The sequence below is a fragment of the Aotus nancymaae genome, unplaced genomic scaffold (genome assembly GCF_030222135.1).
Source record: "Aotus nancymaae isolate 86718 unplaced genomic scaffold, 86718_ANA_hifiasm-v0.15.2.pri h1tg000048l, whole genome shotgun sequence".
Taxonomy (NCBI): domain Eukaryota; kingdom Metazoa; phylum Chordata; class Mammalia; order Primates; family Aotidae; genus Aotus; species Aotus nancymaae.
In genome coordinates, this window is record NW_026988462.1 from 2935659 (window position 1) to 3060109 (window position 124451).

General features: G+C 41.1%; 1 protein-coding gene and 1 non-coding gene across 2 annotated transcripts; both read right to left on the reverse strand.

Annotated features, from left to right (window-relative positions):
• Positions 1-14110: 14110 nt before the first annotated feature.
• IPO5 (importin 5) lies at positions 14111-58404 on the reverse strand. The gene is made up of 26 exons (XM_064362219.1): positions 58311-58404; positions 52964-53044; positions 49616-49808; positions 45598-45700; positions 44603-44699; positions 44291-44395; positions 41898-42020; positions 41687-41807; positions 37507-37594; positions 35194-35300; positions 32923-33047; positions 32741-32830; positions 32480-32653; positions 28982-29200; positions 27523-27606; positions 25668-25800; positions 25457-25578; positions 24027-24123; positions 21865-22037; positions 20078-20189; positions 19933-19988; positions 18902-19024; positions 17571-17790; positions 16759-16987; positions 15443-15584; positions 14111-14877 (listed from the first exon to the last, which is right to left on the reverse strand). The coding sequence occupies exons 1-26, from the start codon at positions 58398-58400 to the stop codon at positions 14791-14793; spliced, it is 3294 nt and encodes a 1097-aa protein (XP_064218289.1). The 5' UTR covers positions 58401-58404; the 3' UTR covers positions 14111-14790.
• Positions 58405-70242: 11838 nt separating this feature from the next.
• On the reverse strand, positions 70243-70383 carry LOC135268973 (U4 spliceosomal RNA). The gene has a single exon (XR_010337304.1). It is a non-coding gene; the product is annotated as a U4 spliceosomal RNA (small nuclear RNA).
• Positions 70384-124451: the final 54068 nt, after the last annotated feature.

Here is a 124451-nt window from a genome sequence, read left to right on the forward strand (position 1 = left end):
CTGGGTTTTTATTTTTACTTTTTTGAGACAGTCTCACTCTGTCACCCAGGCTGGAGTGCAGTGGCGTGATCTCGGCTCACTGCAACCTCCATCTCCCGAGTTCAAGGGATTCTCCTGCCTCAGCCTCCCAAATAGCTGGGATTACAGGCATGTGCCACCACACCTGGCTAATTTTTGTATTTTTAGTAAAGATGGGGTCTTGCTTTGTTGGCCAGGCTGGTCTTGAACTCCTGGCCTCAAGTGATCTACCCACCTCAGCCTCCCAAAGTTCTGGGATTACAGGCGTGAGCCACTGTGCCCATAATTGCAGAGGTTTTCAGAGGGAACCTGGGTCCCACCAATCTGATGCCTTCATGCTGGGCCTGAACTGACAGTGGAAGCAAGTGGGGTGAGAGGCAGCAGCGGGCCAGGCCCACACTTGGCAGAACAAGTCTGGAGAGAGCAGCCTGGTCGCAGCTCCCTGCCATGTGCGCAGAGCCAAAGCAGTGTCACGCCAGAGTCCACGGCCGGGCAGCAGTTTCCTGTTTCCCCACCTTCTACTATGGCACAGGGAGCAACCCCCCGGGTGGAGTTGTTCCCGGAGAAGTGGCTAAGCAGGGACCAGACTGCAACCTTGGATACAACTACACTTACAGTTTGGAAATCATGGAGGGAGGCACATCCTAGCGCTCATCTACCTCAGTTCACTGGCCACTGTGAGCAGAACCAATCCTGGGCCCCTTTGGGGGCAGAATCAATCCCAGGCGCGGTGGCTCACACCTGTAATCCCAGCACTGTGGGAGGCCGAGGCGGGTGGATCACGAGGTCAAGAGATCGAGACCATCCTGGCCAACATGGTAAAATACCTTCTCTACTGAAAATACAAAAAATTAGCTGGGCGTGGTGATGCACACCTGTAGTCTCAGCTACTCGGGAAGCTGAGGTAGGAGAATCGCTTGAACCTGGGAGGCAGAAGTTGCAGTGAGCTGAGATCGCGCCACTGCACTCCAGCCTGGTGACAGAGCGAGACTCTGTTTTAAGGAAAAAAAAAAAAAAGAAAAAAAAAAGAAGAAACAGAGTTCTCCCTGATAGTCTGGGCTGGCTCCATGTGGCAAAGGCTGGTTGAGCTTCCAATGGGAAAGAGTCCTTGCTTGGGCTTGGGCCAGTCAGAGATCAGACCCACAGTGATTGGTCTCAAACCTTCTCATCAAAAGCCTGCCTCTCCAGTCCCCAGGTCGAAATCTAGGATCTGCCTTTTTCCCGGGTGACAGAAATGAAAATGTTTACTTTACACAGGGGAGATTTCCATGCTCACTCTTGAAGTCATGGGGTTGCCCTTTTGCTCTAAAGAAAACCACCACATAGCCACACATTTTGTCACACACAAGCTTTTTTTTTTTCCCCTCTCCCCCAGAGACAGTCTTGTTCTGTCACCAGGGTCTTGCTCTGTCACCCAGGCTAAAGTGCAACAGCACAATCACAGTTCACTGCAGCCTTGAACTCCTGCGCTCAAGCAACCCTCCTGCCTCAGCCTCTCAAGTAGTTGAGGTAACAGGTGCCCGCCACCACGTCTGGCTTCGTTATACACAGAAATCAATAAGTTGAGCATTGTTTTTGCTTACTTTGAGTGGGAGAGGTAAATGCATTAAAATGGGCATTAATGACAAAAGATATAATTGAACAAGTTCAGAGTTATGTCAACATGGTGTGTTTCATCATATATAAAGGCTATCATTTTCTCCATGGGGATGTCTGACATCTATCACAATATAAAATGTATTCACCATATGGAACATGTATTCTTTTTCAGAAACGTGTTAAGTACATAAAGCTAGCTTAGCCTGTATTTTAGGGTTAACAGTTCTTTTTTTCATATTTTCTAATATTTATCCTCAGTGCTTCCCTTAATCCTATTATGTGGTCATAAAACTCTCATGGTTTCTCCAAATTCTTCTCACTCATTTGCTTACCATATCGTAGCAGGCCATAATTCAAGTGAGAGTGCGGAACCTGGCATCTCAATCTTGCCTTAAGGTTGGATGCGGTGGCTCATGCCTGTAATTCTAGCACTTCGAGAGGCTGAGGCAGGAGCATTGCTTGAGGCCAGGAGTTTGTGACCAAATGAGATCCCATCTCTACAAAAAAATAAAAAAACATCGTCTGTGTGTGGTGCTACATGCCTGTAATCCTAGCTACTAGGAGGCTAAGGTGGAAGGATGGCTTGAACCCAGGAGTTTGAGGCTGCAGTGAGCTATGATTGCACCACTCCAGCCTTGGGTGACAGAGTGAGATCCTATCTCTTTAAAAAAAAGTGGGGAGGGGTGGGTGCAGTGGCTCACACCTGTAATCCCAGCACTTTGGGAAGCCAAGGTGGGTGGAATTCAGGAGTTCGAGACCAGCCTGGCTGACCAGGTGAAACCCCATCTCTACTAGAAATACAAAAATTAGCCGGGCATGGTGGCAGGTGTCTGTAATCACAACTACTCTGCAGGCTGAGTCAGGAGAATCACTTCAACCCAGAAGGCAGAGGTTGCAGTGGGCCAAGATCGTGCCATTGCACTCCAGCCTGGGTGACAGAGTGAGACCCTGTTTCAAAAAAACAACAATTTCAAAATAACTTGACTTAAATAATAGCTCAGACCTCAAGCCTTACCAATTTTATGTTGTTAATGAAATTATTTTCTCCAACAAGGGAGGGGGTCAGAAGAGACAGTACAAACACACTGATAATTCACCCAGGACGGCTCCGTGGAGAATCATTTGCACCCTTCTGGCCCCCAGGGTTCTACAGCTCATGAAGCGCTGCATTCTCACTTATCTGTCCTCTGAATTCAGTTGAGCATGGAAGGATGAAGGCACAGCCCTGACGGCAGCAAAAGGGCAGCCGCACCGTACACCTGAAAAGAAGTCCGCGGCTTTGACGTATTTCTCATCTAATTGGTATGTTCTTTAGAAATGCTAACACGTAAGCATTTTTTCCCAAATGGTGAAGCTCCGGAAGCCAGTCGTTCTCTAACTTTTTAAAGCAGTGAGTGATGTTCCTCTGCTGCCCCCTCAAGGTTCTCAGTGTTCTCCAGAGAGACACTTGCTTATTTATTTTTGATACAGGATCTTGCTCTGTCGCCCAGGCTGGAGTACAGTGGCACGATCTCGGCTCACTGCAACCTCCACTTCCTGGGGTTCAAGTGATTCTTCCCGCCTCAGTCTCCTGAGTAGCTGGGATTACCACCACACCCAGCTAATTTTTGTATTTTTGGTAGAGATGGGATTTCGTCATGCTGGCCAGGCTGGTTTCAAACTCCTGGCCTTAAGTGATCTGCCCACCTTGGCCTCCCAAAGTGCTAGGATTACAGGCATGAGCCACCATGCCTGGCCAGAGAGACACTTTTTTTTTTTCTTTGAGACAGAATCTTGCTCTGTCAACAGCCTGGAGTGCAGTGGTGCAATCTCAGCTCACTGCAACCTCTACCTCCGGGTTCAAGTGATTCCCCTGTCAGCCTCCCAAGTAACTGGGACTACAGGAGCACGCCACCACACCTGACTAATTTTTTTGTATTTTAGTAGAGACGGGGTTTCACTATGTTAGCCAGAATGGTCTCGATCTCCTGGCCTCAAGTGATCTGCCCACCTCAGCCTCCCAAAGTGCTGGGATTACAGGCATGAGCCACCATGCCCAGCCAGAGAGACACATTTTTTAATAACCAAAAAGGTCATCCAAAATAGAATATGAAAACCACACATAAGCTGCTCAGAATGCAAACTATTGATATTCTGAATTATGAAAAAAAAGCAACCACCCAGTAACAAGACTTTCCACATACTCATTTGGTGAGGTAACAATTACCTTTCCTGTAGCATAATTCAGCGATGATGAATCCTTAAAATATATCATAAAAAACACATTTGCATGCATTTTCAGATAAAAGAGTAAAACTTTTGAATATAATATTCTTAGGTTTTAGGATAATCACAGTATAAATCAGTCACCACAAATTCCATTTTATTATTTTACTCTGTACGCTATCAACCTATCTGCTACATTTTTGTTCTGAGATAAAAGAATTTAGTAGACCCCATAGATGTTAATTTTAAGAAATTGCGAAACTCTCCTTTTCTTAAGGGAGTGGAGATGTAAGTTACAAGGGCCGGACAGGCCCACTCCGGGCTCAGGACAGCACAAGGCATCTGCCCGTGGTTTCCAGGCCTTCTGCATTCCCGCCTGTGCTCAATGCTCCCAGCAACGATGCCACGGAGGCGTTTCCCCATTTCCCACTGAGCGAACAGAGGCAGAAAATGATAAGTCCTCTTTGCAAATCTACACAGTTGATAGAGAATATACATGCAATTCAAATTCAGGCTGGGGCCAGGCGCAGTGGCTCACGCCTGTAATCCCAGCACTTTGGGAGGCCAAAGTGGGTGGATCACCTGAGGTCAGGAGTTTAAGATCAGCCTGACCAACATGGTGAAACCACGCCTCTACTAAAAATATAAAAAATTAGCCGGGCGTGGTGGTACGCGCCTGTAATCCCAGCTACTTGGGAGGCTGAGGCAGGAGAATTGCTTGAACTTGGGAGATGGGGGTTGCAGTGAGCCGAGATGGTGCCGCTACACTCCAGCCTGGGTGACAAAGCACTCTATCTCAGAAAGACAAAACAAAACAAAAGATAGGCCAGTAAGCGGCAACAACCCACATGGCCAGTGACAGATGTGACTACTCACAATGGACTATGACTGAGCCGAGAAGGAGGGAAATGCTGGCACACGTCACACCATGGGATGTTGCTAGGTGAAAGCGGCCAGACACAAAAAGGACACGTCCTGTGCGAGTCCACTGAAGAGTCAGAGAAGTCACATTCATGGAGTCAGAGTAGAAGGGGCGTTGCCAGGGACTGGGGCTGGGGAGTGGTTTCACCAGTACAACGATTCAGTTTGGGATGATGAAAAAGTTCTGCAGACAGAGTGGGGTGATGGCTGCACAACATTGTGAATGTAATCAGTGCCACTGAGTCCTACGCTTGACTGTAGTAGAAACGTAAACTTTGTTTTATATTTTGTGCACACACACAAAATTTCAGGGGATCTGGTGGAAGACAGCTGTACCCGCTGCAGCCCCTACAGTCCTAGTTAACGTCACCATTTCAGTTCATAGATCAGCTGGCTCGAAGCCATTCACCTGTTTAGTGACAGCCCTGAGCCCTCCCTGCTCTTGGCTGTTTAGGGTGGCTGCAGGTAGGGGAAGTTGAGAGTGGCCCCCTAGCTACCTGGAACTCGTTTCCCTTCTGTCTTCCACCTGCTGCTGTCACTCTCCTCCAAACAAGGAACGCGAGTGCCTGTGCTGCTGAACGTTCTTTCCTCTTCATAGTGACAATTGCCCAAGCCCCTGTCATGTGCTTCCTGTGGCCTGCGTGACACTGACAGGCCCCCATATTGACACTGACCCATCCGCAGCCAGGGACATGACTAGAGGGGAGGGCCTGTGTGGGTTCTTGTGGCTGCCACCTGGTGCAACTTGTCACCACCTCTGGATCTGAGCTCACCTGTCTCTGGCAGAAAGAGGAACGCTTTGCCCTTCTTGTGTCCTACATACTTAGAAAGGGCTACATAGAACGTTATAGAGCTAATCACCTTTACTCATAACTATTTTTTTTTTTTAGATGGAGGTTTGCTCTTGTTGCCCAAGCTAGAGTACAATGGTGCAATCTCGGCTCACTGCAACCTCCGCCTCCTGGGTTCAAGTGATTCTCCTGCCTCAGCCTCCTGAGTAGCTGGGACTACAGGCATGCGCCACCAAGCCCAGCTAATTTTGTATTTTTAGTAGAGACGGAGTTTCTCCATGTTGGCCAGTCTGGTCTTGAAGTCCTGACCTCAGGTGATCTGCCTGCCTCGGCCTCCCAAAGTGCTGGGATTATAGGCATGAGCCCCCGCACCTGGCCACTCATGAATATCTTCTTAACAGGGGTCAGAGCGGGGCTGGGGGATGAGGCTGAATCTAGCACAGAAACCAGAACTTTCTTCCTCTAGTACCCATGCTTTGCTGCTGGGCAAACACCCACGCTCCCTCCCTCACTGTCTGGGTTCTGTGCCCACAGGGCCACCAGCATTTCTGCAGGGGCCTGAACTCCAGTTGTAAACAAACGGCAAATTTCTTTTCTATGTTGTTTCCAAGACCCTGTTATAGGAGATGTATTTAACTGATATTTTAGAGCTTCCTGTGATCTTTAAGAAGGCTTGTCAGCTTCGAACAACAAGAAAGCCGGGTGTGGTGGCTCACGCCTGTAATCCCTGCATTTTGGGAGGCTGAGGCAGGTGGGCCACCTGTACAGAGTTCAAAATTCAAGACTTATGAAACATTATTATTCAGTGAAGTCTCTTCCCACCCTTACGCTTCAGCCGTCTCCACCCAGCTTCCTCCTCTTGTCCACAAACTTTATCCAGACAGAACCTTTTCACTTAATGTAATTCATAACCTTCTTCTGGAAGGAAATTAATGAAATGCCTACATGTCTTTCTGATGGGTAGGAACTATTCTAAAAAACCATCTGCCCACCTGGTTAACCCAACCTGGATTCTTTAGCCAGACATTAGGTAAGTCAACAATGGTTAACTACATTTGTTTTTTGCCTCTCAAATATCTCTGCTACAAAAGAAAGCTTTGAAATTGGTGCCTTTATGGTAAATTTATAACACTCCATAACTAAATTATCTGAAAAGGTTTTTTTTAAAACGTCTTCCCCAGAAGGAAAGATGATCAATTCTTATCTATCTTTCAAGGGTTATAAATATTCAGGAGGCTTTTCAGAATAAAAGTTAAATCATTTTAGCTGGGAATTCTCAAAATTTAACCCTGCTAAAGATGAAGGTTAAAGCTCTTTTGCCCTTTTTAATAAATGACAACCTATAGTATGCTCAGTGCTGGTTATCATCAAAATATTAAAAATAGCATCACCATACTGAGTGCGAACCTGATTTCATCTTACGTTCAAATGACTGGGGGGGCTCGTCCCGGGGTCTGAGCATAGCTGTCACTGTAGCCACTGCCAGTTCTGAGAGGTGCTGTCCTGAGCATGTCAGTTACATCCTTCCATTTAATTCTCACCAGCACCCTCCACCAAACACGCAGCAGAGGAAACCAGAGGCACACCCAGAAGACATTATTCACAAAGAATGCATTCTCGTCTATATCCCTCGCTTGCCGAAGTCGGTGTTGCTAGGACAGCGTGTTTGCGAGGGAAACAGACCTGAGGAAAACATTTGCCATAAAGCACAAACAAGGATCAGGAAAAACAGCGCCTTACCTAAGCCAAGGCAGCAGCTCTGGAAGCAGCAGAAACCCTGTGGATGCAGGCTCCTTCATCCGGCAGAAGTCTGTTGGAGACTTTGGGAGGGAGAGGGTTTAAGTACTGAGTTGGATGACAGGGGATGTAATCAGTCCTGTTTCTGGGAATAGCCTCTTGATATTTCCCATTGCATGGGCAAATTGCTGGGGGAAGGCAGCAGCTTTGGGCGAGTGGCCGCCCTGAAGGCCAGTGCCGGTCCCTCACTCACCGTGCTGCTGGAGTAACTGGACAGATGATTGTAGCTGAAGATACAGTCCCAAGACTCTTGAGGATCTTATCCCAGGAGCAAGGGGCAATCCCTTCTGTGAAACAACCAACTTTGGGGCATCCTCAGATCCTCCACTAGGGCCTGCCTTGGGATGCTTTGCCATTGCCGCTCGCACCAGTCATTGCACTCAAGACTGGACCGCAGTCAGCGCCTCTGCACATCATCAGTCTCCACGTTGCTGTTTCGTATTTTTACTCTTCTTGAAATATCAGGTATAATGTGTGCCTTTGTCTTTTGGCTATTGATCATTTGTACTAGTGGCAGCCTTTCCCCGTGAGAACCAATTGGAGGAACACTCAAGATAGTGATGGGCTGTATTTTTCTTGAAACACAACTGTATTCTTTAACCCTTTAGTAATCAACTATAGATTTTTTTTTTTTTAATTAGAAAATGCAGTAGGGCCCTAACTGTGCTTAAATATTTTCACTTTCAATATTTCCTATTCAAAAGGGGCTTTATTCCAATGGCTTTTTTTTTTTTAAGACACCATCTTACTCTGTCACCCAGGCTGGAGTGCAGTGATGCAATCATGGCTCACTGCAGCTTCAGACTCGAGCCTAGGCTCAAGCTATCCTCCCACCTCACCTTCCAAGTAGCTGGGACTACACACCTGAACCACCATGCTTGGCTATTTTTTTGTATTTTTAGTAGAGAAGGGGTTTCTCCATGTTGCCTAGGCTGGTCTTGAACTCCTGGGCTCAAGCGATCCACCTACCTCAGCTTCCCAAAGTGCTGGGATTATAGGTGTAAGCCACTGCGCCTGGCCTCAATGGCTAAATTCTTAAAACTAGATAAAACATGTCAGTTAATCCCTGAATCAGAGAAGGTTTGAGAAAATCCAGGAGTGTGAGATTAAGCAAGAGCAGCAGCAGCAGCAGCACACTGCTGGGACCAAAACAGACACACCAAAAAGACCACACACCCCATTAGCTTTCTAGGAATCTGGATGAAACGACAGTAACTGCTTTGGGGGTGGCGGCCAACTTTCTAAATGGCTACAAATAATTTGGCAGGTTCTTTCTTCATTGCCAACCCAATTGTCAGTTAGTTGAAAGGGGACTATCTCATAGCAATACTGCCCCTAGGAAGCATCTAGGGTTGGGTATAAGACAGTTTGGGAGACCAAAGTTTCCTGTTTGCCTGTCTGGCTCCCTCACCTTCCAAGGGAGCACATACGGTGACCTGCCTGGTCACAAACGTCCCACTCTGAGTCACCTCTGCAGCAGCCCAAGGACACCCCCCAGTTGAGAGTAGCAAGACTGGAAAATGCCTCACCTGGGGAGGGATTGGTCAATGACCAGGAGCATGAGTATTTTTATCTCTGGTGTCATTTGCTATGATGCCAAAATTGAGGCAGCTCAATGCACATCCTATTTGCAGTGTTAAGTGGATTTCTTTGATTTCTTCATACATACACCCAGTGCACCTTTTACTGTTCCTTACTTATGTGTCCCCTGTAGCTGAGACCATGTGTTTTACTCAGCCCCGTATCATGCAAGCCTAACTAGCAAAAACAAATGCTATCCAAATGTACTTCCATCTCTTCAAACGTGTACTCAAAATAGCAATTCTACAATGCTAGGCACTGCTCTAGTTGCTTTATACACGTATTAAGCTTTACAAGCCTTTGTGGTAGCCGGTAACTTGGTTTAACATAAGAGATGAAGGAGCTCCTGCAAGGGGCCGCAGTTAGGAAGCTGTGGGGGCAGGAAGTGTGACCCCAGGGAGCAAAGCTTTCCAGCTGTCCACTCCTGTACGATGGCCTCGACAGTGATATCATCCTACATAGATGCCAGATTAATGTCAGTATGGGGGCAAATGTCCCTGGGGACCTACAGTTCAGTATACAGAATAAACCAGCTCTTGCAGCAAAGTCTGTCTGTATGCCTTCTCCAGACAGGGACAAATGGCTGTTTTTTTAGGGTGGAGCTCCAGATGAGACAATCAGAGCATTCAGGGCTATGTCTTATGCAGATCTTCAAACACCAGAATCAATGTCAAGGCATCTTCAAATACCAGAATCAATGTCAAGAAAGTAAAATTAGTCCACACACACCATGTTTATGGTACAACTTCACTGGACTTTGCAGTTTCCCAATATTTTCCACAACTTTCTAGGCTTCCTCCTAATGCCAAGCCTGATTACAGAACTTGGGGGAAAAAAAGTCTGCGGCCAGGTGCAGTGGGCTCATGCCTGTAATCCCAGCACTTTGGGAGGCCAAGGCAGGCGGATCACAAGGTCAAGAGATCAAGACCATCCTGCCAACATGGTGAAACCCTGTCTCTACCAAAAATACAAAAATTAGCTGGGCATGGTGGCATGCGCCTGTAGTCCCAGCTACTCAGGAGGCTGAGGCAGGAGAATCGCTTCAACTTGGGAGGCGGAGGCCGCAGTATGCTGAGATTGTGCCACTGCATACCAGCCTGGTGACAGAGTGAGACTCCGTCTCAAAAAGAGTTTGCTGAAATTGTCTGGAAATATTAACAGAGCTTAGGTAATTCTAATAGCCAGTGCTTAATATGCCTGGCTTCTAAATCCATTTCAGTCCTCTATAAGGTACGTACTATTATCATTCCCATTTTACAGAGAAGGAAATTAAGGCACACAGAGGTTAGGTAAACTGAGTACATGGTAGACTGGGATTTTTTAACTGACGCAGTGATTTTATTCAGAGGTCAGCAACTATGGCCAGCTTGTCTTTGTCAAGTTTCACTGGGATACAGCCAAACCCATTTGTCTACTATGGTCCATGGCTTTTATGCTGCAATGGCTAAGCAGTTTCTGAGAGACCCCTATAGCTTGCAAACACAAACCTGTTCGGTGAGGAGTGCTAAAATATTTATCATCTACAACTTAGAGAACATGTTTGCCAACCTCTGGTCTTAACCATACAGCACCATGATCTTTCGAGGTGTACCTTAAGATCACAGGAGCAAGCTGTCAGGCTGATTCAAACTCTTATATTTTCTACCCATCTGTTACAAAACTTCCAGGGAAATAGGGAAACTAATTTCTGATTCATAGCAAGTGGCAATATTCTGGTTTCCATTACAATCTGAATGCTAGTCAAGAGGACAAAAACGATAATCAACCATCATGAAAAAACAAATTTCAGAATTACACTCTGCTGCCTTGGTGGAATTTTGAAAAATAATTTTTGTAATGTTTTACAAAACAATGTTGTGCCACTTTTTGACTCATTTTGGGAAGTGAATAATTTAGCTACAATTTTATCTTTAAAATGTTTGTATTCATCCATTCAAATATAATTAATAATACATAGCAATAATTACACCAGGCTGGGCACAGTGGCTCACGACTGTAATCCCAGCACTTTGGGAGGCTGAGGTGGGTGGATTATGAAGTCAGGAGTTCAAGACCAGCCTGACCAACATGGAGTAACCCTGTCTCTACTAAAAATACAAAAATTAGCCGGACATGGTGGCGTGCGCCTATAATCCCAGCTACTCAGGAGGTTGAGGCAGAAGAGTTGCTTCAACCCAGGAGGTGAAGGTTGTGGTTAGCCAAGATCACGCCATTGTACTCCAGCCTGGGCAGCAAGATTGAAACTCCATCTCAAAAAAAAAGAAAAAAGAAATAATCACACCAAATATTGTCATTGTCTGGCAGACACTGTAAGGATTACAGCTGTGTGGGAGAAGAAGGGTGCAAGTCTAGTGCGGGATGTTGTTAGAATTAACCCCTGCTCCCCAACATCTCCCATCACAAGTTCCAAGTGCCGGAAATACATATCCAAGCCCCCTCCCAAGTGTGACGTGCATACCTTGTGAGTCATTCACTTTCTTCTTCTAAAATAGTGGTACCCATACTTTTAGGGCTGAGAAAGAAAATCTGCTTAGGAATAGCAAACATGCCAGGTTTTGGCTATAAATCTTTTGTGGCAAAGGTTAAGAGAAGCAAAGTGGCTTTTTTTTTTTTTTTGAGATGGAGTCTCACCCAGTTGCCCAGGCTGGAGTGCAGTGGCACAATCTCGATTCACTGCAACCTCCGCCTCCCAGGTTCAAGTGCTTCTCCTTGCCTCAGCCTCCTGAGTAGCTGGGATTACAGGCGCCCATCACCACACATGGCTACTTTTTGTATTTTTAGTAGAGACAGGGTTTCACCAACGTTGGCCAGGCTGGTCTCAAACTCGATCTCAGGTGATCTGCTTGCCTCAGCCTCCCAAAGTGCTGCGATTACAGCCGTGAGTCACCGCACCTTGCCCACAAAATGATTTCTGTACAACACAGGAAACTGATGCAACAATACTCCTAGGCAGAACGAAGCAGTTATTAAGTAAAACATTTAGCTAGCTCCTTAGCTTTTAAAGTTGCTTAAACAGGCAACAACTCAAAAGATTAGATCATAAAAACATAATGCTTGCAAGACTGTAAGTTTGCCCCCCACTCCCCGCCGCTTATTTATTATGAAACCAGGTGCACCAAGAACATTTATTTGCTTATGTCTTTACTGATGATTCTGTCAAACTGCAACTCCAGAGTTATGATAAGGTTGCCTCTCATTACAGAAGTGTCAAATTAGCTCAAGACAATTTTACTTTTCTTTAAAGATACAGCATGTAAAAAAAGAGTTATGCCAAGTTTCTAACACTTGTGCATGTAACTTCTTTTGTTACAAAAATTCCCAGAAAATGTAAGAGCCACACACATTTTTTCCCCTCCAGAAATAGCTTGCATTTATAAACAATATATCATCACTTGCTGACATGCAAGGCCCCTAAATTTGGTATAAAATCCAAGAAAAAACTCCAAGAATTTTCATCTTGCATAGACAGAATGAGGTATTAAAAATGTTTCTCCAGGTCATTTCAAGGAACTGTTAGTTCATGGTACATCTTACAGTTAGTTCTGAGCTCTGGATTTCAGAATCATGTCACAGTAACAGCATTTACTACCAACCTTCCCTATTAACTGGATTCAACTCCAATTACTTTGCTTTTCTGCTTGTAGCAAGGAGGATGCACCAGTCTGCATCTATCAGAGCACTTAAAACCTTGCTTATTTAAGTACATCTTCTGACAATCCCACTAGTATTTAAACTGGAAGGTAGGAGGTTCTTGCTCCCAAAGTGCTTAGCATAGTGCCCAGCAAACCACTAGGTTCTCTCAAAAAACATCTTCTGACCACACTGTCATCTGAACTTCTGCAGGTGTGCCATGTTTTTAACACGTTTCTTTTCTGCCGGTGTAGTAGCAATCTAAACTGTAGTAATAAATAAACAAAACCTACATTGCTCTAGCTGACCGGCATTAGTACATGAATTGGCTTTTCAGATGCTACTTAAGAAAGCAGAAAGGGAGGGGCGGGCGCGGTGGCTGACGCCTGTAATCCCAGCACTTTGGGAGGCCGAGGCGGGTGGATCACGAGGTCAAGAGATTGAGACCATCCTGGTCAACATGGTGAAACCCTGCCTCTACTAAAAAATACAAAAAATTAGCTGGGCATGGTGGTGCACGCTTGTAATCCCAGCTACTCAGGAGGCTGAGGCAGGAGAATTGCCTGAACCCAGGAGGCGGAGGTTGTGGTGAGCCGAGATTGCGCCATTGCACTCCAGCCTGGGTAACAAGAGCAAAACTCCATCTCAAAAAAAAAAAAAAAAAAAAGAAAGCAGAAAGGGGTTGTCTTGACACATTTTGACTCCAATTCCCATTTTTTCTCCCACAGGAGTACAGGCTATAAAGCTCCAAATATCAACACACACAAGAGCCCCTTGCTTTTATCTACTGAAAGCAAGGATTGCACAGGTGAAATCATTTACTATGTTGTTTTGCTAGATTCGGAAGCCTCCAGGCTAATTTTGTTGTGCTGCAAACTGAAAATATATATGAAGGGCATCTGCTAACAAGTAAACCATCTATATGTAATCCACTCTATTTTCTATTCCATTTCAGATTTAGTTTTAATAAAGTAATACAAACCATTTAAAGAAAAAACCTTTAATTTAAAATTCTGATCTATGCATAAAATTCATTTTTATATCACGGTTAAATTTAGTACAAACTATAAAAATGTTAACACTGAAGTTTTCAACAGAAATCTATTAAGATGCCTTAGAAAAATTAAACAACAGCAAGTCATTTACTGCTATGAGGTTAATACACAAAGAAAAAAACATTCACACATTTTACTGAAATTTTCAGTAAATATCTTTAGCTGTAATACTTACAATTAAAAGTTCAAAAGTTGTGTGTGGCTCTATAGCAATTATACTTTGCAACGGAAATACTAAGCCAAGTCTTTTTGAGTTAATCAGAACAATCCTAGCTTAAAAAAAAAAATTGATTGAAATTTTCAAACCTTAAAAAGGACACCAACTGTGAATGGAATAGGTATCATAACTTAGCTTACAGTGGAAGATGGTAAAAACTCGATGCTTAAGTCTGAATTGCACAAGGAAAATATTAGGGGAAAAAACACTTGGCTATTACTGATAGCTATCACTTTAAAAAAATATTAGATCATTCTTATATTAAAAACATGAAATGAATCCAAGACAGACAGTACTGAGTTTTTACACAAGCCTCTTTTGCATTCAACGTTGTTTATTGAGGAGTGAATGAGAGACTACTGCCAGACATGCCAATGACACTTCACATTCAAGGGCTGGAAGCTGGAAAGCTTCCCAACTGAGTCACTGTATAAGCCTTCCAGGAAAAAGAACCAAAGTGACATCAAATATGCCATCTTCAGGCTTGTTTTATGTCATCAGTTTTTTTTTCAACTTTCGGGTCTACTGGTTTGCTGGGTAGTAGGCTTCTTTCTATCCTACAGAAAGACTCGCACTCCAATTAACAATGAACACTGGGTGTAGAGTAATTTGTGTGAACACACATCTACGCTGAGTAACTGTTCTTAAAGCTGTTTTTCTTTAAATCTCCTTATGTCTAACGAGAAAAATTAATTTTATTTCCCCTTCCCCATCAGGTGGGTGGGTTATACCAGTAGAAAAATACTCTTGAATGCTACCGCAGGGCTTCCCAGGAGCACCTTCAGTGGTCTGGTAGAAATCCGTGGAAACTCCATTCTGCAACACAGCGCTGCTCTTCCTGCTCGCGGCTCTCCAGAAGAATGGCCTACACACAACACTACCGATCTCTTTTGCTCAAAAACAAAACAAAGAAACCTAAACAAAAGGGTAAACGTTTATTTGGAGTTAGTTTTCTGGTGGGTGACATTAAGGCCCTTCACGCAGAGTTCAGGAGCTCCTGAATGGCGGCCTGCTGCTCAGGACTGAGCTGTGCTATGCACTCAGTCCACAGTCCTCCAGAAGTCTAGGGAAAGAAACATTTTCACAGACTTAGACACAGAGAAATGCTCATTCGGAAGGATTTTAATCATCATCATAGGTAGACTGTAATAGGTAGCTTAACTTGATGAATATCATTGTAAAAGCAATTAAAGTTCATTTCATTTACAGTAAGTTTTCTTTATTTTTGCATCAATAAAGCTACACTAAGCAGATAATATCTTAAAGTAACTCATATACCACACAAATTTAGGAAGTAAAAAATCATTTAAAGTTCTTTGGCAGGTGACAAGTTATTATTAAATCTTGTTTTTTTCCCTTCAGATAGGCAGAAAAACTACACATAATAAGCTTGTGTTAAGCACCAACTGGTAGGCTCAAAATGTCCCAAGATGAAGGTTTTAATTCTAATAAATAGTAAGAACACATGGATGGATTACATTAGGTATAATCCACTTAAGGCTTGGAGGCAAGAGACTATAAAAATAAAACTTCCTTAGCTCATTAGATTTCTAGTTTCTTCTCTCAGAGGAATATAAAGGAACAAAAGGCTTTAACACCCCTTCTCCAATTTAACCAAATCAGCTTACCTGTACTTGGCGGACAACATTGGCCAGACGCTTGGCACAAGGATCGTCGTGTTTAATTGCCTCGTGCATTTCTCCTTCCGCAATTATACTGAATATTTTGGGCAGATTGGTATTGTTTGGGCCAAGAACAATTGGATGATTACTAACAAAAGGGAAGAAAACCTTTATAAGTGAGATTTGTAACGAGAAATATGATTATGTGTTCACTATAATCAATGGCCTTTTAAATTCAGTAGGAAGAAAACCAGCCAATTTTACATATAAGCTCTTTAGTTTCTTCCTATATAAATTAGAAAAAAAAAATACTGGGCTCATCTCTTAGGATTGTTTTAAGTTTCAAACAACAGAATGTTCTAAATACCTTATAAATAATATGTGATGTATTAAAAAAAAGTATTGTATTACTAAGAATAACAGTTTAACACAAATTTTATTTTGCTACTACAAAATGTTTCTAAAATAAATCTGAAGTTCAAAAGGATTATATAAACATTTCAAGAATAAACTGGGAAATAAACTCAGGCAAGTTTAATGGGAAAAAATCTAACAGTGAATTTAAGAATTCTAGTGTTTGTCACTAAGAGAATTTCAGAGTAGTTGTTTTCAAGGGAGATGATCAAATAGCATGATTAAAACCTGGTCATTTCAGATGCAGGAGCAGGTAAGATGTGTGTAGTCTGCAGGATGGTTGTTACATTCCTTAATGATGTGCTCAGTGGGACGACTCAAACACATTTTTTACATGAACTTAAACAGGCACGAAGAATATGCCTGTCAGACTACTGCTACAAACTCCAGTGGTTGTAGCCCTTGAATTTATTCATAAACTAAAAATAGTAATTAATAGCAACAGAGCCTAAATCTGACTGATATTTAGGGGGAACTTGGACTTAGAAAACAGACACTAAGCAACATGCCATTAGGCCGGGTGTGGGGGCTCATGCCTGTAATCCCAGCACTTTGGGAGGCCAAGGTGGGAGGATCTCTTGAGGCCAAGTTTGAGAACTGTCAGAGCAAAACAGTTAAGACCTTGCCACTACCAAAAAAAATTTAAAAGTAAATAAATGATTAAAGTGTCTCATCTGTTGAATCTAATTTCACAAAGAATAACTCAAAATTAGACCTTCTTATAAGGGCAATGTTAACTGTGATATGGTTTCTTAATATGATGTACAAAGCCAGCACTATTATAAACCTATACAACTGAGGACTGTTCAGAGATCAAGTGGTTCAACTTTGAAAGACTGATGTTAGGCAAGAAAAACCAGGAAGCACTGTGGAGGGGAAGGAAGTAAGGTCACAATCTGCTTTCTTACCTTTCAATCAGGTCACACAGATAATTGAAAGTCTGAACAGCTTCTTCTTTATCTTCATGTAGTGGAAGCCAAGACAACCAGTGTGGCAGCACCTCTTCAACGTTTACACAGTCAGGCTTGAACTTCATGATTTTCCCTACTGCTGAGATGCAGTTCTCGGTAGCATTGACATTTTCTTTGGTCTTAGAATCAGCAGACTGAATAACTCTTACCAGCAGGGGAAGTGCTTCTAAAATAAGCATTAGAAAAAGTTTAGCTAAAACCTCACATTTTCATGCAAATGAACATACATATTTTTGTATTTGGTCCAGATGTTATGGTGAAGAAATAATAAAAATAATAAAGTGTAACAGAAGTGTTGTCTTCTTGGCTACATTATTACAGAATGGTAACAGGGGAGACTGCCCCAGCATAGACAGAAGCACTAGCACTCTACTAACTTAGAGACCCAGAGAGATGAGGAGCCTCCAGATTAACAGTACTCACCACATCACCCGAGGGCACCCAAGGGCTTTAAAAGCTGCCTAACTATATTCCCCCGTAAGTTTTAAAAGTATTATGCTGAGACTGTGGTATATCACCAAAACCCAAAGAGAAACGTACCCTGAGAGGCTGGGGTGGGGAAGTCTTTGATTCTATGAGAATAAATCATCCCTTTATCATATAAAATCCTAAATGCTACAGATGAGATGTTTGAAAACAGACTACAGCAGAAATAGGCAAATAATGTTTGGGAGTGTGGTAAAGAGAGTAAGTCAGGGATAAACAGGATGTCTGGAATGAAATGCATGTAACTGAATAAACAAAGGTACCTGTACAAAAAGGGCGATAATTATCTCCACCGTACTGTGCCATGACTCCCAGGCCATATGCAGCTGCTTGCCTCACTTCTGGGCTGTTATCACATACATATTGGAGCATTGGTCTTAAGAAATATTCTGCATATTTAAATGAGGCTGGACTACAGTGTTCTATGACATCATCAAAGATGCATAATCCCCATTGTCTGTCCGGCCATGGTCTATGTGGACACTACAAAAGAGATTCTCTTTTAAGCTTCAAATACATAAAGAATGTAAACAAATATTCACAATAGACTATCTGCTTACATTGATATTCCTGATATAGGCAAAAGAAAAAAAAAAAAAAGAAAACACAGTAACAACCACTTCTTGTGAGCAACGATATTTCAAATACATAGATTTGTGTGATATGTTATAGAACGCTACAATCTGACACTAACACACAGAAGAACCGACAGTGGCAACACTGTATATAAATTTACTTTGTAAAAAAAGACAATGGTAATGTTACATTAAAAAAATATGGTAATAATAAAAGCTGCAAAGAACTTATAGCATTTATTCAATAAGCTAAGTCATGTATGCTTGAATCTTTTAAAAAATGTAATGCACTACTAAATACAATAAAAAGCAAAATTGAAAGCCAAAAAGAAAAAATTCCAAACATCTGAGATAGCTACTAATTTATAATATATTTTTTAAAAAACGGAATACACATAGACCATTGAATGATGTGTTGATGTAGGTCCACAAATGGAAACACGTCTATCTACTGCTGTGATGCAGGGTGTCAGTGGTGCTGAGGCCATGCATGCCGAGGGGCAGAGGATCATGAGAAATCTCTGTACCTCCTGTTCAATTTGGTTGTGAATCTGAAACTGCTTTAAAATAAGTCCATAAAACATTAAAAAAAATCAAATATAAGAGAGGGAAAATATATATCTATATATATATGCCCATTATTGATAATCCATGATTGCTGGTAGTAGATAACAAAAATAAATTAATTCTGTACAGTCCCTAAAAAAGTAATCATTTGTTTCCTTTTATTAATTTAAGAGGGCAGAGAAACCTGAAATAATGAAAAAAAATATCACTTGTATGTCTTTCAGATGTGTTAGAACTGAATTGGCCTATGGGAAACCAAGTTAGAAATCTTCAAACATATAATGAATGAGAAAATATCCAGGGCAATGAAGTCAACTTGATAAAATCAAAGATGTACAATGGAAACAATCATTTCTGAGACCCATTTTAACTTCAAGCATTAGATTTTATGCTGCAATGAAAGAATTCCAGGTTAACTATCTAAAACAACTATTAAGAGAGGTAACACTTACAATGAGGTTGACAATTAAAGGAAGCAGCTGTTCAAACCATGGTAACACCTTTTCCTTGAAGCTACTGAATATTGAGTGTAAAATATCTGACACTTTGGTCAGAATATAAACATCATTTTCATCCTAAAAAACATACACACACACATCCATATGGATTAAAAAGTATGTTTTTTATTATCAATAGTAACATTTATAAAAACCTTAAAAAACGCAGAAAATAAATTTTTCATTCCTGTCTTAAGGGTAAATCAAGAGTCTGGAGACTGGAATAACTTTCAAGCGTGACTATCATGTCTCTAAAAGGTGTGTAGCAAGAACTGTGTTCACTGCAAAGATTTTTCTTGGAACATACTTAAGATAGATGGGTTGAAAAATTATCTCTAATTTCTACATTCTGAAACAAAGGAGTTTTTACTTTTTTTACTTTTTGTTTTCAGCAGAATAAACCTCATTTCGGGGTGGGACAGTGGGGAGACTGGGGTCTTGTTAGTAGTAACTTGGGCCTACAAGCATGTGAGCACCTTTAGGGAACTGGTACTACCTACATGTCAGCACTGGCCCACCAAGTGGCCACATATGAGATGCTGGCCTCTAAACACACAATGAAATAGCTTGACAGTCCTAGGTGGTTTGATGAGAGAACTAAGTAACACGGTGAAAAAGGCCCCAGATTGCCAACAGTGTGACTGTGGGCAATCATTTAACATTGGAATTTTAGGTTATTCATCTTTAAAATAGTGAAAGCACCACAAAATGCAAATGGTTGTTGTGAGCAGTATGTAAATGAACTATGTAAACCTCAAGGTGTTTTGACTGAGGTATTATAAACAAATGCACATGGCACCAAAAGATGTATCAGTTTAATTTCAAATTACTTATTCATAAATTAAGAGATGAAATACATCAGATTCCTCTGCTAAAGACTGATGATTACATCAGAATGACAAGTCAAATTAATTAGAAACTGAGGTATTTACAAGTCTTTCTGATGTAAGCGGTCATGTAAATAAGTTCCAAAGGGAATAATTTACCTCATCTTGTAGTGACTCTTCAACCTGTTCATCATAGTCTTCATCTTGTCTTTTAACTAAAACACACCCAAATAAATGTTTTTAAATGATCACCAAAATGGTCAAGGATTATATTCAGAAATAAAAGCATGGATGGAAAACTTACCTTGTCGTAATTCTTGATTTTTAAAATGTTCTTCGAGCTTTGCTTTCAATATACCACCCAGTTCTTCAAAGTGTTCATTATTAAGGCATCCATCTCCCATTACTTCAATGCACTAATGAGGGTGAGGAAAGAAAGCAATCCATAAGATTAGGGGTGTTTAGAGTCCAAAGTTAAACTCCACTAAAAACCATATGGAAAAATGAACACACTTCCAGTATCCTGGAAGATTAATTATTTACATATGCTTAGTGTGTATTTGTTAGAATGATAGCATTTTAGAGTGGAGTTAGAAAAAATATTTTCTTTTAAACATTACTAAGCATACCTAGGAGCCAGGCATTATGCTAGGTACTGAGGATTCAAAGATGGAACACACACACACACACACACACACACACACACACACACACACACCAGCTCCTAAATCCATACTCGGTACACATAACATACAAAGAGAACACTGAAGGAAGGGCACTAGAGGTAGAAGAAACAATATAGGCAAAGGTATGGAAGCATGCTTTGGAAAAACAGAAGAAATTCTGAACTGCAGAAGTGTAAATAAGGTCACATAAAGATGCTAAGAAATTTTAAATCTTAAACCAAGATTGGAGCAAACTAGAATTGTGCAAAATGGGAGCGACACTGTATGAGAAAGGAAGTGACTCAATGAAGAGCAAGGTAGTGCTTGAGGAAAGGAGAATGAACTGAGAGGAAAGGAAAGGAGACATTTGAGGTAGGCCAAGTGAGGCTATTTCAAGAGCAGAAAAAAAGAGATGGGGCAATGAAAAAAAAAAACAAAAAACAAAACAGAAAGAGGCCGGGCACAGTGGCTCACGCCTGTAATCCCAGCCCTTTAGGAGGCTGAGGTGGGTGGATCACGAGGTCAGGAGATAGCGACTATCCTGGCTAACACAGTAAAACCACGTCTCTACTAAAAATACAAAAAATTAGCCGGGCTTGGTGGCATGCGCCTATAGTCCCAGATACTTAGGAGGCTGAGGCAGGAGAACTGCTTGAACCGGGAAGGCGGAGGTTGCAGGTCGCGCCACTGAACTTCAGCGTGGGCAACAGAACAAGACTCCGTCTCAAAACAAAATAAAACAAAACAAAAAACAAACAAAAAAACCCACAAATACAAAAAAGAGGGGAACTTAAGCAAATGGAAAGAACAGAAACTGGAGATGATATCCAAGCTTCTGCAGCTGGATTATTCAGTACACAATGATAGAAACTATTCAAGACTGAAATACTAGAGTATTCAGTTTCTTCTCTTTTTCCAAAGAATGCATGCTTCATGTTGTTGCCTGTAGCATTGCCTCTACCTATACCACCCTTCTAGGGTAAATTTATCTTTTTAAAGAAACATAATAATATCAAAATATTAAAATAATACATTTAACATTTTTATTTATTTTTTAAAAAACCATATATCACAGCATATAAAAATTTAGCTGGCTTATCCTAGTACTTTGGAAGGCCAACGCAGATCACTTTAGGCTAGGAGTTTGAGACCAGCCTGGGCAACACTGTGAAACTCCGTCTCTACTAAAATACAAAAAGTAGCCAGGTATGGTGGTGCACCTCTGTAATCCTAGCTACTTGGAAGGCTGAGGCATGAGAATTGCTTTAACCCAGGAGGCGGAGGTTGCAGTGAGCTGAGATTGCGCCACTGCACTCCAGCCTGAGTGACAGAGCAAGACTGTCTCAAAATTCTTTTTTTAACTTTTAGCAAGACTAATGAATGAACATACAACCTTATAAATATTCTTTAAGAGAAAAATATTCACCTTTGCAAAAGAATGCATTATTTCTGAGAGGACGTCTGAATCTGGTTCTGTACCAATGGCCTTAATTAGAGCATCACACATAAAATGCCACATCTGTGTAAGATATTCAGGACCACGGACTCTTGCACACTCCAGGAGAAGAGGCATGGATTCTGCTGCTGCCACTCGAACACGTTTCATTGTTAAGGAAATGCAATCACTAAGGAACCTCAAAAGACCGTTAATTATTTTGCTTAAATGTTAAAGGGTTCATGTTTATTGCACTAATAGGAGTACTAGGCAACTTCAGCTATCCAAGAGCTTGTGTTAAATATAAAGCATATATAAAAATACAAAAGTCTCCTCTGCCCACAAGACATACCTTCTGTCTCCTCTGTTACCTATAACAGTGGCAGGAATTTAGTCCAGCAGCAGTGAAGGGCTGCCTACTGCTCAAATGTAAACCAAAACACAAAAATGACTATGAAAGGACCCATGACCATTAGCAGGCCTCAAGGTGTACCTACCTCAAAACCTTAGGTAGTGCATGTTTCTAATAAATGCAACTGAAGCATGTTCTCGAAAAAACCTACTGAGGACCCCCTTCCTATGCTGGCCTTTTCAGTTTTCAATAAAGACTAAATTGCCTTTCCCTACCTAATCTCATTTATAAAATAAGGTTTTGATTCCTCTTATAAGCAATTCTGCTTTGTCCTCTGGCATTCTGGGAAGTAAGTGTTAGTTGGGTAAAAGCTGTCTTAGGTAGAGGACACCACTACAGGATACCGTAAGAGGAATGACAACAAAGGGGCTCTGGAGTCAGATCTGGGTTTGTGTCTGGGCTCTACCACTCTCTTGGGTGTAAAGCCATAAAAATGTACTGGAAAATACTAACTATAACTATCATGATGCTGAGAAGCAAAACACTGGAATGCAGATGTGGGTATATCACCTGAGGTCAGGAGTTCAAGAGCAGCCTAGCCAACATGGTGAAAGTCTGTCTCTACTTAAAAAAAAAAAAAATTAGTTGGGCGTGGTGGCACATGCCTGTGATCACAGCTACTCAGGAGGCTGAGGAGGAGAATCCCTTACTTGAACTTGGGAGGTGGAGGTTGCAGTGAGCTGAGATCGCACCACTGTACTCCAGCCTGGGCGACAGAGTGAGATTCTGTCTCAAAAAAAAAAAAAAGAATGCAATGTTTCTCCCCAAAGGTGCTATTCACATTTGAAATGCAGGATTCTCAATGCTACAGAAAGTTGACTATCAGTGGATCTCTAACCTATTAAGACAGGTCTTGCCAGCCGGGCATGGTGGTTCACACCTGTAATCCCAGCACTTTGGGGGGCCAAGGCGGGCAGATCACAAGGTCAGGAGTTTGATACCTGCCCGGCCAACATCGTGAAACCCCTGTCTCTACAGTAAATTAGTTGGGCATGGTGGCAGGTGCCTGTAATCCGAGCTGCTCAGCAGGCTGAGGCAGGAGAATTGCTTGAACCCAGGAGGCAGAGGTGCAGTGAGCTGAGACCGTGCCACTGCACTCCAGCCTGGAAGACAGAGCGAGACTCCGTTTCAAAAAAAAGACAGGTCTTGCTGGGCACAGTGGCTCATGCCTGTAATTACAGAACTTTGTGGGGCCAAGGCAGGAGGACTGCTTGAGCCCAGGAGTTTGAGACCATCCTGGGCAACATAGGGTGACCTTGTCTCTACAAAAAAATCTATCTGGGCACAGTGTATGCACCTGGGTCCCAGCTACTTGGGAGATGTGACTTCAGTAAGCCCTGATCACACCACTGCACTCCAGCCCAGGTGACAGAGTGAGACATTATCTCTTTAAGAAAAAAAAAACAACCAGTCTTATTTTCTTAATGTTTACTAAAAGATATTTGGGGAAAGTAGCAACTATATATAATTGTAGTCATTTGCTAACTAAATATTAATCCTTAAAATCCTTAGGAGAGCTACAGAAAGCTGACAGAGGATAGATGACATTTTCTTTTTCATGTTTTGGCGCAGGTAGAAACAAAGGCACATGCAGAGAAGCGAGTTTATCATCTCAAAGTGCAGTTAGTGCAAATACAAACCATCATGGTGATGTCTACTTCAGTGAACACCGTCTAATACTTCAAGAAACTACAAGTTTACTAAATCTAGACATGGTTTGTGTTAAAAAGTTGTAGGATATCATCATGGAAATAAAATTTCAGTAAAGGGACCATCAGTTTGACAACCAGCTCAGTGTACTCCACAAAGCCTTCCTTTAACTCCTTAGCATAGCAAACCTGCAATCAAAGTATTGGGAAGAAATAAAGATTCATATTAGTTTTCAAGCATTAATATTAACATACAGCAAAATCATAAGGACCACATGAGGTTGTATTTTGACTAGAACTACATTTAAAGTTGCATGTAGAACTGTCAAATTAGTCTTCCAACTAAAAAGAATTTTAAAAGACAGGTCATAAAATGACTGTAGTATTGGTGAGTGACAAAAAGAAAAGGAAATTATTGTCATATATATAGTCATCCAAAGGCTGGAATCATTCACATTTTTAATTTCTTGTGTATAGGAGAATTCACCAAGTTTCAGCAATACATCAAACAAAATATATAACTTAATTGAGGAAAAATCATTCTAAAAGATATTAAAAAAACCTGAAAGCATCAGCTAATTGTAGCATTTACTTTGTAAATCTGCGGCAAACAGGCTTCTGTTAAGTCGTATTTTTAAACAATGTTTTCAACAGTGAAACAGAAAATAAACTGTAGTCTTTTAAACAATTTTTTCATTTTCTTCTACTACAACAAAAGATTAGACAATTTTGTTTAAAGATGTTATTAGTTGTATTTGCTCTCCAGATGAGAGGGGGAAAAAACTCACAAAAATCCAAATGTTTATAGATACTAATCATTGAAGATGACAATCATAAATACACTTTTAAATGAATTAGAACACAGTAACAAATACAAAATAAAATTTAAGCAACTTTTATTTAGGTTTACTTAACTGCTAAATTTGTAATATACCATAATTTCTAAAATTTAACTTTAAAAATAGGTATTATCCTTCACTTTAAAACACATGCTCATAAAGAAAACAAAAAGAAAACTAGGAACTAAACACACGTACACACACCATAAACACCATAAGGGATAACTGAACACTTTGATTTTCCTGCCATATCTATTTGTTTACACAATTGGAATCATACCAGTTTTGTTTTACACTAAATAGCATGAACACACTTCTGTTCATTAGTTTAAAAAAATATTCTGTGGCCACCTACTACAGACTAAGCACACACAAAAAAAACAAAAATCCTTCCCTCTTGTAGCTTATATTCTCAACTCTTTGTAATGGCTGTATATTATTCCAGGGCACAGTAATTTATCATTTACCTTCCCACTAACAGGAATTTAGGCTATTCACTGTTTTTTGCTATTTAAAACAGCACTGATAAGGTTTATCCACATTTCTTTAAAATGGAAAGAACATTTTACTTTTTAAGGAACATATTCCTGGCTCTCCAAAATAACTTCTTTAGCAGCTATTAAAAGCCCTCATATGAAATGTATGTAAGATATAAAAGTTTAGCAAAAATAGTGCTCTCTTACCAACATCTGGCAAGCAGTTGATTTTTCTTCTAATCCTGCAGTTTTAATACCAAAGCTTTGCTGATCTCCAAGGTTCACAAATTCCCAGCCATCATCATCACTCATATTCTCCATGTCTTGGGCTATTAACGGAGGAGAAAACAAACGCATAAGAAAAATAATAACAAAGAGAGAACTGTTATAACCAATATGTCCTTCTAAAGACACCTACTATCTAAAAGGGCTACTTCAGGCTTAATTGAAGCCGTCTTCATTAAAGGCCCCATAACCACTGGAAGGTATTGCTGAAATTCTTTTCCAAGGATTTTGCACATTCTGGCCCATGCTGAGATCATGTAAGAGATCTAGGGAAAAAATTTAAAATTAAAATAGATTAAAAAAATGGGTAAATGTGATAAAGAAAGCCATTTCCTTATTTCACAGAAACAATGTTTTATTGATATGTTCATGGTACTTTAAGCAATAAGAGCATTTTTAAAGGTTATGTACTTAAAAGGTTCAGAATCTTTAATGAAATCCCTGTGAACTCACCCTGCACTGGGATATGAACAGTAGGTGAGGCAAAAAAAGACCAGAATATTTCTTTCTACTTCCAGTAAGTAATTATAATCTTCTTTCTTAGCATCTGAATCACCTAAATGAAACTAATCACCTAACCAAACTTTCACCAACTTCCAGTCACAATTTTTTTGAAGACAGAAACGTATTTTATCTGACTCTGCATCCCTATTGCCTGCCACTCTATTCATTAAACATTTATTAAAATCCAAGAAACAAAACATGCTATAAGTGGCTGAGTATATTTATGACACCTCTTCTCCTATTACTGTGTTTACACAGACTTCATCATCGCAAATTACCTAGAGAACCTGGTTCCATTCACCATCCCTGCAAAGCTAGAAAGTGATTCTTATCCCCTAGTATCCATCATCCACCTACCTACTTACCTATTGAGCACGCACAGACACGTGCTCCACCTCTTAAAGATTCTGTATGTAAAAGTCAAGTCCACCCACTCTACAGATAGGTACTGGGTGTTTCTCACACGCCAGGCATTAAACTATATCCTGGCTGATACAAAGGTGAGCAACACACCTCGTCCTTACCACCCCTCCCTACAGCTTACAGAGTCCTCAGCCTCCCCACTATCAGCATTCAGCTAAGTATCCCTCCTGCCTTTTGTCTCTATACATACAAACACACATGTATATTGTATGTCATTTTGCAAAGAAAGCAAACAACAAAACATGCTTTCTTTGCAAAATGGTATGCTTTCGTATTTAAACTATGAGAAACTATTACAATGTGGCTATGTAAAGTCAAAATTTAATTCAACAATTATTTGAGTGCCTAACATATAATATATAACAATATGTTAGGCGTTGGGAATACCATCAGGATTATGGTAAACATTTACGACGTAACTGTAACACAAAGTTGGAAGTGCCCATCACTGACACTGAACAGCTCTGGAAAATCTTGTAAAGGATGAGAACTGTGAGCAGGGATTAGCTGGGCGTGTATGCTTATGTGTGCATGTGCATGTGTGTTGGGAGGCAGGGGTTCCTCCTAAATACAAAGACATTTCTGTCTTTGTATTTTCATCTGCGGAGAGAGATAAGCAGTGTGTTCTGAGATTCTTGGATTCTGTATTTTCTGCCAGGGGAGGGAAGTCATGCAGCCTTCAAAGGGCTAGGAGACAACTACTACATGACTGGACAAATGAATCAATTCTGAAGATCTGAAAGTTGCAAGCATACAGAGGAAACTGGAAGCCATGACTGTGAGTGACGCTATTCCACGGGAGTGAGAAGATAAGAGAGCCTTGGACAGAACCCACAAACACCAAAACTTGAGTGAGAGTCAGAGAAAGCAAGAGCAACCTACAACAGACTGAGGAAAAAGGGCTCAAGAAACAGAAGAAAAATAAAGAGAAGAGTGTCTCTGCCAGTAGGGGTTGACAGTTATGTCAAGAAACCTATTGCTCATTTTGTTTTAAATATATTGAACCTTGTGCTGTCCACAGCTCATGAGCAGATCAAGCCAAATGTATTAAGATTACTTACCTGAGGATCATCATCTTCCATATCATTGAAGTCTGTCTGGGTCTTTAACAATAGTTGCATCACATCTGAGGCATCCTGCATGAACTAGAGGAAAACATATAGAGACACATTTGTTGATACCCAATTCTGCTTCTTGTGTAACTAGCAAAGCATTGCCAAAAAATCGACTACGTTGCCCACATAGGTCATGATCTCCACAGATAAAACTATCATAATGAAAAATTCTCATCTATATTGCGACAGATTTGGTGCACTTTCTAGAAAAATGTATTTTCCACCAAAGGGCGCATTGAGCTGCAGCATAAAGGTACTTCTAATGCCATCAGGTGTTAGTCTACGGCTTATGTATTTCAAGCAGTAAAACTGAATTCAAATTGGAAAGAAAATTTTGGATTGTTTATAGAATTCACTGCAGAAAATTTTATCTATGATTTTCACTTAACTCTTTGCAGTTCTAGTAATCTCCATTGTATAGACAGGCAGCGTTTTAAAGAGACTTCAAAAGCCAGATATACAGAGTACGGGACATACCAATATTTTGTTGGTATAAAACATACCAATGTTTTAGTGGTCAGTGTCTCACAGAAACCAGTTTCAAATATAAATTAACACAGATACTGGTTTTGAAGAAGGCAAGACAGAGAGGTTCCATGTTGATAGTTCTGAGGGTCAGAACATGAGGGTTCAGTGACAGAGAAACTTCTTTTGCATTAGCTTAAACAATTCTAAGATGTTGGCTGAGAAACACACTGGCCAATGGTCCTTTGTAATTATTTTCTGAAGATATGTATGCACAGATTTCTCTCTTAGGACACTTGATGCATTTTAGATTAATAAGAAAGCAACTGACATGTTTCCAAGCACATATTTAAAGGGAACTGAACTTGGATACTGAACTCCACACACCTTCCATGAGATACACTGTGTGTGGTGGGGAAAAGGGGGGGGTATCAAGAGCACGGCTGAGCTAAAAGGAAACCTTAATAATGACAATGAAAAGACAGGTGGGGTGCAGTGGCTAACACCTGAGAGCAGATTGTTTGAGGTCAGGAGTTCAAGGCTAGTCTGGCCAACATAGTGAAACCCAGTCTCTACTAAAAATACAAAAATCAGCTGGGAGTGGGGGCAGGCGCTTGTAGTCCCAGCTACTTGGAAGGCTGACCCAGGAGAATTGCTTGAACTCGGGAGGCGGAGGTTACAGTGAGCTGAGATCCTGCCACTGCACTCTAGAGCCTGGGCGACAGAATGAGACTCCAAATCAAAAAGAAGAATAAAAAAAAGAAGACAAAGGCAGGAATTATCTGTATACAAAACAGGAGCAACGTAAAAGGAGCATGATAAAAAAAAAAACAAGCATTCAGAAACTGGTTTATCAGAAGGAAAAAAATCCCTCTAGTACTCTGAATGCCTCCATAGCCAAGTTACACACAGTAAATTTAAAATAATAGACATCACTTACTTTTTCCTTCCCAACAGCCAGACCAATGAGGCTAATGCACTCAATAGTTTTTCCTCTCAGAAGTCTCAGTTCTTTTTGAACGGCATTCTCAACGATGTGCTTCAGGGATGGCATGAATAAATCATAGTAGGGGACAAATTTTTCTTCTGCAGTATCTGCAACTGACGCAATGGATGTCACGACTTGTTCCAAAACTAACTTGGTGCCTTTCTGAATCAGCTAGAAAAAAGACACACAAATTACTTCAAAGTACTACAGTATTTAAATTTACAATTTACTACCCGCTTCAAGTTCTTGAATGCTTTTCTGAAACAGCAGAATGAGACCACCTCTCCAGAAGCAGAGAATGCAGGTTTTAGAGGAAATTTCTATAAAAAGAATCTGTGTTGAACTATTTATGTGGGATTGTTTTCTCTCTTCTGTTAGCACAGCACCCCTCACTCATTTTTGTCTCATCTCAAAGCACAGCTAGTTCTTTTATTTGTTTATTTGGAGATGGAGTTTCACTCTTGTTGCCCAGGCTGGAGTGTAATGGCGCGATCTCGGCTCACTGCAACATCCGCCTCTGGGTTAAAGCGATTCTCCTGCCTCAGCCTCCCAAGTAGCTGCGATTACAGGCATGCACCACCAAACCTGGCTAATTTTGTATTAGTCAGGCTGGTCTCAAACTCCTGACCTCAGGTGATCCGCCTGCCTCAGCCTCCCAAAGTGCTGGGATTACAGGTGTGAGTCACTGTAATTGGCCCATCACAGTTAGCTCTTGAGTACAAATACGAACCCAATTTTTTTGTGTTCATCAACTTCAATGACCACACTTCATACTCATTTTTTCTTCACTGATTTCCTCTACTTATGGTTATTATTTTGTGCTATGTCATAAAGAAAATCCCCTCTCTGGCCCCTTCATCTTCTAACTCATCCTCCCCAAAAGATGCCACCAAGGAACCTTGCTGCCTTTCTTCTGCATCTGTCTTGCTGAAACAGATGAGTGACCTTTTTCTCTGCACCAAAGATCTGGTGTTCTCTTACCCAGCTGGTTACAAATGATTACTACCTATTTGTGCTGGGCCCGCCCTGTCACCAGCAATATTTTAAAATAATTCTTCTGTAATCTCAGCACTTTAGGAGGCTGAAGCAGGCGGATCACCTAAGGTCAGGAGATCAAGGCCAGCTTAGGCAACAGGGTGAAACCCTGTCTCTACTAAAAAAAAAAACCCATATATATTTATATATATAAATTAGCTGGGTGTGGTGGCACTCAGGAGGCTGAGGCAGGAGAATTGCTTGAACCGGGGAGGCAGAGGTTGCAATAGAGCCAAGATTGTGCCATTGTACTCCAGCTGGGGTGAGAAGAGCGAGACTGTCTCAAAAACAACAGGCTGGGTGTGACGGCTCACATCTGTAATCTCAGCACTTTGGGAGGCTGAGGCAGGTACCTTGCTTGAGGTCAGGAGTACAAGAACAGCCTGGTCAACATGGTGAAACCCTGTCTCTACTCAAAATACAAAAATTAGCTGGGTGTGGTGGTGCACGCTTGTAATCCCAGCTACTCAGGAGGCTGTGGCAGGAGAATGGCTTTAACCCGGGAGGCAGAGGTTGCAGTGAGCTGAGACTGTGCCACTGCATTCCAACCTGGGTGAGACTCTGTCTCTCTCTCTGTGTGTGTATATACATGTAAAATAAAATAATTCTTGACTCGTAAGAACCTGACCCAGTTACTACTCCAGATTTTCAAAATTCCCCACATCAACTACAACCACACTCTCAGCAGAGTTCTTCACCTTGTGTTATACACTCAACCACGTCTTGAGGAAGTTATCTTACATCCTGCTTTTGCATCTCAACCTCTGCTCCATGTTCAGTGTCTCGGCTGTGCTGCTGGCCTCAGAGCAATGTCTTTCCTCCTCCACTAGGCTGTCTTCTCTTTGTATAACTCTTGCTCATGAACACTGTCCTCTTAACATTCTATCCCAACCACTCCTTTCACTTATCTTTAAAAACCCACATAGTGCCCCACTGCAGGAAAGGCAGGGGTACACAGGGACTTTCATACCACAGCCATCCACCCAAACCTGTAAAGTCACGTTGGATCCATCAATTACTGATTTAACCACCAACCTATCTGACTTCAACTTGGGTCCATCTTGGTCTGCCTTCGGACACATTAATGTTTCCTTTATCATATTCTTAGTCGGCTGTCATGTGATACTGAGCACTTGAGCCTTTGTTTATAAGTCCTCTCTCTTTGGCTTCTGAGATATTGCATTTCTTGTTTGTCTTGCTCTCTGGACAATCACCAGTGCTACACAAACTGTGGTTTGTTAACTATTTGCTACCAGTTCATATTTATAGGAATTGAGAGCATTAGAAACTTTTATAGCATTTTGAGAGGTTTGTATCTTTTATTTTCTATGCCTTCTATTCATTTCACTTTTATAGTAGTAATCCGTTTTCATTGCATTTGACAATAAACTGGGCTAAAATCCTTGCTTTCACATCTACATCTCTCTCGGGCTGTGCTGGACTAATATCATTCAAATGTTTCAAGGCTGCATCCCTTACTTAAGCTGTAACTATAATCATTTTTACTTGGATATTCGAAAATGATGTTGTTTTTGTATTCTACAACTTCTGTATTTCTGTCAACCTGGTTAGAATAGTAAACATCTTTTACTTTCTTTTTTTTGGAAACAGAATTTTGCTCTTGTTACCTAGGCTGGAGTGCAGTGGTGCCATCTTGGTTCACTGCAACCTTTGCCTCCCAGGTTCAAGGCATTCTCCTGTCTCAGCCTCCCAAGTAGCTGGAATTACAGGCGTGTACCACCATGCCAGGCTAATTTTATATTTTTAGGAGAGATGGAGTTTCACCATGTTGGCCAGGCTGGTCTTGAACTCCTGAACTCAGGGGATCTGCCTGCCTCAGCCTCCCAAAGTAGTGGAATTACAGGGGTGAGCCACAGCGCTTGGCCCTTTCAACTTTTAAAATTCAAACTGCCAGAAACAAACTCTTAATGCTTCACATGAAATATCTTTTGGAGCCTCCTCTTCCCCTATTACCATATAAGCTCCCTGGACGACGACAGTATGATGGTCTTGCCTTAAATCTTCTCCCTTTTTTATGTATGCCTCACCACAATGCTACTACACTAATTTCCCATTATATAATCATTTTTCACTGCATTTAAGAATACAGAATGGTTTTTCACACTTCACACAAATCAGAGTTCAAAAACTTCTCTCTTATCATCAGGGCGATCCATACACTGATTTTACCTGACCTTTACCTGTTATCGTTCCCAATTCCAATTATCAGCCCAAATTTTGGTCAAATCTGAATTTTTCTACTTACCATTCCATAACTCAGAATATCCTCCTCAGTTTTTTAACTTTACATTCTTTATGGTCATGCTGCAAGTCCCTCTTTCTTCAGTTCTTACCCATCAAATCAACCCAAATTAATTTACAAACAGAAGGTAGCCTACCGATCTTAAAATTTACCTCTTGAAGCTTAAGTACCATAATGGAATGCAGATGTTTCACCAAATTATCCAAGTATGGAATAAGTAGTGACTTGGGACAGTCTTCAGTAAAGTTAATGAGGGCAGCAGCTGCATGGGCCTGCACCCGTTGATTGCCTTGGTCTTCCATGGTCTGCAGCAGAGCTGCAATCACCTGTGAAATGAAACAAAACAAGCATGCATGCTGAAATGTCCACCCTCTTCCTAAAGTCTGATTTGAGTGTGAGGACTTGTTCCTTACCTTCTCATGAAATTTCTTTTGGAAACCAGGTGCAAAATCTGTAGCCATCTGTCCCACAGCATTACAGGCTGCATACCTTACTCTTGGATGCTGGAAGATGTTCCCTTTCATTAGTAAAAGCAGTAAGGTTTCCACATGAAGCTACACTAATAATTTGGAATCAAATATTTACTGGTACTTACAGTATCCTGAAGAAAAAGTAAAACAAAATTTACTATCTCATTTAGAATTCCTTCCATTTGCTGATGGCATCCTTCACCAATGGCAGATAAGGCCATCAATCCTGCATGCCGGTATTTCCAGTCAGCTACAGAAAAAAATTAACAGATGGAATAGCAATTAGACACTATAAATGTTATTCTGGTAGGGAGAGATGTAAAAAAGTTCTTATTTGGAAAAAAGTAACAAAATTTTTTTTTGGACAGGGTGTGTGTGTGTGTGTGTGTGTGTGTGTGTATATATATATATACACACACACACACAATATAATAACATTTGTATATTTACTATTAGAAAAATGCACAGAGCCAGGTGCGGTGGCTCATGCCTGTACTCTCAACACTTTGGGAGGCCGAGAGGGGTGGATCATGAGGTCAGGAGTTCAAGACCAGCCTGTCCAAGATGGTGAAACCCTATTTCTACTAGAAATACAAAAATTAGCTGGGCGTGTTGGCGGGTGCCTGTAATCCCAGCTACTCAGGAGGCTGAGGCAGGAGAATCGTCTTAACCCAGGCAGCAGAGGTTGCAGTGAGCCAAGATTGCATCACTGCACTCCAGTCTGGGCAACAGAGCAAGACTCTGTCTCAAAAAAAAAAAAAAGAAAAAAAAAATGCACAGAAAAAGTGCTTGACTAGACTACTTGATTCTAAAAGTATGTATCAGGCCAGGCACAGTGGCTCATGCCTGTAATTCCAGCACTTTGGGAGGCCAAGGAGAACAGATCACTTGAAGTCAGGAGTTCAAGACCAGCCTGGCCAACATGGCAAAAACCTGTCTCTACTAAATAATACAAAAATTAGCTGGTGTGGTGGCGGGCTTAGGAGCTACTCGGGAGGCTGAGGCAGAAGTTGCTGTGAGCCAAGCCTGCACCACTGAACTCTAGCCTGGGCAACAGAGCAAAACTCCATCTCAAAAAAAAAAAAATTAGCCAGTCATGGTGGCATGCCCCTGTAGTCCCGGCTACTCAGGAGGCCGAGACACAAATTGCTTGAACCTGGGAGGTGAGGGTTACAGTGAGCTGAGATCATGCTACTGCACTTCAGCTCTGTGTGACAAAGTGAAACTCCATCTCAAAAAAACAAAAACAAAAACAAAGATCCTGTATCAATGGTTTGACCCTCATGTCTGCTTTTTAAATCTATCCTATAAAAATATTCACATAAGCCAGAATTTCTGTAGAAGAGTGTTTGCATTAGAATTATTTGTAATCAATAAAAACAATTAGCACGGAATGGGGATTGTGGAATGTATGTGGCTATTTTAAAAAATGAGGTAGACTGTTATGTGGTAATATGATAAACTGTTGAGCAAAAGCTTAAAAAATATGGTGTGTCTATACTGTATATTCACTTTAAAAAGCCCCTTCATATATGCATAAATGAGGTCAGAGAAAGTCTCAGAGAGCTGTTAACAGTGGTTATCTGTGAATATGAATTTAAAAACTTGCAACTTGGCCGGGTTCAGTGGCTCACATCTGTAATCACAGTACTTTGGGAGGCTGAGGCAGGCAAATCACTTGAGGTCAGAGGTTTGAGACCAGCCTGGCCAACATAGCAAAACCCTGTCTCTACTAAAAACACAAAAATTAGGCCAGGTGCAATGGCTCATGCCTGTAATCCCAGCACTTTGGGAAGCTGAGGTGGGTGGATGACCTGAGGTCAGGAGTTTGAGACCAGCCTGGCCAACATGATGAAACCCTGTCTCTACCAAAAATATAAAAATTAGCCGGGTGTGGTGGCACATTCTTGTAATCCCAGCGACACAGGAGGAATGTATGAATCTGGCAGGAGAATCTCTTGAACCCAGTGGGTGGAGACTGCAGTGAGCTGAGATGGTGCCACTGCACTCCAGCTTGGGCAACACAGTGAGACTCTGTTTCAAAAAAAAAAAAACGAAAACCAAAACAAAACAAAGTGGTTTCTCTTCTGATAACATTAGAATTATTCTTTTAAAAATAAAAGATACTGGGTGAAGGAAGATTAACGTGTTTGAATCATGAACACATTCAAATAATGTCATTTTCAAATTCAAACCTAAATATTTCTGGCTAGGAAGAAAATCTGTACATTTTCTTTGGGATTGACAATTAATTTTATCAGTAAAATAAATGAATTGAGTTAAATATAGATGATAAAAACACAAAGATTACGTTTTAACAGTCTAAACCTATCTTAGAATTTAAGATTCAGAAAGGCACTACTTCACTATTGTAGCATTTGAAGAACATAGCTTACGATTTTGAAGCATTTGCATAATGTGTTCCTTGATCATCGGCAGAACAAGCTTTCCACCAAGTCCACAAGCCATTCGGTCTAGAGCACTCTCACCTGCAACTGCATTGCTAAACACAGAAACAAAATTATGTATTCAATATCTGAAATACGAAAGAAACAGTATACTGTACAGACATACTTCTAACCACATTATTATTAAACTAGGACTGAGAAAGAATTCAAGCTTTCTTTAAATATTGAATTGAAATTAGAGATTAAAAACCCTACAGCTTAAAAAAAAAGTAAATATCATGATCCATGATAAACCATCTAAACCATAGTTTAGAAAGTCATGTTATCTTATTTTTCAAGACCACCCCTACCGCCAACTAACTCAAAGCTGTTTTCAGAAACAGCTCTGACATTTTCAAGACTCCCATAAAAGCAGTGTTGAAAGAGCCTTGTGTATTTCATTTCCTAGAAATACAGTCTTCAAACTTATCAATGAACAGAACATAAAAAACTGAAAAGGGTGCAGAAAATGTGTAATTTTCCCCACTGTGAGCTTATTCACCTTTAAAGGGGTACAAACTGCACTGCCAAAAACTATGCATGGTTATGTGAAACTCAGTTCTATTGTTTTCTCTGAAAACTGAAGAGATGGGGGCATAAATGCATTTGCATTTATGCTGGCTTGGAACTACAAGATCAGTAGTGAATTTCACGTGCATTATCTTTACTGTGTAAACAGACAATAATATAAAAATGAAGCTATAAATTACCTTCAGAACAGGTTTTTAGACTTAAAAAATCTCATCTTGAAAATATATTTATGCCCTGTTTACTCACAGATTAGAAAATCTTATTCATCTAGTCTAGAAAACACAGTTTCTTAAACTGAGTAACTTCAAGTGCCATTTACAGGGTAAATTAAAGGACAGGTAGCAGCACATTACAGTAACAGACCCAGAAAGGAAATCTGATCTAGCCCTGGTCTTCTCTTCAGCTATATCAGGTGATTTCCAGTGAAAGACTACTTTCATAAAACAGTATTAAAGACAGAAATCAGTCATTTTTAACAATGGGATTAAGTCTCAAAAATGTAGTTTATACTGACTCCAAGCCTTTTGGGGGAATAATTTCAGCTCTTTTTTTTGACACGGAGTCTCATTCGTCACCCAGGCTGGAGTGCAATGGCGCAATCTCAACCAGCTCACTGCAACCTCCACCTCCCAGGCTCAAGCGATTCTCCTGCCTCAGCCTCCCGAGTAGCTGGAATTACAGGTGTTTGCCACCGTACCAGGCTAATTTTTGCATTTTTAGTAGAGACAGGGTTTCACCATGTTGGTCAGGCTGGTCTTGAACACCTGACCTCATGTGATCCACCTGCCTTGGCCTCCCAAAGTGCTAGGATTACAGGCATCAGCCATCGTTCTCGGCCAATTTCAGCTCTTTTTAAGAAAAGGTGGTAGTATAATGCATTGGGAATTATGAAAGAAATGGTAATTAACCCCAGTCCATTAACTGGCTACATAACCTCAGACAAATCACTCAATCTTCACTCTCCATTTCTGCATCTGTAATATACCTCTGGGACTACTAATAAAGTTGATTAAAATAATATAGCTCTGAGGTGCTATGTTTCATATACATGTAAGGGGCCATCATTACCACTTCATAGTTAATATAGATTTTGGATGACTTTTTCTGTATTCATGGGACTTCCTAAGCTGAAATAAATAAGTACAATAGTAATTCCAGTGTTACTGTCACCCAGCATGACTCTGATCTTGTCACCACTGGATCTTTTCTATCCTAAAGTTAAATTGCTTTTTACTAGGAAAATATGATGTATATTGCAGGGAATTTTGTTGAAACAATTATTCTAAGTGAAGTCTCTGCATTTAAAAGTATTTATCACAATAAAGCTTCTTTATACATATTTTAAAAGAGAAATTACAAGTTTTGAAAATAATTTAGAGTAAGACAGTTAAAAACATGGCTACTTTACTTGCTGTATTTCATGTCACACTTTTTTTTAAAAAGACAAGCCTCCTTGTTTGTTGTTGTAATCTTTCCATTCCTGATTACACACTTGTTAAAGTACGTTTTATGAACTTCTAAGAAACATAAATTTTATTAATATAAATTATACATGAAAACTAAAGAAAATACTATTTAGAAAATGTGATATAGCAACGCATACAACAGCAGGGCAGAGGGCCCCATATTCCAGGCTTGAAAGTTTACCTTCAGGTTACAGGGTGCAATGGTGAAGATGGGCCTTGGAGCCCTAGGGCTCTCACTGCCACCCTGGACACTAGGTTTGATTACCTGTCAAAATCATCATCTTCCAGTTCATCTGCATTTGCCCAGTCCTCATCTTCTTCCAAATCAACCATCATTGCTAACATCTGAGGAACTAAAGTAAACAATTATTTCATACCTGAAGACTGTGACTTCATTTTATCTATATCATTATTTACAAACAAGAATTTTAAGATTTACTTTGCCTCTAAGAGAGTAAGACAAAACAATTATTTGTCTGTGCCCTCAAAATCTGGTTAAATTTTAACCTTTTGTCATATTTGCTTATATCTTTTCTTTAAAAAGTAACATTCATAAGTCAAACCCTCCTATCAAATTCCCAAATCCGTTTACATTCTTCCCCCTCATCAGAGTTAAGAAGCATCATCACAAAACAAATGATTCATTTCTCAATTTTTTTCTATATTTGAACCAATTTCTATATCTCTATACAAAATTATAGCACTATTTCAAGTTTTTTTTTTTAAAGACGGTGTCTTGCTGTCACACAGGCTGGAGTGCAGTACAGTGGCGTGATCTTGGCTCACTGCAACCACTGCCTCCGAGGTTCAAGTGATTCTCCTGTTGAACCTCCTCAAGACTTCATTTTTTGTATAATAAATGGTATAATATATGTACCTTGGCAATTTGCTTTTTTTCAACACATACGGATTTCAATTTAATTATTTCTTAGCATTCCATTATACAAACATACTACCCACTGTCCAGCTGATAATCATTTTGGTTGTTTCCAATTTTTTCCTCCTATAAAATTTGCTTTGATGAGATTATTACATCTTCTCTTTGACAAGCATGAGTCTAGGCATGAAATTGTTATAACTATCTTCAAATAGTACTAAAAAATCACCAAACAAGCTGTGCTCTGCACAGCTGTTGCATAAACTATGTGAAGTTTAAGTGGAGGTCTATATTATTTCACAAAAATGTGTGACGTGCCCTGGGGCCAGAATAAGAGTCTCCTTAGCTCCACACCTGTTATTAACAACTGATACTGTCAAACTTTTGGACAAAACTTGTATTCCACAATTACACTTGTTTTTATTGAGACTTAGTAGGATTCATTAGCTATTCCAGAATCCTCTTCTATGAATTTACTGGCTGGGCCTGCTGGTGCACACCTGTTATCCCGGCACTTTAGAAAGCTGAGGTGGGAGGATTTCTTGAGCCCAGGAATTCAAGACCAGCCTGGGCAACATGGCGAAACCCTATCTTTACCAAAAAACACAAAAAGTAGCCAGTTGTGGTAGTGCATTCTTCTAGTCCTAGCTACTTGTGAGGCTGCAATGAGCTGAGATCAAGTCACTGCACTCTGGCCTGAATGACAGAGTGAGATCCCGTCTTAAAGAAAAAAAAGCAATGATTTTCCTATTTTCAGCCTTTGTGTATTCTCTAGATAACAAAACTGCTGATTGTGTGCACTGTAATTATTTTCTTTCAGTTTGTGGCTTATCTTTTCATTTATGGTGTATTTGGTCAAAAAATTGTTTTAGCAGTTGCAAATTTGTCAATGTTTATATCACTGGTTTTTGATTCAGTCTTAAAAAATTCTCTACTATTAAGCATTATGTATCTGTGGTATTTAGGTCTTAACCTTTTTAACTAGTTCTAGCATGCAAGATAATATTCAGGTCTTAGGTCGACCCCCAAATTATTTTTTTAATAAGCTGTCTAGAGATGGAATTTTCTTTTCCCCATAGAAATAACCAGTTATGTTTTCAATTCATAAGTGGGAGCTGAGCCATGAAGATGCAAAGGCATAATAAAGATACAACAGACTTTGGGGACTCAGGGGAAAGGGTGGGAGGCGAATGAGGGATAAAAGACTAAACATTGGGTACAGTGTACCAACTGCTCCTGTTATGGGTACACCAAAATCTCACAAATCACCACTAAAGAACTTATCCATGTAACCAAACACCACCTGTTCCCCATAAACATATTAAAAAGAAAAAGAAAGAACCAGTTATCCAAGCAACGCTTTTTTTTTTTCCTTCTTTTTGCTCTGTCACCCAGGCTGGAGTATCTTGGCTCACCACAGCCTTGACTTCTTTGGCTCAAGCAATCCTCCATCTCAGCCTCCTGAGTAGCTGAAATCACAGGCATGTGCCACCATGCCCGACTAATTTTTGTATTTTTGGTAGAGACAGGGTTTTGCCACGTTGCCCGGGCTGGTCTCAAACTCCTAAACTCGAAATTTGCCCACCTTGGCTTTACAAAGTGTTGGGATTACAGGCCTGAGCCACTATGCCTGGCCCCAAAAACTTTTGATCAATTATCTTTTTACAACAGCTTTGTTCCCATGTGAGTGGATCTGCTCCTATACTCTATTCTTTGTACCATCCGATCCATTGTCAACACCTGCACCATTAGGTGCATTCTAAATTCACAGTTGATGGGGCAAGAACACCACTTTATTCGTTAAAATTGTCTTGGCTACTCCAGGCCCGATGTTCTTTCAGAAAAATTTCAGGATCAGTTCTATCCTAACCCTATATTAACCCTAGATTAATTTGAGAACTGATACTTAGTTCTTCTATTAGTCTTTCAGTATGTTATTCAACTTTCTTCATAAAGGTCTTATACATCTTGATTTATTCCCAGTTACTACAACTCAGGCCTATAAAAGTGATTACTATGCATAATGGAACACTTACAATAAAATGTTCTCATATCTAAGAATCTTGCTTAACCCTTTGATTAGCAGTTTATTTGTTGAGTCTTTAACATTTTTTGAAGACAATAATCGCACAGACTATAAACAAACAGTATTTTTGTTTCTAATTTTTTTTTGTTTTGAGATGGAGTTTTGCTCTTGTTGCTCAAGCTGGACTGCAATGGCATGATCTTGGTTCACTGCAACCTCTGCCTCCCAGGTTTAAGCAATTCTCCTGCCTCAGCCTGAGTAGCTGGGATTACAGGCACGTGCCACCACGCCCGGCTAATGTTTTGTATTTTTAGTGGAAATGGGATTTTATTATGTTAGCCAGACTCATCTCAAACTCCTGCCCTCAGGTGATCCGCCCGTCTTGGCCTCCTAAAGTACTAGGATTACAGGCATGAGCCACTGCGCCTGGCCACTGTTTCTAATTTTTATCTCTTAATGCATCAGCCGGGGTAGTCAGTACAACAAAACAGTGATAAAGGAGATATTTTTCTGTTCCCCACTTTAATGAGAGTGTTTCTAAAATTCCAACCAGTATCTCAGTGTAAGACAAATTTTGTAGTGGTGCTCAGTGTAGGTACCACTACAAAATAAATCTGGTGATGTATTTACCCTCTAAATCAAGTGTTCAAGTACTCATTAGCTCATGAAGAAATGGCTAGGCCAGAGAATGATCAGGATCTTAGATCCTTATCCCAGCACAATGAAACTTTATAGTAGTTATTTTCATAGCACAACAGTCACTTAAGTTTCTGCTGCAACGAGGGTCTATAAAACACAGCAACATAATATAGTGGACAGAACCATGACCAAAGTGTCAGACCTTGTTCTAATCCTATCTTCATTGGTAAGTACCAGACATGTTATCTTGTTTTGCAGTTCGCTACCGTATATCTATATATCCCTTCTGAATTATTTTTGACTCTATTAACTGTGTCCAATATTTAACATATAAATGATAAGAGTCTGTCACAGTCCACTCTAGAAATGTAATTTTTGGCCGGGCGCGGTGGCTCAAGCCTGTAATCCCAGCACTTTGGGAGGCCGAGGCGGGTGGATCACGAGGTCAAGAGATCAAGACCATCCTGGTCAACATGGTGAAACCCCGTCTCTACTAATACGAAAAATTAGCTGGGCACGGTGGCGCGTGCCTGTAATCCCAGCTACTCAGGAGGCTGAGGCAAGAGAATTGCCTGAACCCAGGAGCAGGAGGTTGCGGTGAGCCGAGATCGCGCCATTGCACTCCAGCCTGGGTATCAAGAGCGAAACTCCGTCTCAAAAAAAAAAAAAAAAGAAATGTAATTTTTAACACCGAGTTTCAGGGTGTCTGCAAAGTCTTAAAGGCATAACCACAATGTGGGGGTCCGTGCTCGCATGTATTGAGATGCGTTTCCCCAAATTAATATGATTCTAAAAGGATATTCATTCTATTCTCAACAATCTGAGAAATTACAAAACCCTCATCAAATTTATCCAAAAATTTGGCCACATTACACATCAACTATCTGAAGACCGTGGACTTACTAGTCTGTGCAACAATATTGGTATGTTTTCTTAACATAGCAGCTGCAGTCTCGGAGAGGGTGACGATCACTTCAAGGGCAAGCTGGCGTTGCATGTTGTTGAGGCTAGTATCTCCACACAACTACAAAGAAGACATAATTGTATACATTTGATAGTTTAGATTAGTCCCTGAAAATAACAAACAGAACATTTACTGATATACTTAATTTACCTTTAGACTTAGCTGTAGAGTGGCTTCCAAGTGAGGACGCAAATACTTTGGAACAGTATCTGCAATCTCAACTAGGGATTTTAGGACAGAATCATCATTCTGGTAGCACGAGTCATTTACAGCCTAGAAAAGATGAAATAGGAAGTCTTTGCTGAAGATTCACTTTATGATGCCTCATTAGCCAAACATTCCTAATATGCTTACAATAGAGAAATATTACTAAACTATTTTTCACTAAATAATGTAGCAATCTACATTATGCATATGTTCTACCTGCAGGTACATGTATACCTTCCTTTTGATGGATGGTAACTAGAAACATACAAAACAGATTTACATCTAAGTCAAAATGAAAATCAGTGAAACTATAATAACCACTACAATAAAACTTAAGGCTACCAGGAGTCCCTTTCCTTTGTTCTTTTCTTTTTTGAGAGATAAGGTCTCACTCAGTTGCGCAGGCTCAAGTGTGGTGGCACAATCATAGCTCACAGTACCCTTCAACTCTTGTGCCTCAGTCTCCTGAGTAGCTAGGACCATACACGTGAGCCACCACACCTGGCTCTTCTGTCCTTTCTATATCCAAGTACTTTTTTTCACACACATAGTTAAGTACCAGAACCTGTAATACATTTAAAGTGTCCAATATTACCCATTTTATTTCTCTTTGATATTAAGTTTGCTCACTGTGGTATTAAAGTATGCATTTTGTGTTCACTGTTATCTATTTCATTTAGCTTACTCTAAATCCAGAGGAAGAAAACTAGGATTAGACTTCAACAGTAAGTAGAGATTTTAGATAATAAACTACTAAAGCAATAGTATATTATAGTTAATGCCCTGTCACAAAACAATCTTTTCATTGTGATAGCATGGAGAGAGAAGTTTCACTAAATCTTTTAAGTAACTTTTTATCATGTGGAAACTTTCAATTTTAGCTCCTCTAAATCCTCTCTAACTCAGTGGTTCTCAAGAGGAATGGTTTTCTCTCAGGAGATAGTTCTTGATGGTCACATGGTTAAGGATGGGCAAAGGCCATGGATGCTAAATGTCCTGCACCTGTGACACAAGCACAAGGGACTTACATGATCTTCTCATCATGCATTTCACATTATTACAAATCCCAGACACTTATAAAAAGAAAAAACTCTTTATAATGATCTGAACCTAAAACCTAACCCTCATATTATTTTTTGTCTGGTTTTAACAATTGTTATCCCCCCTCAAATGGATACAGACAGGTGGAACATCCCAAATCCAAAATGCTCTGAAATCCTCAATTTTTGAATACAGATACGTCACTCAAAGGAAATGAGCATTTGAGTATTTTGGATTTCTGACTTGAGATGCTCAACTGCTAAGTATAATACCAATACAGTGTTTCAAAACCCGAAAAAATTTTGAGATCCGAAATACTTCTAGTCCCAAGCATTCTGAATAAGAGACACTCAATTTCTACTTTGCTTTGTCCAGAACCTTACTATTTTAGGAAACCTTATCACCAATTCTAATAGCAACTGTGGTGTTTGACTTGCCAATGACATCTCTGTTATCAGTCCAGTTTTAGCTATTGCATTTGTACAGATCACTTAGAGATCACCTGGTCTATTACGTCTTTTAGTGTAGTCCTGTCTTACCATTTACATAAGGAAAAGCATGCCATTTTATTATACCTTTTTAAAATTTCTTCTTTGTATTTAGTTAAGGCCGTATTTTAATATTCTAAAATACTGTGCATATGTGTTACATTACTTATTGCATTTCATTTTTAGGAAAGTATATGAAAAATTACCAAAAGACTGTCATAAAAGAGGCATTTGGGAGTCTGACAAGGTTGCGAACCACTAACTTGTCCAATATTTTACATTTTCTTTAAAAAATTTTTTTTCCCAGGAGCATAGATGCAAGTTGACCTGAACATTTGTTCTATCTTGTCTAATCTTATTTTGCTTTCTGATTAAAGCAGAACGTATCCTTAAAACATTAACATCCTTAACAATAATGTGAATTAACCATAAACTTACACTATAATACAAACTATTACACATCCTGTAGTTAAGAGCAGTTTCTCCTTATGTAAAATGGGCATTAAATCTCACAGTTTATTTAACGAAAATAATCTACATATTCAATAAGTACATAATTGCTTACACCATTTACATTACAAAAAAATTTATAACTACAAATATTGTGAGACTAAAAACATCTTTACAGGCAGTAAACATAAGCTCAATGGAGACTGAGATTTGCATGTTTTGTTCACTCCTGTATCCCTAGTACCAGAACATAATAGGCAATATGCATTTTTTTGTACAAATGAACGAATACATTAAAGATCGCTAATGAAAACCAAGTAAGATATAATTATGATTTATCCTATACTGTTTTCCTACCTGTAGAAATCCCGGTAGCAAGTCTGCGAAATGTTTGAACAGAGCAACATTATGCTCATTTGCAAGTATAAATGCAGCTGTAGCTCTAGCAGATAATGTCCTGATCTAAAATGAAGAAAAAATGTCAAACACAAAAAATTTTTGATAAATGCAAATTCAAGATTTCCTACTCAAGATCAAGTTATTCTTTATCAGTAAAACTGCTGTTTATATTTTAAAGTATAAAAGTAAAAACAACCTCCTAACACACTAATTTCTTTCACAAGATAGATGAAAATAGATGGTAATATTAATAGGATTGGAATTATTTACCGATGGGTGTTCCTGATCTTGCATACACTGAACTAACATCCGTTTGATGACATCTAAATAGTGCTGCTGCTGGTTCCCAAAAATTCCAGGAAAGTTCCTAAAAGATAATCCAAACATTCTTTAAAAGCTACATTATATTAATATCTTAGTAAACTATGAGCTAGAATCTCTAATGAGCTACTTGTTTACCTGACTCAGTACGCATTAATCCTTAGGTTGAACATCATCTACCCATTCTCTAAGCAATCTTGTTTTTGGGTTAAGTGAATGAAAACATACTGGAGAAGTATGGGCTGGGTTAGAGGCTACTCAGCAGCCCATTCCCAGCTACATGCTTTTATCCTTATTACTCTGTCTCAGTCTAAATTAGCTGACCTGGAGTGCAGGATGGGACAAGAGCAACCACAGGTTTTCTGATGAAAACTACAGTTAACTATGCTCTCCGACCATCTGCATTCTCTAATCTGAATTACTGATATAAACAAAGACACACTTGACAACTAAAGTAGAAAATGATATAATGCCTAAAGTGTATGATCTTGAAAAGGTATAAATCTAATATACTGACCACACTCTAAGAGCAGTAGAAAAAGTAACGCAGTGGGGCAAAGAATAATCACTTAATTCTAAACTTAGACCATTTGCTTATAAAAATACAGGTTTGATAAGATATTATAAAACTTGGTCAGGGAAGACCCAGAAAACATAATGGGGATTCACCGGCATTCTCCTCCTCCTCTTCAAGATACCATTATTAAAGTGGTTTCATAAAAGCTACATTCAGTACTAGGTTAATCTCTAAGTAAAGGAGAAGAAACTGTTCAATAAAACTTTCAGAATCATAAAAGACAAAGAGAACGCAGGCAAGTTGTGGAGAACTTGCATTATTTTCATTTTAAGTATAAAAAGTTAAATTAGGCTAAAATAATCAATCAAAAGGTGTTTAGGGCATTCATGAAATCAAATGTCTCAAAAAAGTAGCTTAATGTATATACCAGAAAATGTGAAGGGCAGCTTCCCGCAGTCCCACATTCTGAGAGCTAACGGAATCAAAAAGGAACTTCAAACCTTCAGGCCACTGGTTGTTGCCATCCTCATCTAAAAGTAAAGAAATCCGACATAAAGTGTTTAAGTCAGAACTTCAATAGACTAGGAGTAAATGCTTTCATTTCATAAGCCTCATTCAAAACATGGATTACTGAAAAATGTCACTTTTGCTATTTTTAAAAACTCCATAAAATTCTGTCCTTCAACCATAAAAATAAGAAATAGCATCATAATCATGTAAATTTAAAAAAAGGCCAAACAAACCAACAAACCAAACAATTCTGCATTTGTGTTACATAAACACAGATATTAGCAGAGGTTCTTTTTCCTTTTTTTTTTCTTTTTTGAGATAGAGTTTCGCTCTTTCAACCAGGCTGGAGTGCAAGGGTGCAATCTCAGCTCACTGCAACCTACGCCTTCTGGGTTGGAGCAATTCTCCTGCCTCAGTCTCCGGAGTAGTTGGGCCTCGCTAATTTTTGTATTTTTAGCAGAGACGGGATTTCGTGATGTTGGCCAGGCTGGTCTCAAACTCCTGACCTCAGATGATGCACTAGCCCTGGCCTCCCAAAGTACTACGATTACAGGTGTGATCCTAACGAGTGGAATTTGAAGAGAAGGCACCACTTTTAACGGTACAAACATTTGATTGCTTGACCCCTTTATATAGACCATTGTTATAGAAGAGTTTAAAAAGTAGGCAAAGCTAGTATTTGATGGCAAGGTCTTGAAACCAAAGTAACAATTACTATGGAACTTGAGAAGACATCAGGGTTAGAATCTCAGGACCCATACAGGGTACTCACACTTTGCAGTTTGGTGCAAGCAGTACCAGAGAATGTTATTAATATGTTTATTATCTAACGAGATTAAGAGATTTTTAAACATACTTTGTAATAAAAATGAGTGACCACAAAAATCTACTGTGCCACTTATGAGACTCTGGTTATATTGCCATAAAGACCTTAAGAGTTATACAACTTACAGATGAATCACAGATGTTTTCTTCTTAAACTTCCCCCCATATTTGAACTTTTGTTAAATGACAAGTGTGCCGATAAGCTGACATTAAATAAACAAAACATCCTTAATCTGTCTCTTCAACCTAAAGTTGATGCTTTGAGGGGAAATAAAATAGCGGCTTTAAAAAATGAGAGCACTTTGAATACTTTGGAAATGTTTCCATTATTAAGTGCTTCTGAATGAGAAACGATGTCACCTATAAACATTCATATCTGCATACTTAAAACCTGAAAGTAGAATTTTCTAAGCAATTTAAAAATATTCAAAATTAGGGCCGGTGTGGTGGCTCACGCCTATAATCCCAGCTCTTTGGGAGGCCAAGGAGGGCAGATCGTTTGAGGTCAGGCATTTGAGACCAGCCTGGCCAACAGGATGAAACCCAATTGGCCCTGTCTCTACTAAAAAAAAAAAAAAATACAATTGGCCAGGTGTGGTGGCTTACGCCTATAATCCCAGCACTTTGGGAGGCCGAGGTGGGCGAATCACCCGAGGTCAGGAGTTTGGGACCAGTCTGACCAACATGGAGAATCATCTCTACTAAAAATACAAAATTAGCCAGCTGCGGTAGCACATGCCTGTAATCCCAGCTACTAAGAAGGCTGAGTGAGGCAGAAGAATTGCTTGAACCTGGAGGCAGAGGGTGTGGTGAGCTGAGATTGCGCCATTGTACTCCAGCTTAAATAACAAGAGCAAAACTCCATCTCAAAAAAAAAAAAAAATTAGCTGAGTGTATTGGTGCACGCCTATAGTTCCAGCTACTTGGGAGGCTGAGGCAGGAGATTCACTTGAACTTGAGAGATGGAGGTTGCAGTAAGTCGCATTCACACCACTGCACTCAAGCCTGGGCAATAGCAAGACTCCGTCTAAAAAAAAAAGTCAAAAATTTGAACTAATCTAAAATATAAAAAATTGACATTCCCCATTAGTTTCTAAGAAATGGTTGATATAAGAAAGGATACAATCTGCTAGCTGAATTGAATAAGAACTTACTGCATTACTGGTTGATGAGATTTTAAAATTAGTGTCATAATGTACTAAGCTCAATCAATAATCTACCATTTAGCCCTGATTTCAACTATTAAAAACACCATCTAAACAAGCTGTGCTTACAATCACACTTATAAATCCCTGTCCCCCCCACCAAAAAAAAAAAAAAACCCAGAAGTGGTGGCCATGGCCACACCCTCTTCTAGAAGGAGCAGAAGTGTGAAGATGAGTGGGGCAAAACCCAGGACACCATGGAAGCAGCCATGGCCCTGAAGAAGAACTGGAACCTGGAACCTGGAACCAGGAACCAGGCCCTTCTGGATCTTCATGCCCTGGGTTCAGCCTGCACAGATCCCCATCTCTGTGACTTCTTGGAGCGCCACTTCCTAGATGAAGGAGTGAAACTCATTAAGATGGGTGACCACTTGACTGACCCCCATAGGCTAGTTGGCTCCTAGACTGAGTTGGGCAAGTGTCTCTTCAAAAGGCTCATCGTCAAACAACACTAAAAGTTCAGTGACCTCTAAGGGTCCCCCCGCCAATCAAAGAATCAGGCCTTCTGCCTGAGCCTCTCCCTCCAGCAATTAGGCAGCTTTTAAACCACACTGGAGCCCTCTCCCAAGACCTAGATCAAATAGAAATAAATCTTTTTGCAGCAAGAATAAAAAGTAGCATGTTCGATTACATTATTATTTTTTTTAGTTGATCAAAAAGGATTTTTACCTTTAGCAAAATGCATTTTTAATGATGTCTGCCTTTTACCTCACTTAAAAAAATATTTTTGGGCATTAAAAATGTACATAGTAGGCCAAGCATGGTAGCTCACACCTGTAACCCCAGCACTTTGGGAGGGCAAGGCGGGTGGATCATCTCAGGTCAGGAGTTCGAGACCAGCCTGACCAACATGGAGAAACCCAGTCTCTACTAAAAATACAAAAAAATTTAGCCAGGTGTGGTGGCGCATGCCTATAATCCCAGCTACTCGGGAGGATGAGACAGGAGAATCGCTTGAACCCTGGAGGCAGAGGTTGCAGTGAGCTGGAGACAGCACCATTGCACTCTAGCCTGGGCAACAAGGTGAAACTCCATCTCAAAAAAAAAAAAAAATTTTACATAGTATAGCTGTATAACAGTATATGTATATATTTGTCAGCATACATATACAACAGCAAAAGCACTGGAGTCACTAATTTTTAGTTCAACTGGCAAGTTTAATGTACAAAGTAGGTTACACCATTAATTAGCCCATGCTTCTAAAACATTATAAATTTAGGAGGGAATATAACTGCCAATTTTCAAGCAAATTATGAAATTACTTTTCCACATGGATTTTGTTTTGTTTTGTTTTGAGACAGAGTCTTACTCTGTTGCCCAGGCTGGAGCGCAGTGGCAGATCACAGCTTACTGCAGCCTCCAGCTTCTGGGGCTCAGGTGATTCTCCCACCTCAGTCTCCCAAGTAACTGGGACTACAGGTGCATACCAACACGCCCACTAATTTTTTTGTAGAGATGGGTTTTTGCCATGTTGCCCAGGCTGGTCTTGAACTGCTGGACTCAAGCGATGTGCCCACCTCGGCCTTCTGAAGTGCTGAGATTACAGGCGTGAGCCACTGTGCCCAGCCTCACATGGGTATTTTGAAACCAATAGGTGAGTCTTATGACTGGATTTCAGAACATCTGTAATTTCTGGTTCTAAATGCAAAATGCATAATCACACTCGTTTTGAACAGAATAAATGGTACTCAGATACTTGTAAATTTTACTCTAAATGATTCCATTAAAAAAAAGAGGGGGCTGGGCACGGTGTAATCCCAGCACTTTGGGAGGCCGAGGTGGATGGATCACCTGAGGTCAGGAGTTCGAGACCAGACTGGCCAACATGGCGAAACCCCATCACAAAAAAAACAAAGGAAGAATATACCCATGCTTTTAGTAACACAAGTGCACCTGCATACTCACCTATTAAATTTCTGGCCAGTTCTGCAGCAATATCACAAATTTTTTTCCTCATGCTAGATTGGGTTTCCATTTGAATAATCATGAGTAGCTCACTCTTGATGGCAGTCTGAACATCAGAGGGAAGTGTTGGATAAACTTCATCAAATGCAGAGGACAAGAGACGTCTTAGGAGAACCGCGGCCATTTGTCTAGCCTATAAATAGATAACATTGTTAATAACTAGATTCATTCTGCCATTGATGTATTTCACTGTTGTATTTTTGTATTTCAAAGGTACCTTGTCAGTTTTCTAAAGAAGTAACATATGTAACTTTTTCTAATTACATTAGTCTATTACATAGAAAGTGCTACAAAATAAGCCAAATACTTAATATGAGGATAACTCTTAAACACATTACAATTCAATTAGGAATACATATCTCAGCAATGATAAACCTGTCTTTAATTCCTATTTTTAACACATGATTTGGGAGAAAAACAAATTTTAAATTGTAAACCCTATAATGAATGCTTTTCCTACTCCTCTGTCTGGTCTCATTCTAGAATACCAAGTGCCTTTCCCACCCAACCTTAGGCTCCCAGCCTGGCCTAACTTGTTATATAACTGCCCTTTCATTAGCATCTTAGATAAAATGCTTCTTTCAAGCAAACAAACATTACAAGTTCCCAATACCTAAAATGTGCTAATCCATTTCAACATGTGTCTTCTTAGATACTCATTTTCAAATCTGTGTAATTACATTTGGTATTTTCTGTAAAACACTTCTTGAGATTATCGGGCCGGGTGCGGTGGCTAGTGCCTGTAATCCCAGAACTTTGGGAGGCTGAGGTAGGTGGATCACCTGAGGTCAGGAGTTCGAGACCAGTCTGACCAACATGGAGAAACCCCGTGTCTACTAAAAACACAAAATAAGCCGGGCGTGGTGGTGCATGCCTGTAATCCCAGCTACTTGGGAGGCTGAGGCAGGAGAATCTTTAACCCAGGAGGCGGAGGTTGCGGTGAGCTGAGACTGTACCACTGCACTCCAGCCTGGGTGACAAGAGCAAAACTCCATCTCAAAGGACAACAACAACAAAAACATTACTTGAAATTATCAAAAGAAAAGCTAAGACAAATGCCATTCTAAAATTTTATCAAATCAAACCAATAAACTATTGAGAACATTGAACCTAATCTTTCCCGCTCTTGCTTTCTCCAGGCTGATGTTAATCATTATCACTATAATTACTTTGGGAATCTGACCAACAAAAAATGTTAAGCTATAGAAATAAAATTGGCTATTTTTTTTCTCTATTACTTTTCACTGAGAAATCTCTTTATTGAAACATTTATAGTAGGTAGAAACCTTTACAAATATTTAACATATGTTCTAGAAAGTGGTTACAATTCTTATAAAAGTGGTTAAAACTCATGTGCAATTCTTCTCACACATATACCAAAAACTATAAAGCCACAATCAAGATGCTGTCACTAATTTACAATCACTAATTCTTGAATTAGTTAAGATTTAAATAAGGTTTAATCCAAGTTTTTAAAAATAAAATTCAGTAATTTTCATTATTATTCTTGGCTTTAAAATTTGTTTACTAGCTAACTTGTACTCATCTTCAAGAATTAGAACAGTCATCTGTTTTTAGTGATAGAAGTTACCCTATATATGGTTCTTCTTCACATCTGACAACCATTTTGAGTTACAGAAAAGAACATGTTACAAAAGCAAAGTACCTCTTGTCACCTAAAAAAAAAAAACTGGGATACTTTTATATGGCTTTTAAAGTGTTAGGAGAGAACATGAAGTTGCTATCTAAACTGCTTGACTATTCATCTGCTTAGAGAAAACTGACTGGAAGAAGTCAGGTGAAACATGATGTAGAAGTCTAGTATGACTTTACTTCCATGAAGGATAAGCACTTTACATATAGTTTGACGGTTAGCAAAAAAGTCTTACACTATGACTCTAAATGTAATATTCTGTAGTTAGAACAGTTTTCTAGACTTGGGTATTTTTATACCTTTTCCAAAGTAAAGAGATATTCAATGGCATTCAATATTTATGAGGATATTAACCTATGGGGGGAAAATTAGCTATGAAATGCCTCCATCAGTAGCAGAAAACTATAAAATCGTAGAAAATAGCCTTGTTTTACCATAGGGAAAAAGAATTCCTAAAATTAAAGCAGGCTGGGTACGGTGGCTCATGCCTGTAATCCAACACTTTGGGAGGCCGAGGTGGTGGGGGGGTGGGGAGGGTGCAGATCAAGAGGTCAGGAGTTCAAGACCAGCCTGGCCAATATGGTGAAACCTCATCTCTACTAAAAATACAAAAATTAGCTGGGCATGGTGGCATGCACCTCTAGTCTCAGCTACTTGGGAGGCAGAAGACTCACTTGAACCGGGAGTTGGAAGCTGCAGTGAGCAAAGGTCAATCCACTACACTCCAGCCAGGGTGACAGAGTGAGACTCCGTCTCCAAAAAAGAAAACAAACAAACAACAAAAAAAGAAAGCAAAAAAGCAAATTTGATTTTTGGTAAAGTAACTAGGTAATTAGCTAAAAACCATGATTCTAATAAAAAAATTCTAGAAAATGTATCTGTTCCTAAGTATGTCTTTAGTACACACACTTCATCTAGAGATAGTTACAAGCATAAATTTTTAAAGATAGGCAAAAAGTATTTTTTCCAAAAGATTGGTAACACATCAAAACACTGAACTAAGTTACTTCTTTACAACAAATTGTTTCGAGAAAGAAAATTTTTAGCTACAATAATGACTTAAATTAGGCCAGGCAGGGTGGCTCATGCCTGTAATCCCAGCACTGTGGAAGGCTGAGGGGAGTGGATTACTTAAGGTCAGGAGTTCGTGACCAGCCTGGCCAACATGGTGGAACACTGTTTCTACTAAAAATATAAAAATTTAGCTGGGCATGGTGGTGGGTGCCTGTAATCCCAGCTACTCGGGAGGGTGAGGAAGGAGAATTGCTTGAACTCAGGAAGCATAGGTTGCAGTAAGCCGAGATCGCATCACTGCACTCCAGCCTGGGCAACAGAGCAAGATTGTGTCTCCAAAAAAAAAAAAAAAAATTTCAAATCACTTAAATTTAATAAAACCATTAACCTTCATCTACCCTGGACCTATTATCTTATTCAAAATAAAAGGCAATTCTCATTCTTAATACAAAGTACTTAAAAAAAAATCACATGATCACTCCTAGGTAGCTTTTAGCAAACAGTAAGTTCAAAGTTCTAGTAAAGTCTATGTGGAAAATCACAATTCTCATTTCTACTCTGATCATTATCTAAAAACTTGTTTTCTAAGAAGGTAATAGTCACAAATATTAAGATAGTACCTCTTCAGCAGCTGTCGTATTTCTGATGGCTTGTAAGAGGAATGTGATCTTTGACTGGCCTGGGATATTCTCATAGGTTTCCTACATTAAAAAAAATAGGAAAGAATGTTAGAAAACTCCATGGGTAAACCAGTGAAAGAAATAAAGAGTGGGAAGGATGCATGAGAAATTATTTAATCTAGGTCTGGTGTTAACACCTTCTGTGACATGAAATCTACTTCAGATACGTTAGGGAATAGAAGATGTCTACCAGGTTACTTACCAAGTTCCTTTTTCTTAAACAAATGTTTCTAATGTGTGTGCATGTTTTCCCAATTTTTGCTCCCTGGTTAACAAAACTCAAGGCCTAAGAGAGTCAAAAAATTGCCAAATGTGACTTATGCCGTTGTGCTGCAAATTTTAGTGCTTATTTAAAATCACCTTACATTATGAGAAACTGTTAACAGTTTTTAGACTGAATGATGTACAACTGGTTCAAATTACCACTACTTACAACCACCAGACACACACCTGGAAGTAAGTCAGAGAAACAAAGTATTCAAATTCTTTATGTTACATTTCTTCCAAGTAAAGATCATACTAAAACCATATTACATACATAAATGAATGTGGTCAGGATAAATTTAGTCAGGAGGCTTTAATGTCTTTTGTAGATTATTAGCAAGAGGTTTGTGACTCAGGACACCCTATTGTCTGTTAATAAAGTAAAATCACAACAAATTGGTTAATAATAAAAAGCTGACACCAATTAACAGACAGCTGATCAGAACAGATTAAAAAATAAGAAGCAACTATATGCTGTCCAGAAAAGTGCAGATTCATGTCCAAGAATTCTAATGGTATTTGTTCACTATGGAAAAGAAATCAATTTAAGTACACTTGGAATTGTTTCCTCTAAGAAGCTTCTTAGTAAGTAAATGATAATCCATCATTATCTAGCAATTGAGGGTTTCTTTAGCACTTACCTGCCCTCACCGTTACCATACCTCTATAGCTACCTGGCTTCTCTGGAACAAAGTGACAAGAGAGGAAAAACAAGGCTATTTTGAATCCACATCTACCTTAAACCTTTTACTAAGGGCCACATGGTATCTGTGAGATATTAACAGATAAGGAAACAAAGGCTTACAAGTTAATGACATGCCCAAGATCACAGACAATGAATGGCAGACAGAACTCTGGTCCCTTAAGGCCAACCATATTCAAAATCTCTCTGGTACTGAAAGCTCTCAATTTCACTTCATTAAGCAACCAGTTTTATTTATGCAGTGCTACAGTTTTCAAACTTTTCAAATATCATCTGTCTGGGGAAGAAAAGATTTTTGGGGAAAGGAGAATTCAAGATCCTCTGATAACCTCAAGTTTCCATTCTAGTAAAAAGCACATAGGATGATAACAATGCTGAAAACTGCCAAAAAGTATTCACAGCTGGGGAGAGAAGATGGTCTGAATTTATTTATCCAGAAGAGATAATTTATGTAAAGATATTCAAAAGCTGACTGCAAAAATGGTTACGTACCTTTGAGACTTTTCACTTATTATTTACCAAAGCAACTGCTTATACCAGTAGTATGTTTCCATTTAAAAAGTATCTCACTATACAATAAAAAGCACCCAGCTTAGCCAACTAGACACTGATAATGGGATCAATGTTTAACACTTAAATTTCCGGTGGTCTAAATCAAGTTTTGCAAAAACTCCTTTACGAGGCTAGCACTCTCAGAAAACTTAATATAAAACCTGAGGCTCTCTACTTCTGCCCAGGGGAACTGATGGTGTCACTATACTAACTCTAGTAGACTTAACGTTGGGTCAAATATTAAACTCTACTCCATAATAAATTAGAAGCCAATGGTTCGAGAGTTTAGTATGAGTGACAGATGATTTCTGCTGAGAGAGGGTTGTCTCCATCTGATATATTCCATTATCGTAATCGAAATATAGTATTATATCAATACCACCACAATGGTTAAGGATAATGATTACACAGTCTAATTTCCAAACAAACAGGGATGGTACCTCTTTATCTTTGCATGAGTACCTAGCACATTAGATGTAGCAATTATAAAGACTGTTTCTAATATTATTCCTAGCATTAGTCCAGTTAGGTTCAGTGAATGTTACCAGTGTTGAGGCAAACAAAATTTCAATTCTATTTGGTTCCACCTTATACAATTCACACAATGCAAACACTTCTCCTCTGCCTCTTCCCTGCCCACGAAGAAAAAATGCTCATATGTACTCATCTCATTCCATAAATATTTATAGTGAGCCTACCCTGTATGAGGAAAAGGAAAAGAGGGGACACATGACTTTTATCTATTAAGACCCTGGTTCCTCAACAATCAGGTATATTTTTCAATGTTATCCTCTGTCCATTCAAATCTCAACAATGGGCTGGGTGTGATGGCTCATGCCTGTAATTCCAACACTGGGAGATGGGAGAATCACTTGAGGCCAGGAGTTCAAGACCAGCCTGGGCAACATAGCAAGACCCCCGTCTCTACAAAAAACACTAAATGAAATTTGCTATTAGAATCAATGAGGAATAAAGTCTGTATGGAGAACCTTAGTAATGATTAATAAATACTTAAGCTTATGTCATATAAAAATGTCTAGTCATAAATACCATAAAAACTACTTTGCACTACTTGTCAATGATTTATTCAATAGTTTATTCACATTATCAGAATAGAAATAAAATATAAAGTCTGTCTAATGGTGCACACAATGGAAAAAGTTTTAACTTTTTAGAGTTTTGAAGTCCCTTCAATGATTTCAACCAAACATAAAACCATATTTGAATACGAAAGAAGTCACCTTAGTCAACAGTTTGGTATTTATGTGTCGACTAAGTATTTTTATTTTGAATGAGTAAATTACAAAGGTATTCACTGAGCCCTGGCCAATTCTTTAGTTCACAGAAAATATTTCTATATTTGCTATATCAGACTTAATGCTAATTTTATTTCATTTGATTTCTTATAAAAGGCTTGTTTCATTAGGCAAAAAAGAAAGGGACATTATATGGCACCAGGGAGCTTCCCTTCACATTTACTTTTTTTGGGGTCAAACTGGAAAATTCTGTACCACAGTACTTACTTTACATATTAATATATTCTCAGGATATACAAAGAAAGTCAAAACCTAGTATATGAATGTTTTCACTAGGAATAAAGAGACTAAGAGAATAGCAATACTAATTTCCAATTGCTCTTTATGAGAAAATGTGCTGAATGCTGATAACTATCCCCAAAGTGATGTAAGTGATAAAAGATTTACAACGGGCACCAATTGGAATTCAAGCTAAACCAGACACTGGTATTTAGTTCAATAGAAGAGAGCTTCCCCACTAGGCTTGACAATAGAGACTTAAGCAATTGGAGGGAAGAGGGAGAATTAAACTAGCTTACTAATTACAATGCTGTTCTGCTTTGTAACACATGGAAATTTCTATTATGGGTTGGGATTAAAAACTTATTTTGGCGAAAAATAATCTCAAGAGTTAGCAGAAAGTATTAATTTCTTTTTTTAGCATCATCATATCCCTAAGGCAAATTGGTGCAATACATGCATATTACTTCTAGGAACAAATGCTACTTTTCAGTATTCTACAAGCAAACTTGGCAAAGTGCAAAGATAGGTATACAGGTACTCCTGTGCACAGTACTATTTTTAAAAGAGCAGGTCACTGGAAACCTCAATATCCATTTCATAGAGGGTTGCTTATATAAATATCTATCCATATGATGTATAAACTATAGTTTGCCAAAAAACTCACTTATGAACCAATGTGAAATATACTGAGTGAAAAATCCAAGTTGCAAAATAGTGTGTATTATAAGCCCATTCAAGTAAAAAATGAATGTGTATGTTAAGATGTATTTTCAGAGAAGATTCATGAGACACTTAAGTGTGGTCACCTTTGGGAAATGGGATAAAAAACTACCCTATTTACCGTTTGAATTTTTACCCTGAACATGCATTACATGTATAATAAATAAAAAGTTAATAAAGTGAATATTTGAAAATGCCTTTTCAGGTATAACCGAATTTTCGGTGTGTTTACTTAATATAAAACCTCTAAGTGTAACCAGCATATCCACCATCTATTCAAAACAAGTATGAACAACACTGTGGTTTTAAAGACACCTGTAAAAGTCTTCAGCCCTGATTTCAGAAGAGGACCTGTCATCAATTTCATTAGCTATATGTAAAATTAATTTTGTTCTGTAAAAATATCTGGCTAAACATCCTTTACTTAACCTTATAAAACTCTTCAATCGCATGGTTGCAAAAACTCCATATATAATCAAGTTTGGCAGTCAGCTATGATAATACATTTAAAAGTTTCTCCCTCCCCTTAAGTATCTCACAAGAAATGTGGTCTCAATGCTGACAATGTACCATCAGTGTTTTAGTGAACTTGGTAAATGAGCTTACAGATATATTTAAAATACTGTCACTTGAAACTATCTCCACATTTTGGAGGCCAGGAACCAGAGGTGGCTTGAAAAAGAGAGAGATTCAGGTTAGATTTCATGAAGTTGAAGACTTAAACATATGGTACCGGACCAGTTAAACAACGGAAGTCCCACTACATCCCATCTATCCCACGATTCTCTAGAGAGCAAAGAAAATTTATCTCAAGGAAGAGCAGAGTAAGTGTATTATAAGCCCAGAGTAAGGTGGAAACTACATAGAAAGAAACCCTAAAGGCAACTTCACCAAACGGGGGTGGAAGGGGGTAGGGAAATTTGGCTTCTGATGTTAGGAACTAGAATGGTAAAGAAAACTAAACGGAAGCAAGCGAAAAGGCAGCAGCGACAAGGCAGGGCACACATTTCAAAGAGAGGGACAGACGGTGTGGAGATGAGCAGGGAGCAGAAGCAGGGGTGACGGGTCAGGTAGCAGCCAGGGTTTGGGAGACCCACAGCGCCAGGCTGGGTGGGGACGCTGCTGGAAGGGCGGTGGGGGCTCCCGCTGGGAGAAAGCGGGAAAGGGGCAAGCGGGCAGCTCGGAAGGGGGAGGTGGCCAGCGAAGTTGGGGCCAGGGGCCCGCCCGGCACCCCACACCTGGGCGGGGGCAGCGAGTCGGGAGCGGCCGCACGTGGGTACGAGCGGCGGCGGTAGGTAACTGGCGCCGGGCGCCGCGGCAGCAATGGCCGGAAAAGCCCGGGGGCACGACCGGGCGCCGCCGGCCGCCTCACACGTGGGCTGCGCGGCCGCCGCCCGCCGGGCCCAGACTGTGCGGCAGCCGCGGACCAGCGGAGTCTCGGCTGGGCCAGCGTCGGGAAAGGTCGGCGCGCCGGCCAGGGCGCGGAGATAGGGGCGGCGAACTCTGTTACCTCTGCCTGTTTCCGGACTACATTGTCGGGGCTGAGCAGGTTTCCCAGGAGCAGGTAGAACTGTTGCTGCTCCGCCGCGGCCGCCGCCATTGCGCTAGGCGTGAGAGAGAAGGAGGGAGGGGAGACAGGAGCCGTGAGGCGCGCTGGCGGGCCGCGGGAGGAGCGGGGGCGGGCCCAGCGCGGGGACCGGCACCAGCGGCGGCGCGGGGCGTGAGGAGGGGCCGGGCGGGAAGGGCGGGGCAAAGGGGAAAGGGGAGGATGGGGCGGGGCCTCGCGGCCTCTCACCCCGCCGGGGCCGCAGGCGTCGCCGCCTCATTGGTCCTAGGCGCGGGGGGGCGGTGCCGAGGCCGCCTCCTCGGGGGCCGCGCCGATTGGCCACGCACCCTGCGGTGCCGTCACTGTCCGCGCGCCGTGGGCCGCTGGGCTGTGGGCGGGTGGGGCCGGCCGGCCGGCGGCTTCGCAGCTGGGCCAAGACTCGGGTCAGGGTCGAGACCTCGGCTGGGGCCGGGGCTGCGTCGCGGGGACAGCAGGAGGAGCCTGCCGGCGGGCTGGGTCGCGGCAAGAGGCCTGGGGCCTGGCCGGGGAGGAGGGGCTAGCTCCTGAGCGCGGGAGATTTCGGTGCCGCGGGCTGGCCGGCCTCCCTGCCGACCCCCGGCCCCTCCCCACGGCCGCTGGAGCAGGCCCCACCCCCTCGGTCCCTTTACCCCTGGGACCCAGCCCTTCACCCCTGGGAAGGCGGCCCCTTTAGGCCCACTTCTACCTCCCTTCCACCCACAGACTCCTCGCTCTGTCAGACCCTCCGACCTCCCTCAGGGCTGTGGACTCAGGCCGCCCCTTCCCGCCGCGCTCACCAGTGACTTACGCCTGGGGCTTGCCCTAAAGAGGGTTTACTCAGCCCTGGGCTCTCCCTCCAGGCGTCGGTCATCCTCGGATGTCCACGTAGCAAACATGCCCCCACCCCAGGATCTGTGACTGTTGCCTTGAATCCCTTGTTTTGGGGTTCTGTTCTCGCCATGCTTGGGGAACGTCTAGAGAGAAACCTTTCTTCCTAAAGGAACACTGATTTACAGGGCTGATACCTCAATCTCAGTTGAGGAACCCAGAGGCATAATTTCAATTTCAGCATTCTAATGCGTGATAATACACTTAATGTTCTTTAACTGCTGGGGCTGCCAAAGGCAAAGAGAGCAGTGTGCAAATCAAAGGGTACTTCTGTTGAGACCCTGTTGTATCCAATACATTGTAATGCTCAGCCTTCTGGGAAGTTCACTGCACTTAGAAGCCCATTCCCATAGACAGTGTCCTTATTGTTTATAAGAGTATAATTTTCTTACAAAAAAAAAAAAAAAAAAACCTCAGGGGCTGGGTGCGGTGGCTCACACCTGTAATCCTAGCACTTTGGGAGGTTGAGGTAGGCAGATCCCCTGAGGTCAGCAGTTCTAGACCAGCCTGTGAGGGGTTTCAACAGGGCGAAACCCCCACTCTACTAAAAATACAAAAAAAAAAAAAAAAATAGCTGTATGTGGTGGCACAGGCCTGTAATCGTAGCTACTTGGGAGGCTGAGGCAGGAAAATCGCTTGAACCCAGGAAGCAGAGGTTGCAGTGAGCCAAGATTGTGCCACTGCACTCCAGCCTGGGCAACAGAGCGAGACTCCCTCTCAAAAAAAAAAGAAAGAAAGAAAAGAAAAGAAAATAATTCAGATATTGCATAAAGGCAACCCACAGGAGTATAGACTTATTTATTTCCCAAGGACATCAAATGGTGAAAGATAAAGAACCTTGAACTTGAGTCTAGGGGATTTGTATCTTTAGTCTCTTACTAGCTGTGTAACCTTGAGTGCTTAATGTTGCTAAGCCTCAATTTCTCATCTATAAAATAGGGATAATAAAAAGTATATTATCATAAAAGTTCTTCTAGCATTAACTTATAATTGGAAGTAAAAATGCAAGGATAGAAAACGTTGAGTCTTGCTTACTCCGTATTAGCTGCCATTGCTTTGGCCACATTAAAATAAAAATAAAAACCAAAACTACCCCAAATTAATGTACTTAGTGGTTTATCTTGTGAATGGCCAGCTCCTTTCCCTTACAGTTTGTTAGACTTGACACTACTTCCATTAAGCGCTGGAGGCAAATTTGCTTAGAGCATTTGCAACCCCTTACAAAAAAGGATGAGGTTGGGGGAAAAGAAAAGTTTATCTCAATGGTACATGAAATCCTAGGTAGTCTAGCATTTTTGCTGTTAGGAAGTACTGCTCAGCCTGGGTGTGACCTATTTGTAATACTGCAGGTGACCAGGCTCCTTAACTAGAGAGCATCAGAATCCTCTCCTCCTAATGCTTTTAGTTTTATGGGCTCCCATGTTGATGCAAGTGTTCAGGAAATGGGAGAAGGTTGGAGAAGTTAGACTTGTAAGACCTCTGTGGAAGCTTTTCTCAACTGGGACAGAATTTGGTTTTGTCTGTCCTTTCTCATTTGCAGAGTGCTGAATGTAAATGACATAAGATTCTCCCAACCAAATAATGATTTTTAAGTTGCCTCAGGTCTCTATGACTCCTCGTCCTGGTAGTTGTAAGCTCTTATGCTCTTGATACCACAATTTATTATGAGGGTCAATTTAGATGATTTAAATCAAAGTGTTATAATCTGTAACTACGCCAATGTAAGCTGATGGCATTATTATTTTTATTAATAATTAACCTGGTACGATGAAAAAGAATGCTGGCTTCGTTTTCTTATCTGTAAAATTGGAATAATAGTTCTTCATTATTTTGAAAATAATGAAGAATAAAGTGTTTTGAAAGTTAGCATAATATAGGTAAATTCACTTATATGGTGTCTACATAAGTAGACACTCAGTAATTATCATCTTTTATTAGTAAGACGGATTTGAGAGTTAAATGAGACCTTAAACAAATAATTACTCTTTTTGTTTGTTTTTTTAGAGATGGGGTCTTGCTAAATTACCCAGGCCGGTCTTGAACTCCTAGGCTCAAGCGATCCTCCCACCTTGGCCTCTCAAAATGCTGGGATTACAGGCTTGAGTCACAGTGACTGGCCTTAAACAATTACTCTTAAAGCTGCATCTGATGCATAGTCATGTGTATCACATTTATGTTTATATAAAATCTATTTGCATATTTTCTATTAGTCTCCCAATTGTGCAAAGTAAAATAGTATATGGAATGGATTACAGATATTCAATAGACACTTGGATGATAAGTAAGATTTCTGACTCTAATATTGATGTTACCTGTTGCCTAGATAAGAGTCAGTAAAAAAAACTGGGAACGGTTGAAAAAGTGTTTGTTGAAAATATGCTGAAGTAGTCACCTTTTTTTCAGCTTTTTATCAAAACTTTCAAGTTCCTGCTCTGAAGCAGTCTGTTACATACAGTCAGTGCACCCCAGCCAAGGGGCAAGTGGGACCCTAACAATCCTGAAGGACCTGGTGCACAAGAAGCCTTCAGTTAATTGTGGACTGGAACATAGGCCAGGGAAATTTTGACTTGGTTGTTTTCTTTTGCGTTCTCTCTTGGTTTTGTATTTCAGGTTCAGTGGATATCTGCAGGTGGAGGCACTCATTTTAGGGAGACAAGGAACAGAGGCTCCAGAGCCAGCTAATATGCAAGTTTAAATGATAGCTTCACAATTTACATGCTCTGTGATCTGCCCAAGTTAACCTTCGTCAAGCCCAGTTTCCTCTTTGATGAAGTAGGCATAACAGAAGGGTTTTTTATTACTGATTAAAATACCTGGCATAGTGCCTGGCACAGAGTAAATGCTTAATAAATGGTGACTGTCATTGCTAATACAGATTGCAGCCCCTAAAATTTGTAACTTTAATTCTGATTGCAGATCTGTTAGATTATTGCATTTTTGTATTCCCATTATATAAGTGGTCATGTTACAGGAATGTACAATAATTGTGGTTAAGGCCAGGTGCAGTGGCTCACACCTGTAATCCCAGCACTTTTGGAGGTCAAGGTGGGCGGATCACGTGAGGTGGGGAGTTCGAGACCAGCCTGACCAACATGGAGAAACCCCGTCCTAATAAAAAGACAAAATTAGCCGGGTGTGGTGGCATATGCATGTAATCCCAGCTTCTTGGGAGGCTAAGGCAGGAGAATCGCTTGAACCTGGGAGGTGGAGGTTGTGGTGAGCCTAGATCCTGCCATTGCACTGCAGCCTGGGTAACCAGAGCAAAACTCTGTCTCAAAAAAAAAAAAAAAAATCTGTGGTCAAGAAAAAATCAGGTTTGATTCGATTATCACAGAGCATTTAAAGGCTATTTCCAGCTTTCAGTGCTACAATTGTAATACCCGGTATGGTAACCACTAGCCATTATGACTGTTGACCAATTGAAATATGGCTTGTTTGAGCTGAGACATGCTTTAAGGGTAAAATATACAGTAAATTTCAAAGACTTAGTAGGAAATTAAGAATAACAATTTTACATTGGTCACATGTAGGAATGTTAATATATTGGGTTCAATAAAATATATTAGTTATATTTATTAATAAACTATTGTTAAATGTATTAATTTCACTTTTTTCTTGTTAAAATATGGCTACTAGAAACTTTAAAATTTCATATGTGATTTGTATTTGTGGCTCATATTATATTTTGATTGGGCAGTGCTTTGCTAGAGAATAAAATAGCCAACTAGCTACACATAGGTGTCCTACATACTTTGTACATTGACATTTAGGAAGTGACTTTTGGCCGGGCATGGTGGCTTATGCCTGTAATCCCAGCACTTTGGGAGGCTGAGGTGGAAGGATTGCCTGAGCCCAGAAGTTCGAGACCAGCCTGGGCAACATGGTGAGACTCTGTCTTTTTAAAAGAAAAACAAAAAAGGAAGTGACTTTTCCCCAGGTGAAATCAGTTACCTTATTGTGTTTTCTGTTGCTTCCAGTTTTCCAACTTGATCCTCAGGGATTTGGAGACATGGTACAGTACTTTCTGAGCAGTGTTCCTTGGTTAGGAATTTCTTTCTTCTGCTGATTTGACATAAACAGAATTGTGGACCATTAGATGGTAATTAATTTTGAAGAATAAACCCTTATAAGTTAAATCAAAGACTGGTTAAGAGTTGAGGAAAATAAAAATACCTTTTATTTTCTTGATGTTAATAGTTTTCATTTAAAAGTGGTAAATGGATTTAAAAAAATAATTTGTTGCATTTTAAAACCTGAAACAAAAATATACCTAGAAGATTTCATTTTTAAGTTAAATGTTTTTTCTTAGAACACAAATAGTTTGAAAGTAAAAGGATAGAAAAGGACACACCATGCAAACAGTATTCAAAAGCAGATAATCAGCCTGGCCAACATAGCGAAACCCCATTTCTAAAAATACAAACATTAGCTGGGCGTAGTGGCAGGCGCCTGTAATCCCATCACTTTAGGAGGCTGAGGCAGGCAGATCAGGAGTTTGAGACCAGCCTGGCCAACATGGTGAAACCTGTCTCTACTAAAAATACAAAAGCTGGGCATGGTGGCTCACGCCTGTAATCCCAGCACTTTGGGAAGCTGGGGTGGGTGGATTACTTGAGGTCAGGAGTTCAAGAGCAGCCTGGCCAACATGGTGAAACCTCGTCTCTACTAAAAATACAAATGTTAGCCAGGCGTGGTGGCAGGCACCAGCTACTCGGGAGGCTGAGATATGAGAATTGTTTGAACCTGGGAGGTGGAGGCTGTAGTAAGCCGAGATGGTGCATTGCAGTCCAGTCTGGGCGAATAGAGCAAGACTCCATCTCAAAAAAACAAAAGCAGGAGCAATGGCTATCTTAATTTTAGACAAAATAGATTTTAAATCTATTTTAAAATATCAGTAGAGATAATGTCAGTAGAGATAAAGAGAACAATTTTATAATAAAAAAATCAGGAAGATAGAGCATTTAAACACATGTGCCTAATAGCACCAAAATACACAGAACAAAACCTGACAGAATTAAGGAAGAAATACGTAATTCAACAAAAATGGTTTGAGACTTCAGTTCCCACCTTTCAATAACTGATTGGATAACTAGATAGATCAATGATAAATGGAATACCATGAACAAGATAAACCAACTAGATCTAAAAGACTTGTGTAAGACACTCCACCCAAAAGCAGCAGAGTAAACATTTCCTCAAGTGAATATGGAACATTCTCCAGGATAGACCATATGTTAGGCCATAAAACAAGCTTCAGTCAATTTAAAAGGATTGAAACCATACAAAGTATATTCTCTGACCACAGTAGAATAAAATTAGAAATCAAGTACAAAAGGAAATTTGAGAAATTCACAAGAGATTAAACTGCATACTCCTAAATAACAAAGAAGAGATCACAAGATGGCCTGGCATGGGGTCTCACACCTCTAGTCACAATGCTTTGGAAGCCTGAGGTGGGAGGATATTTTGAGGCCAAGAGTTCAAGACTAGCCTGGGCAACACAGCAAGATCCTGTCTCTACAAAAAATTAGCTGGGCATGATGGCATCTGCCTGTAGCCCTAGCTTCTTGAGAGGCTGAGATGGGAGAATCCTTTGAGCCCAGGAATTCAAGGTTACAGTGAGCAATGATCGCACCACTGCATTCCAGCTTGGGTGACAGAGTGAGAACCCTTCTCTATATTGAAAAACAAAAATCACAAGAGAAATTAGAAAATACTTTGAGATGAATGAAAATGAAAATATAAGATACCAAAACTTATGGGATGCAGTGATAGCAGTGCTCATAGGGACACTTAGAGCTGTAAACATATACATTAGAAAAGAAGAAATTAATAACCTGCTTCATTAGATACTAAAGAAAGAAGGGCAAAATAAACCTACAACAAGCAGAAAGAAATAAAACAAGGAAGGAAGAGAAAGAAGAAACAGAAAGAGAAAGAAGACTAAAAAGGAAATAAATGAAATGGAAAATTTAAAAAGAAAATAAAAATTACCCAAAATTGTTTATTTGAGAAGATCAATGAAATTGACAAACTTTTGGCTGTATTGACCAAGGAAAAAAAGAGAGAGATTCAAACACTAAAATCAGGAATGAAAGAGGAGATATCACTACTCAGCTTTCAGAAATAAAAATAATTAGAATGCTATACACAATGGTATGCTAACTAATTAGATAACCTAGATAAAGTGGACAGATTTCTAGAAAAACACAAATCAAAAGTGATTCACAAAGAGATAGAAAATATGAAAAACCTTCAAGTAAAATGATTGAATTAGTTACATTATTTTATTTTTATTTCTTATTTATTTTTATTTGTTGAGATAGAGTCTTGCTCTGTCACCCAGGCTGGAGTGCAGTGGTTCGATGTTGGCTCACTGCAACCTCCACCTCCTGGGTTCAAGCAATTCTCCCGTCTCAGCCTCCTGAGTAGCTGGGACTATAGGTACACAGCACTACACCCAGCTAATTTTTGTATTTTTAATAGAGATGGGGTTCACCATTCAGTCAGGCTGGTCTCAAACTCCTGACCTCAGGTGATCCACCTGCCTTGGCCTCCCAAAGTGCTTTGATTATAGGCATGAGCCACCGTGCCCAGCCAAATTGGTAATTTTAAAAGAAAGAAAAGTCCAAGACCAGATGGCTTTACTGGTGAATTTTACCAAACATTTAAACAACAATCAACACCAATCCTTCTCAAACTTTGCAGAAAATATAAGCAGAGTTTAGACATAGTAAATAATTTTATAAGGCCCAAGTGCCCTGCTGCCAAAAACAAAAAAACTATAGACTAATATTGACATAAAAATTCTCAACAAAATACTAGCAAACTGAATTAAACAATATATAGAAAGGATTATCTACTATGACCAAGTGGAATTTATCCCAGGAATGAAAGGTTGTCATAATATATAAAAATCAATGTAATATACCACATTAATAAAGTATCAAAACTATATGAGCATCTCAATTGATGCAGGAAAAGCTTTTCACAGAATCCCAATCCCTTTTCATTATTAAAACACACAATAAACTAGGAATAAAGAGAAATTTCCTCAACTTCATAAAAGCCAGCTGTGACAAACTCACAGCTAACATCCTATTTAGTTGAGAAAAACTGGATGCTTTCTCCCTGAGATCAAGACAAGAATGTCTATTCTGACCCTTTTTACCCAATATTTTACTGGAAGTTCTATCTTTTTTTTTTTGAGAGGGAGTCTTGCTCTGTCACCCAGGCTGCAGTGTGGTGGCATGATCTTGGCTCACTGCAACCTCTGCCTCCCAAGGTCAAGCAATTCTGTCTCAGCCTCCCCGGTAGCTAGGATTAAGGCACATGCCACCACACCTGACTAATTTTTGTGTTTTTAGTAGAGATGGGGTTTCACCATGTTGGCCAGGCTGGTCTTGATCTCCTGACCTTGTGATCTGCCCACGCAGGCCTCCCAAAGTGCTGGGATTACAGGCATGAGCCACTGCACTGGCCTGGAAGTTCTATCTCTAGTCACAGGTAGCATCATTTCATATAAACAAAATCCTAAGGAATTCACACAAGCACACACACACACATACAAACTATTAGAACAAGCAAAACAAGTGCAACAAGGTTGCAGGATACAAGATAAATATATAAAATTCAATTGTAATTTCATACACTAGCAATAAACAGTCTGAATTAAGAAAACAGTTTTATTTACAATAGCATCAAAAAAGAATAAGACTCCGTAACAAAGTAACATTCAGTAACTTTCACAGAAGTGTAAGACCTGTATGCTGAAAATTATAAACATTGTTGGAAGAAATTAAAGAAGCTCTAAATAAATGGAAACTCATTCTATATGCAGGGATTAGGAGATTTAATATTATTAATATGGTGATACCCCCTTTCTTGATCTATAGATTCAAAGTAATCCCAATTAAGATTCACCTGCTTTTGTTTTTTCAGATATGGACAAGCTGATTTTTTTTTAAATTTTTATTTTAACTTCTAGGATACATGCACAGAATGTGCAGCTTTGTAACATAGGTATACATGTGCCATGGTGGCTTGCTGCACCCATCAACCCATCGTCTAGGTTTTAAGCCCCACAAGCATTAGTTATTTGTCCTAATGCTCTCCCTCCTATTGTCCCCCTACCCCCTGACAGGCCCCGGTGTGTGATGTTCTTCTCCAAGTGTCCCTTTGTTCTCACTGTTCAACTCCCACTTACGAGTGAGAACATGTGGCGTTTGGTTTTCTGTTCCTGTGTTAGTTTGTTGAGAATGATGGCTTCCAGCTTCATCCATGTCCCTGCATAGGACACGAACTCATCCTTTTTTATGGCTGCATAGTATTCCATGGTATATATGTGCCATATTTTCTTTATCCAGTCTATCATTGATGGGCATTTGGGTTGGTTCCAAGTCTTCACTATTGTAAATAGTGTTGCAATCAACATACATGTGCATGTGTCTTTATAGTAGAATGATTTATAATCTTTTGGATATATACCCAGAACTGGGATGGCTGAGTCAAATGGTATTTCTAGTTCTAGATCCTCGAGGAATCGCCACACTGTCCTTATTTAAGAAATGGTGCTGGGAAAACTGGCTAGCCATATGCAGAAAACAGAAACTGGGCCCATTCCTTACACCTTACACAAAAATTAACTCAGAATGGATTAACGACTTAAATGTAAAACCTAAAACCATGAAAACCATAGAAGAAAACCTAGGCAATACCATTAAGCACATAGGCATGGGTAAAGACTTCATGACTAAAACACTAAAAGCAATTGCAACAAAAGCCAAAATTGACAAATGGAATCTAATTAAACTAAAGAGCTTCTGCACAGCCAAAGAAACAGTCATCAAAGGGATGGATATGGTAACACACCCACATGCATCAGGAGTTCAAGACCAGCCTGGCCAACATGGTGAAACCCTGTCTCTACTAAAAATACAAAAGCTAGCTGTGCGTGGTGGTAGGCACCTGTGATCCAAGCTACTCATGAGGATGAGGCAGGAGAATTGCCTACAGAATGGGAGAAAATTTTTGCAATCTATCCATCTGACCAATGTCTAATATCCGGAGTCTACAAGGAACTTAAACAAAATTTGCAAGAAAAAAACAACCCCATCAAAAAGTGGGCAAAGGATATGAACAGACACTTTTCAAAAGAAGACATTTATGTGGCCAGCAAACAATGAAAAAAGCTCATAATCACTGGGTTATTAGAGAAATCTAAATCAAAATCACAATGAGATACCATCTCGCTCCAGTTAGAATGGCGAGCATTAAAAAGTCAGAAAACAACAGAAGCTGGCGAGGCTATGGAGAAATAGGAACACTTTTACACTGTTGGCGGGGATGTAAATTGGACAAACTGATTCTAAAAATTCAACCTGAGTTGCAAGAGACTCTGAGTAGCCAAAGCAGTTGAAAAAAACAAAACTCGAAAACTCACACTTGCTGAATTCAAGGCTTACCATAAAGCTATAATAATTAAGACACTGTGTTACTGGCATATAGGTCAATAGAACTGAATAGTGACTCCAGAAATAAACCTTACATGTGTTATCAGATTGATTTTTGACAAGGGTACTATGATGGTTAATTTTATGTTTCAGCTTGGCTAGGCTGTTGGTCAAACAGCAGTCTAGATGTTGCTGTGAAAGTATTTGTGGATATGATTTAACATTTATTGACTTTAAGTAAAGCATATTACCCTCCATAAGGTGGGTGGGTTTCATCCAATCAGTTGAAGGCCTTAAAAGCAAAGACGGAGGTTTCCCGGGGAAGAAAGCATTCTGCTACAAGACCACAGCACAGAAACCCTGCCTGAATCTCCACCTGCTGGCTTGCCCTTCAGATTTCAAACTGAAGACTGCAACATCAACTCATACCTGAATTTCCAGCCTGCTAGCCTGCCCTCCAGGGTTTGAACTTGCCATGTCTCATAATTATGTAGCAGATTCCTTAAAATAAATCTCGATCTTTTTTTTTTTTTTTTTTTTTTTGAGACAGAGTCTCATTGTCACCCAGGCTGGAGTGCAGTGGCATGATCTTGGCTCACTGCACCCTCTGCCTCCTGGGCTAAAGCGATTCTTGTGCCTCAGCCTCCTGAGTAGCTGGGACTACAGATGTGTGTTACCATACCCAGCTAATTTTTTGTATTTTTAATACAGACAGGGTTTTACCATGTTGGCCAGGCTGGTCTCCAACTCCTGACCTCAAGTGATCTGCCTGCCTGGGCCTCCCAAAGTGCTGGGATTACAGGTGTGAGCCACTGTGCCAAGCCTATTTCTTATTGGTTCAGTTTCTCTTGAGAACCCTGGCTAATATAAGAGCCATGACTGTTCACTGTGGAAAGATTGTTGCCGGTACAACTTGATATCCACATGCATTAGAATGAAGCTGGACCCATATTTCACATCATACAAACTTCAAAATGGATCACAGACTAAATGTAAGAGCTAAACTATAAAATTCTTGCAAGAAAATATAGAACTAAATCTTTGTTGCTTTGGGGTAGGCAATCATTTTTTGCTATGACATCAAGATCACAAAAGGCAAAAGAGGAACATAGATACGTTCGACTTCACAAAATTAAAACCTTTGTGCTTTTAAAGACACCATCAAGAAAGTGACAAGACAACCCATAGAATGGGAGAAAATATATACAAATCATATATATTTTTTGAGATGAAGTCTCACTCTGTCGCCCAGGCTAGAATGCAGTGGCATGATCTCAGCTCACTGCAGCCTCTGTCTCCCAGGTTCAAGCAATTCTCCTGCCTCAGCCCCCAATTAGCTGGGATTACAGGTGTGCGCAACCATGCCCAGCTAATTTTTGTATTTTTAGTAGAGACAGGATTTTGCCATGTTGGCCAGGCTGATCTTGAACTTCTGACCTCAAGTGGTCTACTTGCCTTGGCTTCCCAAAGTGCTGGGATTACAGGCATGAGTCACTGCACCTGGCCACAAATCATATATATATATATTTTAAATTCAGTCTCCATAGAGACTGTCAAAAATTGCCAGTGCCAATCATATTTCAAGTTGTCATAGCGGGGTATTGGGAAAAGTTTTCAATTAGCAATAATTGCACCTTGGATAAACCTCATTGGCTATGATACTGCCACTGTGCAAAGCTCACAAATCATGTATCTTATTAAGGGACTTATATTCAGAATATATAAAACACCCTACACCCAATAACAAAAGACAACCCAATTAAAAAATGGGTAAAACATTTGAATAGACATTTCTCCAAAGAAAATATACAAATGGCCAATAAGCACATGAGAAGATGTGCAGCATTGTTCATCATTAGGGCAATGCAAATCGAAACCGCAATGTGACACCACTTCATACCCAATAGAATGGCTTTAATAAAAAAGGCAATAGCAAGTGTTGGCAAGAATGTGGAGAAATTTGAACCCTCATACTTTGCTAATTGGAACATAAAATGGTACAGCCAATTTGGAAAACAGTCTGAATTAGCTGAGTGTGGTGGCGCACAGCTGTAATTCCAGCTACTCAAGAGGCTGAGGCACGAAAATCACTTGAACCTGGGAGGCGGAGGTTGCAGTGAGTCGAGATTGCACCATTGCAGTCCAGCCTGAGTTACCATTTGACTCAGTAATTTCACTTCTAGGTATACACGTAAGAGAAATAAAAACATATGTTCACACAAAAACTTGTACATGAATGTTCATGGCAGTATTATTCACGATAACCAAAAAGTGGAAACAATTCAACTGCCCATCTACTGGTGAATGGATAAACAAAATGTGGTCAAACCATACAAGGAAATATTACTTGGCAATAAAAGAATAAAGTAACGATATATGTAAAACATGGGTAAACCTTAAGCTCATTAGACTGCCTGAAAGAAGTCAGACACAAAGACCACAACTTTTTTTCGTCCCATTTACGGGAAATGTCCAGAATCAGCAAATCCATAGAGATAGCAGATTGATGCAAGCATGTACCTGGGCATGGGGTGGTTGGGGAAGCAGTGAGTGCTAAATATAGGGTTTTCTTTTAGGGTGATGAAAGAATGATAGTGATGGATGTGTAACCTACTGAATATACTAAACACTGCATTGTACACTTTAAAAGGTTGAACTTTTGGCCAGGTATGGTGGCTCATGCCTGTAATCCCAGCACTTTGGGAGGCCCTAGGTGGGTGGATCACCTAAGGTCAGGAGTTTGAGACCAGCCTGGCCAATGTGATGAAACCCTGTCTCTACTAAAAATACAAAAACTAGCTGTGCCTGGTGGTGGGCACCTGTAATCCCAGCAACTCGGGAGGCTGAGGCAGGAGAATCACTTGAACCCAGGAGGCGGAGGTTGCAGTGAGCTGAAATCAGGCCATTGCACTCCATCTCAAAATAAAATAAAATAAAATAATAAAAGTTTGAACTTCATGGTATATGAATATCTCAATCTCTTGAGCTCGTGATCTGCCTGCCTCGGCCTCCCAAAGTGCTGGGATTACAGGCATGAGCCACTGCTCCTGGCCTGTATGAATATCTCAATAAAACTATTATATTAAAAATACATTTCCTTAGAGAGCAGAAAGATATTGGTTTAGACCTCAATTACTGATTTTTTTTCCTATCTTTCACAGTATTTTTACCTCAATTCTGAATCCTTGGATGATAACATTCATAACCTTCAAACCTCAGAGAATTCCTAAACCAATATTTGGGGAGAGGGAGAATGGGGAGATTCACATATGATTTGACCTGTAGACTTTCCTTCCTATCTTTTTGCTGCTTACAGCGAGTATCTTACAGTGTGGACACATGACATACACATTTCACCTCATGCATTATGAGGACATACGTAATGGAGTGTTAATTGTGACATCGATCCACATCTCATAGTTGCAGCCATTGGCAGGAAACTGGTGGTAGTGTATTTAACTTTAGTCACTTTACGTTCTAATGCTCTTTTTCTCTGATTGCAAGGGTTTCTTTCTTTACTTTTTTTTCTGAGACAGAGTCTCATTCTGTCTCACTCAGTCACCCAGGTTGGAGTGCAGTGGGGTGATCTCTGCTCACTGCAGTCTCCACCTCCTAGGTTCAAGCAATTCTCCTGTCTCAGCCCAGAGTAGCTGGAATTACAGACAAGGGTTTCTTTAACACTTAAGTAATCCACTAATCCAAAAAAGAAAAGGAATTCACTAATGCATGTAAGAATAATAGGATGAACATGTAGGCACTAATGATCAGGACAAGTCGATTACAAAAAAAAATTATTTGATCAAGGGGGTTATTTTTATTGTTTTTATTTTTTTTTCTTATACTTCAGGAGTAGTAGGTTTACTTTGTGCCAAGGAAATAACTAATTTTTTCTCAATTGTCTTCAACTATTCAGGCCTCCTACCATCTAATATACTTCCCCATCTCTCATTAGAAACATTGTTTAACAATATGGAATGATCATTTAAAGAAGTTAGATCAGGCTGGGTGTGTGGCTCATGCCTGTAATCCCAGCACTTTGGATGGCAGGTGGATTGCATGAGGCCAAAAGTTAGAGACCAGCCTGGCCAACATGGTGAAAGCCTGTCTCTACTAAAAATACAAAAAAATTAACCCTGTCTCTACTAAAAATACAAAATAAATACAGGCATAGTGGCGAGTGCCTGTAGTCCCAGCTACTCAGGAGGCTGAGGCAGGAGAATTGCTTGAACCCAGGAGGCAGAGGCTGTAGTGAGCCAAGATCACCCCACTGCACTCCAGTCTGGGCAACAGAGTGAGATTCCATCTAAAATAAAAAATAAAAAATAAAAAAAAATAAAAGAAGTTAGATGAAACTAATATTAAGAGGTCAAAAGATCACCTTCCTTCCATCTTAATCTAAGGATTTGTCTAGTTTTATTTATACACTTAAGTTTTCATTTGACAATAAACCCTACCCTTTTAAAGACTGTGGGAGAGAGTGGGAAAAGTAGGAATGTGTTTTGTTTGTTTGCTTTTGAAGAGAATTCTTACTCTGATTTTACAAGGAATGTGTTTTAAGATCTATCTGCCATGTAAAATCAGTGATATTGGACCCATGTGATAAGAATGCTTGTTTTACATGACTTCAGCTATCCATAGACCAAGCATTTTCTCTTAAAACACAGCTACATTTAGAAAATCTTAATACAGCTTAGAATAGGAATTTTGGTATTTGGACCTGGACTCTACCGCTATAGAGGGACCCCATTATGTTATGATGTTATTATTCAAGCTGGTTAGACTCAGTTTGCAGAGACTCCTGTTCTACCAATCACTCGGCTTGTGTGAATTGACTAGTGACTGTGAGATCGAGGATAAGGGCTAAATCTTTTCTGATAAGAGGACTATTTGAAAACTAGAAGAAAATCATAGTATTTCAGCTGTTAACTTTAGGAGAAGCTTTAGAGGAAATATTTTATACATATCTTTAGTTTCATATGGTAATAGGTTATAAAGCATATGAAATCAAAGTAAAGAGAAGTGATGGGGTACTGTTAAAATAGGGTGATCAGGGAGGACCTTTCTGAGGGTGTGATCCAACAATGTATTGCTTTATGAAAATTAATTTTCTGGCAGAGCAAAGGTATTTAAAAGATTAGTATTAAAAATGCTCAGGCAGGGCATGGTGGCTCATGCCTGTAATCCCAGCACTTTGGGAGGCTGAGGCGGGTGGATAATGAGGTCAGGAGATTGAGACCATCCTGGCTAACACGGTGAAACCCTGTCTCTACTAAAAATAAAATATAAAAAATTAGCCGGACATGGTGGCATATGCCTGTAATCCCAGCTACACGGGAGGCTGAGGCAGGAGAATCGTCTGAACCTGGAAGGTGGAGGTTGCAGTGAGCCAAGATTGTACCACTGCACTCCAGCCTGGGCAACAGAGTGAGATTCCTCTCAAAAAAAAAAAAAAAAAAAGCTCAACCTATTTTCCTCTGACTTTTATAAAAAAGCAATTTTTTATGTATCAGATTTTTAAGTTATAGTAATTAATGACATGTTGATTTCTTTCTGCGTTTGAGTGATAACCTTCTATGCTTTATCTCATTTAATTCTTATGTGTAACCAATGAGCTTTCAACCATTTTGTCAACAAAATTCTTTAAACATTTATTAATTCCTTCCTGGCCTTTTAAAACCTTTTGAAACACTGAACTATTTTTCACTTTTCCAGCATGGGGCATATAGGATAAAAATTGGCCCTAGGGGTCTGCGGATCCTAGTTGGAGTTGCAGTTTCACCCTTAACCAGCTGTGATCCTGAACTGGGCTCTCAACATCTCCCGAGGCCTCTGTTTCCTCATCTGTAAATTAGGAGAGTTGGACAACACCATAGGGATCTTCCCGACTCCAGCAACTGGGGACCATCGAGTCGGTCATCTCCCTGTGTTGCAGTAGGGTGGTGAAGACAGAGGCCACATAGACTTGCTTGCCCTAAAGCTGTTCTGAAACTCTGGGATTTCACCTCTTATATTTCTGCCTGTTTTTTGGAAGTGTTTTGCCCGCTCATTTTCCCCCATCAGACAATGTCATTGATTGTAGCTGCTAACAGAAAATGACAGCTGTCTCCACATGTCAGCTGCTCTCATCATCTGGTTTGCCATGTGCTTTGGAAGGCAGGTGACCAAGTGTGTGTGAACTAGGAACAAGAGTATATGAACCCAGCACAGAGAAGAGAGCTGAGTATGTTTCCTGTAGAGTAGCATACATGAGCTTTATAAGGTATTTGGCCACTTAGGTATTTTTCTTTTTTCTTTCTTCCTTTCTTTTCTTTTTCCTTTTTCTTTTTTTTTTGAGACAGGGTCCCACTCTGTCACCCAGGCTGGAGTAAAGTGATGCAGTCATGACTTACTGTAGCCTTGACCTCCCCAGCTCAAGGAATCCTCTCATCTCAGCCTCCTGGGTAGCTGGGACTACAGATGCACTCTGACATGCCTGGCTAATTTTTTTCCTTTTTTTTTTTTCTTTTGAGATGGAGTCTGACTCTTGTCGCCCAAGCTTAAGTGCAGTGGCATGATCTTGGCTCACTGCAACCTCTGCCTCCCAGGTTCAAGCGATTCTCCTGCCTCAGCCTCCTGAGTAGTTGGGATTATAGGCATGCGTTACCATGCCAGGCTAATTTTTGTACTTTTAGTAGAGAAAGGGTTTCGCCATGTTGGCCAGGCTGGTCTCGAACTTCTGACCTCAGGTCTGCCCTCCCAAAGTGCTGGGATTACAGGCATGAGCCATTGCTCCCGGCCAAGCCTGGCTAATTTTTTCTATTTTTTGTAGAGACAGGGTCTCACTATGTTGACTAGGCTGACCTCAACTCCTAGGCTCAAGTGATCCTCCTGCTTCAGCCCTCCAAAGTGCTGGGATTATAGGTGTGAGCCACTGTGCCGGGCCGGTATTTTCATTTGGAGGCGTATAACTGCATTCCAGAATTTTAACTCTACTGGAAAGCTAACACAATGCCCTAACACAAATCTGTCTTGTATAGTAGTTAGTGTCTTTGAGGTTCCATCAGAGACAAATGACAGAAGAAAGCAAAACTGTTTAGGAAGGTCTAAGTCGTACATTGTGTAATAAAGGCATTCTCATCTGACAAGTCCCTGGTAACTAATACTTTTCTTTATAAGATGACATTGAGGCTTTTTCACCCTTAGTTAGGGGATTAAGTTCCAGGAGAAGAAGTTAAGTAGGTGGGCCTGGCGAGGTGGCTCACGCCTATAATCTCAGCACTTTGGGAAGCCAAGGTGGGTGGATCACGAGGTCGGGAGTTCAAGACCAACCTTGCCAACATGGTGAAGCCCTGTCTTTACTAAGAATACAAAAATTAGCCAGGCACGGTGGCAGGAGCCTGTAATCCCAGGTACTTGGGAGGCTGAGGCAGGAGAATTGCTTGAATCAGGAGGGCAGAGGTTGCAGTTAGCCAAGATTGAGCCACTGTGCTCCAGCCTAGGCAACGGAGTGAGACTACATCTCAAAAAAAAAAAAAAAAAAAAGAAGTTAAGCAGGTGGTTCCTTAAGTAAGCAGTCTTTTGACTACTTAGGAATTGATTTTGTTTTCCCATAATGAAAATGAATTACTTGACTTTATCAATCTCTGAAAAATAAGGTAAAATATACTCAGCCTCCGAGGGGATACAAACATAATATACGGAAGACAAAATAGAGACTTTGAAGATTTTTAAATAGAACATCTTGAGACTTGAGAAATTGAAGGCAGTAAAAATCAGACTGCTTCTATGTACTTTTTTTTCCCATAGGAAAAAGCAAGGTGATTAATCCTGATGGTTGGATTTCAATTAATTGGTGAATAGAAGGTAAAATGATCAAGAAACAAAAAGCGTAATTACAGGAGAAAACAGCAGGCGCTTTTTGTTTTAAAGGAAATAAAGAATAGAATTCACAGTGAATAGAGACAAGAAAATCTGATAATTCTAGACTCACTTGAGTGCCGCAAGGATGCTGATCAGGGAAAACTGCTGTGGCTGCCCGTGGGTCCTGGAAAGGCTTCTCCCCGGAACTACCTAAGTGAAATAAAAACTCATTTCTGACTGTTTCAGGATGGCTATGTGGATCTTTAGGATAATAACCAGCATTCTTTTGGACAACTGTAATCAAGAATTGGGCCTCCTCGAGGACACGGAGTTAGCCTCCAGCTCATGTAAGGCACGGTACCAAGGAACAATGAGCCGTCATGAAATCATCGTTTCATACTTGGTTTCTGTGTAGTAGGTTTTCCAAATCATTTTCTCTGACCTTTCTTTCCTCTTGGGTATGACTATGGTGACTCAAGGAGACTAGCTAAAGGGACCTCCTGGATCTCACAGAGAAACTCCCTCCAGTATCACGCTAATTTGTTCCTCAGTGCAGATGAAATTCTTAAACTGTCTTAACTGGATGTGAGGTTTTGGGATGACTTACTGCAGTCAGAGCTGTTCTCGGCACTATGGCTGTTCCAGTCATGGGATGCCATCAATCCCACAGTTCTGACCTCCTGATTCAGAGAGGTCACCGTGGAGACACCTGGCTGCTATTGTGACCTGCAGCAGGTCAGCTGGCTCCTGCCCCTCGACATTTCTACTGCCCATCCTGGCAGCTTCATGGGCCCATACTGCACAGGCATTTAGATGTTGCAGGGTAGCCCAAGCTCCCAAAGGTGTTGCAAGGAAAGGGGGCTATGGGCCTTTGAGAATTCGAAACTCATGTGGCTGGGGCCAGCCACTCTGATCAGGTACAAATGTGTCATCAAATTCAGTTTTGAAACTATCTGAGTAGGTTCTTTGCCTACAGATTTCGATATTCTATTCACTACGCAATACTGAAAAGAGAAATTGATCTCTCAAATAGGCAAAGATAAATTTCTATGGAAACAACAGGAAATTCCATATTACATAAATTTATATCAACTGGGTTTGTAATTATTTTTTTCTTTTATTTTAATTGACACCTAATTATTGTAAATATTGGCTGGGTGGGGTGGCTCATGCCTGTAATCCCAGCACTTTGGGCGGCCGAGGTGGGAGGATCATTTGAGCTCAGGAGTTCAAGACCAGCCTGGACAACATGGCAAAACCTCATCTCTATGAAAAATGCAAAAATTAAATGGATGTGGTGGTGCACATCTGTAGTCCTAGCTACTTGGGAGGCTGAGGTGGGAGGATCATCTGAGCCTGGGGAGGTTGAGGCTGCAGTGAGCTGTGATTGTACCACTCCAGCCTGGGCAACAGAGACCAGATACAAATAAAATAAAAAATTGTAGATATTTATGGGATGTAATTAAATTATTATATGACAGATTAACATCAATTTTGGCCAGGCGTGGTGGCTCACGCCTGTAATCCCAGCACTTTGGGAGGCCAAGTTGGGTGGATCATGAAGTCAGGAGTTCGAGACCAGCCTGGCCAACATGGTGAAACCCCATCTCTACTTAAAATACAAAAATTAGCTGGGCGCAGTGGTAGGCACCTGTAATCCCAGCTACTTTGGAGGCTGAGACAGGAGAATTGCTTGAACTTGGGAGGTGGAGGTTGCAGTGAGTCGAGATCATGCCACTGCACTCTAACCTGGGAGACAGAGCAAGACTCCATCTCAAAAAACAAAACAAAACAAAACAAAACATCAATTTTGCCTTGTATTCTCCTGGTTCTCGATGCCCTAGCTTTGCTATATTTAGCATGATTATTCTTATTTTTTTTGAGATGGATTCTCACTCTGTCACCCAGGCTGGAGTGTAGTATTGTGATCTCTGCTCACTGTAAGCTCCACCTCCTGGCTTCAAGAGATTCTCCTGCCTCAGCCTCCCAAGTAGCTGGGATTACAGGTGTGCACCACCGTGCCTGGCTAATTTTTGTGTTTTAGTAGAGATGGGATTTCGCCATGTTGGCCAGGCTGCTCTTGAACTCCTGACCTCAAGCAATCTATCCGCCTTGGCCTCCCAAAGTGCTGGGAATATAGGCATGAACCACTGCACCTGGCCTAGCATTTTGTTGTTTTTATTAATTCAGAGCATTAGTTAAAGCCAAACTCCACGTTTTTGGTTCTTAAATTGTTTTATAAGACATGTGCAGACTCCTTTCTGTAGGGCACATTTGGTAACATGTGATGTCTAAGCACTTTTCGGGGTCACCCCGTATAGCCTATAAGTTCTTCAGCACTATTCCTTCCTTGCTCCTTCATGGTCATTCTATGACACTTTTTTTTTTTTTTTTTAGACAGGGGTCTCATTATGTTGCCCAGGCTGGTCTGGAACTCCTGGGCTCAAGAGATCCTCCTGCCTCAGCCTCCCAAGTGGCCAGGACTGCTCCTTCCAACATGTTGGCTTGTGGCCAGGTATCTTCACGGCATTTTGCTCAAGGGTCTTACCAAGAGTCTGATATCCGAATTTATGTAGATTCAGAATCAGTGATTGAATGGTTACAAGGTGACTGTAAAATGTATGAAGAACATTTTATTTAGTTATGTATTTATTAGTTTTTTTAGAGACAGTCTTGCACTGTCACCCACACTGGAGTCCAGTGGTGTGATCATGGCTCACTGCACCCTTGAACGCTTGGAGACATGCACACCATACCTGGCTAATGTTCTAAAACATTTTTTGTAGACATTGCGGGGTGGGGTGGGGTAGCATTTGGGGAAGGTCTTAGTATGTTGCCCAGGCTGTCTTGAACTCTTGGCCTCAAGTGAGCTGGGAGCACCTTGGCCTCCTAAACTCCTGGGATTATAGGGGTAAGCCACTGTGCCCATCCTGAAGAACATTTTAAAATAACAAATCCTAGAAGTTTCTCTAGCCCCTGTGACATTGACCAGTTGCTTGGTGTATTAGTCCATTTTCTTGCTGCTGACAAAGACATACCCATGGCTGGGCACAGTGGCTCATGCCTGTAATGCCAGCACTTTGGGAGACTAAGGTGGGTGGATCACCCGAGGTCAGGAGTTCTAGACCAGCCTGGCCAACATGGCAAAACCCCATCTCTACTTAAAATACAAAAATTAGCTGGGCATGGTGGAACATGCCTATAATCCTAGCTACTCGGGAGGCCGAGGTAGAAGAATCACTTGAACCCGGGAGGCAGAGGTTGCTGTGAGCCAAGATCGTGCCATTGCACTCCAACCTGGGCCACAGAGTGAGACTCCATCTCAAAACAACAACAACAACAAAAAAAAAAAGAAGAGAAAGGAAGAAATATGTTTTTCCTTAATTCTTAAACTATTTGATGAGCTCATATCGTGTTCACGTGATTAACTGTGGTGCCTTCAGCTGCCCCTGAAGTAGAAAATTTTACTCTAACTCCCAAACCTTAATGCCACATCTACTTACATACAAACAGGTACATACTTATTTCCTTTCTAACATCATTAGTCTTAGTTTTTGGAATGTTGAGACTGCAGGCTTTAAAAATACAACTTAGGGTCAGGCATGGTGACTCATGCCAGCACTTTGGGATGCCAAGGTGGGAGAATTGCCTGAGTCCAGGAGTTTGAGACCAGCCTGGGCAACATGGCAAGATCCTGCCTCTACAAAAAATAAAAAATTAGCCAGGCATGGTGACACACACCTGTAGTTTCAGCTGCTCGGGAGGCTGAGGTAGGAGGATCGCTTGAGCCCAGGAGGTTGAGGCTGCAGTAAGCCGTGGTTACCCCACTACATTCTAGCCTGGACAGTGGAGAGGGACCATGTGTTGAAAAAAAAAAAAAAAGAAAAAGAAAAAACCGAACTTAAAAATATTTTTAACTGGGCATGGTGCCTCATGCCTGTAATCCCTTCACATTGGAAGGCCAAGGCGGGTGGATCACTTAAGGCCAGGAGTTTGAGACCAGCCTAGCCAACATGGCAAAACCCTGTTTCTTTGTGGGTTTTTTTGTTTTGTTTTGTTTTTTTAAGGTGGAGTTTTGCTCTTGTTACCCAGGCTGAAGTGCAATGGCGTGATCTTGACTCACTGCAACCTCCACCTCCTGGATTCAAGTGATTCTCCTGTCTCAGCCTCCTGAGTAGCTAGGACTACAAGTGCCTGCCACCACAACCACCTAATTTTTTGTATTTTTGAGAGATATGGGGTTTCACCATGTTGGCCAGGCTGAGGCTGGTCTTAAACTCCTGACCTCAGGTGATCCATCTGCCTCAGCCTCCCAAAGTGCTGGGACTACAAGCATGAGCCACCGCGCCTGGGGCAAAACCTCGTTTCTACTAAAAATACAAAAATTAGCCTGGCATGGTGGTGTGTGCCTGTAATCCCAGCTACTCAGGAGGCTGAGGCAGGAGACTCACTTGAACCCGGGAGGTGGAGGTTGCAGTAAGCCAAGATCATGCCACTGCACTCCAGCCTAGGCTACAGAGAGATACCCTGTGTCAAAAAAAGAAAAAAATGTTTATGTATATTTTGAAAGTGTTCACACATAAATGAAGCAACTCATTTAGAAGAAAGGGAAAGGGCTGGAAGCCGAGCACTGGCGTTTCCACCAAGGCTGAGCATTCTTATATGGAGACCCTGCCGAACTGCCTTTCTTGGGATGCGTATTTTCATGCTACATCATACGTTTGGTGAAACAACTCAGCTACACCCTTTCAGTGGGGGTTGAAGATGAATCAGCCTGTCATGTTGTAATTCAGACAAAATCAAGGTTTTTTTTTTTCAGGCAATCATTCTAAAATGCCTAAGGAAATGAAGCCCCTTGGCCCACTGGCTCCAATCTGTGCCAGGTTTTGCACCAATATAGAGAGCCTGTTCTGCAGGATTTGCCCCTCAAACTAAGGATCTTCCTGAAATGCATCTCCACAGACCTTCAACTCAAAAAACTCATCTCTGTGGGAGATAGGACATTGTGTAGAATTTTGTCTTCAGCTTTTATTCTATAAAAATCAAACTTCAGATATGAAAATTCTTTTAAACTATAGATTCATTGAACTAAAAGGACCAGAAGAACTCTAATTGGTCCAATTAGGACTTACATAATTTATATAATAGGACTAGATATGAAGCAACCCAGAGAATAAGAATCTAATCTGCACTTAACCTTTTACAAAGAAATTTTTCACGGGTGAAGGATCTGAACAGGCATTTCTCCAAAGAGGATATAAAATAGCAAATAAGCCCATACAAAGATGCTCATGCTTGGGAGGCTGAGGCAGGAGAACTGCTTGAACCTAGGAGGTGGACGTTGGAGGATGCAGTGAGCTGAGATCGTGCCACTGCACTCCAGCCTGGGTGACAGAGCAAGACTCTGTCTCAGGTAAAAAAAAAAAAAAAAGATGCCAAACGTTAGTCATCAGAGAAATGCAAATCAAAACCACAATGAGATGCCACTTCATACCAACGAAAATGGCTATAATCAAAAAGTCGTAATAATAGTGTTGGTGGGAATGTGGAGAAATTGGAATCCTCTTAAACTGCTGGTGGGAAGTGAAGTAGTGCAGCTGATTTGGAAAACGGTCTGGCAGTTCCTTGAAATGGAGTTCCATTTACCCAGCAAGTCCACTCTTTGGTATATACTCAAGAGAATATATACCAACTACTTGGGAGACTGAGGTGAGAGGATCACTTGAGTGTGGGAGGTCAAGGTTGCAGTGAGCTATGATTGCACCACTACACTCCAGCATGGGCAACAGAGAGACCATGTTTCTAAAAAAAATAAAAAAAGTACAAACAACCCAAATGCCCATCAATTGAGGAATGGATAAATAAAATACGGTACATGCATCCATTAGAATATTATTTAGCAATACAAAGAAATATGAAATACTGATACATGCTACAACATTGAATAAACTGTTGTATTTTAAAAAATTTATTATTATTAGTTTTTGAGATGGAGTCTAACTGTCGCCCAGGCTGGAGTACAGTTGTGTGATCTCTGCTCACTGCAACCTCTGCCTCCTGGGTTCAAGTGATTCTCCTGCCTCAGCCTCCTGAGTAGCTGTGATTACAGGCACCTGCCACCATGCCCAGCTAATTTTTGTATTTCTAGTAGAGACTGGGTTTCACCATATTAGTCAGGCTAGTCTCGATCTCCTGATCTCAGGTCAGGGGGGCAATCCGCCCACCTTGGCGTCCCAAAGTGCAGGGATTACAGGCTTAAGCCACTGTGCTCGGCCTTGGATTAATTTTAAAAACAGTACACTAAGGGAAAGAAGGCAGTCACAAAAGATTACATATCATATGATTGAATTTATATGAATAGAATGGGCAAATCTATAGAGACAAATTTGATTAATGGTTGCTTAGGGCTAGTGGAGCTGGGGATGGGGCAGGAGAATCATAGCTAATGGGTGTGGTTTTTTTTTTTAATTGATAAAAGGGTTCTCACATGGATTATGTTTATGGTTACACAGCTATACTGAAAACTATGAAGTGTGCTTTAAATGAGTGGGTTGTATGGTATGTGAATTATATCTCAAGAAGAAAGAAAGAATGAAAAAGAAATTCCTCTAGGTTTCTTCCTGCCTGCCAGAAAATTCTTTCTATTTCTTTTTCTTTCTTTCTATTTTTTTTTTTTTTTTTTTTTGAGACAGGATCTTGCTCTGTCATACAGGCTGGAGTGGAGTGGTGTGAGCATGACTCATTGCAGTCTTGACTCCCCGGGTTTGAGTGGTCCTCCTACCTCAGCCTCCCAAGTAGCTGAGACTGCAGGTGTGAGCCACCATGTCAGGCTAATTTTATATTTTTTTGTAGAAACAGGGTCTCCCTATGTTGCCCAGGTAGTCTTGAACTCCTGGACTCAAGTGATACTCACAGCTTGGCCTCCCAAAGTGCTGGGATTACAGGCATGAGCCCACTGTGCCTGGCCAGAAAATTCTTTCCCATGTTTAGTCTTTTTCTTTTTGCTCACTCTAATCAACACTTGTTTTGTTTTGGGTAGAGACAGAGAAGAGTAAAAAACTTCCTTGTCTTGAATCATAAATCTTCTAATACTAAAGGCCATTATGGAATTAGCCATTTGGAGGAAACAATTTCAGTGCCTTGAACCTTTTCTTAAAGGATCCATTTTTAGGCCGTTGTTTGCCTTTCTACTTCTCTTAGAGCTTCTTAACCATTCTGGGCCTCAGATTCTTCACCTATAAAACGAGACTGGTGGACTAGATCTCAAAGACCCCTTCCAGGTCTGAGTTCTGTGATGAATGTCGGCATCCTTTGAGAAAGCATGAACATTTAAAAATGAAGACACTTTTCTGAACCATGGAAGGCAAAACTGTAATCAGCTATGAAAAGAAACTGGAAACAGACTGAGGTAGGCAAGTTTTAAAATCAGTGAACACGGCATGAAGTAGGCACAGCAAAGGTCTAAGAGTCAGGAAACTTGATCTCTGCTTTTCTGAGTCAGGGTAAGAGTTGAGAGAAGTCACATGACTTCTTGAGTACATTTTCTTTTATATAAAATGGGCATCATATAACCTGCCTACCTCTCTCTAAGCAATGTTCTCACTGAATAAACAAGTAAATATTATTGTAATGCACAGATTATAACAATATTTTATACATAATTCACAACGCAAGTATTGTCATTGAAATAATTCTTTCCTTGAAATAAAATTTATGATACCTATTTTTTTTTTTGAGTCATTTCATTTTGGTCTTATCATCTCTTCTTAAAGCTTAATGAATACAGTGGCTCATGCCTGTAATCCCAGCACTTTTGGAGGTTGAGGTGGGCAAATCAGTTGAGGCCAGGAGTTCAAGACCAGCCTGGCCAACATGACGAAACCCTGTCTCTACTAAAAATACAGAAATTAGCTGGGTGGGTGGCACACAACTGTAATCCCGGCTACTCAGGTGGCTGAGGCACAAGAATTGCTTGAGCCTGGGAGGCAGAGGTTGCGGTGAGCCAAGATCACGTCACTGCACTTCAACCTGGGTGACAGAGCAAGACTGTCTCAAAAACAAAACAAAAAACTTAATGAATATGGCATAGTAAAATGTAAAGAAATATAAAAATAAAAGCTTAGTGAAACCACGGTTAATGTGAACAAAGCTTACAAGAACATTAAAAAATTAATAGAAAATATTTTTCTTCCAAGTTTGGCTTTGTAAAAGCCTATGTGAGCTATAAAAGTTGTTAAGCAGAGCCGGGTGTGGTGGCTCACACCTGTAATCCCAGCACTTTGGGAGGCCAAGGCAGGCGGATCATGAGGTCAAGAGATCGAGACCATCCTGGCCAACATGGTGAAACCTTGTCTCTACTAAAAAAAAAAAATACAAAAAAATTAGCTGGGTGTGGTGGTGCACGCCTGTAGTCCCAGCTACTCGGCAGGCTCAGGCAGGAGAATTGCTCGAACCCGGGAGGTGGAGGTTGCAGTGAGCAGAGGTCGTGCCACTGCACTACAGCCTGGTGCCTGGTGATGGACTGAGATTCTGTCTCAAAAAAAAAAAGTTGTTAAGTAGGCCGGGCTTGATGGCTCACACCTATATTCCTAACACTTTGGGAGGCTGAGGCAGGCAGATCATCTGAGGTCAGGAGTTCCAGACCAGCCTGGCCAATATGGTGAAATCCCATCTCTACTAAAAATGCAAAAATTAGCCTGGTATGGTGGCACATGCCTGTAATCCCAGCTACACAGGAGGCTGAGGAGGAGAATTGCTTGAACCTGAGGGGCGGAGGTTGCAGTGAGCTGAGATTGGACCACTGCACTCCAGCCTGGGGTATAAGAGCAAAACTCCTCAAAAAAAAAAATTGTTCATCATTTTTCTAGTTGACACTTCTTTCACATCTATATTATTCTCATTATTAAGGTGTCTTATGTTTCTGATTAGAACCAGAGGTCAAGGGAACATGAAAAATCTCTCCATTGTTACACCTTCCTGCCTGTAACAATGCCAGGTACCTGATATTTATTTATTAAATACTGATGGTATTTATTGCCTGGTAATGGAAGAGGTTAAACTGTTCAATGTAAATAGGACATTAAAAATTTGCAGTCCAGATAGAATTTTTTTGTGGGTCCAGTGATTTCTGAAAACTGTAAAGCTAATTTAAAGCATGTTAGGCAGTGACGAATATCTCATGGTATTCACGAGGTCAATGACATAATAATGAGACTTAGGAAACTGAACAATAGTCACAAAAGCTGACACACTTAAAGGAGAGATGGTCTTCCAAGCAGGGAGACTGTATGATTTTCCAGTGGCACCACCTTTGCTCAAAAGAGCATGGAAATTCCCGTTTAGAATTTTGTACAGAGTCAGATTACCATCCTTCAGGAAAACCACCCTCATTTCTTATAGCCACACAATGTGGTTAATGATGTTTACTTTCCCTCTCTTGTAAGCTATTGACTTATCATCAAATAGGATGCATTGTATAGGTAACAATGGGATTATGCCAATTACTATGTAACTGGAGTTAGAGATAGGCCTGCCTAAAATCAAGAACAACAAACATCCATAGAGCTGAGATTGTCATTGTCCCAGATACTTTCAGGTGTGTTATTCCATCCTTAAAAAAAAAAAGGGTGACATCCTGTCACCCTTTGTGACAGGTGGTACTTTTCCTCAGGAATATGGCACATTCAGGGATATCCACACATATTCTGGGCCATGGGAGAGTCCAGATGGGCTGTGCAGTCTGAAGCTGCTGATAGCTGTCACTCTTGCTGGGGGCCACCTGGCACACCGCTTGCTGCTACTGGGATGTGCACTCAGGGCACAGCAAACCACTGCAGTTTATTAGCACAAGCAGTGCTCACTAAAGGCTATGAAGTTGTTGGCTTTGGCCAAGTTCCCAGCTTGCTTTCTGGGGCTGAGACTAAGGGTGTTCACCTTGACAGGTCCCAGGCCATCCTCCTGAGGTCGCTTTCTGCTCCTCTAGGAGTGGAGGGCCCACCTTCTTTCCTTCTCAACTTCTCAACTCCTCCCCATTTTCTCTTTCTCCCCAGCATGCTATAACTTCCTCCCAAACTCTTTTTTTTTTTTTTTTTCTGAGACAGAGTTTCACTTTGTTGCCCAGGCTGGAGTGCAGTGGCACGATCTTGGCTCACTGCAACCTCCGCCTCCTAGGTTCAAGCAATTCTCCTGCCTCAGCCTCCTGGGTAGCTGGGATTACAGGCACCCTCTACCATGCCTGGCTGGTTTTTGTATTTTTGTAGAGACAGAGTTTCACCATGTTGCCCAGGCTGGTCTCGAACACCTGAGCTCAGGCAATCTGCATGTCTCGGCCTCCCAAAGTGTTAGGATTACAGGTGTGACCCACTGTGCCTGGCCCCAAGCTCTTGTTTAAGGATGAATCTTATGGACTGCCTCTTTAGCGCCTTGCTTTTTGACTCTTTAAAAACAAACCAAACAAACACCAAAATGCCAAACTCAGGTTTTGGCTTTAAAATGATTAGGTCAATTGGAAAAATTTAAATGTAAAAATGTAGAGATCATATATATAATAAGGTAGATTATCCAACATGTACAGCAGAAGACTCATTTCAGATCCACAAGTTCTCCATGCAGTGTCACAGTGAGGGTGGTGGAAATGAAAACATTTATTCGTTTATTTTGCACATTGCCTATTTTTTTTCTAACTTTTAAAATGCACATATTGGCCGGGTGCGGTGGCTCACGCCTGTAATCCCAGCACTTTGGGAGGCCGAGGCGGGTGGATCACGAGGTCAAGAGATCGAGACCATCCTGGTCAACAAGGTGAAACCCTGTCTCTACTAAAAAATACAAAAATTAGCTGGGCATGGTGGCGCATGCCTGTAATCCCAGCTACTCGGGAGGCTGAGGCAGGAGAATTGCTTGAAGCCAGGAGGTGGAGGTTGCGGTGAGCTGAGATCGCGCCATTGCACTCCAGCCTGGGTAACAAGAGCGAAACTCCGTCTCAAAAAAAAAAAAAAATGCACATATTGCTTCTTTCTGTATTAATAAAAGGTTACTTTAAATGACTATACTAATACAGTTTGTATTGTAATAAAATATACATGACAAAATTTATCATCTTATCAAAAACAATTTTTTTGTTTTTGAGATGGAGCCCAGGCTGGAGTGCAGTAACACGATCTTGGCTTACTGCAACTTCTGCCTCCCAGGTTCAGGCGATTCCTGTGCCTCAGCCTCCCATCCCCAGCAGCTGAGATTACAGGCATGAGCCACCATGCCTGGCTAATTTTTTGTATTTTTAGTAGAGACAAGGTTTCACCATGTTGGTCAGGCTCGTCTCGAACTCCTGGCCTCAAACAATCTGCCTGCCTCAGCCTCCCAAAGTGCTGGGATTACAGTGTGAGCCATTGTGCCCGACCCCGTCTTATCAATTTTTAAGGGTACAGTAGCAGCATTAAGTATATTCACAATGTTGTACAACCATCACCACCATTCATCTCCAGAATTTTTTTCATTTTGAAACAGGGTCTCTCTGTTGCCCAGGCTGGAATGCAATGGCATGATCACTGCTCACTGCAGCCTCCACCTGCCAGGCTCCAGTGATCCTCCCACGTCAGCCTCCTGAGTAGCTAGGACCACAGGTGTGCATCACCATGCCTAGCTCATTTTTAAATTTTTTTGTAGAGATGGGCTGGTCCAAACCTTATGTTACCTAGGCTGGTCTCAAACTCCTGAACTTAAGTGATCCTCCTGCTTCAGCCTCCCAAAGTGCAGGGAATACAGGTGTGAGCCACAGTACCTGGCCTGGAATTTTTTCATCTCACAAACTGAAATTCTGTATCCATTAAACACTAACTCTCCATTCTCCCCTCCTCTACTCCCTGACAACCACCATTCTACTTTCTGTCTCTATGAATTTGACTAGGTACCTTACATAAGTAGAATCCTACAGTCTTTACTAAGTTGGTATTTTTTTGTGTGCCTGGTTTGTTTTACTTAGCAATAATAATGTCTTCAAGGTTCATCCATGTTATAGCATGTATCAGAATTTCCTTTTATTTTTTTGGAGGCAGTCTCATCTTCAGGCTGGAGTGCAGTGGCGTGATTGGCTCACTGCAACCTCCACCTCCTGAATTCAAGTGATTCCTCAGCCTCCCGGGTTCAAGCGATTCTCCTGCCTCAGCCTCCCAAGTAGCTGGGATTACAGGTGCACGCCATCACACCCAGCTAATTTTTTTGTATTTTTAGTAGAAACGGGGTTTCACCATGTTGACCAGCATGGTCTCAATCTCCTGACATCGTGATCCACCCATCTTGGCCTCCCAAAGTGCTGGGATTATAGCTGTGAGCCACTGTACCTGGCCAAGAGTTTCCTTCCTTTTTAAGGCTAAATAATCTCCCACTGGATGGATATACTACATTTTGTTTATTCATTCATTCTTTGATGGGTACTTGGGTTGCAGACACATTTTGACTATTGTGGACAGTGCTGCTATGATCATGGGTGTAATTAATATAAAAAATTTATTTAGGGGATAAAAAATGAAGAGTGCTTAGCTTTTGGCCATATTCCTATTACTGATTTTCTTTTTAGCTAAGCCTTTGACTGAAGAAAGGAAGAGCCATGCCTGCTGAATTGGGAAAGAAGAGCAGGGAATGAAGGGAAAGGACAGTCACAGACTGAGGGTTAGTGATCAGAATATACAAGAATTCTTACAAATTTGTAAGGAAAAGATGCGCCACTCAATAGAAAATGGTCAAAAACTTGAACTGACATTTCATAACAGAGACAATCCAAAATGAAACAATGCTCAACCAAAATGTAATCAGAGAAATGCAAACGAAAGCTACAAGACACAATTACGCACCCACCAGAATGGCTAAATCTGCCTTTCAAAGCTCAACAAAGCAACAAGAACTTACCTACACAACCAATAAAAGTGAAAAATGGTACAAACCTTTGGGAAATCATTTATTGTTCTCTTGTAAAGTTGAAAATAAATATACCCCAGCAGCCCACAGCTTATTTCCTGGGTCTATTCTCTGGAAATCTGCATGCACAGATGCACCAGGATGCAATAATGCTCATGATAGCATTGCTCATCATAGTTCCAAACCAGAAACAACCCAAAAAGTCATCTGCCAGACAACGGATGCATACATTGTGGTGTATTCATTTGATGGAATGCAGAATTACAGCTACATGCACCCTGGATGAAACTCACAAATATGATGTTTAGTGAAAAAGTTTAGTGAAAAAAGGCAGAGTCAAAAGATTTCATATGATTGCTTCCATCTGTATAAAGTTTAAATTAGGCAAAAAATAATTTATTTTTAGGAAAGCATGTGTAGGTGGTGCTATGGTTTGGATGTGGTTTGTTTGGCTGTGCCAAGTCTGTTGAAATTGAATCCCCAGTGTTGAAGGTGGGGTCTCGTGGGAGGTGTTTGGATCCTGGGAGGCGTATCCCTCATGAATGGCTTGGTGCCATTGTCTTGGGAGTGAGCGAGTTCTCACTGTCAGTTCCTGAGATAACTGGTTGTTGAAAAAAGCCTGGCACCTTCTTGCTTGCTCTGTTTCGCCTTCTCTCTCAACATGTGATCTGTACACGCTGGCTCCCCTCTGGCTCCCCTTCCCCTTCCTCCATCAGCAGAGGCAGCTTGAGGTCCTAACCAGATGCGGAAGCCAGTGCCATGCTTCTTGTACAGCCAGCAGAACCATGAGCCAAATATCTTTTCTATTTGTTTATTTATTTGTTTGTTTGTTTATTTATTGAGAAGGAGTCTCACTCTGTCTCCCAGGCTGGAGTGCAGTGGCACAATCTTGGCTCACTGCAACCTCTGCCTCCCGTGTTCAAGCGATTCTCCTGCCTCAGCCTCCTGAGTAGCTGGGATTACAGGCACGCACCACCATGCCAGCTAATTTTTGTATTTTTAGTAGAGATGGGGCTTCTCCATGTTGGTCAGGCTGGTCTTGAACTTCTGACCTCATGATCCTTCCGTCTGGGCCTCCCAAAGTGCTGGGATTACAGGCATGAACCACCGCACCAGGCCTATATCTTTTCGTTATAAATCACCCAGCCTCAGGTATTCCTTGGTAGCAACATAAACAGACTAAGACAGGTGGTCAATGTGTAATAGGAAGCAAGATGTCAATGGGAAGGAAGAGGTTATGAGTGGAGGGGAATGTGTGGGACAGGAGACACTGTCTTATCTTCTGACTTAGGTGGTGGCTACTTTAGAATTAAAAATGGGCCAGGTGCAGTGGCTCACGCCTATAATCCCAGCACTTTGGGAGGTTGAGGCGGGTGAATTGCCTGAACTCAGGAGTTCGAGACCAGCCTGGGCAACACGGTGAAACCCCGTCTCTACTAAAAATACAAAAAATTAGCTGGGCGAGGTGGCATGTGCCTGTAGTCTCAGTTACCTGGAAGGCTGAGGCAGGAGAATCGCTTGAACCCGGGAGGCAGAGGTTGCAGGGAGCCAGGATCGCACCACTACACTCCAGCCTGGGCAACAGAGTGACTCTGGTTCAAAACAAAACAAAACAGACAAACAAAATAACAAAATAATTATAATTTCACAGGAAGGGCTGGGCACAATGGCTCACGCCTGTAATCCCAGCACTTTGGGAGGCTGAGGTGGGTGAATCACGAGGTCAGGAGTTCAAAACCAGCCTGGCCAACATGGGGAAACCCCGTCTCTAGTAAAAATACAAAAATTAGCTGGGCATGGTGGCACATGCCTATAATCCCAGCTACTCAGGAGGCTGAGGCAGGAGAATTGCTTGAACCAGGACCTGGGAGGTGGAGGTTGCAGTGAGCCAAGATCACCCCACTGCACTCCAGCCTGGGCTACAGAGCGAGACTGTTTCAAAAATAAAAATAAATAAATAAATTCATAGGAAGATGCCAACACTGTGCATGAATGTCCTGCATACCTGTCTCTCAATTCCCACAATGGTTGGCTCACACATAAGGATAGTACACACTGACATTGGTCCAATGTATGGATCCAGTTCTGTGTCGTTTGATCACACATACAGTTTTGAGTATCTGCCACCACCCACATGACACAGAACTAGTCTATCACCACAAAAGGTCTTCTTGTGCTTCTTCTTCATGGTTTCTTCCCTCCAGCCTATCCCCACCATCCCTAGACCCTGGCAAAGACCACTAGTCTATTTTCCTTTTCTATAATTTTGTCATTGAGAATGTTGTATAAATGGAATTGTATAACGCGTGACCTTCTGAGACTGGTTTTGTACGATCAGCAGAATCCTCTTGAAATTGACACAAGCCTATATCAATAGTTGGGTTTGTGTTGCTGAGTCACATTTCACTGTATGCACACACCTTTTGATGGACATTTTGGTTGCCTCCAGTTTTTGTCTATTACAAATAAAGCTACTGTGAGTATTTGTGCATAGGTTTTTGTGTGTGTATACACATTTTCACTCCTTAATTCCCAGGAGTGCAATGGTTGGGTTTAATGGTAAGTGTATGCTTAGTTTTAAAAGACACCAACACACCATTTTCCGAAGTGACTACCATTTTACATTTCCACCAGCAATGTGTGAGAAGTCCAATTTCTCTGCATCCTTGCCAACATTTGCTATTGCTATTATACTTTTCCCCGTTCTGATACATGTGTAGTGTTAGATCATCATGGCCTTAATTTGCACTTCCTTAATGGCTAGTGATGTGGAACATTACTGGAGAAGGGGCAGTGTTCTATCTTCTGACTTAGGTAGTGGTTAAACTGTGAATGTTTTGTATTTCACAGTAAAATAAGAAAAGTAGTGGCCGGGCACGGTGGTTCACGCCTGTAATCCCAATGCTCTGGGAGGCCGAAGTGGGCGGATCACTTGAGGTCAGGAGTTCAAGACCAGCCTGGCCAACATAGTGAAACTCTACTAAAATACAAGAATTAGCCAGGCATGGTGGTGGGTGTCTGTAATCCCAGCTACCTCAGAGGCTGAGGCAGGAGAATCGCTTGAACCTGGGAGATGAAGGTTGTGGTGAGCTGAGATTGCACTACTGCACTCCAGCCTGGGCTACAGAGCAAGACTCCATCTCAAAAAGAAAAAAAAAGAAGAGAAAATAAAACAGCACTGAGATTAATCTTTTGAGATGTTATCTCCCTATATTCATTTAAAAAAAATAAGGCAACCACGTGTAGGGCGCTGAAGTCACCTGGCTAGTGGTAGAGGAGGCAGGCAGTGGACCCCCCTGTGAAGCCTGTGCTATTTTCTGCTGACCACAGCACCTCTGTGTAAAACAGACTTTCATAAAGCAAACCTCCTTCCAAAGCAGTCTGACATGGAGTTGTTCAAGCACTAAAAAAATAAAATTTATTATGCATATGCATTGCATAGGTGTTTTGTGCGCTGCAAAGTAGAACATTCATGTCAGAGTACCTGGACTAGAAATGAGAAACTCACAATGCATTTCCAGGTAGTTGGAAAGAGATTTAAAGAAGGGAGAAATTTAAAAGCAATTTAAAAAACTCTTTAGATTGTAACTCAGAGGAACTAGGGATGGGATAGGAATTGTTAAGCACTTCTGTACTGTATCTTCATTTAAAAAAGAAGTCTGCTGGGCACAGTGGCTCATGCCTACAATCCCAGCACTTTGGGAGGCCGAGGTGGGTGGATCACCTGAGGTCAGGAGTTTGAGACTAGCCTGGCCAACATGGTAAAACCCCATCTCTATTAAAAATACAAAAATTAGCTGGTTGTGGTGGCAAGTGCCTGTAATCCCAGCTACTTGGGAGGCTGAGGCTCGACCCTGGGAGGTGGAGATTGCAGTGAACTGAAACCATACCACTGCATTCTAGCCTGGCAACAGAGCAAGACTCCATCTCAAAAAAATAAAAAAGTCAAAAAAGACAGTGGAAATTTACATAGTATGTTTTGTGTTAGTTTCCTAGGGCTGCTGTCACAAAGACCCACAAACTGTATGGCTTGAACAACAGAAATGCATTGTCTCAGTTTTTGAGGCCAGACGTCTGAGATTAAGGACATTAGATTTCTTTTTTTTTTTTTTTGGAGACGGAGTTTCGCTCTTGTTACCCAGGCTGGAGTGCAATGGCGCGATCTCGGCTCACCGCAACCTCCACCTCCTGGGTTCAGGCAATTCTCCTGCCTCAGCCTCCTGAGTAGCTGGGATTACAGGCACGTGCCACCATGCCCAGCTAATTTTTTGTATGTTTAGTAGAGACGGGGTTTCACCATGTTGACCAGTATGGTCTCGATCTCTTGACCTCGTGATCCACCCGCCTCGGCCTCCCAAAGTGCTGGGATTACAGGCGTGAGCCACCGCGCCCGGCCAGGACATTAGATTTCTATATTTTAGAAAGATGCTAATGCAAAAACAGCCTCTGGAGTCAACTTGCAGTCATCCAGAAATCCAGGCATTGGAAGTACTGTTTTCCTTCCTCCCAGACGCTTGGGTCGTGGAGAGTGTGTTCCAGCCATTTCTGTTTCTGTACATGGCAACATTTTTTTTTCTCTCATCCTCCTCATTCACTGTTTTTGACCTAGATACTATTCATTGAATTAAACAGCACGTTTACAAGCATTTTACATGAGTTAACCCTTTTACCTCAAATAACACACTAAGCCTATGAAGTAGGAATGAATAGCATCCCCATCTTACATATGAGGAAACAAAGTCTTGGAGAAGCTGAATAACCTTCCCTCACATTTTGGGCTAATTAGCAGTGAGCTGAGCTGTAAACCCAGGTTGTCTGTCCCAGAGTCTGTACCTAGGACAGTAGCAATTGTTATTATTAATTTATTTTTATTTTTTAGACAGAGTCTGTGTTGCCCAGGCTGGAGTGAGTGCAGTGGTGTAATCTCAGCTCACTGCAACCTCTGCCTCAAGCGATTCTTGTGCCGCAGCCACCCGAGCAGCTGGGATTACACATGTGTGCTGCCAGGCCTAGCTAATTTTTTTTATTTTTAGTAGAGTTGTGGTTTTGCTATGTTGGCCAGGCTGGTTTTGAACTTCTGGCCTCGACTGATCCGCCCACCTTGGCCTCCCAGTGTTGGGATTATAGGTATGAGCCACCGAGCCCGATGTAATTGTTATTTTTTTAAATGTAACTTTTAAGTTGCAGTAGCAATTATAATAGGGTTTTACATAAATGTCAACAAAGTAGTTTCTACAGTTCCTTAGCATGTGGTAGAGGAGATAGGAATGCTACTTATCTTTTTTTCCTCCTATGTCTCTAATCTTTTTTTTTTTTTTTGACTTGTTATTTTCTAACACAGGCATTACTTGGGAGTCACAGAGTTAAAGATTACAATGTTTGTTCAGAATTACATAAAGCATTGCAGTTGGCAAGCTATTGGAATTTTCTCTTGCCAGATTGATAAATGATCCCAAAGATAAAACTTCCTGAAGAGAATACATGGTTTTTGACAACGCTATAATATTTCATTTGATCTGAGGCTAGGCTAGCTCTGAGGTCACACAGAAACACGAGCGCAGAGATGTTAATAGGATTTACTTCCATTTCTGAATTCTGACGTGGTTCTGAATTTTTAAAAAATGCTGTGAACGTAATTTTTCCTCCAATTCTATCTCAGGGTAGTGAGTTTTTTTTCAGGTCATGTCCGGATTTTAGTAGTGTTAACTCGAGGTTTGTTGGAAATGAATCTGAGGACACCTTCTGGAGGTGGAGACTGCTGGGTCTGGGATTTGTTTTTTGCCTACTTACAAGCTGATAAGTGAGCTTGTGCCTGTTTCACGGATGCTGGCGCTAGACAAAGATTCCTGTGTCAGAGATAAAGGCCTTTATTATTCATGGCAGAGCAGGCAGCATGGGCGTCAGCATATTTGCTTTGGTTTTCTCTGCCTCCAAGTCCTATGGGGACAATGCAATGTGGCCTAGATGAACGCCACCCATGCAGTGGGGCTGAGATGCCACCACGAAGCACTGAGCTTTGGGACCCCTCCGCTTTCAGAACAAGCAGTTAGCAGCCTGCTACTTGTCCTGGGGGAGACACCACGTCATCTCTCAAGGTTACTAGCTGAATAAACAATCTTGAGGAATGACATGGGGATAAAGAGCAGACAGTGATGATAAAACTTTTCATCAAGGCTGGGTAAGTGGCAAACCAATCATTAGCAGAGACTGGAAAAGCAATGAAGAGATGGCTCCAGCAATCTGGGGAAACGGCAGAGAAATCTGCAAGACTGTTGTCTGCAATAACTGAGAAGACAGCAAATGCTACTAATAAACTTTTGGATTTCATTAAGGAAGTCCCCAGGCAGAATGTTGTTGAAAGTGTCAGCGTGTTGGTCTAAATTGCATGTATGGTAAAGTAGAGGAAGAGAGAGATGAAGTCAAGAAGTGGCTGTTTCATTTTCAAGTAGAATTCAGAGAAAACAAAGGATCCAAATCATTCCACATTGTATACATGTATCAAAATATCTTATGCACCTCCAAAATGTGTACAACTATGATGTATTAATAAAAGAAAGGATAAAAGATTTGCTGGGTTGGAAGATAAAACCGTTTGATCATCTCTGGTCTCCACAGCCCACAGAAGATTCTCAAAATGAAATCAGACCTGGGGCCAAGTCCCAAATTAAGTATACATCTGTGACATCATATTTAAGGTCACCGGAAGAGTCATGGCAGCGTCTCCTGAACACTCTCGGTAGATGAAGGAGCATTGTCACACTCAGTCTGACTAATGACCCAAAGTAGAAAAAGAAGTGTCTAAACAAAAATGATAAATGTGACTTTTGTCACATGAAGAAGATCTGTCACAAAGTCACAGGAAATCCACAGAAATTTTAAGAGAAGTTTCCTGGCAAAAGCACTGCCAGCTTGCACTAAAAGGAACAGACTGTTCAAAATAAAAAAAAAAAAAAAAAAAAAAAAAAAAGACCTGTGCTCCCAACTTTCTGTAGGTTGGAGGCAGACTGAGAAAGCTACTCAGTGGCAGAATGGGCCATTTCTTATAGAAATGAAAAGTTGTCTCAGAGGGCTGAGCTAAGAGCCCCTAGTGTAGTGTAGAACCAGAGCCACTCCGAGATATGAGCAGGGTGGTTCCATGCCGAAGGAGCAGCAATAAACCCCAATCAAGAACTTTCCCAGGGCCAGGCCCGGTGGCTCACACCTGTAATCCCAGGACTTTGCAGGGGCCAAGGTGGGCAGATACCTGAGGTCAGAAGTTCAAGACCAGCCTGGCCAACATGATGAAACCCTGTCTCTACTAAAAATATCAAAATTAGCCAGGTGTGGTGGCACATGCCTGTAATACCAGGTACTCAGGAGGCTGAGGCACAAGAATTGCTTGTACCTGGGAGGTGGAGTTTGCAGTGAGCCAAGATTGTGCCACTGCATTCCAGCTTGGGCAATAAGAGTGAGACTCTGTCTCAAAAAAAAAAAAAAAAAAAAAAAAGAGCTTTCCAGTTTAGTGGGACCTAGCAACACGTGTCCAGCTGTATTCGAGAATTGCCATGGAAAAATGACTTCTGTGTCCCTCCATCCTTCCCTTTCGAATAGTAGTATTTACTGTGGTTATCCTGCTTTACTATGATATTTTGGGTATGTGTGAGGTGGAAAACTTGCCTTTTTATTTTGTAGGTCTCCAGACTGAGGGGTGCCGCACCTGAGGATAAGTCCTCAAGGAACCTCATTTGGTCCCAGTGCAGATAATGAGACCTTAGCCTTGAGCGAGATGCCATAATTGGATGAGGTGCTTGGTATTCCTTGGGTGGGGCAAGCATGCTTTGCATGTGGGAAGAAAATAAATAATTGTGGTCAGATGAAAGATGATGGGAGACTGGAAAAAAATGGCTCGCTTTCTCATCAAGAAGTGGAGTTTTGGAAGCTAAATGATGGGAACACATGGACACATAGAGGGGAAAAACACACACTGGGGCCTTTCGGAGGGTGGAAGGAGGGAAAGGATCAGGAAAAATAACTAATGGGTACTAGGCATAATACCTGGGTGATGAAATTATCTGTAGAGCAAACCTGCATGACACAAGTTTACCTATATAACAAACCTGCATGTGTACCCCTGAACTTAAAAAAAAAGAAGAAGAAAAAAGAAGTGGAGCTTATCCGTTGTTCCCTGAACGTAGACTGGCCCTGTGACTTGCTCGACTTGTGGAATGCAGCTGCAGTGATGCTGGGTGGCTTCCTGGACGAGGCCGAGGCCTCAGGAGGTCTTGGTGTCTGCTCTCTTCCTCTTGGAATCCCACACTAATGTGAAAAGCCCGAGCTGACCTGCTGGAGACATGTGGCTCAGTCAAGAGCCAGAACCAACCACCAAACATAATGAGGTCATTTTATCCCATCTGACCCTATGGAGCTGCCAGATAACTGCAGCTACACTAGTGACCTCAGCAGAAAACCTGACTGGCATAGCCACTTGATATGGCCTGAATGTTAGTTTCCTCTGCAACTCATGCTGAGACAGCCCCCACTGTAGCCATATTAAGAGGGTGGGGAATCTGACTATGGCATTTGAGAAGAAGGACCTTTGGGGAGTAATTAGGATTAGGTGAAGCCATGAGGATGGGAATTAGTGGCTTTATAAGAGGAGAAAGAGAGTCCTGAGCTAGCAGGCTCAGCTGCTTGGTGCGGGATGCCCTGAACCGCCTCGGGGCTCTTCTGGGTCCTCACCAGCAAGAAAGACTTTGGCAGATGCAGCCCTGGACCTGAGGCTTTCCAGCCTCCAGAACTATAAGAAATGTATTTCTTTTCTTTATGAATTACCCAGTCTCAGGCATTTAGTTACAGCAGCAGAAAATGGACCAGGATGCCACCCAGATTGCTGACCTACAGAATCATGAACAACAAAAAAGAGTTGATTTGAGCCACTAAGTTTCAGTGTGGATTGTTACGGCCCCAAAAGTAACTAATATAAATGCTTTTTATGCAAATTCACCACAGGCATAAAAATCCTTCCAGAAGAGTCTCCCAAGGACTTTTGAAAACTGAGGTAGTATCACTAAAAGCTGGCCATATAGACCTCATTATTTAACAGTTCTCCTCTTAGGTACACTCAATAGAAATTTGTACATGTATTCACCAAAACACATGTAAAATAAGGTATACGGCAGCAATTTATAATCATCCCGAACAGGTAGCACCCCAAATTTCCACCAACAGTAGAATGGATAAATCGGTTGTGATATATTTATACAGCAGAATGCTATACGGAAAGAAAATGCACAGAGAAATCTCACAGACATAATGTTAAGTTAAAAAAAGCCAAACACAAAAGAAAGCGTATCGTATGGTGAACAATCGGGATAATGAATATCTTTGCAGTGAAGGAGTAATGACTAGGAGGTGGCCCATGTAAGCCGCTGGGGGGCTGGTAGTTTTCTATTTCTTGACATTGGTGGAGATTACACATGTGTGTTCATTTTGTGATAACTCACTGAGGTGTAAACTTACAATTTTTGAACTTATTTGTATGTATTTTATACTTCAATAAAAACATTTTTTTTTAAGAGAATCTCAAGATTAATAAAGGAATTTGAGAAAGGACAAAATTTGTCTTTTATTTTTTAATGCAAAATCTGGGATTTCTAATTTATATATTCCAGTGTCTTCAGGAAAGAATTCACTTTTATTTTGTCAAATATTCTGTCTGTTGAAACAAACCCCATTGATCTGATCGCCAAATGATTAACTTTCTCTCTTATACCTGAGTCCTGTTTTTATTTCAGTAATATTTATCAAGTATGACTAACATCTTTTAATAACTATTTTATGTTATGAATTTCAAGAGAAAACACATTTGCCTCTGAGGATTTTGTATGATATCATCTTGTAGCCAAAGCAAAAGCTGTGGGAGGAAGCAGCAGAAGATGAAGATGAAATAGGCTGGGGCTGATTACAAAATATCATGAAGGTATGCAAGATTGCCCACTTGATCTTTATGCAAGAATGAAAAAAGACAATAATCATATCTGGATTTTACAAAAATCATGAGATAGCTGTGTTTAAAATGGCATAGTGAGAGAGTTCTTCTGCAGTCTCCTCTCTAAAAATGCCACCAAACAAAAATAAATAGAAAACTCCATGTTTGAATAAACGAGGGGACAGCTGTGGCGTTGAAGCACAGTATATGGGGGAGGGTGGTCAAATTCAGTGATGACGGTAAAACGTGGGCTCGATGTCCACAGAAGGTGCCTGGAGTACAGATCTCAGAACATCAGCAGAGCAAGATCAACAACACCTAATTTGGAGCAGAGGGAAACACACAGACTCACCATGTTTGCTAGAAGCAGTTTGCCCGTGGAGCGGAGGAAACTATCACATGCAGTGCCAAAGTTATCAGTCTGGCTTTTCTGGGGAAAAAGTAGACACTGAAACCCCACCCTGGAACCCAAAACCTCACTCAAGGAACTTAAATGTGATTCTGATACTCTGGAAGTTATCCCCGGCCCCTCTCTCATGATATTTCTGCAGTTATTTGATATAAAAATGAGTAATAAACAATGACTACTAAGAAAAATTAGAAAGTTGTAACTCGTAACCTACAACAAATTGTAGCAAATAGTAATGAGACCCATACAAAGATACCACAAGAAAAAAAAAAATGGGGAAAGGAGGAAAACTAATGCTAGCTAAAAACAAAACAAAAGAAAAGAAAACAAACAAACAAAACGCTCATCAGGGCCGGATGCGGTGGCTCACGCCTGTAATCCCAGCACTTTGGGAGGCCGAGGCGGGCGGATCACGAAGTCAAGAGATTGAGACCATCCTGGCCAACATGGTGAAACCCCATCTCTACTAAAAATACACAAAATTAGCCGGGCGTGGTGGCACGCGCCTGTAGTCCCAGCTACTGGGGAGGCTGAGGCAGGAGAATTGCTTGAAACCGGAAAATGGAAGTTGTAGTGAACTGGGATCACGCCACTGCGCTCCAGCCTGGCGATAGAGCGAGACTCCGTCTCAAAAACACAAACAAACAAACAAACAAAAACAAGCTCATCAGAAAAATGTTACCTCAAAGCAAGTGAATGTTGTGGCCAAACAACACCATTTAAAATGTAAAAAGCAAAAAGAATTAATGTTTGATTCAATTGTGTCTATAAAACAAGTGCTTAAAGAAGAAATATAGGAAGTTCAGGAAAAATATAGCAGGGCAACATAAGGAGATGAAACATAAACTCACAGACTAAAGGGAAGAAGAAGAAAATACATTTTCACTATTATAGAAATAAAAGCCTCATTAAAAGTAGCTCAAAAGAACATATGGATGGCATATTGAGAAAAGCAAACAAAATGTAATGTAATGAGCACACAAGAAGGATTAGAGAGAAACTGATCTTTGAAAGACAAAAGATGTTTAATATATGCACAAGCGGTGTACATGACAAAGAGAAAATAATGGAACAGAAAAAAATGTGAAGATATTTAAATGTGAAGGCTGGGCGCGGTGTAATCCCAGCACTTTGGGAGGCTGAGGTGGGTAGATCACTTGAGGCCAGGAGTTGGAGACCAGCTTGATCAACATGGCAAAACCCTGTCTCTAGTTAAAAAAAAAAAAAAAAAAAAAATTAGCCAAATGTGGTGGTACATGCCTGTAGTCCCGGCTGTTCCAATGGCTGAAGCACCAGAGTTGCTTGAACCTGGGAGTTAGAGGTTACAGTGAGTTGAGATCACACCACTGCTCTCCAGCCTGAGCAACAGAGAGAGTCTGTCTCAAAAAAAAAAAAGAAAAGATACTTAAATGTTTAATAAACATTTCCAGGAGTAAAAGAAAATTTGAATATGCAGTTGTCCTGGAAAATTAGAAGAAAAAAATCCAGATATTTATTTATTTAGTAGAAATAGAAGACACAAATCTACAGTTGGAAGGGACCCACCTTATTGAAAAAATGGATACAGACTAATCAGCAGCAGTAACATCTGGTAAAGTTGCGAGGCTACAAAGATGAAGCCAGAGACCTTGGCATTTTGGTGGGGAGGAAATACTTGAGCCACCTATAAGGGGGAACGGTAAGGCTGGCCTCTGACTCTTCAGGAAAGATTCAATGTTAGAAAACAATGGAGTTTTGTTCACAAAGCTTTAGAGAAAGAGAGTGTGACTCAAACATTTTTTTTAAAAATCTAGTTAAAATTTTCAAATATAAAGGCAACATATAATTTTTTTTTTTTTTTTAAAGACAGAGTCTCACTCTGTCACCCAGGCTAGAGTGCAGTGGTGTGATCTCAGCTCACTGCAGCCTCTGCCTCCCAGGTTCCAGCGATTCTTGTGCCTTATAAAACCTTGCGAGTAGCTGGAATTACAGGTGTGCGCCACCAAGCCCGGCTAACTTTTGTATTTTTGGTAGAGATGGAGTTTTGTCTTGTTGTCCAGGCTAGTCTTTAACTCCTGGCCTTAAGCTATCCACCTGCCTCGGCCTCCCAAACTGCTGGGATTACAGGCATGAGCCACCTCGCCCAACCCCCATACAAATATTTTTTAGTCACCCGGGATCCAAGGACTCTAGCTTCTTCGAGCCCTTCTTAAAGAAACTACTATAGACAAACTTCAGCCAAATAAAAGCTCAATGGAAAAACTGCAGTATAACATCAATTCTACTTGCAGGATTAAGACCAAAACAGATCTCATGTTATGATTGAGGATGAAAAGTTAAATCTATAAATTCTGATGATGTAGAAGTGATGTAGCTATTAAAATTTTGGAGGGTTAGAGAGTGAGAAGGTATGAGGTGACCTAACTACTATGATTTCTGTAATAGTTAGTGATTGAGATACAAGAAATCATTGAAAATCTGGTATAACAATAATAGATGGCAAATATATTTAAGGATAAAAGTAAATACTAAGAAAGACAATAAACAAAAATCAGATAATATAGGGATGTGGAAACAAAAGAAATATACTAATGTTATTATTGCTCATAATGGAAGTAATTCATACTGTCTAAAAATAGATGATTAAGTATTAAACAATTATAGCTATAAAAAATTTGTAACAATAAATGCCTCTAAGATGGAGAAGTGGGCGCCTGGGAAGACAGGAGAGACATCTTTTTCTTTTGCTTTGAGCTAGGGTCTTGCCCTATCACCCAGGCTGGAGTGCAGTGGTGCCATCTCAGTTCACTGCAGCCTCAACCTTCAGGGCTCAGGCAATCCTCCCACCTCAGCCTCTTGAGTAGCTGAGACTAAAGGCTCATGCCACCACTCCTGGCTAATTTTTTGTTTACTTTTTTATAGAGATGAGATCGTCCTATGTTGCCCAGGCTGGACTCGAACTCCTGAGCTTAAGTGATCCTCCTGCCTCAGCCTTCCAAAGTGCTGGGATTACAGGTATGAGCCTCTGTGCCCAGCCAAGACATATTTTTCAATGCATATTCTTATACCTTTTTTTTTTTTTTTTTGAGACAGAGTCTCGCTCTGTTGCCAGGCGCCAGGCTGGAGTGCAGTGGTGTGATCTCGGCTCACTGCAACCTCCGCCTCCTGGGTTCAAGAAATTCTCCTGCCTCAGCCTCCCAAGTAGCTGGGACTACAGGCGTGCACCACCATGCCCAGCTAATTTTTGTATTTTTTAGTAGAAACAGGGTTTCACCATGTTGGCCAGGATGAGATGGTCTCAATTTCTTGACCTCGTGATTCACCCGCCTTGGCCTCCCAAAGTGCTGGGATTATAGGTGTGAGCCACTGTGCCTGGCCATACCTTTTCAAATTAGTACCATGTTCATGTATTAGCCACTAAAAAATAGAAAAACACAAAATAACAACAAAAAGGTGTAATTATAAATGTAAACATTAGAACAAAAGATTTTCCACATTTTCCAACTGTCAAAAAACACACTGGGCCAGGTGTGGTAGCTCATGCGTGTAATGCTAGTGCTTTGGCAGAAGGCAGGAAGACTGCTTGAGGCCAGGAGTTGAAGACCGGCCTGGGCAACATAATGAGACACTATCTCTACAAATATAAAAAATTAGCCAGGTGTGGTGGTGCCCACCTATAGTCTTAGCTACTTGGGAGGCTGAGGTCAGAGGATTCCTTGAGCCCAGGAGTTTGAGGCTGCAATGAGCTCAAAGAATTTGATACTGCCAAACTGCTTTCCAAAAGGTTTGTACCGATGTTATAGCTCTAGCAGTAAAGCTGTAGCTGTGAAAGTACAAAAATACAAAAAACTACTTTCTGTTTTTGAAAATTGCCCCACAGAGTGTTACCATTCTCTTTCATCTTTGTAAATTTGCTTGGTGAAAATTGCTTCATTGTTTTAATTTGGATTGTTTTTTTTTAGACTGATTCTCACTCTATCACCCAGGCTGGAGTGTGGTGGCACGATCTTGGCTCACTGCAACCTCTGCCTCCCAGGTTCAAGTGATTCTTGTGCCTCAGCCTCCCAAATAGCTGGAATTACAGGAGTGAGTCACCATGCCCAGCCTTAATTTGGATCTTTTCAATTAGGAAAGAGCTAGAAATTTCTGGTACATTTATTGGTCATTTGTAACTCTTGCTTTCTTAATTGTTATTCAATATCTTTGGCTATTTTTCTTCAATCCATTCTATTGTTAAAAAAATATGTAAGATTTGAATGTCAATGAACTTTTCTTTCTTTCTCTTTTTTTCTTGAGACAGAATCTCACTCTGTCACCAGGCACCAGGCTGGAGTGCAGTGGCACAGTCTCAGCTCACTGCAACCTCCGCCTCCTGGGTTCAAGCAATTCTCCTGCCTCAGCCTCCTGAGTAGCTGGGACTACAGGCGCATGCCACCATCACCATGCCCAGCTAATTTTTGTATTTTTAGTAGAGATGGAGTTTCACCATGTTGGCCAGGATGGTCTCGATCTCTTGACCTCACGATCCACCCGCCTCAGCCTCCCAAAGTGCTGGGATTACGGGCTTGAGCCACCGCGCCCGGCCAACTTTTCAAGCATCAAAAAGTATGTAGGACTGGGTGCAGTGGCTCATGCATGTAATCCCAGCACTTTGGGAGGTTGAGATGAGTGGATTGCCTGAACTCAGAAGTTCGAGGCAAGCCTGTGCAACATGGTGAAACCATGTTTCTGCCAAAAATATAAAGACTAGCTGGGTGTGGAGGTATGTACCTGTGGTCCTAGCTACTCGGGAGGCTGAACTGGGAGGATTGCTTGAGCCGAGAGGTTGAGGCTGCAGTGAGCTGTGATTGTACCAGAACACTCCTCCAGCCTGAGTGAGACCCTGACTCAAAAAAAAAAAAAAAAAAAAAAGACAAACCTAGAGTTTAATTATCATCTTAATTTTGGAAGGGCATAGTGACCTAAAAAAAAAAAAATGCACAAGCTTGCCATTCAGATTTTCTTTCCTAAAGAGATGCTGACAAGTATTAAATAGCAAAGAACAGATGTGATTCCCTTCAGGCTCCACTTGCCTAATCAGGAAATTCTAAAACATCTAGGAAAAGACAAGGGAAAAGAGCTGCTCTGCATCTTTCTCCTCTTGCTGCCTTTTGTACCATTTCTGCTACAAGAGTGAGGGTCTAATTCTCTTGATAACTAAATCTAGGCACAGCCTGAAAGCAAGAAAGAGTTAAGTCATGATAGAAAACCTTTCATACTTCCCTATATTGAATGCACGAAAACATGAGTAAGTGCATCTTTTAAGGGTGCAGAAAACTTAGGTTGCTGGCTTTCAGTTTAGTCAAAGTATAGTTGCACAGCCAGGAATGACCTTTGGAGAATAATGTTGGTAGGAAGGCATCTGCAGCAGCTCATTGAATGGACTCATGTTCTTAGCATTACTTATTTTTAATTGTTACACTATTACATTTTATTGCATGTATTTAATAAGTTCTTGATACAGATTAAATTAATGATAAATATCACTGCCATTTTACAATTCTCATTAACAATATATTTGAGATTGTTCATACTTTATTGATAAGGAAGCGCTGTCCAGAGACTTGTCGAAGCTCATAAGTTAGCAATGAGCTTAACCAGGCCTAGAACCTGAGACTTCAAATCCATGCCTTTCTCTCAATGCTATATACATCTGTAATTTCCACTAGGTTACTGCTTTGCTTCCTAATAATTACGGTAAATTCGAATTCCTCAGTCTTCTATTAAAGGTTCTCCAGAATTCATTCAGGTCAACCTTATCTTCCAGTCTTTCTTTTTTTTTTTTTTTTTTTTTTTTTTGAGACAGTCTCACTCTGTCGCCCAGGCTGGAGTGCAGTGGCACAATCTCAGCTCACTGAAACCTCCACCTCCCAGATTCAAGGGATTCTCCTGCCTCAGCCTCCCAAGTAGCTGAGACTACAGCCATATGCCACCATGCCTGACTAATTTTCATTTTTTCAGTATAAAATTACTGAAATGTTGTCCAGGTTGTTCTCAAACTCTTGACCTCAAGTGATCTGCCCACCTCAGCCTCCCAAGTGCTGGGATTTCAGGCATGAACCACTACACTCAGCCTGAATATTCTTGTATATGTCTTTTTGTGAATATGTATTTCTTGGGAGAATTCCTAAGAGTGAAAATACTGGATGTTATTCTCATTAAAAGTCCTAGACAGAGAAACTTTGAATTCTGGACAACTGGAGCACTCACCTTGCTCAGAAACTTTACTAGATTATGGTGGAGTTCTGAACTCTCCTTGTATTTTTGTTTACAACAAAATTAATCACTATCAAACTATCAGGATAACATTAACATGTACCTAACATACACTCTGTGCACCTTGCATCATACATCATCTCCTATGCTGTTACTTACTAGCTGTTCAACCTTGGACAAATTACTTAAACTTCCCAGTCGTCAGTTTCCTTATACGTAAAATAAGGATCAAAAAGAGCACTTACTTCAGAGAGTTTTTGAGAGAATGAAATAACGCATATAAAGTCCTTATTAAATTGTCTGATACACGAAAGTGCTCAAAATATTAATTCATAATAATCATTATATAACATCTTACAACAATCCAGTAAGAATTACTACTAATTTTCAGAAGCAATAAACAATTTTTTAAAATTATAGCTACAGAATAGAGTGGGATGCAAATTTAGGTCAACTTTGGCACCTAAGTTTGGCACCAGGCTGGGCACAGTGGCTCACACCTGTAATCCCAGCACTTTGGGAGGTCGAGGCAGGTGGATCACCTGAGCTCAGGAGTTCGAGACCAGCCTGGCCAACATGGTGAAACCCCATCTCTACTAAAAATATGAAAACTAGCCAGGCGTGGTGGTGCATGCCTGTAATCCCAGCTACTCGGGATGCTAAGGTATGGGAATCACTTGAACCCGGGAGGCAGAGGTTTCAGTGAGCCAAAATCATGCCATTGCACTCCAGTCTGGGTGACAGAGTGAGACTCTGTCTCAAGAAAAAAAATAAAAAAATAAAAAAATTTGGCCCCAAAGCCTGAGCCTGTTCCTTCCACTATATCATTTTGATGATATAGGTTTTTTCCATAGAGCACATCACTTTTTTTTCTCCTGAGACGGGGTGTGGCTCTGTCAGGCTGTGTAGGAGTGTCAGGAATGTAGTGGCACATCCTTGGCTCACTGCCACTTCTGCCTCCGCGGTTCAAATGATCCTCCCACCTCAGCCTCCCCAGCAGCTAGGACTAACCACTCCTGGCTAATTTTTGTATTTTTTACAGGGATGAGACAAAATTTCACCATGTTGCCCAGGCTGGTCTCAAACCCCTAGACTCAAGTGATCTACCTGCCTCAGCCTCTCAGTGTTCTGGAATTACAGGCAGGAGCCACCATGCCCAGCCTCATTTCATCTTCACAGCAATTCTGTTGGATGATTTCTGCCAATTTGAAAAGAGCAAGAAGGCTTTGATGGAAAGAAAATCATCAACTAGAAAAAAAGTGGTATGAGACAAAGTCTCAGAGAAACTTGGAATAGGATTTAGTTTGCTGTGTTTTTTCTCAAACAAAACACAGATACCCAGAAGTCTTTTCAAGCTTTCCAGGGTTCCATGGGGTTATTCTGCCAGTAAAGGTGGGGCTGAGTTTTTTTTGTTTTTTCTTGTATCAGCCTTGTCACCTATATGATTTTTTTTTTTTTTACTTTTCTAAAAATTCACCTGTAGATTTCGGTTCTCTCTTCTTTCCTCTCTTTCTAGTGCAACTGGTCCACTATTGTAATCATAGCAGGATTACAAATGGCACACTCAGATGAGAGTGTGGGAGATTTTAATAAAGGAATTATTTATACAAGGGTGGGCAGAATGAAGGCAAACCCACAAGGCAGAGTAAAGGACCGTGGGGATGAAGGGTGGGAAGGTGTTCCCACCCCTGCATCTGTAGATGCCTGGGAGAAAATAGCTCTCTGTAGGAGAGGACTGCCCAACAGTGTGTCCCTTGGTGTAGGGACTCAAGATGTTTGCCATGGCCTGGCAGAGTGGAAGACAGGGAACCCCGACCTCCTGGGGTCTTTCCTGGATCTGTGAAGGGGGTGCAGGCGATGGTGACACACTCTGAATGTGACTATTGCAGTCAGACACTGTAATGCACATTTGACAGATGTGGAAGTAGACGCAGAGAGTCTACTCAGAGCTAGGAAGGGAAAGAATTGAGATTCCAATGTGGGTTCAGGTCAGTGGTTCTTAACACTGGCTGAACATAAGAATCACCTGGGGAAGGTTTTAAAAAATACTGAAGTCTGAGCCCCATGCTCTGAGATCCTGATGTAATTGGTCTGGCTTGGGGCCCAGGCAGCGTATTAAAAGCTCCCCAGGTGATTCTAATGTGCAGCAGGGGTTGAAAACTGTGGTTTGGTTGAAAGCCAATATCTTGCTGTATTTACTGTAATATGAGCGGCTATGGGCATAGGGCTAGTGACAGAGAAGTCACTGAACTGATGAAACCCACTGTCTTATGCTAAGAATGCCACCATAGTATGGTGAAACCAGGGAGTGCCCTAAGATGCTGGAGGCAGTTTGAAGGAGGGGAGACTACTCAGAGGAGCTAAAGCTTGTGCTGAGCTGGGAGATGGTAGTGACAGTAACAATATTTGCTTAGTGTGGTTTTCCCATGGGCCAACCATTACTCCAAGCACTTATTAGTAGTAGCTAATTCTTATCACCACCCTATGAATGGGTGCTCTTATTGTCAGTAATCTATTTATAATCTCTTAATTCAATTAACGTTTTATTAATATGTCTGTTTTACAGATAAGGGTGCTAAGACAGAGGTTAAGTGTTATATTAGTCTGTTTTCACACTGCTAATAAAGACATACCTGAGATGAGGTAATTTATAAAGAAAAGAGGTTTAACTGATTTACTGTTCCACATGACGGGAGGTCTCACAATCATGGCAGAAGGCAAAGGAGGAGCAAAGTCACGTCTTGCATGGTGGCAGGTAAGAGAAAGAGCATGTTCAGGGGAACTCTCCTTTATAAAACCATCAGATCTCATGAGACTTGTTCACTACCATGAGAACAGCATGGGAACGACCCGCCCCAATAATTCAATTACGTCCCACCGGGTCCCTCCCACAACATGTGGGAATTATGTGAGCTACAATTCAAGATGAGATTTAGGTGGGGACACAGCCAAACCATATCAAGTGTCTTGCTCAAGGTCACACAAGATCTAGGTGGGTTTAAACCCAAGCATTTTGACTTGAGAGCCCATCTGCATTAACACTATTAGCATAGGTGAGGCTGGGGGTCAGGGGGAGGAGAGGGAAGATGGAGGGTAGAAAAGGCGATGTTCTGGGCAGAACCTAAAGCAGGTGAAAGATGGAAGCAGTCAGACATAGAGAACATTTGGTGGATCTTTGCTGGAGCTTGGGGTAAGTGGTGGGGGTCGGAGACAGGCGGCAGGGGTAGTGCATTTCCCAGAATGGGGTTGCATCATTTGCCTTATTCTAAAGGCAATAAGCTGCCAGAAGAGAGTGACTTGGTCAGATGATCTGCTGGTACCATTTACAGTGGGAATCATTGCAGAAAGCCTTGTATGCCAAGCCGACAGCAGCAAGAGGTTCTGGGGAGGCATCTGTGTTCTGCAGGGTGGGTCACTGAGAGATCCTGGCACCTGTGTGACATTTAGAATGTACCCAACGCCAGAGGACCTGGTCAGCAGCCCAGAGGGAGCCCAAGCCATGATGTGAAAGCTTGGACTAAGTATCAGCCCTCCTCTTGGTTCTCTGGACCGGGATTCTTATATAATTCTGTGAAAGGTAGGAAGAGATCCTCTCTCAAGTTGAGGGAGTGGGTGAGGCAACTCACAGTGTAATGGGTTTATCTGACTTAGAGAAAGGAAGAAATGTGAAGTTTCTCATATTTGAGTACTGAAGCATAAAAGTCTCATTTTGCCACAGAGAAAGGGAGGTGTATTAGTCCATTTTCACACTGGTATAAAGAACTGCCCCAAACTGGGTAATTTATAAAGGAAAGAGGTTTAACTGACTTACAGTTCCACATGGCTGATAGGGCTCAGGAAACTTACAATCATGGTGGAAGGCGAAGAGGCAGCAAGGCACCTTCTTCACAAGGCGGCAGGAAGGAACGTGCCGAGTGAAGGGGGAAGAACCCTTTAAAATGCCATCAGATCTCGTGAGAACTCGACCTCGTGAGAACTCACTATCGTGAGAACAGCATGGGGGAAACTGCCTCCATGATTCAATTACCTTCACCTGGTCTCTCCTTCCACATGTGGGGATTATGGAGATTATAATTCAAGATGAGATCTTCCTGGGGACATGGCCAAACTACATCAGGAAGGAAAGTTTAAAAAAAATAGAGATGGGGTCTCACTGTGTTGCTCAGGCTGGCCTGAAGCAATCCTCCTGCCTCAGCTTCCCAAAGTGCTGGGATTACAGGTGTGAGCCACTGCACCCATATATATGTATTTTTCAGAGCCTGGAGGAAAGGATTTAAGGGTAGGATTGATGCGATGAATTTTCCAGTGGAGGACGGGCTTGGAGGTTGAAATTTTAGCATAAGGAAATTTAGGATTGGCAGCAGTGTGGCTGAGGTAAGGGAAAAGGAATATAAAGTCAGATTTGTGACATCAATATCAATTGAAACTGTGCAGGTAAATTCTAAGTTTTGCAAAAATCCCCATCAGGAGGAAGAAATGGCAACAATCCACCCCGCCGCCCTCTTCCCCTACATTACCTTCCCCTCAAGCATCAGCAGATTATACCTGACAATTGCTTGGTGGTAAATGTGTAATTACATTTGTTTATTTATTTCTAGTCTTCACAGCCAATGAGACTGGTTTCGATCTAGGCTTCCTAGCTTAATGAAATCAATGGATTAAAAGCTTAAATCTGTACTTTAGTTTAAACTTCTTCTCAGCTCACAGGGTATCTCAGTCCTTAGACCTCATCCCAGGAATGGAGAGGTGTTTTTCTTTTAAATGAATTGATTGGATGTAGGTTTAAGGACTGTGTGAACAGAACTTTTTGCTTAAAATAATGAAAGTGATATTGACCCTGGCTCTGAGACTGGAGCCTGTGCCTTTGCTGAAGAGTATTAAGAAGAGCAGACTGCAAAGGCCTGAGGACGCAGAGACCGCTTAAGAATTATAAGTGGCCTATTTTACCCACAAAAACAACCGGGGAAATATTTTAATCTTCTTCTTGAGTCCAAAATAGAGATCTGATTTTATCTCCTCAAGGCAGAATAATCTCATATGGCCATAAATAAGCAAAAGGGCTTTCCTTTTGCTCCAACTAATTGCTGTAGAATAGCTGAGCTTTTTACTACATGGATAGAAAGGTAGAAAGAACAGTATAAAAAGCACCAGTTTCTTACCGCCTGGAATTAATGTAGGATATTTTTGTCATATGTAACTTTTTATTTTTATAATGAAAGGAAGGATTACAAAGAAAACTTAAGTCAGGGTTCCCAGCCCCCAGGCCACAAACCAGTACAGGTTAGGATCATGGCCACACAGCAGGAGGTGAGCGGCAGGTGAGTGAGCATTACCTCCTGAGCTCCGCCTCCGGCCAGATCAGCAGTGGCATTAGATTCTCACAGGAGTGCAAACCCTATTGTGAACTGTGTGTGTGAGGGATCTAGGTTGCACACTCCTTATGAAAATCTAATGCCTGATGAGCTGAGGTGGAACGATTTCATCCCAAAACTATTTCCCCCTACCCCCAAAGGACATTTGACATTGTGTCTCATTCATGTTCCTACTACCACTACCATGAGTTTTGTAGGTATCCTTTCAATTAATTCTATAATTTATTTCATATACGTCTATACAGGTTGTGAGTATTATTGAGATGGAGTCTCACTCTGTTGCACAGGCTGGAGTGCAGCGGCACAATCTCAGCTTACTGCAACCTCCACCTCCCAGGTTCAGGTGATTCTCCTGCCTCAACCTCCTGAGTAGCTGGGACTACAGGTGCCTGCCACCATGCCCAGCTGATTTTCATATTTTTAGTAGAGACAGGGTTTCACCATGTGGCCAGACTGGTCTTGAATTCCTGACCTCAGGTAATATCTACCCACCTCGGCCTCCCAAAGTGCTGGGATTACAGGCGTGAGCCACTGCCCTCAGCCCAGGTTGTGAGTATTCTTAATACGAAAATCTGAAATCCGGAATGCTGCGGAGTCCAAAGTTTTTCCAGTGCTGACATGGTACTCAAAGGAAGTATTTCAGATTTTGAACTTTTGGGTTAGAGATGCCAAATAGGTAAGTATGATATTCCAGAATTCTAAATATTCAAAAATCTGAAAAAGTCTGAAATCCTAAACACTTCTGGTCCCAAGCATAAGGGATGCTCAACCTGTATGCATGCATGTGTGTGTATTTGTATATATCTACAACCAATAGGTCATATTGTTTTGTGAGTGGGTTGTTGCTTTCAGTGTATATAAATGGTGTCATGCAAGACATACTCATTTACATGTTGATTTTTCCACTCAACACTTTTTTCAAACATTATATGTTCATACAAATAGAGTTAGTTCATTGCTTTTAACAGCTTTATGGTCAATGTACTATATTTTATTTAGTTTCCATCTTAACAGTCTCGCTGTTATAAACAATACTGCACTGAACATCTTTATATATGGTTCCTTGTGCAAATGCATGGTGGCTTCTGTATGTTATCTACTGGAAATGAAATGGCTAGGCTGTAGAACTCCATGTTTTTAAGCACCTACTGATATGGTCTGGCTCTATGTCCCCATCCAAACCTAATCTTGAATTGTAATTCAAATTGTAATTCCCACATGTTGGGGGAGGGACCTCATGGGAGGTGACTGAATCACAGAGGCAGTTCCCTCATCTATTCTAATGATGGTGAGCGAGTTCTCATGAGATCTGATGGTTTTGTGAGGGGCTTCTCCCCTCTTCTCTCTACATTTCTCTCTTTCTTCTCCTTCCTGCTGCCATGTGAAGGACATGTTTGCTTCCCCTTCTGCCATGATTGTAAGTTTCCTGAGGCCTCCCCAGCCATGCTGAACTGTGAGTCAATTAAACTTCTTTTCCTTTATAAATCACCCAGTCTTGGGTATGTCTTTATTAGCCGTGTGAGAATGGACCAATATACCCACCAACATTTCTATCCTAATTACCCTTCTTCCAGAGGTATCTTAGATTGTCAGTGACCCATTTCCCCCCATACACATAATCTGGAATCATCTAAACCCAGACTTTCTACAGTCTTCCCATCATGCTCAGAATAAAACATGAACTTGTCCACTGGTTAACAAGCTCTACAGCCAGGCCGTTTTCCTCACTCCAACCTTAGCCTCACCTCTAAATGCTCATGCTGCTCCAGCTCTGCTGGTTCCCTTTCTTTCTTTTTTTTCCTTTTCTTTCCTTCTCTCTCTCTCTTTCTCTCTTTCTTCCTTTCACAGGGTCTTGCTCTGTCACCCAAGCTGGAGTACACTGTCATGACTATGGCTCACTGCAGCCTCCACTTCCTGATTATGGTGCACTGCAGCCTCCACCTCACTGTAGCCTCCACCATTTTCCCATTTCAGCCTCCTGAGTAGCTGAGACTACAGACACTCACCTCCACGTCTGGCTAATGTTTTTGGTATTTTTTTGTAGAGACAAGGTTTTGCCATGTTTCCAAGGCTGTTCTAGAACTCCTGGACTCAGGCAATCCTCCTGCCTCAGCCTCCCAATATGCAGGACTGCAGGTGTGAGCTACCACACCTGGTTTGTGCTGGTTTTCTTGATGTTTCTTGACATCTCAAGTTTGTTCTGGCATCAGAGTTTTTGCACTTGCTCTTTCATTAGATGGGGATACTTTGGTCAGATTTTCTCATGGCTTGCTCCATTATTTCAGGTCTTCTCTAAAATAGTTCCCTAGCAGGGCTCTTTTCTTGGACCACCCTACCTAAAACACCTACCTCTCCTTCCGGAGCCATTCTGCCATTCAGCGTCCTTCTTACTGCATTTTATCTTTTATTTATAGCCCTTCTCACTATCTGACATTATATTATGTATTTTTTTGTTTATTGCTCCCTTCACTAAAACATGACCCCTGTGAAGGCAGACACCTTTCCTCTTTTGTTCACTGCTGTGTTTACTATCCTGGCTCAACTGGAATAGTGCCAGGATAGTAAGTGCTTAATATATGTTGAATGAATAAACATAATTCTGGAAAACCAGGGATGGAGGGATGACTTGTAGGTGTTAGAGGGATGTCGAATACCTTTTGTGCGCTCACGCCTCCAGCCTCATGCCCTTGTTTTGGAATATGCTTTTCCACATGACAGAAGCAGGCAATATTCAGAAAGAACTGGAGTAGATATTGAAATACTGGAATCCAAAATCTGCATCAATGTTTTTTAAAAGTCAAATTTAAATCAGAACACTCTCTGCCCAGGATGGTGCAGTGGATTCTGTGTGTCCTTAAACTATCCAAAATTTGTGTGTCTCACCAGTCTGTTTTTAAGTTATCCACAAAAGTTGACCAATGACAAGAAGGCCATGGAAGATGTATGACTTACCAATTGCTCTGTAACAAATCACCCCACAGTGTAGTGGTTTAAGAAGCATACATTTGTTATCTCATAGCTTCTGCAGTTCAGGAATCTGGAAGGCTTAGCCAGGTACTCAGCTTCTGGGTTGAGTAGAAGCAAGGTGTTGGCCGAGGCTGTAGCGATCTCAGAGCTTGACTGGGGAAGCACACACTTTCAAGCTCACTCATGTGGCTGTTGGCAGGATCAGTTTCATGTGGGCTGTTGGCCAGGGACATCCGTTCACACTGGCTGTTGGTCAGCAGCCACCTCCAGTTCTTTGACACATGGGCTTCTCCAGCACAGCAACTTGCTTCAATGAAATGAGCCAACCAAGAAAGCAGTCAAGAGGCTGCATTCAAGACTGTAGTCATAGGCATTTATAATCCCGTCTCAGAATTTTTCCATCTTCTTTTCAGTAGAAGCTAGTTCTAGCTCCCACACAAAAGGAGCAGATTCCACAAGAGAGTGAATACCAGGAGGTGGGGATCACTGGGAGTCATTTTAGAAGCTGTTTATCACAGAAGTAAAGCAAGAGATGGACATATATGGGCCGGGGAGGGGAGCTGTTATTTGGTGACAGAGAATTTGTTCTACTTTAAATTTAGTTTACAAGCTTCAAATGTTATTTCTTACCACTTGGATGAAACCGAATGGTAATTTAAAAGTATGCTTTATGTTGTGTTAAAGCATAGAGAATTTATACTGTGTTAAAGCAAAGAGAAATTATTCTGACACTTGTTAAAAATAGCAAGGAAGACTTTATTCAAGACTATTGCAGCAGGGGAGAGAGCATGAACTCAATTCCAAATACAGCAGGGACAAGTGGGGATTTATTGTCAATGGGCAAGGTGAGGCCGAGGATGGAAAATGACTAAGAGGATTGGTTAGGTATCAAGGGGACAAGAGAGAAGAACTGATTAGTTTCAAGGGTGAGGGAAGAGGAGTTTGATTGGATATCAGGATGGGATATTCTTGATAAACTGACTTAGCAGGATTCTTTGCTAAAACTGGGCTCAGTAGGCCAAGGCCTAGTTGAGAAGAGGGCTGAGAAATGACTAAAGTTTGCTTAAGGAGAAGTCCTTCTCAGTTATCTTCTACTAGCATCTATAAGTCTCTGGGACCCCTTTCACTCAGTAGCAAACACCAGTCTGTTGGCATTGCACACGTAAGGGTGGGGCCCTAATCCCATAGCACCGGTGTCCTCATCAGAGGAGGAAGAGATGCCAAAGCTTGCTGTCTTTCTACACATACAGAAGAAAGGCCATGAGAGCACACAGGAGGAAGGTGGCTGTCTGCAAGCCAGGAAGAGAACCCTCGCTAGGAACCTAACCCGTCGGCACTTTGATCTTGGACTCTCAGCCTCTAGCAATGCAAGAAATAAATGTCTTTTGTTCCTACCCGGCCTGTAGTATTCTGTATGGCAGCCCAGCTAAGACCCCTACCGCTCTCCACTTCCTGTAATTCCCCTCCCCGCTGGCAACTGCTTACGACAGTTCTAGCTGTTTCTTCTGGCATATATCCTGTTCTAGATTTCTCAATAGCATCCTTTGACTCATTAACTTTAGACATTACCTATCACTTTCCTATTATGGCAGATAAATGTTCACCTTTGTTGTACTGCCTCCTCTCTCCCATCCTTCCACTGGAATAACATTACAATTTAGGTTAAATCAATCGTAGAATTTATGTAATTTTCTGAATCATTGGGAAAACTATTGGATAACACTATTTGACCTGAATCAGTGCAGGGCTTCCTCTGAGGGGGCAAGGTGTTTGAAATGTGGAAGGGGAGAACAATTTTATCCTGAAATCAGAATATGGATAGAGTGAGTGGAAGTGGCTGAATCAGTAATGTCCCTTCCTTTTCCCAAATGCATCCATCAGATACAGTGCTCCCGTATACTACAGAATAGCCGTTACTCCACAACTGAAAAAAAAAAAAAAAAAAGCCCGGGCACGGTGGCTCATGCCTGTAATCCCAGCACTTTGGGAGGCTGAGGCGGGTGGATCATTTGAGGTCAGGTATTAGAGACCAGTCTGGCCAATACGGTGGAACCCCATCTCTACTAAAAACTCAAAAATTTGCTGGGCGTCATGGCAGGCACCTGTACTCCCAGCTACTTAGGAGGCTGAGGCATGAGAATCACTTGAACCTGGGAGGCAGAGATTGTAGTGAGCTGAGATTACGCCACTGCACTCTAGCCTGGGCGATAGAGTGAGACTCAGTCTCAGAAGAAAAAAACAAAAAACAAAACAAACAAACAAAAAAATAGAATAGGAGCTAAGGAAGCCAAAAGGCGGCAGAAGGATTCATCCTATATTTTTGCCTCCAGGGTAATGGAAAGGAAATTCCTTCTCTTAAAGGAAACCTGAGGTGAGAATGCAGTCCAAATGACTTGATTCTTGTGAGACTATAGCCATGTTTGAGGCTCAGGTGTTCTCCAGGGCTGGAGGCTCCCCTGTGCATGTGGGCCAGCACGAATGTCCACTGGGAGTTGGGTGCAGCAAGCAGGTACCAAAGAATGAGCAGCTTAGAAAGTTCAAAGTGAAGTGTGAGGCATGTCGGATTCCATAGTCGCTTGCTCTTTGAATTGGATTCCACCATTCATCTGCCATGTTCAGTGTCCTGCTAAACAATAGACTTTTTAAATGATGCACACACAGCCTTAAATTTGCTGAGCTATTCCCATAGTCAGCCGAGCTCATTTCAAAGCATTCAGACTGTACCACAATTAGCTGCTGACACTATCCTAAAATAATATAAAGCCCGGCCAGTAATTATACACTAGAAGAAACTATGTATAGAAAAGCTGATTAACTTGTGGGGTGGTGCAATTTTCTGAGCTGTGAACATTTCAGACAGAACGGTAGCAGTCATGTTGGTATGGATGAAAATTCAACTGCAAACCCTTAGCTAAATATTTAACAACATCTTGTTCCAAAAGAATCAACCAAGTCTTCAGGTTGATACTTCAGTCTTGGTGGGTCAAGGGACGGAAAGGGCCAGGTCTTTCTCGAGTTGACCTGCAGGTGGCACTGTAAGAGTAGTCCAGGGATAACCTCCACTAACCCAGACCATGTGTCAAGGTGACCACAGCTGTCAATCAGGGTTGTTGTCATTGTCTTCATCATCACTGACATCTTCACAGTCACCACTAGCATTGTTCTCTTACGAACTGATGGCATGTGGCGCCCGTTCTAGATTTCAATTGCCTCCATTCTATACCCATCTCATATGTGTATGGATTTGGCATTGGGATTCTCACCTTTGCTTCTGATTCTTTGCTCCTGTGATGCCCCTTGGCTGAGATGGCCAGCAGAGCCCCTCCCTGCCTTGTCTTGAGAAGGTGTCCTGTGTGAGTCACTGCTGTTTTACTCAAGTTCCTAAGACACAGCTCAGGGAGGGCTTCTATCAAACAGACAACGTTGCCTGAAGAAGCTTTGCCCTGTTTCCCTGCCACTTTCTTACCTTACTAAGGTCTTGCTTCCTTCTTCTAAAGTCAGTGTCTAAGGTAAGTCTTAAGCAGATGTCTCCTGGGCTTCCTTTTGTTTATAGCCAATGTGGCCACCCAGCTCTCCGGAGCAGAAGGTAGCTCTTGACACCTTTGCGTACTTCCTGACTTCAGTCACTTGTCCCTCCTTTGTACAGAGAGTGTTGTCCTCTCCTCTCTCTCTTAAACTTTTATTTTAGGTTCAGAGAGTACATGTGCAGGTTTGTTTTATGGGTAAATCACATGTTGCTGAAATTTCGTGTGCAAATGATCCCATCACCCAGGTAGTAAATATAATACCCGATAGGTAGTTTTTCAACCCTTGCCCCTTTCTCCTTCCCCCTCTGGTAGTCTCCAGTGTCTATTGTTTCCATATTTATGTCCATGTGGACCCAATGTTTTGCTTCCACTTATAAGTGAGAACATGGCAGTCTTTGGTTTTCTGTTCCTGTGATAATTTGCTTAGGATGATGGCCTTCAACTCCATCCATGTTGCTGCAAAGGACATGCCTTCATTCTTTTTTATGGCTGTGTAGCATTCCACAGTGTATATGTACCCTATTTCCCAGCATTGATGGGCACTTAGGCTAATTTTATGTCTTTGCTATTGTGAATATTCTGTGATGAACATAGAAGTGCATATGTCTTTTTGTAGAATGATTTACTTTCTTTTGGATACATACCCAGTGATAGGATTTCTGGGCCAAATAGTAATTCTATTTTTCAGTTCTTTGAGAAATCTCCAAACTGCTTTCCACGCTGGCTGAACTAATTTATATTCCTGCCAACAGTGTATAAGTGTACCTTTTTCTCTGAAACCTCACCAACATCTGTTAATTTTTGTCTTTTTAGTAATAGCCATTCTGACTAGTATGACATGGTATCTCATTGTGATTTTGATTTGCATTTCTCTAATGATTAGAGATAGTGAGCATTTTTTTTCATGTATTTTTTGGCCACATGTAGGTCTTCTTTTGAGAAGTGTTCATATCCTTTGTCCATTTCTCCTAATAGGGTTATTTGTTTTTTGCTTATTGAATTGCTTGAGTTCCTTATAGACTGTGGACATTAGACCTTTGTCAGATACACAGTTTGCAAATAGTTTCTCCCGTTCTGTAGATTGTCTGTTTACTCTGTTGATAGTTTCTTTTGCTGTGCAGAAGCTCTTTAGTTTAATTATATCCCATTCATTAACTTTTGTTTTTGTTGCAATTACTTTTGGGACTTAGTTATAAATTCTTTACCATAGCCAATGTCTGGAATGGTAGTTTCCAGCCTTGCTTCTAGGATTTGTATAGTTTTAGCCTAGAGATTTTTACAGATGGTCTACAACCATCTGATCGTCACTAAAGTTGACAATAAGAAGCAATGGGGAAAAGTCTCCCTATTCAATAAATGGTGCTGGGATAACCGGCTAGCCATACTCAGAAGAATGAAGCTGGGCCCTTACCTTTCACCATATACAAAAATTAACTCAAAAAGGATTGAAACTTATCACTCTCTTGACATCACACATGAGCTCCTAGAATTCAGGGGCTTTGCTTTATTTATTGTTATATCCCCAAAGGTGGTAAACAGCCAAAACCATAAAGAACAAAAGCAAAAAGCCCCGTGATATATTTCCTTAAAGGCAGAGATGTGGAAATGAAGATCAATTTTTAGTGCTCCTTTTACTAAAAATCTTACTTTGGAGATCTCTCCAGCTTATGGGGGAAGAAGGAAGAAGCTACAGGAAAACCTATTCTTTGAGGAAAAGGTGTTATATTTCCCCCCTAGATACGGGAATGTTGGATACTACCTTGCAGCAATTTCCATCTTTTTCCTTGTTGGTAGAACTTTGAATCTGTGGCTCCTTCACAGTCTCAGGAGGTAAATCATGATTGACTGAAGTGACAACCTCATTCACATTCCTAGGGAATGATTTGAGCCTGAGTTCTGGCTAATGGGGTCTGAGGGTATCTTATTTGAAGATTTGGAAAAAGGTTTTCCTCACTAAAACAAAGAAAACCCTAGACTGAAATGCTGCTATTCTTGGCTAGAGGTTGTTGAGTTAGTGTGTGAGACCTGGAACGTCTGCAGCCATCTTGCAGCCAAGAGGGGATTTTGCTCTCATGCTACTGAGATGGAAAAAGCCCCTGGCTCTTGAGGACATAGTGGATTTACCTAGGCTTGAACTTGACTTTCTTCTGGACTTATTATAAAATAATCTCTTATTTTAACTTATTTTAGTGGGGTCTACCCTGCTTATAGTCAGAAGTATCACAATTGATGAACCTACAATCTTTTTTATAACTTTTTTTCCAATCATTTCCGCAGTATTAGCTGAGGCCCTCCTTAAACTGTGGGGAGGTAGAGGGGTTAGTTAAGTGGAAAGAGAATGAGGGATTAGACCTATGGAATGTGTTAAATATCTTCCCTTTGCCCTTCCAGATCCATTTTCCACTGTTTTGTATTCGACGCTAAGCTCCAAAATCGAACAGGGATAACCTATATGGACAGTCTCTGTTTTCTCATGTTATTGAGAAGGGCAATAACCAACGCCTTTTTGAGTTTGCAAATTACATGTTAACATGTGATTCTCTCCAAAGGCTTCTCATCAACATCATTTGACCTGTTGTTTTCTTTTTAATTTTTCCCAAGACCGACTCCCAAGAAAATATTTTCCAGGAAAATATGTCAGTCAGGGTCCCAACAAGAAACAGTGGCTCACTCTAATTTGCGTAATTTGAAGAAGGTTTACTTACAAAAGCGTTTATGCAAGGTGGTGGACCTCCAACAGAGTAAAATCCAATATCGGTTAGAAGCCAAATTCTTCCCAGAGTGATGTGGGATCAAATATCACCCATACTCCTCAGCCAAATTCTTCTCTTTCTTCTAGAAGGATTTTGGGGTATGCATTTTCTGGAAAGTTTCCCATCCTTCTGCATTAGTCCATTCTCACACTGCTATAGAGAACTACCTAAGACTGGAGAATTTATGAAGAAAAGAGGTTTAATTAACTCACAGTTCTGCAGGCTTAACAGGAAGCATGATTGGGAGGCCTCCAGAAACTTACCATTGTCATGGCAGAAGGCAAAGGGGAAGCAAACACGTCTAACCATGGCAGAGCAGGAGAGAGAGAAAAAGGGAAATGCTACACATTTTCAACCATCAGATCTCTTGAGAACTTTCTCACTATCACAACTGCAAGGGGAGTATCTGCCCCCACGATCCCATCACCTCCCACCACGTCCTGCCCTCAGCACTGGGAATTACAAACCACACCCCCTTCACTAATATAAACTTACTGAGCTTGTGACTTACAGCTGGACTCTGAACTGATATCACGCTCAACATAACAGACAACACATACCTATGAAACCTGTCACTGAACCACACCCCCTTCACTAACGTAAACTTACTGAGCTTGTGACTTACAGCTGGACTCTGAACTGATATCACGCTCAACATAACAGAGAACACATGCCTATGAAACCTGTCACTGAACTGGGTAATAACACCAATATAACACATTGAATACTTTATTAAGATACGTTTAAATTTTGGTAAAATATACATAATTTACCATTTTAACTATTTTTAAGTGTACTAGTTCTATACCATCACTTACATTCGCGTTGTCATGTGACCATCATCACCATCCTATTCCAGAACTTTTTCATCATCTGAAACTGAACCTTTATACCCATTAAACAATAACTTTTAACTACCTATTTAGTAGCATGCAATTTAGAAAAGTTAATAGACTTTTTTTTTTTTTTTTGAGATAGGGTCTTTCTCTGCCATCCAGGCTGGAGTGCAGTGGCATGATCACGGCTCGCTGCAGCCTCAACTTCCCAGGCTCAAACAATCCTCCCATCTCAGCCCCCCAAGTCACTGGAACTACAGGTGTGTGCTACCACGCCTGGCCTTTTGTATTTTTTGTGGAGACAGGGTTTTTCCATGTTGCCAAGGCTGTAGACTTAGTTTTTTAGAGTATGTTTAGATTTACAGAAAATTTAAGCCCCTAGTACAGAGTTCCCATCTCCCCATTATTAACAGCTCACATTCATATGGTACATTTGTTACAATTAATTAACCAATGTTGATAAATTATTAACTGAAGTCCATACATTATTCAGGTGCCTTTCGTCTTTATCTAATTATCTTTTTATCTTCCAGGATCACATCCAGAACAGCTGGAATTGACAATAAATACATTTATTTGTCACGTTTCCTTGGGTGCTCTTCATTGTGACAGTTTTTCAGACTTTTTTTTTGATGATCTTGACAGTTGTGAGAATTATTGGTCAGTTACTTTGTAGAACATCTGTCAACTGGGATTTGTTAGATGTTTTCTTTTTTGTTATTTTATTTAAATTTTAGTTTTAAAAAATATTTTATTTCACTCCCTACCCAGACATTGATGTCTGATATTTTCATGATTAGACTGAGGTTATGGTTTACTGCGGGGAGGCCACAGATGTTAAGTACCATTGTCACCATATCACATCAAGGGTACATACTATCAACATGATTTATCACTGTTGATTTTGACTTTGACCACCTGGCAGTAAGGCTGTTTGTGAGGTTTCTCACTATAAAGTTACTCCCTTCTCTTCCACATTATACTCTTTGAAAGGAAGTCACTGTGTACAACTCACAGTTGAGGAGAGAATTATGGAGTTAATTTTTAAATGATTGTGGGCTACATTTTCTGAAGCGTCTTCCCAGTTCACATGACTTCCCACTCCCTAGGAACTGCCCTCTCTCAAATCCATAAGGGTACCCTCCCAATCCCTCTAGATATCTCCTCTCTTAAGCAGCCAGAATTTTTCTGTGAAATCCTTTTCTTTTGGTCACAATGATTGGAGAACGTAGGGTCAACAGGCTTCTTTCCTCAGGTCCTGGAAATGTTAGTGTAAGTCAGGCTTTCTGTGTGCCCAAGTTCAATACATAGCTACTAAATTAATGACTACTTAATGATACACTTTGATTGATTGACTAATAATAATTATACAAAAGCCTAGTTCAAACACTTCAACGCTGTTGACTACCTATCATCCATTCCTCCTTCCCACCTTTACCACATAAACCCAATTTTATATTTAACACAACTCACTCTCCACTCTCTACTATGCAACTCACATGACCCAAGGACGGATCTCCACCCCTAGCTCCAGGAGTGGGTCCAATTGCTCCAAGAGTAATCCCCTTTCTCTTGCCTGTCTTAAGTTCAGAAATAGACATGTGATCCAATTAAGGACAATGAGATGTGCAGAAAGTTTGCTAGAGCCTCCCAGGAGAGTTTTTCTTTGCTCTTTTACTGCAGCTTTGAAGTGACCTCTCTCTTCTGGATGTTGTCACATACTAAGACTGGAGCCATTGCACGCATCTTCCCACCAGCCCAAGGAGGCAGCTGGCACGCAAAGGAGGAAAGCCTGATAAACACCAGGGAGATGGAATGAGAGCCATGCCAGTGTCCAACCTAGCTCTAGACCAAAATGTAAGGTGTCTGGGAACTGTTTGTTACCATTCTACGATGACATCAACACAGCAGTTGAGAGAAGTGCTTAGGAATCTTCACAGGGACTTGACATTGCAACTGCCTCCAAATGTGTGGTCAGTGCTCTTGTCTAGCCAAATAGGCTCTAGACTAGTTTGGGTGTTGTCCAGCAAAGGGGTGAGTTGTAAGTTGTGCAAACTGCGTACAAATCATGTGCTTTATAACCACGTAGCAGTCTGCACTGAATTGAAAAAAATATATAAGAACAACTGTCCACAGATATTTTGAGAAACATTGCTAATAGACTTCAATAATTATGTGAGTCAATTAATTTTCCCATCATTTAAGACAATATGGACTCTGTTTTCTCCAGTTCCCAGCCAAAAGTATCTTATAGTTTACTGTAGTCACTCCAGTAAAAAGACAAGAGGCCACATAGACATTTGTGGTAGGGTACACACATAGTTAAATAAGTGCCTATATATGTGTGTGCATGTTTTCACCTAGCTCTGTGCTGGATAACCATTTCTCAATGTTAGTGATTGTAAAAATTTGAAAAAGAGAAGTTATTTTGGTATCTATTGCCAGCTTCTGGCACTTTCCAGTTCTAGTTCTTTGATTTGAATATGATGCCATGATGTAACACATGGGAGAGATTCTAGAAGAACTGAAGTTCCATTTGTATCTTTAGGGAGAACTCATGAGAGTAAGGAGAGTTGACTATATGTCATTTTCCAATTATATTTTTAACTTTGTACTTCAAAACTTTTCTACTATTGAGAGAACATCTATTTATTTATTTATTTGAGATGGAGTTTTGCTCTTCTTGCTCAGGCTGGAGTGCAGTGGCATGATCTCGACTCACTGCAACCTCTGCTTCTCAGGTTCAAGCGATTCTCCTGCCTTGGCCTCCCTAATAACTGGGATTACAGGTGCCCGCCACCACACCCGGCTAATTTTTGTATTTTTAGTAGCAATGGGGTTTCCCCATGTTGGCCAGGATGGTCTTGAACTCCTGACCTCAGGTGCTCTGCCTGCCTTGGCCTCCCAAAGTGCTGCGATTACAGGTGTGAG

Bases quoted from the DNA above. Each gene is read 5' to 3' on its own strand.
- IPO5 (XM_064362219.1), bottom strand. From the start codon at position 58,400: ATGGCGGCGGCCGCGGCGGAGCAGCAACAGTTCTACCTGCTCCTGGGA. The intron at 45,701-49,615 runs GTGAGTATGCAG...CTTTACTTTTAG, and splicing joins ACTGGCCAGAAATTTAATAG to ATGAGGATGGCAACAACCAG. The intron at 19,025-19,932 runs GTAAATTATTCC...TATGTTTTTTAG, and splicing joins AAGAGTCACTACAAGATGAG to GATGAAAATGATGTTTATAT.